This window comes from Miscanthus floridulus, chromosome 1, assembly GCF_019320115.1.
Source record: "Miscanthus floridulus cultivar M001 chromosome 1, ASM1932011v1, whole genome shotgun sequence".
Lineage (NCBI taxonomy): Eukaryota > Viridiplantae > Streptophyta > Magnoliopsida > Poales > Poaceae > Miscanthus > Miscanthus floridulus.
The window spans coordinates 38,631,060-38,774,071 of record NC_089580.1 but is presented as its reverse complement, the minus strand read 5'-3'; the positions used below and the strand labels follow the sequence as shown (position 1 = coordinate 38,774,071).

General features: G+C 46.4%; 8 protein-coding genes, 1 long non-coding RNA gene, 1 other non-coding gene and 2 pseudogenes across 12 annotated transcripts; 10 read left to right on the top strand and 2 right to left on the bottom strand.

Moving 5' to 3' along the window:
* The first annotated feature begins 2,782 nt into the window (after positions 1-2,782).
* Positions 2,783-5,127, top strand: LOC136487479 (E3 ubiquitin-protein ligase SIRP1-like). The gene is made up of 3 exons (XM_066484633.1): positions 2,783-2,938; positions 3,319-4,640; positions 4,751-5,127. Exon 2 carries the CDS (start codon positions 3,481-3,483, stop codon positions 4,636-4,638), a length of 1,158 nt encoding a protein of 385 aa, XP_066340730.1. The 5' UTR covers positions 2,783-2,938; positions 3,319-3,480; the 3' UTR covers positions 4,639-4,640; positions 4,751-5,127.
* Positions 5,128-7,947: 2,820 nt separating this feature from the next.
* On the top strand, positions 7,948-9,170 carry LOC136479788 (probable calcium-binding protein CML20). The gene has a single exon (XM_066477541.1). The coding sequence runs from the start codon at positions 8,364-8,366 to the stop codon at positions 9,072-9,074; it is 711 nt and encodes a 236-aa protein (XP_066333638.1). The 5' UTR covers positions 7,948-8,363; the 3' UTR covers positions 9,075-9,170.
* Positions 9,171-18,139: 8,969 nt separating this feature from the next.
* Positions 18,140-20,686, top strand: LOC136479781 (uncharacterized). The gene is made up of 3 exons (XR_010764604.1): positions 18,140-18,314; positions 18,405-18,611; positions 20,378-20,686. It is a non-coding gene; the product is annotated as an uncharacterized lncRNA (long non-coding RNA).
* Positions 20,687-32,079: 11,393 nt separating this feature from the next.
* LOC136487377 (vacuolar protein-sorting-associated protein 11 homolog) lies at positions 32,080-37,865 on the top strand (annotated as a pseudogene).
* Positions 37,866-38,739: 874 nt separating this feature from the next.
* On the top strand, positions 38,740-41,994 carry LOC136487296 (protein PHLOEM UNLOADING MODULATOR-like). Its single transcript, XM_066484477.1, has 4 exons — positions 38,740-39,244; positions 40,433-40,827; positions 40,924-41,117; positions 41,233-41,994. Exons 1-4 carry the CDS (start codon positions 38,901-38,903, stop codon positions 41,626-41,628), a joined length of 1,329 nt encoding a protein of 442 aa, XP_066340574.1. The 5' UTR covers positions 38,740-38,900; the 3' UTR covers positions 41,629-41,994.
* Positions 41,995-43,773: 1,779 nt separating this feature from the next.
* Positions 43,774-110,720, top strand: LOC136455022 (probable pectinesterase 53; annotated as a pseudogene).
* Positions 110,721-111,772: 1,052 nt separating this feature from the next.
* Positions 111,773-113,356, top strand: LOC136487232 (NAC domain-containing protein 2-like). Its single transcript, XM_066484377.1, has 2 exons — positions 111,773-112,508; positions 112,613-113,356. The coding sequence occupies exons 1-2, from the start codon at positions 112,038-112,040 to the stop codon at positions 113,084-113,086; spliced, it is 945 nt and encodes a 314-aa protein (XP_066340474.1). The 5' UTR covers positions 111,773-112,037; the 3' UTR covers positions 113,087-113,356.
* Positions 113,357-113,829: 473 nt separating this feature from the next.
* LOC136487094 (methylenetetrahydrofolate reductase (NADH) 1-like) lies at positions 113,830-119,308 on the bottom strand. Of its 2 annotated transcripts, none has more exons than XM_066484254.1 (12): positions 118,998-119,308; positions 117,669-117,851; positions 117,435-117,495; positions 117,257-117,339; positions 116,892-117,065; positions 116,308-116,481; positions 116,140-116,240; positions 115,935-116,046; positions 115,488-115,568; positions 115,203-115,380; positions 114,414-114,748; positions 113,830-114,107 (listed from the first exon to the last, which is right to left on the bottom strand). In XM_066484254.1, the coding sequence occupies exons 1-12, from the start codon at positions 119,214-119,216 to the stop codon at positions 114,027-114,029; spliced, it is 1,782 nt and encodes a 593-aa protein (XP_066340351.1). In that variant the 5' UTR covers positions 119,217-119,308; the 3' UTR covers positions 113,830-114,026. The 2 variants fall into 2 exon arrangements, with proteins under 2 accessions (XP_066340351.1, XP_066340407.1); XM_066484310.1 differs by lacking the exon at positions 118,998-119,308 and adding an exon at positions 118,660-118,828.
* A 1,626-nt stretch (positions 119,309-120,934) lies between these two features.
* LOC136479768 (large ribosomal subunit protein bL17c-like) lies at positions 120,935-122,830 on the top strand. 2 transcript variants are annotated; one of them, XM_066477530.1, is made up of 3 exons: positions 120,935-121,226; positions 121,779-122,188; positions 122,582-122,830. In XM_066477530.1, exons 1-2 carry the CDS (start codon positions 121,016-121,018, stop codon positions 122,186-122,188), a joined length of 621 nt encoding a protein of 206 aa, XP_066333627.1. In that variant the 5' UTR covers positions 120,935-121,015; the 3' UTR covers positions 122,582-122,830. The 2 variants fall into 2 exon arrangements, with proteins under 2 accessions (XP_066333627.1, XP_066333620.1); XM_066477523.1 differs by having other exon boundaries at positions 120,936-121,226; positions 121,773-122,188.
* A 238-nt stretch (positions 122,831-123,068) lies between these two features.
* On the top strand, positions 123,069-123,152 carry TRNAL-CAA (transfer RNA leucine (anticodon CAA)). The gene has a single exon. It is a non-coding gene; the product is annotated as a tRNA-Leu (tRNA).
* Positions 123,153-131,400: 8,248 nt separating this feature from the next.
* LOC136486945 (KH domain-containing protein SPIN1-like) lies at positions 131,401-135,686 on the top strand. The gene is made up of 7 exons (XM_066484063.1): positions 131,401-131,709; positions 131,867-131,955; positions 133,043-133,191; positions 133,479-133,595; positions 133,698-133,814; positions 134,232-134,375; positions 135,142-135,686. The coding sequence occupies exons 1-7, from the start codon at positions 131,630-131,632 to the stop codon at positions 135,283-135,285; spliced, it is 840 nt and encodes a 279-aa protein (XP_066340160.1). The 5' UTR covers positions 131,401-131,629; the 3' UTR covers positions 135,286-135,686.
* A 2,240-nt stretch (positions 135,687-137,926) lies between these two features.
* LOC136487019 (ethylene-responsive transcription factor CRF4-like) lies at positions 137,927-139,086 on the bottom strand. The gene has a single exon (XM_066484160.1). The coding sequence runs from the start codon at positions 138,882-138,884 to the stop codon at positions 138,159-138,161; it is 726 nt and encodes a 241-aa protein (XP_066340257.1). The 5' UTR covers positions 138,885-139,086; the 3' UTR covers positions 137,927-138,158.
* Positions 139,087-143,012: the final 3,926 nt, after the last annotated feature.

The window sequence follows — 143,012 nt, the reverse complement described above, 5'->3', positions numbered from 1 at the left end:
AGCACGAAGCCGAGAAATATTTATTTTTCATTGGAAAACATTGGGAGGCCTCTTGGTTGGCGAGGATATCATGTCAGAGCGAAGGTGGCTGAAGGACCTTGAGGACAGGTTTATATTTACCTTTACGCTGGGTAAGTTGGCGCTGCAAGTCTTCTTTGAGTTCGTCGCTGCAGGAGCCCTTAAGCCACACTTCCTTGAGGTACCGAACCCCTTGCAGCCCAGAAAGATGCAAAGAGGCACTAGAGCACTCAACCCTCGGTACATGAACACCTAGTATATTTTCAATAGTTGCCTATAAGTTTGTGGTGCAAATAATTTTAAGGACCTCAAGTCGTAACCCAGCGAACTTCCGCTCATCATTAATGCCTATACAGAGCGCGTCATCTTGAACTGGCTTGATACAGAGACGTTTCATGGGCCATTGGTACGATGTACTAAATGATCCAGGATGACTTGCATGTCATGCTGTTCGGGTAAGGTTACCTCAAGGTCCAAGTTTTGGACGTTGACAAACTTCTTGATCTAGCTGCATGATGGTAGTATGCGTATATGCCTGTGCAGCTTAAAGCAATAAATGAGGGTCTTTTGCGGTCGAGCAATTGTGTCATCTAGAGAAGGAAACAAACCATCCATGTTCTTATCGAGTCGCACCGACAAGGACTCTAGATGGTTCAGACACGAGATGGGCGAAGAGAACTCATGGATGTTGTTCAGGTTGAATATTGAGAAATGTGGCTAACACTAAAGTTTTTACAGTGACTTATTATTTGATCATTTAAAACAATCTAGAAATACTTAAGATAAAAAATTTGCCTGACCAAAAGAAACTACAGTATAGAAATACTTATTTCTAGTCTGTTTTAAGTGATCAAACAACAAGTCACTATAAAAAATCTAGAGTTAGCCATATTTCTCAATATCCAAGTCATTGTAAAAATTAAAATTTATCAATTTCCATAGCTCGGCGCCGTAATAATTGGCGTCGAGCTCGACGCCAAGATCCACGGCGTTGAGCTCATGCCACGTCCGCGCCACGCAAGCAGCCACGTCAACGACACGTAGAAAATGACTCTGGATCTCGGCGCCAAAGCAATTGACGCCAAGACGTGTAAGCTCGACGTCAATTGTCACGACGCCGAGGTCAGAATCTATTTTTTGAAAGGGACGTATTTATGAAAATCTTTTAAAAAAAGGCTGAAAAACAAAAAAAAAATCGAAACGGAAGAAGACTAGGTAACATTGGGAGGCCTCTTGGTTGGCGAGGATATCATGTCAGAGCGAAGGTGGCTGAAGGACCTTGAGGACAGGTTTATATTTACCTTTACGCTGGGCAAGTTGGCGCTGCAAGTCTTCTTTGAGTTCGTCGCTGCAGGAGCCCTTAAGCCACACTTCCTTGAGGTACCGAACCCCTTGCAGCCCAGAAAGATGCAAAGAGGCACTAGAGCACTCAACCCTCGGTACATGAACATCTAGTATATTTTCAATAGTTGCCTATAAGTTTGTGGTGCAAATAATTTCAAGGACCTCAAGTCATAACCCAACGAACTTCCGCTCATCATTAATGCCTATACGGAGCGCGTCATCTTGAACTGGCTTGATACAGAGACGTTTCATGGGCCATTGGTACGATGTACTAAATGATCCAGGATGACTTGCATGTCATGCTGTTCCTGTAAGGTTACCTCAAGGTTTAAGTTTTGGACGTTGACAAACTTCTTGATCTAGCTGCATGATGGTAGTATGCGTATATGCCTGTGCAGCTTAAAGCAATAACTGAGGGTCTTTTGTGGCCGAGCAATTGTGTCATCTAGAGAAGGAAACAAACCATCCATGTTCTTATCGAGTCGCACCGACAAGGACTCCAGATGGTTCAGACACGAGATGGGCGAAGAGAACTCATGGATGTTGTTCAGGTTGAATATTGAAAAATGTGGCTAACACTAAAGTTTTTACTGTGACTTATTATTTGATCACTTAAAACAATCTAGAAATACTTAAGATAAAAAATTTGCCTGACCAAATGAAACTACAGTATAGAAATACTTATTTCTAGTCTGTTTTAAGTGATCAAATAACAAGTCACTATAAAAAATCTAGAGTTAGCCACATTTCTCAATATCCAAGTCATTGTAAAAATTAAAATTTATCAATTTCTATAGCTCGGCGCCGTAATAATTGGCGCCGAGCTCGACGCCAAGATCCACGGCGTCGAGCTCATGCCACGTCCGCGCCACGCAAGCAGCCACGTCAACGACACGTAGAAAATGACTCTGGATCTCGGCGCCAAAGCAATTGGCGCCAAGACGTGTAAGCTCGACGTCAATTGTCATGATGCCGAGGTCAGAATCTATTTTTTGAAAGGGACGTATTTATGAAAATCTTTAAAAAAAAGCTGAAAAACAAAAAAATTTCGGAACGGAAGAAGACTAGGTGAATTTTATACTTCAGCCCATCACCGACCTTACCCACTAACGATGCATAAACAATTAGAAGTGGATCGATTCTAAAAAAAAGATCGGGCTCTTTCTTAAAACAATCTAGAAATAATCCGAATGCAGACTGATGGAACGAGCCCTTTCTGTGTCAAAAATCAGACACGGACCCAACCATAAGTCCTCTTGTTTTTTTTTTAATAAATGGCAACCATAAGTCCTGCAACCAAATAGTACCGATTGAATCCCTGACAAAGAGGGCCCAGTTCTGCTCCACCCTCCAGGCGGACGCGGAGTCACGGACCCACCCCGGTCTTGCCTGTAGGATGAGCAAGCCGGCCTCTCTCTCTCTCTCTCTCTTCCCCACCCAGTGTGCGCACTCCCTCCCTCTCTCTCTCTCGGTCTCTTCCTCTTGGCGACGACTGGGCGGCCGACAGGCCGTCGCCGCCGCCCTACGCCAGGTTCCGAGGTCTTCGTCGGGCCCTTCTCCGGCGACAGCACCACAGGTACGCCTACCCCTTGTCTTCCCTTGCCTGCTGTGCGAGAACTGAGCACCCAAACCCTAACTTAACTATTTCTATTCGGATCTGATCTAACTACAAGTGTGGGTATGCGTGTATTACGCCTATTAGCTCCGATTGTTTCGCAAAAACTTGTCGGGTGTAGATGTGTACAACCATGTCCTTTACCCGGTCCGCTCCTGCTACGAAGTTTCCTAGTCCTAGAAATATGTCCTGCCTTTCTTGCTTCCTCAGTGGGATTACAATAGCTACTGGTTTTCCTTTCTTTTGGTAGATCTGTTAGTAGTACCTTAATAATCTTTGCGTGTGTGCTTTTTTTCCTAGTAAAAGTTAAGTACTGATGCTCATGGGGAAATTTGTTTCAGGGTGACAAGGATAGCTTTCTCAGGTCAGTGAAGGAAGACATCGTCTTGACGCGGTAGAGCTCCTGACGGTTGCTGGGTTGTGCTATAAGTATCCAGGGGTGAATTTGGACTGGGAAATAGTATACTGAAGGGAAACTAAGTCTCAAGAGAGCTTGTTTCAAGATGGATGAAGGCCAGGGAGTTAGGTACTGGTGCCACAGGTGTGAGGAGGTGATAGATCCTATGCCTGAGATGAAGTGCCCAAGCTGTGAGGGCGGGTTTGTGGAAGAGATGAGCTCTGAAGGCTTCGAATCAGCTATGAACGCAAGATCTGATCGCTCCCTCTCTCTATTGGCTCCACTGCTGTTTGGTATGTTGGGGGGTTCGTCGCGCAGATCAAGACTCAGGAGGGAGGCCATGGCTGACGATGATGCTGATGAGGATGACGAAGAGGATGATTCAGACCATGAGCTTGAAGCTTCCAGTAGGAGGCGGAGGAGGAGGGGCTCGTCAGCGCTTTTGAGGATGCTCCAGACTATCCGTGACCGTGATGACGTAAGGGGCTCGGATGACACTGACAGTGATACAGAGAGAGACCTGGAGCTGGAGAGACCGAGAAGGGAGAGGATGGAGAGGCGGATGGCGAGGGAGCGAATTCAGGAGCGGATGGAGAGGCAGAGAGAGAGGGCAAGGCAAATTGAGAGAGTGAGTGCTCGTGGCAGAGAGAGGACAGAAAGCCTAATACTGATCAACTCCAACAATGAGGCTATTATTCTGCAAGGAACATTTGGATCTGATGACAATCAAGAGGACTCAAGCAACACAAGTTCTGGTGTATCACTTGGGGATTACTTTCTTGGTCCTGCCTTAGATACTCTCTTGCAGCGTTTGGCGGAGAGTGACCTCAATCGTTCTGGCACACCACCTGCCAAGAAGGAAGCAGTAGCTGCGCTGCCAACTGTGAACATTGAGGAAGTGTTGGGCTGTTCAGTCTGTCTTGAGGATTTTGAGATGGGAGCAGAAGCAAAGCAGATGCCCTGTCAGCATAAGTTCCACTCCCACTGCATACTTCCGTGGCTGGAGCTCCACAGTTCTTGCCCAATCTGTCGATTTCAGTTGCCTACTGAGGAGACGAAGAACCCATGTGAATCAGCCAGCACTGCAGGGGCCGTCAACAGAGATGGAGACAATGCTGCTGCAAGCAGTAGTGATACAGAAAGTAGTAACCGCAATGGAGACAACCATTCTGATAGTCCTATCTTCTCTGCTCTGAGCACACTCTTCTCTGATCCATTCTCATCTGATGATGATGAAAGTGTTCCGCACTCTTCTGAGAACTGAAGGTAATGATAAATACTATGAGTCTATGAGCGTAATAATGTGAACAATGAAAACACCAACCCTACTATTAATGTGCTTGATACCTCCCTCAGTAGTTGCGCTTGCATTGCAGACAGAGTTGGATGCAGGCTTGCAATATGGTGAAGGCGTTCTGAAATATGAGGCTGGCATCTTTATATTGTAGTTTCTGTACATATCTCTGAATGGTCGCCCCCCAGAAGACAAACTATTTTATCTTCGCTTTCCTGAAAGCTACGTGGCTTGTAATCTGCTAGTGCTTGTTATGTTTACTTGCCTCAAATAAATGTGTAGCCTGTAGCGTGCTTACCAAATTCGGAAGACTTAGACGTGCATGTGGACGCCAATTTGGTTGACAGTATGGCCAATGTAAGGCAACCCCTCCACTAGCTGTTATGGCGTATGTATGCAGTGACTTTGCGTCTTATATTTTAACTGTCTATGAGAACTCCTTAGAAGATGGCTGGATAATTTATGTGAAGGCAAATGCCGTCCAGTGGTCCTCATTCCACACTCCATTGCATTCTGGAGTGGATGGAATGTTGCAGGTGCTGCCTCGTATGGTCCTGAAGTCACCCTTGAGGATATCTGGTATCTTATTGCTGTGTTTTTTGTGTTCCTTTTATTGCTCTGTCCTTGTTCATGATTTTTTTTAAAAAAAACATGAAATTGGTCTATGTTGCAGACAGGTCCAAGTGCATTCGTGTTGGTATTTTGATCTGAGGAGATCGCCAAAACAGCATTTGCCATGGTAAGCTGGCCTGGACCAGTTGGGTGACACGGCTGGGGTAAGCAGAGCAGGTTGCTGCCATGCTTATCATCTCCTAGGAATTATTTCCTGAGCAAGAATCCGGCTTGCTGTTTGTTTTGATGGTGTGATCATGTGGTAGGTGCGGGTTTGATCGCTGGTCTCCACTCTGTTGGTCCTGCTTGGTTGGTGTGATCATGTGGTAGGCGCTGAGGCTGAAACGCCTTGGGAATATTGGGACGCCGCCTCTCAGTGCGGTGCTGCGGCGACCAAGACTGAAGTCAACCGACGCCGTCGCTGATGCTCTGGGATTCCCTTACGCGTACTCCCAAATGGCTAAATCCCAATAATTACATGCAGATGCAGCTGCATCGCCGCGAGGCCTGTAAAGTAATCAGGGAATAAGTAAAGAGCATGCAGCAGCAGCAGGAAGCGGAGGCATGACACCATAGCTAACAAGCTTGCATGCATCATGCATCTAGTCAGTAGTAACCGATAAAACAACTATGCATGCAACTATACCGGTAGACAGTGGGAAAATATACATGCACTTGCACATGACAACTATATATGGATGCAGCAGCAGCAGGAAGCAGATCTCTCGCATGCATCATGCGATGACGCATCAATTAATGCATCCTCCTCTCGTCTGTCTGGACGAGCTCATGCATGTTGAAATTTGGATTTGCCAGGCCCGGAGCGGAGGCAATGCATGCGCGTCACGAATTGCTCCGTGATTCCACCAATTCGCAAGTTCCAACCGCCGGTCGATATCGATTCGCTTCTTCTAGCTAGGATGTGTTATTTCCTTGTGTTCCTAAACTACTACTACTGCCTAGTACATCTGGAGCCCCTTGAGCCCTCCATTTTTTTAGATTGACTCGACACAGGAGGACTGGACGGTCAAGTCCGTATATCCATGCGTCTCAACCCTCAAGCGGCAGGAATCTAGTGTAGGAGATAGCGACTTGTCGTAGGTATGACTGGACACGGTAGTACGTAGTACAAGCCAGTGGCGGAGCTAGCGCTCAAAGCAAGCAGGGGCCAAATGGGCCTCAAGAACATACTGCTACAGGCAAGCATGACACCATAGCTAACAAGCTTGCATGTATCATGCATCTAGTCAGTAGTAACAGATAAAACAACTATGCATGCAACTGTACTAGTAGACAGTGGGAAAATATACATGCGCTTGCACATGACAACTATGGAACTTATGCACGGCAGGGGGCCGGGCCATGGCAGGCTACGGCCCTAAGGTAGCTCCGCGAGTGGGACAAGCTAGTAGTAAACGACGACTCGATATGATGCTTCCGACGGGATCAGAGAAAGTCATCTGATAATTTCCTCTGCCAGTGGATAACGAAAACGACACGTATCAGCAAGAACGGTATTTGCCAGCGCATGCATGGATTCCAAGTTTGGTGGAGGCTATGCCACCACAATCGCCTCTGGGTTGTGCCAGCCTTTACGCCTAGCACTACCACTTCTACCACCCTTAACAACTGCAGCTAAACTTTCGATCAAAAACTGCAAGCCCTCTAATTAAACTTGCATCTGCAGCAGCAGCTGCGTCGTCCCGGCGGGGCCGGGCCACAAGAGCAAGCAGCCTAGCAGTGGTCTTGAGACGGAGTTGACCAACGGGGAGACCCCGTGGTGGACTGCCCAAACGCATTTGCATCCTCCTCGTCTGGACGTGTTGATTTGAGATGTGAAAATTTGCCAAGTCCGGCCGGAGGCGAGGAGGCAAATGCGTATGCATGCGGCGGTTGGCGTCGCGTGTTACTACTCCGTGGTTTCGTTCGCGCGCGCGCCGATATGCGTGGTGTCAGTCAATTCAACCCCCGGTCGCCGCGATTTCGATCGGACGCTAGGATTAGGATGTGTTTTCTTTCTCTCTGTAAATAAACTACTCCCAACTCTAGAATTTCTCTGCAACTTTAGTTCGGTTTGGTTTTGATGGGGGCAGAGGGCAGGTCGCCGACAAACGCAACCACTCAACAACGTCGCGTCGATCGGGCAGTGGAAAATGACCTGAGAGGGCGTTAGACGGCCGTGCCGGTAATTCTTTAGTTAGTGAGATGGGAGATCGATATGACTAATCGTGCGACGACCCCAGCCTGTTCGGCTTGGGCTGAAACAATCGTATACGATCGTGGATTATTACTGTTGGCTAGTTTGATATGAGAAAAAAATACTGTTCTAACTGAAAATTTACGATCGTTTACGACCCAGCGTTTACGACCCAGCGAACAGGCCGCCGTAGGGCTAGCTAACGACACTACTGACTGGACCAGAGGAGGCCGGTAAGCTGGGCAGGCTGCCACGACTCGCAACCGAACTCGCGCGCGCCGTCAATGGAAAACGCGTCGGCGTCGGCTTATGCCATCCACCGTCTGTCTACTCTGTAAAAAGCAGCAGCAGAAAGTACGGCGCTGCCGGGAAATTTCTCACGCCGTGCGTGGCCGGTTGGATGTACGTAACCTAACCTCCCGTCCCGCACGCTGTGTTGGTACCAAAGGAAAGAGTGATAGATTGTTACACCTTACAAACAAGCAACCCAAGTCGTCTTGCGCGGATTAGATTAGAAACCGATCGATAGGGGAAAAGCACATATAAGAAGGAAGACGAGGAGGGAGTAAAATAGACAGGCAGGCGCAACGCAACAAAGCTCTACGAGTAAAGTTTGCATGTATTCCTCGTGGATTTGCCGGGAACTTGCTCTACGTTTGCCGCCCATATGCCCAACACCAGCTGCACCTGCATCGTTCAAGGTGAAGTCTCCCTGGCCTGCATATACATGTAGTCATGTAGATGCATGTCGTCAAAGCAGCCACAGCCCACAGGTCACCAATGCAAATGCAATCCAAGGAGTACGTCTAGCTAGACGATCTCTTCGTTCCACGGCAACAGTCAAGTCGTAAGGGGAGCTGTGCTGCAAGCTTGCAGATCGTCGAGCATGTTGGAGCCGGTGCTGCCCACGGTGCTGGACCTCCTCGTCCACGGCTGCCTCATCGTGTCGGTGTCATCTTTCCTGATGATCATGCTCGCGCTCCAGCCTCTGCTGCCCGGCGGCAACGTGGCCACGGCCGCGCGCAGGGGCGTATGCTCCGCGTCGCGAGCCGTCCTCGTGCGCCTCCTGTCCGGCCGGAGCGACGACGACAGCGGCGGCGGCGTGGCTGTGGCGCCTCCTCCTCCTCCTCCTCCTCCGCGGCGGAGTCGGAGCAGCCGGCATTGTTGCGAGCGGTGCGCGTCGTCGTCGTGGCCGGACGTCGTGGCGGCCGTGACGGCGAGCCTGCGCCTGGACGACGACGACGACGACATGGAGTGCTTCAACTCCTCCTCCGGCGACGAGAACGCGGAGGAGGACACTGCGGCGGCGTGCGGCGGGTGCGCGGCGACGGCGGCGGTGGAGGATCTCCTGGAGCGCAAGGAGGCGACGGAGCAGGAGCTGCGCGAGGCCTTCTACGTGTTCGACCGCGACGACGACGGCTTCGTGGGCGCCGGGGAGCTCTGGAACGTGCTGCGCCGCCTCGGGATGCTGCTGCCCGAGGGCGGCGCCGCGGCGCGGGAGGACTGCTGCGCCAGGATGATCGCGGCGCACGACGCCGACGGCGACGGCCGGATCAGCTTCCCCGAGTTCAGGGCCATGATGGAGCACGCGGCGTGAGCGCCGGTGCATCACCGCACAAGTGCCGTGCACTAGCTGTGTAGTCAGTAGTAGTACCTAGTAGTACTTTTTTTTTTAAATTTGGCTACTATTTTACGTTCACAGACGCACTGATGTTTGATGAATAATAAGATGTTCAGATGTGAACTTTGAAATGGGAGGCCCGAATTTCCGGTTCACATTCACACCGGTGTTGGTGCTTGCTCTTTTTTTGCTCCATGAAAAGCTTCTGTTCGGTTTCTGGGGAACCGTGGCCAGGAACAAATCCAGCCATGATTACGTGACTAATTTGTATAAGCTTCCTCCATGCAGCCCTAAGGGGAAGTCAGCAAGGACGAAGAACCCAGGTCTCCAGTGCGGGTGTCATCGCGTGTGTGACGTGGAGCGATGATGCGGCCGTGTCGCCCTGACCACACCGCACGACGCGGCACGCACAATCTCCACTGTACGTCTTGGAAAAAAAAAAGATCGATCGACGCACGCACAGCACAACACAATCCTGGGCGACTTTGCTGCTCCTTTCCTTTTACATTTGCCGGGACGAATTGAACGAACATTCTTTCCGGTTTATTTCCACGAACAAAACAAAAGCGCGCGCGCGCACAAACACTCTGTGATGAAATCGGCGGGCGATCGATACATACAGATGGCTGCAAATGAGCCTGCTGATCGGGTCGTCAGAGCACGGGCAATACAAAACAACACCCTGACAGCCCGGCAGGGCAGATCTTCACTTCTTATTTCTTAATAATCCCCGGTCAGTGGTAATGCAGCACGTAGGCGCAAAAGGACAGCCAGCCACGGCTCATGCGCTCGTGTCTGTGCTGATGCCTGATGGAATGCGGTCGTGCCGACACCTAAAGGTTTATTCGGAAATGCTTCCAGTATAACTGGAACAATGCTCGGCTGATTTAGAAAGAAATTTAACTATTCGTATAATTCTTAGCAAACTAATATTAGTGGATAGCGTGACTCATTGATGTGAACAACTAAATGGATGTTAGTGAATGATATGTCTCGTTGACGTGGATATTATAATTGTTTGTGCTAGTGGACTTTAATTGCAAGTGATATTGGACTGCTGAGGTGTACACCGTGCATGTAAGATAATATTCTAGTGGAGTTTAGAATTATAAGAGATATAGATTAAGTTTGATTATAAACCACACATCCTCCAGGCCATTAAATATGCATTTATAAGTCTTTTTTCGTCCGGTCGCATTATTTAGGGGGTGTTTGGTTCAACTAGGAGCTCCTAAATCTAGTCCTATTTAATCATTTTTTACCTAAACACTATGACTAAATGAGACTAAATAGGATTTAGTCCTCTCTAGCAACTCTGGAGTGACTAAATGAGACTAAACCATTTAAGAGGGACTAAACTTTAGCAGCCCAAACCAAACACCCCCTTAATCGGTGCCGATTGTTGTAGTTAAAAATTTCACGAGATCTACTGTATATGACTGTTTAGGGCCCCTTTGGAATGCAGTGATTTCACAAAAATTGTATAGGAATTTCATATGAATCCATTCATTTTTCATAGAAAAACGAAGGAATAGGAAAAAAAAAATCCCGTGTTCCAAATGGAACCGGTGTGGGTTTTGTTGGTTGGATGAGGTAGGATGGAGCTGTCCATCCTAATTTGGTTTGTAGACATATACAAGCGAATGCTAGACCAGTTGGTCTGGCTGTGCGCTTTGCACCATACCGGCTAGAGTTCGAACCTCCTCGGGGGCGGATTTGTTGGCCGGAGAAGGCGCAGTTTATTTGCACGTTGAAAAAATCGTCTCCCCTCTGTCCCACGCCAAAGCACAGGTCTAAGGCCAGTTCAGTCTTACGGGAGCTACGATGCCGCTATGTATGGGTAGGGCAGAGGTTCAGAGGTTTTCTCGATACGAGTGAGAATGTCTTCTTAAGCAAAATGCCCAGAGTTGTCTTACCCCGTGAGTCGAGTTTTTTTTTTGTAAACATATTCCTATAAAATTTGTTGAACTTAATAAGCATTTGACTTATAGAACCACATCTTCTTTCCAGTAACGTCTAGGGAACCAATCGTCTTACACTTGCACCAGACTGGCTAGGTCGGACCATATATATATACACAAGGTACAAAATCACATCTTTAGGACCTGTTCGTTTGAGCTTTCAGAGAGCTTTTGGACCTTAGCATTTGAATCTTTCAAAAGCCTAAAAAAAACCAGATGCTAAAAACCAAAAGACAGAAGCTCACTATAGTGAGCTTTTAGAATTTTGGCTTACGAGAGTTGTTAGGCTTTTAGAAAGTCAAAAGCTAATAGTCTAAAAGTGATAAAAAAAACTCAAATAAACAGGACCCTAGTTCAGTGTTGTGCTTGATGTTCGTTAAACTTTTTGGTATAGCCCTGTATAAATACTCCCACCATTTCAAATTTTAAGACATTATGTTTTTTCAACATTCATTGCTTTTACTTTATATCTAGACATAATGTATATTTAAGTATATGATAAAAGTTGTGTACCTACGTAAGTCAAAACGTTTTATAATTTGAAATGTAGGGAGTAGTTATTAGTATGTACTAATGTGTTTGGTAATTTATTTAGCGCTACACTTTTTTATTTATGTGCTAGCTATAGTTTTTTTAATAGGTGTTACCTTAGCTGCATTGTGTTTCCAGCTAAGGCCTCGTTTGGATGAACAACACAAGATGTTATCTCAAATTTGCTGAATAAATTGAGGTAACTAGCGGAGCTGCTGCCCCTGCTCTGCTGCTAATAACTTGTCTGCGGCCATGGCCGCCGCCGGCCCTGGCGCCATGTTCCTCTCCTCATCCCTCCATCGTTCTTGGCGCGGCGGTGGCCGGCGAGTGGGGTGGCGGCGAGACGCAGCTGGCGGCAGCGGCCAACGAGTGGGGTGGCAGCGAGCCACGGCGGGCGCCTAGCAGCGGGCAGCGGCATCCGCGTCGATGCGGAATTGGGGATTCGGGAAGCCGAGCGCGAGCGTCTGACGGTGTTGGTAGATTGAGGATTTGGGGAGCTAAATTGGGCCCTTGTTGGGCACTTGGGCTAATATAAAGTGACAAAAAAAGGGCCAAGTTCCCACTGCCTAGCAAAACGAACCGGCGCCATGTCGCTACTCGTTGCTCTTGGCTCGCTCTCACTCGGCGCCATGTCGCGGTGGCGTAGCCTCTGCTTGGCAGCTTGGTAGCCAGAGCGAAGGAAGAAGAGGGGGTCCAGGGGTCTGGCCCGCTGCCGCCGGTAGTTGGGGCGGCTGCCCCACCCCGTCCCAAGACGGCTCCGTCAGGGGATTGAGATGAATACATGCGTATCTAAATAAGACTTAAAAGTGCTACTACTTTTAAATAAAATGTACCAATAGTATTTAACTGAAATCTAGAGGCTCGAATCATGCACACAATGGTAGCTAGCGCGCGTGTCGTCTAAGGGCAGCGTGAATGGAAGCTACCAAGGTTGTCTGTCGGCTTCAGAAAAAAAAAGGCCGCTATCGCCCGTAGGTACAGACGACCTGAGAAGTTCCCAGCGCAGGCACAGCATGTGCCCCCCCTTTACTACGATTAGTAGAGCTTGGCTTATATATATATATATATATATATATATATATATATATATATATATATATATATATATATATATATATATATATATATATATATATATAGGGAGAGGCTATTCAGTAGCCGGCTAAAAAATAAGTTATTCTGTAGCCACCTCCATTTACTATAATTTTATATACTAATTTACCATAATATCAATACATATTTACGATAGTTGGGTTACTATAACATATGAGGATATTTATCATAACGTTATATTAAACCACTTAGTAAGGAGTTACTATAATCTCATAAATTAACATAGTAATTATCATAACTCAAAGTGGCTACAGAATAAGTTATTCTGTAGCCAGCTACAGGATAGTAGTTCTATATATATATATATATATATATATATATATATATATATATATATATATATATATAGAACAACTACTCTATAGCTGGCTACAAAATAACCTATTCTGTAGCCACCTTGAGTTACTATAATTACTATGTTAATTTATGAGATTATAGTACCTCCTTACTAAGTGGTTTACTATAACGTTATGGTAAATATCCCTATGTGTTATAGTAACCCAACTATAGTAAATATATATTGACATTATCGTAAATTAGTATATAAAATTATGGTAAATGGAGGTGGCTACAGAATAACTTATTCTGTAGCTGGCTACTGAATAGCCTCTCCCTATATATATATATATATATATATATATATATATATATATATATATATATATATATATATATATATAATTGGCTACGGGGGACCTATCTTTATTGATAGACATCTAAAATAGAGCATTTTGCTGAAAGGCACTCTACTTCTTGTCAAATTTGATAGCTGGTGGACATTAGACCTAATAAAATATTTATTCTGGGCATTAGAGGAGAGAGAAGAGCGGTAAAATGTCCGAAATGACCCTGCCTCTTTCTTCTTCCCTTCTCTATCCGAGTTAGCAGCAAGGCGCCCATGGCCCCCGCCTAGGCCGCGAGCCCGGCCCTCGAAGATGGCCGCGTCCACCATGGCCGGCTCCGGCGAGACCGCGGGGTCGCCCGAGCCCGCCCAGGCCGCGACCTCCATCCGCCCAACCCTTTTGCTTCGCGGCTGGTTGCCCCTGACGGCTCGCGCTCCCATGGGCGGCGAGCTCCTGCAACCACGCCTCCCGCGCCCATGCCCACGAGGCCACAATGGAGACCGCGTGTGCCCGCGAGACCGCCGCGGAGCCTGCGTGGCCACGACGGAGACCACGCGTGCCCACAAGGCAGCGGCGGAGCCCACGCCCGCCCGCGAGGCTGCAACGTAGCCCGCGTCGGAGGAGCGGAGCTCGCGCTCTGCCCTGCTGGCTGTGTCCGCTTGTCGCCGTCCCAGCCTGTGTCTTGCTCGACGCGCCGCCGTCGTTTCATGAGTCCCACCGGGTGCCGCGCTGGCTGGCGCCCTGCTCGCAACGTCCGCCAACGACGTTTCGCGACCCCAGTCCTTCGTTGCCTGCTTACCGCGTCCGCCATCATTCGCTACTCCCGCTGGGTGTCGTGCCCTACTCGCCGCGTTTCGTGACCCCGGTCCTTCGCGTCCCGGGTGCCGCGCGGGCCCGTATCCTGTTTCGCGACCCCGGCTTACTCAGTGCTCTCTGCTCCTCTCCCGGCGCGAGCATGTCTCGCTTCTCGCCGCGGGCGCCGACTGAGGCCGCAGCCACCTTCGCCCAGCTCGCCGGCCACCCGTGCCCGAAAAAAGAAAGCGAGTAAGGAAGAAGAAAGAGGCAGGGGCATAACGGACATTTTACCGCTCTTCTCTCTCTTAATGAATATTTTTATTGGATCCAATGTCTATTAGCAAATTTAACCAGAAGTATAGTGTCTTTCAGCAAACTACTTCATTTTAGATGTTAAACAGCAAAGGAGGTCAGTTTGTGCCAATTTTGCCTTTTTTTGTTAGGGCCTGTTTAGTTCCCAAATTTTTTTTTGCGCAGTACCCATCACATCAAATCTTGCGGCACATGTATGGAGTACTAAATGTAGACGAAAAAAAAACTAATTGCACAATTGGGCGAGAAATCGCGAGACGAAACTTTCGAATCTAATTAGTCCATAATTAAACACTAATTGCAAAATACAAACGAAAGTGCTACAGTAGCCAAACCCCAAAAAAAATTTTTGGATCTAAACGCGCCCTAACAAGCATAGGTTTCATGCACGTTCACACGGTATAGATTTTGGTATGCCGCTGTTGTCCTAGATAAACGCGTAACAGACAGGGGTCCTGCCTTTCGCCTCCAACCGCACGTCTCAGCGAGTTACTCGTTTTTCCCGACCTGTGTTGTGCAGTACAGGCGGTTCAGGCCGCGTTTAGTTTGCCTCCGGAATCGGCGGCGCCGGAATTCCCAGCACTGCAGTGTACTGTAATATTTCATTTGTATTTGATAAAAATTGTCTGATCATTGATTAATTAGGCTTTGTTTGGTTTCTATAAGTCAGGTGACTTATTAAGTCAGGTGACTGAAAAACAGTAACTTATAAGTCATGCCTGTTTGGTTGTAAATGACTTATAAGCTCATTAAAGGTGTGGGCCCTACGCGAAAAAGGGTGACTTATAAGTTTTAAGCATGGGTGACTTATAAGTTGGTGGTGTTTGGCAAAATAAGTCATTTTTTCACTTTTTAACTTATAAGTAGATGACTTATTTGGAACCAAACAGGGCCTTAGGCTCAAAACGTTCGTCTCGCAAAGTACAACCTAACTGTGCAATTAGTTTTTAATTTCGTCAACATTTAGTATTCCATGTATGTACCACAAGTTTGATACGATGAGGAATCTTCTTTTTATATAGTGTTAAATTCTGGAACTTGTGGCAACTAAACATGGCATTGGTACTGGCGAGAGGCCACTCGCCAGACGTGACATTGGTACTGGCATTGGTCTTGGGCGTATAGACGTGGAGTTTGTTACAGTACGTACGCCGTACTATGTAGTACTAGTGCGCTTGGGTTTTTTGGAAAGCCCTTAAGTGCGCGCCTTTGTACGATTTCGTGTCGTGAGTCGTGAGACTGTCTCCGTCGTCATGCCTGGAAAGCGAGTCATCAGCAGCAAGCCAGTCTGTCATGAGACCTCATGCCTTGAAAGAGCTTTGCTAGGACTAGTATTTTGCCGCGCAATACAGCAGTCCTAGGCAGCTACTGAGCTACATACACCACGGTACAACGTCTTGATTGCATTGGGTTCCTGGTTTCGTTGCAAAAGCTAAGCCCTGATCGATGCTGTCAAGGCGAGAGAGGTCCCCGAGCAAATGATATGTTCGCTCATTGGTTTCTGGGCTAGTAAGCTTGGCCGGTGATGGTTTGTCATGAGAGAAAAATATTATTGACTGATTGATAAGCCCTGACTGAAACCAATAAACGAATAGACTGCAAATGGTGAACAGATCCTGGTGTGGGCCAAGCGTGGATGACTACTTCAGCAGCGTTCAAGTTCAACAAGGCCCCCCGTCACGGCTCGCCACGCCGACGACGCGGAAGGGTGAAAAAGACCATGAGTCCATGAATGAATTTCACCGCTTATGTTTTCGAAGAAAGCTGACGGGCCGATACGCGAGAAATGGTATTTGGCCCAGCCCAAATTCGGGCCATGGTAAAATCTACTGTGTAGCCTCCCGATATTTTGTGGAGCTGTACAATGTCGGCAGTTCAATGCCTTTTCGTCCTCCGATCCCAAACCCTAAAGCACCGCCGCACGCCGCGTGAGGTAAATTTCCTATCCAATCCGAAATTATGGGGGGAGGGACGAGGGTGTGGCCACTTTTAGAGCCCGTTTGGCACGGCTTCGGCAGCTCCGGCTCCGCTTGACGATCGCTGCGTCGATCACGGTAGGAATAATGTAACTTGGAGCCGATTTTCTCTCTCATACTTTCTTCTCTCACGGTAGCTCGGATATTGTTCATGGAGCCGGTGGAGCCAAATTTTTTTGCTTCACCGGTGAAGCCGCTGGCTATGAGAGGGAGAGGGAAGGAGAGAGAAATCTGGCTTCCGCTACAGTGAATGAACAGTGGAATTACAGTTGGGAGCCGGAGCCGTAGGAGCCATGCCAAACGAGCCCTTAAGATGGAACCACTAGGGATGGATATTGTTTGTACGTGAATACTAGTCTAGGGAGAGATATAATGTCATCAAATTATTTTAATGTCAAACTCTATCCTTGCTACTTGAAAATTTCCATTGCACATTGTCAAAAGTTAATGAGTTTGCCATCTATACTTATTCAGGAATCGACTAGGTTGCCAAATGGCCACATTCTTCAAGTAGCGGGTTGTGACCACGTTCTCATAGTCTGCTATTCTGCTCAGTAAAGAGCCCTTCCAAAGGGGGCTTTTGGAGGCTATAGAGTCCGCCTCCATCATCCCGTTCGGTTGGCTGGTTCGTATCGTTGCTGGTTCGTGAAGAAGTACTGCTGGCTGGTTTGTGTGAGTGAAAAATATTGTTCCGGCTGAAAATTTACGATCGTTTACGACAAGCCACAGCCAAACGAACAGGCTGGAGCCTATTTTGGAACGGCAACCTTGAAGGCGAGAATGGGTGTTCCCATTTGGTGGCAACGAAGGAGGTGGATTTGAATCAAGCTCAACGACAGCTGCTTGAAACGAAGATTGAGCATCTAGTGAAGCTTTCTCTTTGCTTAGGTACCGTTTAGTTCCACTTCATTTTGCAAAAATTTTCAAGATTCTCCGTCACATCGAATCTTTGGACACATGCACGAAGCATTAAATATAAATAAAAAATAAAACTGATTACACAGTTTAGACGAAATTCACGAGACGAATCTTTTAAGCCTAATTAGACTATGATTGGATACTAATTATCAAATAACAACGAAAGTACTACAGTACCATTTTCCAAAAAATTTCGCCAACTAAACCAGGCCTTAGACCATATCTACGCCTACCGTGGAACCAAAGAGAATGGTACGTGGCCAGTTCTTTTACATTAGGGATTGGTACAAAAGTACCCTAGAGAAAAAGATGAAGGGTGGTCTAGGACGTCTCTCTCTAGAAGACATTATCAGGTATATGCTTCAATACCAACTCATAACACGCGCCTTTCATTTATATATATTTTTCTTGCTGTGTAGGATTAATTAAATTTGATATAATTTTATTACCCAATATAAAGTCGTATATTAATTATTTGTTTTATACAAACTCACAGATTTATTGCCGCTGGGAATACTATGTGGTATGCTAAGTTTATGAAATTCTTGTCGAATAGAAAGTGCTATATGTTGACAAGTATCAAGGACACATGAATTTTTTTTCTTATCCTACTACAAATTCTTATTGTCATTTTTCTTAACAAATGATGTTATAATATAAGGACCCAATATAACTTGTTGTATTTTGTAGGTATGGGAGTGATATCACACGTGGAATGTCTGAACTCTACGATGTTGATATTGTCTGTACAAACATAAGACCTACAAAGATCCTTTTGGATGCAGAAGAAAGAGCATTCGTTTCGGATTTTGGTCTGGGATGCATTTTCAAGAGCCCCATTGTGGATGGTATGCCTTTCTCTGACTATTTTGCAGCACCAGAGACGTGGGAGCACATTGAGGGAAATGAACCATGTCTTCCATCTCCAGAATCAGATGTATGGAGCCTTGGTTGTACAATTTTGGTGATGGCGTCTAATTATCACCTGTAAGTAAGTGATATATATTTTTTCATTAAAATTTTGGCAATGCTGTCACTATTAAATTTAAGCACTTATGAGAATTAAAACACATGCAGCTGGGATGGGTTGAATAAGGCCGAAATTTGTCAGTTTGTCAAGGAAAAGAAGCTGCCTATTATACTTGAGGATCTTGTTCAAGGTTCATTACTACAAATCGTTGATGGCTGCTTGAAGTATGAACGAGAAAAAAGACCATCAGTGCTGGAAATCAGAAGAACATTTCTGAATGAAACTTATTTCACTTTACATCCAAATCCTAGGATGTAAGTATCCTCTGTTATATACTACTTTCTGTCTGGTGTGAAGTCCTTTTAATGAAAAATTTAGTAATATAATTTTAATTTAAGTTTCAAAGTACAAAATCTTGACAAACCAAAGGAGTAAACATTTTTAGGTTCAGAGAAAGTATATATTCAAAAATAAAAAGATAAAGAGATGCTATTCTTCCCATTTTCTTCTGTTGCTCTTTTTTGTATAAATGATTCTAATGCAGTATTTGTTTGTTTAAGCAGTACGAAAATGAACAAGAAAATTGTATATTTAGGATTCTAAACAACGCGCTTCTCAAATATAGGACTCCAAACATCGTCTTCGTAAAAATAACCCTTGAAACGTTGTCTTCTTGATTTTCATGACATTATGTGTATGAAGTCTCTTTTCTCATCTAAATACATGTATTTGTTCCCCGAAGTGATCTTTTACCTTCAGTCATTTAAATGACATTACGCTGGTTTTCCTAGGCTGGCCGCCTGCCGCCGCCGGGTGGCTAGCTTGCCGCTGCCTTGGCTCTGTGATCTGGAGCAGTATCAAAAATTCAAAAACCACAAGTAGAGCACTACACACGCTACAGATTTCCTCTCTGCTAGGACTCTAGGAGCTAGCCCTCGCCCCAGCAAGCAAATAAGCAATGCACAGGACTCAAATAATTAATGGCACAAAATAATTAACATAAATAATTAACGGCACAAATAATTAACAACTATTACTATCAGTACGATTGCGATTATTCTGAACACAAACAAGAACATAAATAATTAAGAGCATCACCTGAACGACAACTCAACTACAGGAAGATTATATTCTACTGCCGGAGGAGGAGGAGTGGGCAGCAATGACCTCGCCAAGGCAATCGCAGTGGATGAAGATAATTTTATATGTAAATTGTAGACCTCAATGAGATCTACAACTTTGTAGTTTTGAGTTTTTTCATTTGAGGACGTTAAGATGCTCGAAAAAATAATATAAAATTTCAGCACCATATTTTGTCGCGTGATGAGACTCAAATTTCAAAAAATAGAAAACCCTTCAATACGATGTCGGATGAAGATAATTTTTATATGTAAATTATATACCTCGATGAGATCTACAACTTTGTAGTTTTGAGTTTTTTCATTTGAGGATGTTAAGATGCTCGAAAAAATAATATAAAATTTCGGCGTCTCCCAAAAATATCAAAGTTACTGTTTACCCGCGAAACAGTCCAGAAGGTTGAAAGTTGAACTTTTTCAAGAGTTGGAGGGCCAAAGTTATCCGGTTTTGAAGTTCGAGGTTGAAATCCGAACTTTGGTGAAAGTTAGAGGGTGTAAATTGGACTTTACCCTAATACATATATGCGTGATGGTACCTGCTGTACTTGGAGAGCAGGTTTTTCCCACTAGAGCTCCAAGTTGTATCAAGTGTGCCATCATTCATGTTCAAATAGGGAGGGTCTCACCGCCTAGGACGCCGCTAAGGCGTGTTGTATTAAACTTTTCTCTATCTTAATACAAAGACGCGCAAACCTTTTGCGTGATGGGGAAAAAATTCATGTCCAAATAGATTATGAATAGCCTCTGATGAAACTTATGACTACACAGGATGTTTGGTTGCTCTTCAGTTCTTTGAACTTGTTGTGTTCTTCTTGACCACTCTTATTGTTATGCAAATCTCCTTATCCTTTCCTAATAAATAAACTTTTTTCATTGTAGTCCTGCACTCCTACTCTTATATTATAGAAGCCTTCTCACATTTATGCTTTCCCCTCTGTTAGGACAAAGCATGGAGAGTGGAAAGCTGGGCAATCATACATTTTTCAGATATTGGTGCTAAGCAGTCGGTCAGATTTCCATGCGAAGTAAGAGATGCATGTGCAGAAATTCAGATGGTAAAGTCCCACACTCTTTCGTTCATACAGCTGACTTTGACTATCACATGTGACACATCTGACTTTTACTGTCAACATGATAGGATATTAAAGAGATGCCACTAACAAACATATACTTAGACTGTGCCCTTCCTGATGGAATAGAAGACTCTTTGCGGGATGAGTACAAATTCATCAATACAGGTGTTCCCAGGGGCAAACAGCTTGGACTTTTGATTATAGTTCTGCCAGACGTCAGAGGAATTTATGGTTTGGGCCATGTGCACCTCTTCCATTTTTCTAGGTCTTTCTAGTGAATCACATGTGATGTTTTGCAGAGAAAGTGGAAGCGGTGTGTAAGGACCTTGGAGTTGTATATCATTGTTGTTTCCCCCAGGATGTTATGAAGCTAAACAAGCAATATCTAAACAATATTGCATGTGAAATAAATGCCAATGTTTATCTGCTTTCCCCCTTTCATCTGTTTGATGTGTTTTTATATTTTTATCTAATTACAAAGCGCTAATGCTTAGTTTCTTATTAGGTTCTTAAGCTCAACAGCTGTTGTGATTATTGCAAGAACATTGGATTAGATGGTAGCTCCATAGAATTTTGTGCCTTGGATGAGGAGTTCGACGATTATTATGTCTCCAGTTCTGATGAGGACATGTCATTAGATACTGACTCAGATGAAGTACATGGTTCCGAAAATGTTTTTTTAATGGAAGGAGATGATGGCTCTGAACAGTCTGATGAGTTGGGTGAAATTGACACTTGCTACAAAGAGCCAAGAGAATTTGAAGCATCTGAACTGCTCAATGTTTCTCACGAGCACATGACAGAAGCTGATGGACCTAAACTTAACATCCAACCTCCTTGAAGACTTCCTCTGCCCTGGTAATATCTCCACATAGCGACAATCTAGACACCATAAAGACCTCGTTTCTGCCTTCTCACCGTGTTCATACATCCTGCAGTGACTCTCGACACACCTGATACCCTTTTAGTGGATGGGAATTCTGCAGAGTGTAACACTCTCGGAGAGAGTGGGGAGCCACTACCCGAAAGTTGCAGTGAGAGTGATGATTTGGACCTTCTTGAGGTACTGCTGGCTTTTAGTACTCAAGTCATATGTTTTGGCCATTGATGCAATACCAAGAAATATTGCAATAGATTTAAGGACCTAATAATGTTTTTCCTCAAGGTCTATACACCACTTTTCATGTCTTCAATGTAAATATTGAAGAGGACATTGACAACCATTTTTTTTACCGCATCCCTCCGCATCTGTTGTTGGATAGCTAATTTATTACTTGAATTAATGCCATAATGTTTGTGTTTAAAAATAAACATCTTCATCTGTTTTGGGAATTGCAGTATTTGTTTTATCTTTATGTTTGGCTCCAGCAAGTACAAACAATGCAGGATGAGTGATTCTTTCATGCCTTCTCAATATAATTATCCATTAGCAATTATAGTATCCAGATGAGATGTGCATGCGCATCTAGAACTATTGAACGATGTTAGTATTGCACCTATGATGTGATTTGCATGTCTTCACCACAGTGCAACAATATGGGCTAGGACATGGATTTGGTGAAACTAACATTACCTTATGTTCCCAGCTTATGAAAGCATCTCTATACTGTACTTACTGTATTACGTAACTCTCGTTAGCATTCATAATATAGAAGCATCCTCTTAGGTTCTACTACTGCTACATGGTAGCAACATGGAGACTAATTACCTTACAATATTAAAAGCTAAGTGTAGATGAGTAACTTTGGAGAACTGAAGAGACATGTTGCAAGCATCATCAAAGCATGGGAAGATCACACATGCTTGTATTTTGAAATAGGCTAGATTAATGTAACAGGAATAATTCAACCATTACTTTTGTATTCTTGCACTCTATAATTCTACTAATATTACATAATCAGTGAGGGGCAAAAACACACAGCAGCAGCCAGTCAGCTTTCCTCACCTGGAAGGCAGCTTAGTAAAAGTTCATCAGATATTCAGATATCTTTTTCAAACTGGGTGCCCATCAGCTTCTTATTCCGCGACTTTGTCCTATTGCAATTTAAAGAATTAGCAACAGACAGTTTTTCATGCTTTCAATTTACACTATCTAAAGCACCAACCAACATAAGTATGGTAACCTAGCCTGCATATGTTGGCTAAATATAAAATATCGTATGATTAAATGGCCTGTATATGTGGCGTCGGTAATTACCATAAGCATGGAGAAATAGATGAATGGCATAATGTCAGAGAAAATAGTAGGTATATTATACAATTAAAACGACACTGGAGCTCTGATCTTTATGAATCAATCTTCTTTAGAAATTGTAACTAACAAAATACTTCTACTTGATAAATCTGTGGAATGAGACATTTACCAGCTAGCTAGTTCCAACTTCTTTGCCAAGAAGGGAACCAACAGGACGAAGACATTGCAATATAGTTTGAAAATTTATCCTGTCAAAATCACAGTGGGCATGTGTGCTGTATAGAATCAAATAAAATATCATTTACTCTGGTAAATAGTTTTGTCACAGCAGTAAAGCACGTAGATTTTTTCATTAGAAGTGTAGGACAAGGGAACAGATCATTAATTCAGAAACATGAGTATAGGAATCTGGAAAGAGAGTTTTAAAATTCACTATTCCTCTACATTTTACATGGTGTTGTCGGTACCTACAGTAGAGGAAAAACTATTGCAAGAAAGAATAAACAGCCTGGTCTTGAACAAAAATAAACAGGTTATATTTATATCCCATAAATATGTAACACAAAGGAACAAGGGAAAAAATGGATGAACCTACTTTGGTACTGTGCCTTGCCAGGAGTTACTTGTATCATATATCAGCAGGTGCTGTGTGATGTTGGGTTATGGTTGCTCGCTTCTTTGTACATTTGGTGGATCAATTTAACTGACACCATACGAATAAGTGAAAAGCTAAAAAGATATTAAGAATCTAAAAATCAGTGTATATTGTAGTGAAAAGCCCAAACAAATTCACCTGACAAATCAAGATCCTAAAATCTCAAATAAAAGGCATTGCGCACACAGCCACACACACAATCATAGGAGCAAGCACAATAATTAAAATGATTGAGATGCAGGTATAGTTAAGGATTTAGCTGTGGAAAGGAACAAAAACAATTGTTGGAAGCATTTGAAGGAGTGGTTGTCTTCACTTTTCATGAGGATATGATAGATTAGCAAACTTAATTAGAGGTGCATGTATATCTACAAATAAAGAAGGAAGAATTACATTACCACCATACAGCACATAGGAAGCTATTTTGCTTTAAAAATTCTGAGTGGTGCATGAGGTCTAAAGCAATATCTTCTTTCTCGGAGCTTCAATACTCCTGTGCATGTTTCCTGAGGTCCCGCATGAAAGCATATATAGGTGGATTCAGTTTATATATTAAAATAAGGGAAAAAGGAAGAGTGGTCAGTTATGATTATAGAGTGCACAGATAAGAGAGCAGCCAACATTAGATGAGGAAACGAAATAGATAAATTGATGGGGGAAAAAATAAAGAGGGTAGTGCTATAATAAATCTCTAAGGAAGGCGTGTATATCAGCTATAAAAATTACAGTACTAACCAAATATGTAAGTTGCAGGATAAGTTGCACATTAGGTATAGAAATTACAGAAGAAACTACTGAAATGGCAAGAGTAGAGCATGTAACTCATTAATCTATTTGCATTGGGAATTTTAAAGACTGATAAAATAGATATAGCTTCAATTTTGAAGAGTAGACTATGTAGATATAGCACTGACTTTACGTGATCCTAGCTATGAATTTCATCATTTATTATAACAGGAAAGGTAACATGTAAGACATGAGTAATAATTCGTTACTGCTAATGAAATAGGCATTGGAGAACTAATTACACAGCAAAAATTAGACATAGCATGACCAGACACTCAAAGTGCTTCACATATAAGCAAAAATTGTCTAGGCTTTTGTGCTTGTCGATATAGAATGATTAATAGAACTAAATCGAGACATACATAGGTTATAACCTTGAACCAGCAGTGGATGATCAACCTGCCAAAAGAAGAGTTCCTTTCTCCTGTTTGTAGAGCGCTTGACGGTAACGTGTAAATATATTTTTGTATATGTAGATAGAAAATGCTCCAGCAATTAAGCCCACATATCGGATGGGTTATAAGAGTACGTAAGGGTTGTAAGGCTTACCAATATTGATGGATAGACCTTGGTGGGACTTTATCTAGAAATATTTGAGAGAGAATGTAAGTAGCATTTGTTGGCCGACTATAGAACCCAAAAACATGAAAACAAAGCAACTGGGATCAACATGCTGTAAGCAACGCCAGCAAGAATCCATCAAACCCAATCAGCTGACTTAAATTAGAAAACATGAAAGATGACCACTAGGAATCCCTCAAACCATGTCAGATGACGTAATCAGAGTCATAAAAGTAAAAAACATAAGTAACGAATGCCAAATTTTCATAGCAGGCTGAAGTAGGAAAAAAATAGCAAATGACAAATGGTCAGAACATGAGACCATTAATGAATGTGGAATGCACGAGATGAATTGGCAAATGGGTAGGACAGAAGATTATTAGCAAATAGGCTTAGACCATATAGAAAGTTGACAGAGATTCTTAAAGGCCCCAGTAATATCTCAATCATCATTTGTTCATGAACCTGGAGCTTCAGGGCATGCTGACAGCTGGGTCACTCTAAAAAAAACTCCATAATATAGGTAACAGGCCATGCCCAGTACCTCACAGGCAAACGAACATCAGATCGTATCCCTGAGCAATGGATACTGAATTTTTATCACAGGCATATAGTAGGCATGTGTTTCATGTAATAAACAGTGGCGTGTGTTAGGAGGAGAAATTTATAAAGAATATAACATTAGACCATAAGCAGATACAGGCGGGAGTGACGCAAGTAGCCCATCAATGTCTTGCCGCATGAGCAAGTCCCTGAAATCCAAAACAAGGTACGTAAGGCTGAAGCACTGATTTAAAAAATCGACAATGCAAACTCATAGTTCTCTAATCGAAACTCTAAAAGGTAATCTACCTATGCTGACAGTCTGACATCAGTTTTATTGACAGACCCATGCAAATACAGGAGGTGAAGATATATAACTGCAAGAATTTCTACCAGGATGATTTGGAAAAAAAACAGCTGAGGACAAAATATTTATCAGTACCAAATAAATAGCGGGGTTGTGGATGCCAGGCTAAAAAATCTATAGAAATTTTTATTAGTAACAAACAAAAAGCAGGGTCGTGGATGCTACAAAATCATGGCACTTGATGGAACACTTTTGGTGCATAAATCAAGAAGGGGAAGTTCAGCACTCAAAATTTCCTATGACCAACAAGCCAACTAAAAGGGACATGCAGTGACAAAGAGCATACATATAAAGGAAACCAGGTAATCCCATAAAAGAAATGTGTTTACTATTTGTTCATTATACTGTATCCTAATAAAGGATTCATCTTAGTGAATGAGAAGGGTGACAATGGAAATAACCAACTAAGGTGACATGGATGTCTCAAACTCATGAATAACCAATTAAGGTGACTTATAATATTATAACAGAAATAATTATTGGCAGCAAGAAAGACATGTAGTAATACGACATCGCCGTCTGTCCATATCAATCAACCCTAGGGAATTGAAGGAAAAAACTTATAGAGGAGTCTACTGCCACTGCAAACCATTGATGTCATAAGGTATACATATAAGTTTCTGTCAATAGTTAAATACGAAAGATCTCAATAAAAGAAAGGAAGCAACATAATGCAAGGTAAGCAGTGATAGCGGCATATGTTTTAATATTCCTGATCCATCAGACCATGACCCCATATTCCTTTTTGCAAAGATCAGGCTGAAATAGGTGAAACAAAGATGAGCACATGTATTTCCAATGGAAAATAGAAAACATTATGCTCTAAGTTCAGGTTCAAAGAGGTGAAACAAAGATGAGAACATGTATTTTCCCAATGGAAAATAGAAAATATCATGATCTAGATGGCAACAGCAAGGCTGTATATCCTCAGCTACTCTATATTTAAGACGCAACACAGGTACCTGATTAATTAAGACACAAGACAATCTATCTATGACGTAAAACATGAATAGAACATTTTCCGTGTGTCATTACAGAGCACAATCATATCCTCAGCTACTCAATATATGAGATGCAAGACCAGTAGCTGATTGATTAAGGCAGAAGACAATCATCTGGGAATAGTTTAGCAATTAATTTTATTTTGCTGTTGAACAGTATAACATGAGACATGGGATTAAGATCAAGTACAAAATGTAACAAAACATAAAGGGTGCTGGGTTTCGAGAAGGAGCACACTTATCTGTGAAGCTGGAACAGTTAACTGGCGCTGTAGATAAACGGAGAACAGGAACAACGCAGGAACCCTAACGAAGCTAGGGTTTCATGGAGGAGCGAAGCACGCGTGCGGAGGATGGGGAAGAGATAGGGGAGCCGCCGGGCCCCACCCGAGCAGGAGCGCCGCCCGCAGGGGGCGCACCCTCGCGTTGCGTCCGCCGCCACATCGGGAGGGAAGGGGAGAGAGAGAAAGGAAAGTGAGGGAGAAACAGAGTCAGAGGCAGGTGAGGGAGGGAGGGAGGAGGAGGGTGGACGCCGCCGCCGTAGCCCGCTGGCGCCCAGCGCCGTCGCCCCTGTCCGCGTCGGGAGGAAGACGGAGAGAGAGCGAAGAGAGGGAGAGAGGAGGGGAAAGAATCTGGAAGGAGAAGTGGGAGCCGTGGTATATATTTGGTTCTCGGGATTCTGAAGAGAAGCGGGAGAAGCGGATGAGAAACAGGAGAAGCTAAACAGAAGCAGGAGAAGCGGCTACAGGCGAGAATCCGCTTCAAGCGATTTGGACCGTTAAACGCGAGATCGAACGGCCGGGGGAATTTGGAGCGACGTGGGCGTGGCTTCTATGCGAGGAGTCAACGCAATTTTGTTTTTAAAAAAATTACTGCTTCAGGGAGCAGGTGCCCATTTGTTTTCTTGTTCTATAGGACTTCGAGTTCAATCAGATTATCTCCAACAACAACATCCAAAAATACAAGACTCATTCGTTCTTTGGGTAGCATTACAGGCAAAAGGTTCAATATCTATTCGGCATCTTCTTCAACAACAAGACCCAAAAGAAAATCCTTTCTACAAATGGGTTTCCAGGAGAGAGGATGCCTATATTTGAGTTTGCCTCTCAGGCAACCTAAAATAAGTCTCCTGTATAGGTACTCTATTGATGGTTACTTTTAGATCTCTTGCTACCTATTTTGGGTTTAGATACCCACCCATATGAGTTCCTTGCTGGAGACAGTCTTACCCTACTAAATTTGAGGTCCTGTGCGACCATGGTCCTTTTGAGGTAATGTACATTTTGGTTGACTGTACTGTTCTAGCTTGAGCAATTGTTGAGCTACAGGTTGGCATTCCTGGTCAGGGAACCAACATGGCGGTCCACTATCGTGTTGTTCATGATGAAAACAATCTTACAGCTCAGGAACTTGAGTCTATAATCATCAGGCTCTCCCTAGTGTATGTTTCAACTCTACTCATGAATTCCTGTGACTGACTATTAGTATGCACCTCTGACATGTCATGTATTGGCAAATGCATCCGTGATTGTCAGGTGTATCCAGAAATATCTATGAGTAAGTAATTTCATACAATACAATCCCTTAATGATTCATCTATCAATGTGTATTTTCCCCATAAAAGGGGTGGGACAATTTGAAAAGGGTAGGGGGCTTTCTTTTTTTTAAAATACTACATTTGTTTGAGGAGAGTGAGAGGGCTCATGTTCTTATCATGATTAATTTTGTTAGTTAATTGAACAATGAAGCAATGATTTCCTTAGTCTGTCTTTATGCACCTAGTGAGCCTCCTGCATCTCCATGTTGAATTGCTTTCGTTGCATTTTACTTACAGCTTATTCTGTTCATATAGTACCACCTGCTCATTTCGCTCGTCTTGCGGCACACTACTATCGAAGGCAACCTGAGGCATACGACTCTCGAAAGGGTGAAGGGAGCTGTGATGTTGCACTACCATCATTGGGTGGGCTTGTGATAAAACCCTATGGCGATGGGCAATGGAACTGTTCGGCTGGACTTCTTTTCAGCGCTGCTGCAGCCACATCACACTGTCTTAAGTAGACATATTTATCTAGCTTAAGGCTCTCTGTGTATTAAACTATGTATTTAATCCAGTAGACATGTGCAAGTGGTATGCTTATTAAATTGAACCCTGTTTAGCACACGTGTGAGGTTGGCGTCCATGAATCTTTATTTATCATGGGTGATTTGAGGTTTTGAGTAGAAAGTTATCAATGTGTATGGGCCTGTTTAACACGAGAGGAAGATAACTATTCTTCATGAGCTTTATAATCCTGAGAACTAATAAACATTTTCTAATAGTGCCTTGTTTAGATTGAAAAAAATTTCAACCCGATGAATAGTAGCACTTTCGTCTTATTTGGTAAATATTGTCCAATCGTGGATCAACTAAGCTCAAAAGATTCATCTCGTGATTTCCAACTAAACTGTGCAATTAGTTATTTTTTTTACCTACATTTAATGCTCCATGCAAACGGCTAAAAATTGATGTGATGGAGAAAGAGTGAAAAAACTTGGAATTTTGAGGGTATCTAAACAAGGCCTAGGAGATTTCAGTTTCATTAGATATGCTCATGAGAAATCTAGAGTAATTATGACACATGTACATGCTCAATGCTTTCATGGCGTCGATGGATATGTTCATGCCTTAAATGCTGACACAGGTATCATGGAGATGTGTGGAAGGGGTAGGTTTCAGGGAGATCTGTAGAAGGGGCAATAGATTTATATGGTCAAACAAACAGGTTAATCCAGAAGTAGCAATCCATTTATATGGTCAAAGAAGCAGATTAACCCAGAAGGGGCAATAGATTTATATGATCAAAGAAGCATGTTAACCCTGTGATGTATATCTTTGTGTTTATGAATTTCCAATGGGCCAGGTAGTATCAGCTACTGACAACTGTTTTTTTTCTTTAATTAAGAAATGGCTCACGTGTTGTTGCGGGGATAATGTAACTCTTACAAATGAGGTTTTAATTGGTCGTACATATACTGCTGCATTCGCTTAGGGTATATACAACATAGAGACAACTATTGTCTCTAAGTTTTTGAAATTCACAACACAGACAGCTCGTACAATCCATATACAGCTGTTATCTGTTTGGTTGCCTATGAATCATTTTAATGTTTGCATGGTAGCCATGATCAATCATGAATATCATGCTAATTGATACAAAACAAATCCTTCAAAGTAAATCATATATTATATATATAATGTAATGTAATATATTTCATAAATCAAATATACCCATATTTTAGAAATAACAAACATAAATGTATGTATATAATATGTATAATGATACACATACGTAGTTTGTTATAGGGTTAATTGGATCTATGCTATTATAACTTCTTCGTTTCTGAAGAACGCCATTACTATTCGTCTATTTTGAAGCATGTTATTATAATTCTTCGTTTCCCACAAATATGCCACGGAATACGTATGGACACGGCCTGGGCTCAGCTGCAGCGTATACGAAGACGTATACTTCATCATCCCTGTCACTGACACGCGGCCCCCATATGCCATCTTCTTCTTCCTCCTCTCCCTCTCCATCCCGACGCGGCCACGGCCATGGCGAGCAGCAGCAGCACGCCGGCAGCCTGCGAGCAGCAGCGCGCCGGACTAGGCTGGGGGCGGGGAAGGGGCCGTGCCTGGTGGAGCTCGCGGGGATGGGGATGGGACCGCGCCTGCTGGAGCCCGCGGGCATGGGGATGGGGTCGCGCCTGCTGGATCTCGCGGGGACAGGGTCGCTGCAGCGCGCAGGGATGGGGCCACGCCTGCCGGAGCCGGGGACCGGGAGCCCGCGGTCGACCTGCACCGGATCCAGTGGAGCCCGCGGTCGCGCCGGCCATGGAGGCACTTGTGAAGCTCGACCTGCGCCGGATTCATGGAGGAGGAGGTGTGCCGGGCGCCAGCCATGGAGGTACTCGTGAAGCCAACCGGCGCCGTATCCATGGAGGGGGAGGTCCGTCGGACGTCGACCATGGAGGAGGCGCCCGCCGCCGGGGAAGGCTAGCAGCACGCCGAGCAGCGGCTCGCGGGGTCACGACAGCGGCTCGTCGGCTCGCCCGCAAGCCCGCAGCCGCCCGCCATGGCCGCGTCGTGATGGAGAGAGACGATGAGAGGAAGAAGATGACATGTGGGGCCCGCGTGTCAGTGACAGGGGAGATGAAGTATACGTCTTCGTATACGCCTGTAGCTAGGCTCAGGCTGTGTCCATACGTATTCAGTGGTATTTTTGTGGAAAACAAAGAATTGTAATGGCATGCTTTAAAATAGACGAATAGTAATGGCGTTCTTCAGAAACGAAGAAGTTATAATGGCATACATCCAATTAACCCTTTGTTATATGGGCTGTAAGCCCAATAGAAGCCAGCAGTAGCAGCCCAGGAAGGCAGAGTAGAAACACCATCCCTCGGTTGTCTCTGTCTCTCGTCTCTCACTCGCATCGGCTGGGGATTTGCGGAAGGATGGAAGCGCTGGCGGCGTAGGCGCGCAGCAGCACGACAGCCTTCCCTCGGCCCTCCTCCGGCTCATCTCCCCCTCGGTCCTGCGCCCTTGCGCGGCTACACGACTAGCGCCCAGCGGCGGTCGGTAGCAGGCAGCAGCACTAGCCCGCGGTCCGACCCTCCCCCTCGGCCCCTCCGGTCCTCCCAATCCTTGCTCGAGCTCCGGCTTGAAGGTTGTTGTAGGCGCACGCCAATCAGGACAAAGGGACAGAGAAGACGACTTTTCACCTCTCACGCGCGCAGCTTGATCCGTGCAGGGCCGGCTGAAGAAGACGGGCTTCGTACAACGCGAAGCCAGCCGTCGAGTCCGTCTGGGAGCACGAGCGCTCGCTGTTGTCTCATGACGGGACGGCTTCATCCTCTATCCTCATTTACTGTAGCAACAATGGGGAATTTTGCAAAATCACCGCACGGAGACGACGGCCAGCACAACCATTGTACGTGCCCTTACTATCTCGATAGGAGAAATGAGGTTTTAAAAACGGGTCGTGCTCGTTGCACAAAATCAGCAAATGTTTTTCGGTTGGTCTGGTTTCGTATCGTTGCTGGTTTGTGAAGAAGTCTACCTGCTAGCTGGTTTGTGTGAGAGAAAATATTGTTCCAGCTAGAAATTTACGATCGTTTACGACAAGCCACAGCCAAACGAACAGGCTGATGCGCTTACCATGTCATCATGTCCCTTCGTTATGTACAAACACAATTATCTTTGGTTTATTTTTTGAACGCAATTATCTTGGTTTATGGCCCATTCGTTTCGGAAAAAAACAAACCAAAATACTATTTTAGTTAACGTATGGTTAGAGAAAAATATTATTTTGACTGAAAAAATAAATTAAAAAGTAAGAATGATAAAAGGGAACATGGCCTATGTGTAGGGGAGCTAGATGGTACAATGTGATTCCTGTGTCTGTGCATGACCTCCTTTTTGTGTTCTCGTCTGGTTCCGTGAGGGAGGATTGATTATCCCAACCAAGGAAATCTTCTGTCCGAGTCTGAGCGCTCCTCGAGTTCGGGAGATGGAAGAGAACAATTCGACCAAGGACAAATGCCCACCTTTGCCCTTCGATCTTTGAAACGGGCATACCCAACTTTGAAATCCTGATCCGCCCGCGGCCTCCTCTGTCCCTCCTGCAGCCCAGCCGGCCGCCGAGACCGATCCCGTCTAATCCGCTCGCCGCGCCGGCCCCGATCCGGCGCATAGCGTCAGCCCGACATGTACCAGTGGCGCAAGTTCGAGTTTTTCGAGGAGAAGTCAGCCGGCCGCGGCGGCGGAGGGGGGTCAGCCGCCGCCGTGCCGGCCGAGATCGCGGGCCGCGTCACCTGCTGCTCGGGCGGTCGGGGGCGTGTCCTGGTGGGGTGCGACGACGGCACCGTGGGCCTTCTCGACCGCGGGTTCCGCCTCTCCTATGGTTTGCAGGCCTACGCCTCCTCCGTCCTCTTCCTCCAGCAGCTCAAGGTACGCCCAGAACCCTTGTTGCGCATCTGAAGCAGCGGCATTCGCGGCCACCTCGCAAATTTATGCAACTTTACTGGTCAGAACAATAGTTAGTGGTTCCTACCACTGGATCATGTATAACTCATCACTAGCCTTGGGTGCATTATTAGAAACAAAAACTACTTGTTTCTTCTTACTACTTGAAAATAATCTCTGCTAGGCATGACAAGCCATGCGAGGTTTGCAAATCTTGGACGACCACCTAAGTCTTGTACTGTGGCTGAATAAGCAATGCCAAAAACCGTTCCTGAAATTGGACAAAAATCTTGTTGGATTAGTTGATTTTGTCAACTTTTAAGATCAGTGGTTTTGTTTATTCTGGCCTATCAAATTCCCTACTCTCTGGGGGGGGGGGGGGGGGGGGAAGAACTCGGTTCAATTGGGGGCACCACTACCATTTATCATTCGCTAATTGAGATCTACGTATTGCCCCATACTGCTGTGTCAAACATTTATTCACATTGTACAGTTTATTGTGATAACTACAGCTACATAATGAACCTAATTAACAACTTATATTGGTCTGTTTGATCAGCAAAGAAATGTTCTTGTCACGGTTGACACGGTTGGAGACGATGACCAGTCATCTTCTCAGTCACCAGCAATCTGTCTAAAGGTTTTTGACCTCGATAAAGTGCAAGAAGAAGGATCAAGTACAACAACTCCTTTCTGTGTTCAAGTTTTGCGGGTCTTCACTGATCAATTTCCTCAAGCAAAGGTAAGTTCGTTCCCTCCGCCCCCCCCCCCCCCCCCCCCCCCCCCCCCCCATTGTTATAATAATTCATATATATGAAGCGAATGGTAACATCTGATTCTAGTATAATTGCCATATTTTGCTGTGTTTTGTAGAAGAAGCACCACCCATACTATTGATTGCCATTGGACTGGACAATGGTTTCATTTATTGCATTAAAGGTGACATTGCACGTGAGCGTATTACACGTTTCAAGTTGCAAGTTGAGGCTGCTACAGATGGCAGCACTAGTTTGCCTATTACTGGTCTTGGTTTCCGAGTTGAGGGGCAAGCACACCAGCTCTTTTCTGTAACTCCTGGCTCTGTAACCTTGTTCAGCTTGCATGTTCACACCAAGGAGACAAACACTTGATCAGATTGGTTGTCAGACCAATGCTGTAGCAATGAGTGACCGTATGGTAAGGATGGATTTGAGCACACTCATATTTTTTCCTTTTATTTAATCCTATAGCAATATGAGTCATGATTTTGTTGGTAGCCTATGTGCTTTAGGATGCAGCTCACAACTTAAACTAAGTTTTGTTAACAGGGACCGTGTGGCTATTTTGGTAGCATAACTATCATCTCTAACTGCAACGTACAAAATGCTATAGCGGTTTAATTTCTTACCATACATTATGTCCTGTGATACCCTACTCTTGTGAGGTAATGCATGCCCATTGACCAAACAGTTTTGTAGTCTATTGTAGTTATTCAGCAAAGCTGCTAGCCTGTTACTGAAGGAATTCTCAGTCCACCAGATATCTACCCAATTGATTACAGATGATGGCCAAGTGGTTTTGTCCGCAAGATGATGTATACATAATTTTTTTGGAAAACCTTAGCTGGATTTAGTTTGAGCAACTGATTAAACTTTTTTTAGCATGTATTTGATTACTATGGTCATGCCTATGTTGCTCTCATACATTTGCATTTTGTATTCAGATTGATCTCGTTGAACTGCATACCTTACATATTTTGTGTTCACCAAACAGGACTTAATTATTGGTAGACCCGAAGCTGTGTATTTCTATGAAGTCAATGGTAGAGGCCCTTGCTGGGCATTTGATGGTGAGAAAAACTTTGTAGGTTGGTTTCGAGGCTATTTACTCTGCATTATTGAAGATCAGAGGACACAGAAGAGCACTCTTAATGTTTATGATCTTAAGAATCGGTTGATTGCACATAGCATGCCTGTGGGGGATGTTTCACACTTGGTATGTGAGTGGGGTTATACTATTCTCATAATGGCGGACAAAAAGATTCTGTGCATTGGAGAGAAAGACATGGAAAGTAAGCTTGATATGTTGTTCAAGAAAAATCTTTATACAGTTGCAATTAATCTTGTACAAAGTCAGCAGGCTGATCCTGCTTCCACTGCTGAGGTGCTGCGGAAGTATGGTGACCATCTGTATGGAAAACAGGAATATGATGAGGCTATGTCCCAGTATATCCACACTATTGGTCATCTCGAACCATCGTATGTTATACAGAAGTTCCTTGATGCAAAGCGCATCTACAACCTGACAAATTATTTAGAGAAGTTACATGATCGAGGGTTAGCATCCAAAGACCACACCACCCTTCTGTTGAACTGCTATACCAAATTGAAAGATGTGGAGAAACTTAACCATTTCATCAAAGATGAAGATGGGGTAGGTGAAATCAAGTTTGATGTGGAAACTGCCATAAGAGTATGCCGCACAGCTGGATATCATGAACATGCTATGTTTGTGGCAAAAAAGGCTGGGAGGCATGAGTTGTACTTGAAGATTTTACTTGAGGATCTTGGTAGATATGACGAGGCACTGCAATATATATCTGGCCTCGAGGCAAATCAAGCAGGTCTTACTGTAAAAGAATACGGGAAAATTCTTGTGGAACATAGACCTGCTGAAACAGTTGAAATACTGTTAAGGCTCTGTACAGATGTTGGAGATCTTACCACAAGAAGAGGTTCAAACAATATGCACTTGCTTATGATACCATCCCCAATGGACTTTGTGAATATATTTGTGCACAGCCCACAATATCTGATGGAATTTCTGGAAAATTATATCAAAGCAGTGACAGACTCACCTGCACAAACAGAAATTCATAACACCCTTCTGGAGCTCTATATTTCAAATGATTTGAGCTTCCCATCTCTCTCTCAAGAAAATGAATCTTAGAATCAGTATATCAAAGAAACAAAAGGTAAAGAAACTGCTAATGGCTATAGGTCAGGAATAAAGGAAAAGGTAGTCTTGGAAAAGAAGATCCTAAAATCGCAAAGAATATTGTTGATAGGAGAAGGAAAGGGCTTGCGTTACTCAAGTCTGCTTGGACATCTGAGATGGAAGATCCTTTGTATGATGTTGATCTTGCTCTCATTCTTTGTAATACTAATGCATTCAAAGATGGGTTGCTCTTTGTATCTGAGAAACTAAAACTTTACAAAGAGGTTATTAGTTGTTACAAGCAAGTACATGATCATCAAGGTTTAATTGCATGTTGCAAGAAGTTGGGGGACTCGTCTCAAGGAGGAGATCCTTCTCTGTGGGGTGACCTGTTGAAGTATTTTGGGGAGCTTGGGGAAGATTGCTCTAAAGAAGTTAAAGAGGTCTTGACCTACATTGAGAAGGAGGATGTTGTGCCTCCCATCGTTGTGCTACAGACACTATCAAAAAACCCATGCTTGACACTCTCAGTTCTCAAAGACTACATTGCTCACAAACTTGAGCAAGAATCAAAGCTAATTGAAGATGATAGAAAATCCATTGATAAGTATCAGGTTAGTAACTTGGAAGTCATTGCAGTATCTATTTCCCATTGCTATTCTTAGTCTTATTTTTTATAATATTTAGGAGTAGGCATTAGCATTGCTTGGTTCATTGACAAATAGAAGATGAAAAAAGTAATACTTTAAATATAGTACAAAGCAGGCTCAGTTTAAAATTAGTACTTGGGAAATTGGTGTTGAGCTGTTTGTTTTAACAAATTACACGATGCTTGTTATGAGATGATACTGCTTCAGACAGATATAGTTCCTTAAATCCCCCCCCCCCCCCCACCCCCCCCCCCCCCCCCCCCCCCCCCCCCCCCCCCCGCCCCACACACACACCCCTCCTTGTACCCCTAAATCGTGAATTACCAAACATTGCGGCTGGAGGTAGCACAGCATCCATCAGTTATTCTCAGTTTACTACCAGGTCCCTTTACATGTGATGAACCCATATATGGAGGCACCTGAATATATTTCTGCACTAACTGGGTTTTCCTTTGATAGGAAAAGGGTTTGTATTGGGACATGTCTCCCAGTTCACTGAATTTTGACAGTTGTCTTTTGCATAACATGCCCTATTGTGAATGTTATTTAAGATAGTTTTAGTTTTTTCACTTTTATTTAATCATGCATCATAATATGATTAGCTAACTGTTCATACTTTATTTAGGACTGTGCCATTTATTTAATATGCTAATTACTCTCATGTCAAGAGCGGTTAGGTTAATATGGACAAATATTGTAGAATAGCTTGTTTGGTGGAGCTTCCAGTTGATATGCTGCCCACTTAGGCTCGAACAAGGGTTCTAGGCTACTAGGAAATTGTGTCTACCTAGAGGGTCTTGTACTCCTCTTTCCCAAGATAGGCAGGGAGTTCTCTCACTGTGGAGGATGTCAGTATGACATTGAAATAAGAATATCTGATTACATTTTGTTTCCATGGTAGCAATGAAATTCTTGAAGTTAACAATTATCAATACTAGAGTTTCACTTGAATAGAATAATGCTCTATTGGTAATGCAAATTGATCATGTCTATAAATTGACATTCCTATAACAAGCACACTCACAAGAATATCCTTTTCTATTTCTTGTGTATAAAAGAGTGCACATCATAACCTTTCTTAGATGCATGATTTATGAGCGGATGTTTGAAATTTTAGTAAGAATGAGTCTACATCAATTGAGATAAGGAACATGCTGTGAAACAATACCATTTTTTTTCAGGGGGAGACAGAGCTGATGAAAAGGGAGATAGAAGATCTCAAGACAAACGCGAAGGTTTTCCAACTGAACAAGTGTAGTGCGTGCACTTTCACCCTTGATCTGCCTGCTGTCCATTTCATGTGCATGCACTCGTTCCACCTGCGCTGCCTAGGTGACAATGAAAAAGAATGCCCAGAATGTGCGCCTGAATATAGATCTGTTATGGAGGCAAAGCAGAAGCTAGAACAAAATGCTAGGGACCATGACCTATTTTTCAGGCAATTGAGGGGTTCGAAGGATGGCTTTTCTGTCATTGCAGACTATTTTAGCAAGGGCATAGTGAGCAAGACAACCGTACCTCCTGAGAATGGACGGTAGGGAAGGACCACTGGTACTCCGTTGCCGCCTTGTACAGCATTTATACGGTGTTATTTCCCTTTCTTCACAGTTGATGATATGTGAGTGTTTCTGCGTTCATCAATTATAGCAGGAAGTACAGATAGCAAGCTTCTTTCATGCATCGGGTTATGTTATCTGGCCTGTTTCATCCATGGCGTGAGGTGTTTTAAAAAAAATAGATTTGGCATTGTAAATACTCATTTCCGGCAGTCCCTTTGTCAAGCCCAAATGATTTTGCTTAGACATTGCTGCAGTTTCCAGCATTGAGTTTTGATGTTTGGCTCGTGCCATTCTCTGTTTGAAAGGAGCAGTATTATATGGATCGTGTTTTTGTATGTTTCAGCGTCTATCTGGTTTTGTTGCATGTAATCATGCTTAGTTGCGAACATTGATCCTACTGCTTGGTGCTTGCGACATGCATTTCGCAATCTCTGACAAATTTCTGAGACGCCACTGCTTAATCTTGGGATTAGAATCGTATTTCAGTCTTCCTGGCTTTATTCTTCCATGGCCTTACTGCCATATGTGAACTCTGAACATTCCTGAGTTACTATTTGCAGTTGCACAGCTTGATTGCCCCTGCTACAGAATACAGATTACAGAGTCCGGACCATCTCGGATCGGAGTCGGAGGCGAGGGCCGAGGGCCGAGGGCGGGCCATGCCATTCCCGATCGAGTCCCCGAACAAAATGTTCTGTACATCTGGGCATCTGGCAGATCGTGGTCTGGTCGGGTCGGTCGCAACGGCGAGCGAAACGCCGTCGGTTCATGCACGATTGCTGAAGGCCCCAGCAGCAGCCTGCAAGTGCATTCGGCGTCCGCTGCTGATGTCACACACACACACACTCAGCGTCACCGTCCCAAGAACTTGCCTTTCCGCGCCGATTGGGCCCGTCCACTGGAGTCCAGCCCAACCAGATCGGACGGCCTGGCCTGCTGGATCCTGGATCCTGGATCCCATCCCGGACCCGGAGGGCTGTGACCGCTCGGCGCCAGCAACAGTGACCTTCCCTCGCTGCCTGCAGGCTGCAGCAGCCCAGGAGTCCAGCGGTCTATGGCGACGACCAACTGACCAAGTGAAGTGGCCGACACCGATCTCTCGCGGTCTCGCAGAGGAGCCGCCGGCTGGGCGGGGCCGATCCGGTTCCGGCCATGGCGAAGCCGGCGCGGGCGCTGAGGCCGAAGCCGCCGCAGCAGCGGGCGTCCGCCCGGCGGCTCCTCGGCCTCGGCGGGCTGGGCGTCGCGGCGGCGGCGTACGTGGGCGTGGACTACCTGCGGCACCTCTCGCCGGCGTGGCACGGCTGGCTGCAGCCGGCGCTGTGGGCGGCGCTGGCGCTCGCGGCCGCCGCGCGCGCCCCGTTCTACCGCCACTGGTCCGCGGAGCTGCGCGCCGCGCTGCCCTTCCTGGGATCCATCGCCTTCATGCTCGCCGCCTTCCTCTGCGAGGCCATCTCTGTCCGCTTCGTCTCCGCCGTCATGGGCCTGCACTGGCACAGGTCGCTCCTCCTCCTCGTCTTGCCTCGGCTTCTTTCACCTAGTCATGGCTTGTTGCTTTGGGGTTGGGGGGTTTAGGAGGCGGCGCGCTGGATCTCTGAGAGGTCTCGACTTTTATGAGCTGCAGATTTATTAGTTTCCGTGCTGTAGGTCGTGCGGAAACGCACGAATTTGGATTTAGTTGTTCATGGAAGGATGGTGTGATCCTACGGTGTTCTCCTCCTTGTATGGGTGAGGTTTATTAGGGGTTTCTGTTGAGTGTGCGAAATTGTTGAAGCTTCTAGACTGAGATTTATGCTGCCAAGGAAGACAGCAGCAATTTGGGATGTCCTGTACAATTTCTTTGTCCTACTAGGAAGGAAGAATAAGGGAACCATGTGTTTACCATAACAAACGCTCAAAATATTGCATTTTATTTGCAGCAGGAAGTAGTTCGCGGAGATGAGCATATCTGCTATCAGTTAAAACAGAACTTTGTTGATTGGTTGTTGCTATTGACTAGATAGATTAACTTCTGCAACATTGTTAACTGCTTGATAATGTTAACCTTGTGATGCTATCAAGACAATACTTCTACATTTTAATCAATAGGTTAGTGGACAATTTACTTCACAGGTGTTCTATAGTTGCATCTTTGTTGTTCTGATTCAGTGGTGATTGGCTTTCTAGGGATTGAAGTTCAAGTAAAGCTCAAGGAGAATCTAGAAGTTTAGGGGGGGGGGGGGGGGGGGGGGGGTGTTAAGGAAAGCATAAGCATCACTTCAGCCTGGGGCATGTAGATTCCTTTAGGCATATGCATCTTCGTCACTCTCAAAATCTAATAAACACAAATGATCTAAACATACATGCACGCAAGAAATTTGGATTATATACGATTCTTAGATTTTAGTTTGTTTGGTCATGGTTTACCTCTGAATACAATCGCATTTGTGATATCTTTTTTGTCACAACCCAACTTCTGTATGAAAGGATTGTGCTGCATCCAGGCAGAGGTTGCCTTTCTATTAGTAAGGAGAGAGTAGCACTACTTCATTGCTAACTTCAACATCTCTCCTTGCTTTACTAAACCTTCCCTGAGAAATTTAGTTGTGGGCAATCACCTCCTAATCTGTGTGTAATGCACACATGATTTCGATAAAATCTACACAATCACTTATAAGCTGAAAGTTTTTTTCACTGTTTTTTAACAGAACTGCCGCGCCACTTCCTGACACCGGCCAATGGCTGCTTCTATCATTGAATGAGAAGCTCCCTCAGAGCGTGGTTGATCTACTGAGAGCTCATGTTATCACTCTTCACCACTATCTGATGTTGTTTATCATGCTGGGGTTCTCAGTTCTGTTTGACTGCATCAAAGCTCCTGGTCTTGGTATAGCCACAAGATATATGTTCACTATGGCAATTGGCCGTGTGCTTCGGACGATAACTTTCATTGCTACCATTCTTCCATCTGCAAGACCTTGGTGCGCTGCAGCCCGTTATCAAATACCTCAACATCCTCATCCTTGGGCACAGAAATATTATGTTCCATATGCTTCTGATTCAAATGCCATTCGTAGAGTGATAACGCATGATATGGCATATGGTTAGTTCATTTTTCCTAGCGCCTAATTGGTTCACCTAGCTGGTATATCATTTTGTACAATGGTGGAGCCTAAACTATTCACGTATACTTTTTCAGCTGCTGTTCAAGCTTACCCAGAGGAATATAGACCCGATTGGGGACGTATGAGCTTCCTTGTAGACATTTTGAGACCAACTCCTGGAGAAGGGCCTTCATGGTACCATCTTTTGAAGAAAGCTAGTGGCGGTTGCAATGACCTTATGTACAGTGGACATATGCTTGTTGCTGTCCTTACTGCAATGGCGTGGACGGTATATACTGTGGTTTTAATCCGTATATCACAATAGCATTTTTATATGCTCACATGTTGTGCAAAGGGTTCATCATAACTCGTACGACCTTACCTTCGTTTTATCTGTTTCACAGGAAGCATACGGGGGCTGGATCTCTGTTGCAATATGGCTCCTCGTCCTGCACAGCGCACAGAGGGAGGTACGTGAGCGGCACCACTACAGCGTGGACTGTGTTGCTGCAATCTACATTGGCATCCTCCTGTGGAGGATGACGGGGTTCATCTGGTCTGCCAGAGACCTGACCCGAGCTAGACGGCTAGCCAAACTTGAGGAGATCCAGAGCAGGCTGGTCCATGCTGCAAAGGACAGTGACATTGATGAGATCAGGGGCCTGCTTAAGGAGGTGGAGCTAGCCGGCCAGGAGAAGCAGGGCTTCTCGCAGAGAGCTATCCTGACCTTTGCCGCAGGAACAATCATCTTCACCTTGTCTTGTGTTCTCATTGCCTTCACAATGACTAGCGACGGTTGATTTGGGTTGTGTTGGATGCCCCTGGATCTGAATGTTAGCCACTTTTTCCTGGGCTATACTGTTTTCTTGTAGTGCCTTCAGTGTCGTTTGTTGAGGGGAACCATGTTTAAACAACTAGATCCTAGTGGTGCTAGAATTCATGGATGATTTGCAGCTGCAGGAAGCTGATGGTTGTCGGTAACATTTTGGTTGCTGTAATCCCCAGTCAAGTAAGTTTTACTTGAACAGAGCTTCAGGCTTTCATTGCTTGCAAGGCACTGTAGACTGTAGCACAGCTTATACTATTTTGTAATGAGGTAGGCTGTAGCACAGCTTATACTGTAATGAGGCAGTTCCAAATTTTCAGTGTAGCGGATCCTTACAGCTGCAGAATGGCTGAAATATTCACTAGCACTAGCACAGCTGAGTACCATGTGTGGGTTGTCGTTCCATGGTCGTGTAATTTGACAACAATGACCTTGTGATCGTTTGGGACTTCCTTTTTGGGTGAAACGGTATGAACTGGCATTAGGTTTCTTAACTCTAAGCTAATAAATATGGTGGAGAGAGAGACCGCCTTGAACATCGTGTTGTGAGAGTGAAATTCATCGTGAAGTGTGCGAGACTATCTCTCCAGTCTATTGCCTCTTGCACTATGAATGATTAAAAATTAATAAGCTTGCTCTAGACCATTAAAGACGTCCTTTGGTTTAATACCAAATGGGTCTCCGTATTGAAAGGGCTCGTCGAGGTCCACAGGGAAGAAGAAAAGGCCCCGCTGGCTGCTGGATATTTTTCTTGACATAACAAACCATTGCTGAGCTTTCAAAAAAAATGGAGACAAGGAAACATCTTACCTAGCATTTGGTTTATCTGCTATTAAAGCTAATGCTTGTATTGCCTGTCGCCACTGCTATTCACACGTTGTTCGCTGGTCGGTTTCAACCAGATCAAACCAGCCAATCAACAGTGTTTTTCTCTCACATAGATCAGCACCAGCCAGCTCAAACCAGCCCAGAAACCAACTAGCTAACGGGCCGATTGTTCAGAGGGTCTTTTTTAGGCATAAACATTGTGAAAACATCTTTGAGCAACCGTATGGGCGATCACTACATGAGTAATAGTCTCATTTGTTATGTGGAAAAAGCAAAAAAAATGTTGAAAGTTACCAATGCTATTTAGTGGATCACTTCAAGAAAATGTGAGATCACAAATCTAGAAGGTGATGCATTACTTTCACGTTTTATGGTTTTCTAGTACCTGAATCCATCTTTTTTCTGAAATATTTAGTCATCTAACTAGCACTTCCGTTATAGGTAATTGACTCATCAAGCACTCAGGCTTAATATGTATTTTGCCATGGGGACTACATAAATTTTTGGTATTTATCATATTAACTATCAATACCTCAGACTCATCATTTTGGTAAGCATTCATGCAATTCTACTGTTTATGTATTGTCAGTGTACAGAGATTATCATTATGCTTATGAAGTGTGCACTCGGTTCCTTGGTGCTCTAGCTTCGCCCGGGTTCCTAGGCATGCATATGGTATCATTAAAATTGAGTGCAACATTCCTATACACGTGAAAATGTACAAACTGAGTGAACATGTCGTGGTCAAAGTAAGACATGAAGGGTCTGCTTGGTTTGAGGAATGAGGAGGTCCATCTTTTTTTCACTCCTCACTTTTTGTATTTTTGTTCGTAGAATAGAATGAGTTGATCCATCACCACATCATTCCCTCACAAACTAATAATTAGTATATGCATGAGAAATGGGTTGATTCCATCAAAATTCATGTGATGAACTCGTGAGATACATCACCTCATGAAGCATGGGGTGACTCCACAAACCAAACACACCAGAAATTTCTAGTTAATGGCCTCCACCCAATGGCACCAAAAATGGTAGTCCCCTCACATGCATGCAGAAGTCAAAGTAATTGGTTGAAGCCGGAAATTCTTTCTAGCTAGTAATGACCTCCCACGAGCGACAAAAATGGCAGAAGGAATACACCCCCCCCCCCCCACACACATGCAGAAGTCAGATTAAGGCCTAAAATTAGAAGCTAATGACCTCCATCCATAGGTGCTGTATATATATAAGAAGACGACGTCAAGATGAACGTGAGGAGGAACATAAGAATATCACAACAGATATGGCCATGAGGAAGGAGACACTCCTTTGCCCCCCGCGGCTGTTGGTGCTGCTCGTGCTTGGTTCATTGCTTGCGCCATCACACCAGGAGGGTGACTTCGACAAGTGGGTGACACTGCAACAGACGACTAATGTTGGTAAATCTGCTGGTGGAGGTAAGGATCCTGAACTCACCTCTACTGAGTCTAGTAGAGTTAACAATGGGATCGAGCCCAACAACGACTTGGGCGGTGAAAATGGTTACTACAAGACCATCAGTGAGTCCATCGCCAACATCCCCGATAACAGCACCACCCGCTACGTTCTCACTCTCCAAGCTGGCACTGTATTTTGTGAGAAGGTGTTCCTAAACAAAAGCAAGCCATTTGTCACCTTCAAGTCTGATCCTAAGAACCCCGCCACCATTGTGTGGAACAACACCGCCACCACCTTGGGCAAGGATGGAAAGCCTCTCGGCATCGTCGGCAGTAGCACTGTAACCATAGAGTCTGATTATTTCATCGTGTATGGCGTTGTCGGTGTTTCGAGTTACCACCGACGAGTAAATTTCTAGTATTGCGCGTCTGGCTCGGATGGTGTACTTAGAGGACACGAGGTTTATACTAGTTCTAACAGAAAGTCCCTACGTCTATTTCGTCGCTGTTGCTCGTATTACTGGCATTGAAAGTTTATAGTAGGGGTTACAAACGGGCGAGAGAGGGAAAGGATCCCAGGTCTCTGGTGGGAGGAGTGAGTGGGTGCTGAGAGCTCAATCGCTACTCAGTCGTGTGTTCGTGTCGTGCTCTTATGCGGATCTCGATCAGATCAGATCTCGATGGGTCGATTGAACCGGTCCCCTTCATGGGACATCCTGCTTTCCCTTTTATAGGCTATGGGAAAGCATGGGCTACAGCAGAGGAAAAGAGAAGAACGAGAGAGAGGGAAGAAGGCTGCCAGGACCACCGGTTTTTTCTTCTCCTTCATGCGGGTCACGCCGATCCTGTAGACGTCAATAGGGACGGCTCCATGTCGTGGCCCTGTTCATCACTGACGCCATGCGTAGGCGTCGTATGCCGGTCATGGCGTCCCATTCCATCCTAGCGGGCGTTGTGGTGAACTAACGCGCTTGTCAGCGTTCGTACGAGGGTTAGGCAGAACAGCATCGGCACACTCGACGTTGTTCTTGATGTGAATCCTTAGGTATGGCCCGTCATGGCCACAGGTTACATCGGGGTGTGCCGGTCTCTTCCTTGGTGTTAGAGTTTTGACCCAGGCCCATACGCTTGGACCTAGAGTGGTTGGCGGCAGTATGGGTCCCTGTCAGGCGAGGCGGAGCCCGCACCCAAGGGGTCAGGCGAGACGGAGACCGCGACCTCAAGGTCAGGTGAGGCAGAGCCCATCCCCAGAGGTCGGGTGAGACGGAGACCATGGCCTCAAGGTCGGGCGAGGCGGAGCCCGCCCCTAGAGGTCGGGCGAGGCGGAGATCATGGCCTCATGGTCGGGCGAGGCAGAGCCCGCACCCAAGGGGTCGGGCGAGGCGGAGATCATGGCCTCGGGGTCAGGCAAGACGGAGACCGTGGCCTCAAGGTCGGGCGAGGCAGAGCCCACCCCTAGAGGTTGGGTGAGGCGGAGCCTGTGCACCTGGGGGTCGGTTGGAGCTATACTCGTGCTCTTGACTGCTCGGATGAATCAATGTTTATGACCATTAGCTCCTCCCCTTCGGGTACCCTAGTATTGGTCCCCGATAGTAGCCCCTGAGCCTACGGAGGAGTAGAATACTCCTTTAGAGGCTTTTTTGAACGGGGGAACTCTAAGGGCCTTGGCCTTCTTTTGTCACCCACGACATGTCCTGGGGATGGTGATTCCCTTTCGTCGTGATCGGACCCCTTGGGGGTATAGCCGTGAGATTTGGTGGGTCGAAAAGGTCTTTCCTGATTCCGACCCCTACGGGGGTCTATCGTTTTACGACCGCACGTTCGGTCTCTTTGCGAGTCCAACTTTCCTTGAGCCCTCACCTATAGCAGGGTTTCGGTCGAGGGTCGGCTCGCCTTTGTGATCGTCTTCCCTCAAGTATTTTTTTCCGATAAAAACAGAGGGGCTGAGTCGTGCCATGATTTTCCTCTATGGACAAATCATGGTGCTCGGTAAGCTGTTAACGGGCTAGTCCAAGTGGGGCCCCGGCATCTAGTTCATGGGGGCCGGCTTGGGCCAGCTGATGATCGACTCCAGATTCTCAGCGGTCAATCCATATAGTTCTCGGGTCCATTCGACCGGTCCTAAGGGCTCTCTGCCTTCTTCGAGGAAAAACCATGGATCGTATCCGGCCAAGACTCAAACATGGGCCAGATGCCCACGACGCTCGTGCGTCCATATACTGGCCGCTAGTGGGCCCATCCTTTTCCACCCCTCACTCTAAAGGTGCCCAAAGCGGTTGTCGAACCCGTCGGTGAGCCAACCTTCAAACTCCTGGGCCTAGATGGGCCGTAAGGGCATTTTTAGCTCCGTATCCCTCTTACCTATGATGGGTCATGGCCCGTTTGGGGAGGCGAAACATCTGGCGTGTTTTGTGAGGGGGCGGCCATAGGTTATGTGCGCATGCCCCGTGATGAGACGTGGTGATAGGTCATGGCAGGCGTGGAGATCTAGGCGGGCGGTTGGTTTCCTCGCACCCGTCACCCCTATAAAACCAGAGAGTTAGCCCTCCATGTTTCATACATACGCCTGCATCCTTACCTCCACAGCCACGCTGCCGCCGCCAATGCTTAGGTTTCCTGCCTTCTCATCTTCGCTATCATTGAGCTCGCGTCCATCCACCCCCACCTCTAATGGATCTGTGGTGCCGTTCCGACATCACCTTCTAGCGCATGGAGGGCCTCGTTTGTCATGGTCTTCTCCACGCATGGACCTCGACTGAGGAGTGCTTGCTACCAGGCGACGAGGATTTGCCATTGTCGCTCGATGGCTACGTGGTGTCGTTTGCCCACTTCCACGAGCATGGGCTCACGACCCCCGGCCACAAATTCCTCTAGGGGCTGATGCACTTCTACAAGTTTGAGCTGCAGCATCTCAATCCCAATGGGATCCAGCACATGGCGGCATTCATCGTGCTATGTGAGGGATTCCTAGGGATCAGCCCCCACTTCGACTTGTGGAGGTATTTCTTCGCCGTCAACCTCTAGAGAAAGAGGGAGAAGGGCGGCAGGCAGGACCTGCACATGCCAATGGAGTGCATCGGCATCCAACTTTGGAACAATCGGGTCAGTGAGTACCCGTCCATACGGCTCTCAACATCCAACAAGGGGTGGCACTCGCAGTGGTTCTACCTCAAGAATGATGCCATCGCCCCTCTGCTAGAGTTCACTGGGTGCTTGATTGAAGAGGCCCCAGAGCAGTGGAGGAAGTGGGGCATCCCGGAGAAGGACAAGAAGAAGATCCAAGACCACATTGCCGTCATCCATATCCTGAAGGAGAATGGCCTAAAAGGGTCGGGCATCATCGAGGCTTACCATGCGAGGAGGGTGGCACCATTGATGACGCGTGCGCTCCCGCTATACGTGATGGCGTCGGAGGCGTCGTTCAATAGAATGATGCTCACAAAGGGAACACTCCCCAACTCTGAGATCGTGCAACGCATCAAGGAGGCGATGGAGCCTTTGTAGGATGACGCGGGTGCCACCCTCGACTTCGTCTACCTGATGCCAAGGCATCCTCCGATGCAGCCAGAGCCAGGTTACGTTGTCTTTGTAAGTTTCTCTTTCTCTTGCCTTCTCTTCAATTGATTTCTTGACCCCGCGAGACTAACTTTGAGAGGGGTAGGACCAGCCGAGGGACCTCATCCTCACAGATCACCCAGTGCCACTGTCGAGGGATTCGGCTATGAGGGTGGTGAATCACATCGAGGGCGAGCGACTAAGGAAGGCGAAGGAGGATAAGAAGAGGAAGAAGCAGGAGAAGCTATGGGCGCGGGAACGAGGGGAGGACACTGGCAACGATGATGACGATGAGATGATGGAGGAAGAAGAAATAGTAGCTGTCAAATCAAGTGGGACAACCTAGAGAACGAGGATGCACTGATAGGCATCGGTTCATCCTTGTAGGCGTCGGGGCCCTTCCCGTTCCATGGAGGGGAGGGTACGTCTGGGGAGCCGGTGGGGGCAGAATGTACCATCGACCTACCCTAGGAACCAATGGAGGCGGGACATACCATCGCCCTGCCCTAGGAGCCAATAGAGGCGGGTAGCTCTGCCATCATGCGCCGAGGTGCCAACGGAGGTGGGTGGCTCCACCATCGTGCCCCAAGAGCCAAGGGGAGGGGGGCATTCCACCAATGTGCCCCAGGAGCTGTCCAAGGAAAGCCCCTCTGCCCAGGAGCAGGGGGCAAGCTCGAAACAACCTCATTCCAACAAGGTGGAGCAAGGGTCAGGGGGTTCGTCCCCCAAACGCATCTGCCGCTCGACGGCGCTGAGGTGGGTTATCAATTCCTCTATTTTTTTTCCTGTTTTAGTCAAATTTCATCGTGACTTATGTTTTTCATCCCTTGTAGCGTCAGTAGGCAGCGGAATCCTTTAGTGTTGGCGCCGAAGAAGAGCATCGCCCTCCAATCAGGGCGGCGGCCGTCGGCTGGTGTCACGCCCAGTTTAGCTAGGAGCGGCGCCAGTGTGACCGCGTCGCCGGTCGGTCAGTTACCGCCCATGGTGTGCCTATGCCCTTGGTGGGATGGGTGGACCTAGGTGTTCAATGGGCGCCTTCGGAGGCTATAGAGCAGCCTATGATGGTCGCGATACCGCTGCCGATGGTGGGGTAGACGGGGCTGCCGACTGCGCTCATGGCACCGACTATGGCGGGCGCGACGTAGTCGGTCGTGACCAAGCCGACGCAGGTGGAGGTGGCGGCGGCCATGATAGATGGGTCATAGCCGGGCACAAACGTAGCATCGTGTGAGGCATTGGCGTGACCCGTGCCATCGGCAACCCAAGCGACGACGCTTGGCGTGGGCCAAACAGAGGGGGACACGACAAAGGGGTCCCCAGGAGTCGTGGTGCTAGGAGAGAGGTTTGCATCCGCACCGCTGGCCCCTTCTATCGCCGAAGGAGGTGTCCCGGTGGGGATGTCATGGCAAGAGGGGTCAGCGACGCTTAGGGCCAGCGGGGAGTCATCCCTGACCTTGACATCGGTGGGCAATGGCTCACCCATGCGCGGTGAGCCCTTGCTCCAGTGGGTGGATCCATAGGATCTAGCATCAACGCTTTTTACTCTTGACAACGCCGCAGAGAGCATGGAGCAGGAGAGCCTCGACATAGGGATCACGTCCGTGCTTGAGGCCCTAGACCATGCCACGGGCACATTGCATGACGTTGTTGTTCCCTCCGGCTGAGTATTGTTTGGTCCTACTCCTTGCTCTTTTCTTCCTCTATATACTTTTTGTATCCTGACCATCGTCTCCCTATAGTCCCTTATAGCTCGCAGCTAGGGGAAATCTCAGTTCCTTCATCAATAGAAGGAAACCTTGGATCGCCTCATCGAGGAGGTGTGGCTACATGGGGAGGTGATAGCTCAGCTCATTGCCACCCAGTAGAGGCTAGTTAAGCTAACTCCCCTCAGCGAGGATGCGGCCAATCTTCAATCGTAGGTGGCCGAGGCCTGTAGGGATGCTGACGAGGCTGAGAAGGCATTCGAGGCCTTGTTGGCAAGGTCGCTAAAGGATGACGAAGAAGCCGCTAGGGTTAGGAAGGAGCGGGATGAGTTGTTCCAGAAGGACACCAAAACCCGCTAGCAGGTCCTTGACCTTCTAGGTGAGGTTGAGAAAGAAAGGGATCTGAGGCTTAGGGCCAAGGAGAAGCTCGTGGCCCTAGAGAAAAGGGCGAGCCTAGATGCCATGGTGGTCGCTCGGCTACGCAAGGAGTGGGATGAGCTGATCCAAACTGTGGAGAGGCTCCGCTCGGAACACAGCATGGCTCGCGAGGAGCGTGACTAGGCTTTCTAAGAGCATGACCAGGCCTACCAAGAGCACGATGATGTGCAGTAGAAAGTCGGCTCCCTCTAGGCTGAGCTCAAATGGGAGACGACCCAGAAGCTAGAGGCTGAGAGCATTTCTGCCGAGCTGGCTATGGATATCATTGAGGAAAGGAGAAATCTTCAGGCGGAGAGTGATGAGCTCGGTATCCTGAGCACCACCCTCGAAGTGGTCTACGATGACCTTGAGGTGGTGCGGTCGGAGGGGACTAGCTCGCTCACGGCTCATGTTGTCGAGATCATGGCTCAGGTGTGCCAGCTTGAGAGGAATGCCCTTCACGCTAGGGTCAATCAGTCCTTCATGATTGCTTGTTCTCATTATGGGGACAACATTGATCTGGAGGTGATGAGCCATGGCTACGCACCTGGTTGTGAAGTCCATGAGCTAGAGGAGATGGAAACAGCGGTGGCTCCCCTTTCGTAGGACCTGGCGGACAGGATAGAAGGCATAGTTCTCTCCTGGAGGGGCTAGTTAGTTAAATAGGTCGGGCGGTCATTTTTGTAATAAGCGGACAAGTTCCAACCCTTCTGTCTTGTTTAAACAAACTTGTCATTTTGTTTTGTTTGATCAAATGTGTTCTTTTATTTTGGTTGAACAAATTTGTTTTTCCCTTTTTATGTGTAAAAAGGGTTTAATGCGTTTTGACCCTTCATATTATTAAGACCATAGAGTTTGAGGTGCGGGTAGGAAACTTTGATCATGCTAGTAAGCAAGAGTGCCATAGCCGCTAGGGCATAGGTTTCTTGTAGTCTAACCAGCCTTACTCAGTCATTCGTTTCTACAAACCTTGCCTCTAGGTTTTTAACGTGAGGAAGGGGTCGGGCATGGTGACTATTTCAGAAAGGGTATATATATACCCTTATCAGCCCCCAAGTGAGACCTGAGCTCTTGCCATTGCCGGAGTCAGGTTTCACTAAAGATTGAGGAGACGATAACGGAACTTAGTAGGGGAAAGCGTCTCTTGTTTTAGAAACGTTATTCTTAGTTTTCGTACGTATCTCCTCCCTAGGATCCGAGCCATCATTTTATGACCACGCATTCGGTCTTCTTACGAGTCCAACTTTCCTTGAGCCCCCGCATGTAGCGGGGGTCTGATCGAGGGTCGGCTCATCTTTATGATCGTCACCCCGTGCGCGGTTTCCACAACCGGAGGGGTTGAGCTAACGTCACTTGCCTCGATGGCTCTAGTGATGCGCTCGGTGAGCTCGCTAACGGGCATGTCTAAGTGGAATTTAGGCCCATCGTTCATGATGGGGTTGGCATAGCCATCATGTGGCATTCTAGTGCTCCTTAACCTGACTCCCGGTAGATGCTCGAGTCATTCTGGAGACCGACTTAGGTGGCCCATTGGCCTCTCCTCGATGAAGATTCTATGGGCATGGCTTGAGGTTAGGATCAAACAAGAAGGTTGAGATGAACATGTCCACTTCTGAGCAGGTCGGGCGATGGCCGCTGGGGCTCATCTGTGTTTTCTCCCCTTGCTCCATTTGATGCAAGGTGGCCTTGAGCCCTTCGCGGCAAGCCTTTGAACCCTAGTTGGTTGCTGCTCATGTCAAATGAGACGACTACTGCTTCGTGACACGACGCGAAGCATTGTGATGCAACAATTGCATATGCGATGCTTGGATGTATGAGAATGGATGAATGAATGCTCATGCACTGGGAAAGCAAAGTAGGGGTTGGTAAAGTTACCTCGATGGCTCGAGTGACGTGTTCAGGGAGCTCTTACCGGATATGTTCGAGTGGAATTTGGGTCCATCATTCATGATGAAGTCGGCCTAACCCGCATGGGTCATCCTGCTGCTCCTTACCCGTCTCTCGGTAGTGGCCCAAGCCGTCCGATCGACTTGGGTGACCTGTTGGCCTCTCCTCGATGGAGATTCCACCGGTGGGACCCTCTAGACCCTTCCTAGGAAGGCAAAGGCTAAAGCTCGGGGTGTGGGCAACAAAAAACTCTGATCATGCTGGTGAGCAAAAATGTCGTAGCCTCTAGGGCGTAGGTTTCTTATGGTCTGACCAGTTTGATTCAGTTTGTTTCCATAAACCTTGCCTCTAGATTTTTAATGTGAGAAAGGGTCGAGCATAAAGAATGTCTACCAAATAGACATACTCTTACCAGCCCCCAAGTGAGGCTCGACCCCTTGCCGTTGCTGGGGTCAGGTGTCACTTAGAGATCATGGAGTCGATAGCGAAACTAATAAGAGAAAACATGCGTAAATTAAGGGTGACCCATCTCTCGATAGCGTCCTGAGCTGTCTGATCGACTTGGGTGACCCGCTGGCACATGACTTACCTTGATGGCTAGAGTGACTGGTTTAGGGAGCTCTTACCGAATATGTCCAAGTGGAATCTAGGTCCATCTTTCATGATGGAGTCAGCATAACCCACATGGGGCCTCCTACTGCTCCTTACCCATCTCTCGATAGTGGCCTAAGCCGTCCAATCGACTTGGGTGACCCACTAACATAGGACTTACCTACAGAGATAGGGGATGGGATCATCCCTCCCAAGAAATTAGTTAGGCGGCGAACTTGTAATAAGTGGGCAAGCTCTTAAATTTCATTATGGCCAAACAGATTTTTAACCCTTCTCCCCTTTTGTATAAAAAGGTTAATGTGTTCCAACCCTTTCTATTGTTAAGGCTACAAAGCTTGGGGTATGGGTGAACAAACTCTAATCACACTGGTGAGCAAAAATGCCATAGCTGCTAGGGTGTAGGTTTCTTGTAGTCCGACCAATTTTACTCAGCGTCTGTTTTCGCAACCCTTGCTTCTGGGTATTAACATGAGAGAGGGTCGAGCATAGAGAATGTTTGCCTAGGTGGATATACTCTTAGACAAGTACCGACTCTTTCTGTAGTTAAGGCTAAAAAGCTTGGGGTGCAGAAAAAACTCTGATCACGCTGGTGAGTAAAAATGTTGTAGCCACTAGGGCGTAGGTTTCTTGTAGTCCGACCAATTTTACTCAGCGTTAGTTTCTGCAACCCTCGCTTCTAGGTCTCAACATGAGAGAGGGCCAGGCATAGAGAATGTCTACCAGATAGATATGCTCTTATTAGCCCCCGAGTGAGGCCCAATCCCTTGTCATTGCTAGGGTCGGGTGTCACTAAAGATTGGAGAGTTGGTAGCGAAATTGATAAGAGAAAGTTTGCGTATATTAAGGGTAAAAGTGGCGTAGTTGTTCGATATTACAGGCATTGATGAAGACTTCGCCATCGATGGTCTTGAGCTTGTAGGTGCCTAGTCAGAGTACTTCTACGATGACATATGGTCCCTCCCATGGTGGAGAGAGCTTGTGGTGGTTCTTGTTGCTCTGGACGAGGCAGAGAACCAGGTCCCCAACGTTGAAGGCCCGACCCCGCACTCGGCGGCTGTGGTACCGACGCAACGCTTGCTGGTACTTGGCCGAGCGGAGGAGGGCGATGTTGTGCGCTTCATCTAGCTGGTCCATGGCATCCTCGAGGGATGCCTCGGCTCCCTATTCGTCGTACGCCCTGACCCTCGGTGCTCCATAATCAAGGTCGGTCGGGAGGATAGCCTCGGAACCATAGACCGTGAAGAATGGTGTGTAGCCGGTGGCCTAGCTGGGGTCGTCCTCATGATCTAGAGCACTATGGGAAGCTCCGTGGTCCATCATCCACCAAACTTGTTCAACCGGTTGAAGATCCTAGGGTTGAGGCCTTGTAGGACCATGTTGTTTGTGCGCTCGACCTACCCGTCATGTGGGAGTGTGCCATGGTGGCCCAATTGACGTAGATGTGGTATTCATCGTAGAATCAGAGGAACTTCTTTCTGGTGAACTGCGTGTCGTTGTCCGTGATGATAGAGTTCGAGACCCCAAAGCGATGGATGATGTTAAGGAAGAATAGTACGACTTACTTGGACTTGATCGCGGAGATTGGTCAAGCCTATATCCACTTTGTAAACTTGTCTACGGTGACAAGCAAGTGCGTATAGCCCCTAGGCACCCTCTTGAGAGGACTGACCAGAGCGAGCCCCTAGACCATGAATGGCCACGTGATGGGGGTCGTTTGGAGTGCTTAGGCAAGTAGGTGGGTCTACCGAGCGTAGTATTGACACCCTTCGTAGGTGTGCATGATATGTTTAGCGTTGGCTATTGTGGACGGCCAGTAGAAGCCTTGTTTGAACGCATTTCCTACCAGGGTTCTTGGCACGACATGGTGACCACAGACCCCACCGTTGATATCGCTCATCAATCGCTTCCCTTGTTCGCCTATAGAGCTCGCCCTCAATAAGGACAATGGACTTGGCACGATGTGTGTGACAAAACCACCCAATTTATACAAGATCAAGTATGGTTGTCCCCGCTAACATGTTGACACACCCATACTTTCACTCATATAAACCCGGTAGTCCACCGAGTGTCCTGAAAGACCTCGGTAAATCAACATCACAACCAAGATCGTGTGATTAAGCAAATACACATCACATACATCAGGTTGCAGTGAAAATAATATTACAAAGGGGTTAACAAATAATAGTACAAGTTTGGGGTTTCAAAACTGCTTAGTGGAAACAACATAGCTTTCAAATGATTACATTAATATAAGTTCCAAATATATTGCTAGCATAGTGACATCATCCGACAAAAGCATATAGATGAGAAGTAAGTATAGAATCACCGAGCCCACCGGTGTTTAGCCACCATCATCAACAGGTCGAGAACATCACCTGCAACAAGGTGGGATAAACCCTAAGTACTCGAATGTACTCAGCCAGACTTACCCGTCGGAAACCAAAACAAATGACACCAAGGATTATGCATGGCTTTCTTTAGTGGGCTAGCTGACTTGTTTGCGAAAAGCATAAGCAATCATGAAGAAACCATTTTAAGTACTTTGCATCATCTTTATTATGACCTATCCATCTAGGTAAGCACCTGTACTATAGCAATCACTTGATTAACCAATAACATCCAGTTACCAATTTAGATTTAGCATATCCCATACCATCCAGATAACCATCATTGTTCCATAATAATTACTACGATGCAGTAACTTGAGTCAAGTGCTCACTATCCAGGAGCGATGGCGATTCGAATCGATTCCTAACCAGCTGGTGATTTATTCCTTATACAAACCTCACTCACCCGCTAAAGTGAGATATTGATCACCGAGTCAACTTTCCAGGAATCTCGAGTTTGCCAGGAACCACATGTACCCGGGGGCCGACCAACTGCACTTTGGTCTTATCATCTCGCCCCCGTGTCCTACCATACCTGCTCTGGCACAGTGCGCTGTGGGCAATCTACTCGGCCCGAAAAATCTCCCAGCTTCGCGGTCGGAAGGTACTTTATCCGGCCAGCTAAATGTAAGGCATGCGTTCAACATGACTCGAGACCCAACAACGGTCGGTCCTTAATCGACATAGACGGAAACTAACAGCACCTTAGAACCCTGTCTGGTTGCCTCCAACTTTTTCCGTCCGGTCTCCAATTATCCACCACACATGGTTAATTCCAGGATATCATTCTTTCCAAAGCTAAATTCTTCTAGTAACCACCTATAATGTAGGTGACCGGATATCTCCGATCGCTACCGGTCTAAGCAAGGCTAAGCAGTTATTCGATCCTGACCTAACAGGGTAAAAAGGTAATAAGGTAGGCAAGGATAGTAATAAATGCATCAACGGTTTCAATCAACTCCTACAACTTAATGCAATAATATATAACTCGTATATAGAAAGAATTGCTTTTATAAAGTAGGACACTTAGAATGCTCCGGAGCTTGCCTGGGATCCGACACAAGTCAGTTTAGTTAGCTTGCACCATCCTGGTGACATCTCAGATCCTAGCACTCGCTTAGTCCTTCCATCTTCGGGACAGATCCATCAAACACTGTCTTTGGGTTTGGCTCCAACATCACGTCCTTCACGTGGTTCATCTAGCGTACCTAGATGAGATGCAATATGCAAGTGCATAAATATGAAGAATAGTACCATAAGACACATCACAAAATAGCAAGCAAGACAAGCATAGTTTACACTAACACACTTAAGTACTTTTGCGATGCTTAACTTAAACATCACACAATCTATCATGCTAAGATGGCAAAGAAGACAACAACACCAATCATGACACAAGTTTCCCCAGATCTCAAGTGCTCTAACTCAGTCATCATTCAAGGCATACGTCACACTTAACAATATACAAGCAAGCACTATAATTGGAATCTGCCAATTTCTGGACATGCAAATAGCATCTACAAGATTTAGCTATAACTGGAGTTACACAAATCCAAATGACTTGCAAGAAGACATTATGGAAAGCTTATGAAATTTTCTACAATTCATCTTTAATCATCTTAGCATGATTCTCAAGTTAACTAAGTCAAATATATCCATTTATAGAAACTGGTCCACAATTGACAGAAAACAGCCATTTCTGAAACCCAACTTTAAACAGCTGTAACTCTTAAACTACTTGGCCAAATGACACCAAATTTTAATAGATGCTAGATACATGAATTATCTACAACTTTTGTATAAACAAGTTTCACAACAAAGCAAATTATCATGAAGAACTTTGCTAAGTTCCCAGATCTGTCCATAAACCACATTGGCAAGAAAATAATTATTAACTTATGTTGCAAATACATAATTGGGCAAAACCAACTTTACCAACATTTCACACATGACTAAAAAACACCAAAAAAACCTAGTGTCCATGACCAAATAAATTCTTTTAATGCATTTCTTAATTTATTTTAGATAACAAGGTGACTTAATGAACATATACCAAAAGTGCACAATAACTTCTACAAAAATTACAGTGGCTCACATATACTCTCAATAGTCTACTGTACAAATTTCACTCCATTTGTATATGTATAGCAACCTCTATGAAAAAGACAAGTTGCTAAAGCAAGAATTCATGTGAGAGCAAGATAAACCAATAACTCACTCATACTTCATCCAATACTCATGAAATTTTTACCACATATCAACTATCACATGAGTAGCATGCCACAAAAAGTTCACTTCATTTGGAGCCCTAGATCTACAGTTATGAAAAATAACAAATTCAACTAGCATTACAACCTTACTGCACAAATCTATTTTTACCGCAAAATATTTAAACTAAAACATGTCATATTATAGATCCACTGCATAGACAATTTCACAAGGATTCCAAAAAGTCCTCATTTACTATTTTACGAAGTTTCTACGATTTACTATGAATTTCCAAAGTTCCTGCAAAATAATTACAAACCAGTCCTTACGGCACTATTCACATGAGTCTATGACATTGCAGCTAGGCCCTTGACTTTCGTCGAATTGTCGCGCGAGGTCCCTGACGCGAATTTGGAGCAGAGGATCGTCGGGGATCGCTGCTCCGGCCAGAGGAGGCCATGCCGTCGGTAGCTGAGGGGCGGGGGAGCACCGGTGGGTCCACGCGCACCCGTAGGTGGCCGCAGCTTGCTCCAAGGAGGCCCGAAGCAGCCTGGCCACGCACGCCGGCAGCCTGGACGACGACGGGAGGCGGCAGCTTACTGGCGGCGGTGCTTCGGTGGCCGATGGCTTGGGCGAGCGTGCGCACGAGGTGCAGCATAATGAGGCAAAGGCGGTGGTGCACGTGGCTGCGGCCGTGGGGGCTTAGAGCGGTGAGGACGCGGTGGTGAGCTCGGCCATGGCGGCCATGGCTGCAGCTCCTAGCGAGAGGGAGAGGCAGCGCGAGAGAGTGCCAGAGGGAGTGAGGGCGAGTGGGAGAGAAGCTCGGCGAGTGCTCTGGTGCTCCACTATGTCGAGCAAGGCACATGGGCGCGTGGCAGCAGGGCAGCAATGGTGGGGCGCGAACTGCTGCATGGCGACCACGTTGGCGTTCCGTCGAACAGGTGGCAGGCGCTGGAGTGGGCGAGGTGGACGCCGGATTGGGCCAGATCTGGGCCGATTTAGACCTCGGGCCCAAAACAAAGTTTGAAGCCCATGAGCTGCTCTACATTTTTCATTTAGAGACCAAGGTCATTAGAGCTCTTCAACAGCGGGTAATTAAGCCACAAACTGTCAGTGTCAGCGCCTTGATAACGGTCACGGAAATTCACTTTCGGAGGTCAAAACTCAGTCAAACTCAGTGCAACTTTTTGCATGCTCTTCTCCATAGTATAACCTTCAACTTTTATTTTTGGACCAACTCAAGTTGCTTAGCGAATTTTGGAGAACGCGGAATGCCAACGTTGTTGCTTAGCGAAACTCCAGACTTAGAATATTTCGAAGTGCTGAAAACAACGGCAAATTCGATCTTGTGACCTTGATTTGACTTACTTCCAAGATGATCTAGCTCTTAGTCCAAAAACAAAGTTTGTTCTACATGATATGGACTACAACTTTCATTTAAGGTCCAACCTCAAAACTGGTATAGAACCTACTGTTCTACTTTGACCAAAGTAGGATCACTATGAAGCTTAAATTATCCTTTTTGATCCATTGGAGCGTTTTCTTGGCATTTGCCCAACATGAACCTTTCATGACTTTTGTTGTAGAGTTCATCTAGAGTCATTTGGGCATGGTTGCAAGATTTGGTTGACGATCGAGAATTCCATTCACTTTATAAAATAATTCAAGCAAGGACATAACTCGTCATTTTATGTGACTTCTTGATTCCAAACTTCACGAAACTTTTCCATGGATCAATATAGATGGGTATTGATGTGAGACACATGAAGATATTCCAATAACGCCACCCAAGCATATATCTTGAAAAGGGGTCTATAGGCGAGCAAAGGTGCAATATCCAAGTTTAGGTTGGGGCTCGTTTCTATAGGTTTGACCTTGACATCTTTATCATCACTTAATATACCATGTTTTAGCTCAAACCCATTGTTTAACTGGTGGCAAACACCTGGGGTGTTACATCCCTCCCCCCTTAAAAGAATCGCGTCCCGAGATTCAGGATGAAAGACTTTTATGGAAGAGAGACATGCTATCATTTTCCAATATCAGCCAGAGCTTTAGGCTACATAGCTTCAAGCATAAGAGAGGCTAATTTGGTCAAGACACTTTCTGATACTTGTCCTTTGTAGTAAGTTTTGTCTGAAGAATTTCCTTCGTTGGCCTTCATGATGTATTGTTACTTTGGGAGGAATCCAAGATAGCAATGTCCTATGTACTTCATCCTTGATGTACGAAGAGCGATACAAACATAGACTAAATACTTGCAGCATCTACTTCCCAAGTGGATATAGCACAGACCATATGGACTTTGCACTAGACTACCATTGGCTCTATGTTCTCAATGATCATTCCTTAGGGAGCCTTTGGATCCAAGTTGCAACAGTGATTCTGGGTGGAATCTGATGCAACCTCTTGGGTAAAAACACATATAAGGTACCAAAGGCATGTCAGCATTGGAGAACCATTGACGTAGAAGAATGTTAGCGAGGCTTGGAGGACAACACAAGTTGCAAGTAATCACAAAACTAGGGACTAGTTCACTACCAAGCAGGTTGAGCACAATTTGCCTTCGTGGTGCAGTTGCACAGCAAGTTGGGTTGACTTGCCTCGTAGCAGAACCAGCTTTCTTACTACATTTGTCATCGAGACTTCCATTCTAAGGCCAATCAATATCTCAAAAACCATAATCCGAAAATCTACAGTTTGACACCCTTCCAATCTATTTTTGACTTGCAATGGCACAAGTTGACTTGTAGAACATCTTGACTGCTCAACTATTATCGATATGAGAGGACAAAGGTACGGCACAAACACGGGTGCAAGGAGTCTTCTCTAGGGCATGGAGGGTTGTCTAACAGCGATACACCTACAAGTTGTAATTTCTTGGCATGAATTACAAACACAACCGTTTAATGCAAATGAGGATCGCAATCACAGCGAAATTGCAGATTTTGTACCCTTTTGTTTTCTATTCATATCTCATAAACTACTGCTCCAATATGCACAAAATTTGGTGGGCTTGTAGATCCATGGGTCTTCTAACTACTCACCAAAAATCAACTCAACCAGACTCCGTTGACCATCCAAACAATTCATCTACCAAAACTGCTCTGTTCTAAAATGGCAGCAAACCAAGCCTGACAAGATATCTCTCAAATCCGACATTTTACTCAACCAATACTCAAACCAACTTAAGACATTGAAGGGCCCTAAGCAAGGAATGAGATCACCAAGTTTGGGGTCAATCTAGCTTTGTTTGAGTCACTAACCGCCGGCTTGAAGATAACCGGTTTAGTGCCACAAAATCTGGACAAATTTCGTGTCCTCTCTTTTCTTCGCTCCACACGTTGAGGTGTGTGTTTGGCACTCTCTAACCTTTCTCATAGCAGCAGCAGTCTTTCTCTAGTTGAGGATGGAGGCTAGAGTTTTCCTTACATGCTTCTCTGATAACACTTCAACCATCGTTCTAGACACCAACTTGACTATGCACAAGCATTGGACTTAGGGGCTGTTTTCGCATGGCACAAAACATTATTCCACATGTAGGGCATTTCTACATTGACAAGGGACCATTCCTATATATCCTTTGGCACTTCATCCAATAGAGTCCGAACACATGTGTTAGTGGCACCTTGGGGCACAAAGATGCTGACTAAAAACTAGGGACGTGCTTTCGCTAGCTCCTACCTTACCGATACCACGTCTTGTACTATCTACGTGATTGTCCAAGATGGAATTGACTTGATAGCACATTTGGAGAAGAAGTAGCACTTGCATCATGGGGCCAGGTTTGCTGTTTCCTTGATAAACATTGTCCTGTGAGATATGGCCTTCATAGTTACCAAATAGTTGTTACCTAACTGAAGACTAACTTTCCTACTGGTAACAAATCAGTTGTCCCTCAACACTAAAAATATTCCAAATCTTCACTCTTGATAATAAAAATTGTGGTCGAAGCCTACAGATGGTTGCCATTAAAGTCAGCAGAAAGGGGTCACACCAAAGAAGGTCGGTTGATCACCTTGCACATAAAGGTCAAGACTTGGACAGGAAGCTCATGAGCACTAGGTGACCTACTACAGCACATAATATCCTAGTCCATTTACCTTCCGACTGATAACTTGTTCAACCTTAAGTGTGGTGCACCTTTCTGATCCAATGAAAATGACATAAGTTGCTCACTAGATGATCGACGTCATTACAGGGACAGTCACATCGAGTAGAGTCACTTGTCTACCCTCTTGCAATCTGTTTATGTTCCTATTAGTGACCTGTTCTTCAAAGGTTAACCGTTGGACTACTCCAGAAGGAAGTCCTATTGCATCTAGTTCGACATATAGATCTCTTGACATGATAAGGAGAGATAACCAAGGAAGAGCTCAAGTGAGAATAACATATTGGTGTAGTTCTGTAATGGATCATGACTAGAAACCTCGATACCAGCACGTGTCGAGCAGCACAACCTTGTGTGTGCACCCATAGGAGGCTCTCGGTTTCATCGCAGCACCATAGATCGCTAATCGTGGCACCATTACTGAACATATAACCTACAAGAAATCTCACATGGCACAAATTGGGTTGCATAGGAGCAAGCACTATGTGAAGGAGGGATAGCAAACAAAAGTAGTCACAAAGTTAGGAGTCAACAAGCAGGGGATCCAAAGATTAAAACACAGTGCAAGAGAGCATAGCCTAATTGCCAAAGGCAACTAAGCAGGAGACTCTTGCTAAATTTCCATATACGCCTTGTGTCCACCAAGTGATTACCAGATAATGATTAACCTGAGATTTGGTCTTGTCGAGCAGCAACATGAGACCAAGACTGATAGACATCCCGAGACGTGGGAAGGTGGGAGACAAAATAAACAAGATTCAAGGGACAGAGGAAAGGCACTGACTAAGGATTCAGTTGATAAGGCAACGACATGATCTGTGAGAAAAAGGTTCCAAAGCGGGGTAGATAACGATTAGCGTTGCACCATATCATTAGTAGAAGAAGGAGCAATGAGGTCTAACAAGGATTTTTGAGCAAGGTCCTCCCACACAGGAGTGGGACAACCACAAAACACGCGAGCAAATAAGGGGGGCTAAGCTTGGGTCAAAAATCAAGCAAAGGCATGGATAAAAGTCTTCATAGCACAACGTTCAATGGCTAGCAACCACGTGTACAGGCTTAGGCTCCTAAGAGAGAACTTAATTGAAAATGACAACCATGAGATTACCAAAACTTGGACGTGGTTCTAGGATAGCGCTCCTCAACACTCGTATGCTTACCGAGGACAAAAGGGGTGATAACTATGGCACTAATTAGATAACAAGCATACATACCCATCACTTGGCTAAACTAGAGGACATTATAGGTTAAGCATGTAACCACAATTATTTCTAGCAAGACTAAGCACACACTTTTCTCAAGCACTTCCTATTCAAGAAACATAGAACAAGGCATTCTTGTTTAACTCCGCACAAGGAAGATAGTGCAATACATCGATCACAAGTTACTTAGTACTTTAAACAAAGGAAGGGAAGCATATTTATGCACAAGCACAATCATGATGCATGCTCGTCCTATTCGTCCTCACGAAATTGCCAGCCTAAGGTGGCAATCACGTTCTATGTCGGTGGCATAACACGTACTCTCTCGATATATAGCTAGTCGTCAGCTACATTCAATCTACGCATTCGTGGTTAGCGTACCTGTAGGCAAATTCATTGCAGCCCATCCCCACAAGAGATAAATAAGCGCACAATGAAAACAGTAAACTAAGATACTCTCCATATATACATCCCTAGATGTATATACTTTGATACCCATAGCTACCCGATAAATATACCCGCAATTAAGTACCTTCATATATACATGTGTGTAACATGTAAATATTCCAGTAGCCATAGCTAACTCTCCCTTAGACCGACAGTTGGACGGTCATGCTCTCACAACTCACACTTACCTGGACATAGAGACAATTGATCCATGCATTACCATTCAAGCGAATGGCATCCATACAATAGCACGCCGTATGGACGACAAAAGAAAAATTGCAATAAAGTACATCCCTTAAAGTTAGTACTTAGATAGCCACCTAATAGTCCTTAACTGGGCATAAAAGAAGATGTCGCTAGCATAGTTTTACAAATAAGTTTTGACAAATTTGCCTGTAGCTAAAGTTTTAGTTAAAATAGACTTTTTAAAACCAAAACTTGGCTTTTAAAACTATGTACCTGATAGTATTATGCTTAATCTCGCTCTGATACCAGCTGTGATAGAACCGCCCAATTTATACAAGATCAAGTACGGTTGTCCCCGCTAACACGTTGACACACCCATACTTTCACTCATATAAACCCGGTAGTCCGCCGAGTGTCCTGAAAGACCTCGGTAAATCAACATCACAACCAAGATCACGTGATTAAGCAAATACACATCACATACATCGGGTTGCAGCGGAAATAATATTACAAAGGGGTTAACAAATAATAGTACAAGTTTGGGGTTTCAAAACTGCTTAGTGGAAACAACATAGCTTTTAAATGATTACATTAATATAAGTTCCAAATATATTGCTAGCATAGTGACATCATCCGACAAAAGCATATAGATGAGAAGTAAGTATAGAATCACCGAGCCCACCGATGTTTAGCCACCATCATCAACAGGTCGAGAACATCACCTGCAATAAGGTGGGATAAACCCTGAGTACTCGAATGTACTCAGCCAGACTTACTCGTCGGAAACCAAAACAAATGACACCAAGGATTATGCATAGCTTTCTTTAGTGGGCTAGCTGACTTGTTTGCGAAAAGCATAAGCTATCATGAAGAAACCATTTTAAGTACTTTGCATCATCTTTATTATGACATATCCATCTAGGTAAGCACCTGTACTATAGCAATCACTTGATTAACCAATAACATCCAGTTACCAATTTAGATTTAGCATATCCCATACCATCCAGATAACCATCATTGTTCCATAATAATTACTACGATGCAGTAACTCGAGTCAAGTGCTCACTATCCAGGAGCGATGGTGATTCGAATCGATTCCTAACCAGCTGTGATTTATTCCTTACAAAAACCTCACTCACCCGCTAAAGTGAGATATTGATCATCGAGTCAACTTTCTAGGAATCTCGAGTTTGCCATGAACCACATGTACCCAGGGGCCGACCGACTACACTTTGGTCTTATCATCTCGCCCCCGTGTCCTACCACACCTGCTCCGGCACAGTGCGCTACGGGCAATCTACTCGGCCCGAAAAATCTCCCAGCTTCGCGGTCGGAAGGTACTTTATCCGGCCAGCTAAATGTAAGGCATGCGTTCAACATGACTCGAGACCCAACAACGGTCGGTCCTTAATCGACACAGACGGAAACTAACAGCACCTCAGAACCCTGTCTGGTTGCCTCCAACTTTTTCCGTCCGGTCTTCAATTATCCACCACACATGGTTAATTCCAGGATATCATTCTTTCCAAAGCTAAATTCTTCTAGTAACCACCTATAATGTAGGTGACCGGATATCTCCGATCGCTACCGGTCTAAGCAAGGCTAAGCAGTTATTCGATCCTGACCTAACAGGGTAAAAAGGTAATAAGGTAGGCAAGGATAGTAATAAATGCATCAACGGTTTCAATCAACTCCTACAACTTAATGCAACAATATATAACTCGTATATAGAAAGAATTGCTTTTATAAAGTAGGACACTTAGAATGCTCCGAAGCTTGCCTGGGATCCGACACAAGTCAGTTTAGTTAGCTTGCACCATCCTGGTGACATCTCAGATCCTAGCACTCGCTTAGTCCTTCCATCTTCGGGACAGATCCATCAAACACTGTCTTTGGGTTTGGCTCCAACATCACGTCCTTCACGTGGTTCATCTAGCGTACCTAGATGAGATGCAATATGCAAGTGCATAAATATGAAGAATAGTACCATAAGACACATCACAAAATAGCAAGCAAGACAAGCATAGTTTACACTAACACACTTAAGTACTTTTGCGATGCTTAACTTAAACATCACACAATCTATCATGCTAAGATGGCAAAGAAGACAACAACACCAATCATGACACAAGTTTCCCCAGATCTCAAGTGCTCTAACTCAATCATCATTCAAGGCATACGTCACACTTAACAATATACAAGCAAGCACTATAATTGGAATCTGCCAATTTCTGGACATGCAAATAGCAGCTACAAGATTTAGCTATAACTGGAGTTACACAAATCCAAATGACTTGCAAGAAGACATTATGGAAAGCTTATGAAATTTTCTACAATTCATCTTTAATCATCTTAGCATGATTCTCAAGTTAACTAAGTCAAATATATCCATTTATAGAAACTGGTCCACAATTGACAGAAAACAGCCATTTCTGAAACCCAACTTTAAACAGCTGTAACTCTTAAACTACTTGGCCAAATGACACCAAATTTTAATAGAAGCTAGATACATGAATTATCTACAACTTTTGTATAAACAAGTTTCACAACAAAGCAAATTATCATGAAGAACTTTGCTAAGTTCCCAGATCTGTCCATAAACCACATTGGCAAAAAAATAATTATTAACTTATGTTGCAAATACATAATTGGGCAAAACCAACTTTACCAACATTTCACACATGACTAAAGAACACCAAAAAAACCTAGTGTCCATGACCAAATAAATTCTTTTAATGCATTTCTTAATTTATTTTAGATAACAAGGTGACTTAATGAACATATACCAAAAGTGCACAATAACTTCTACAAAAATTACAGTGGCTCACATATCCTCTTAATAGTCTACTGTATAAATTTCACTCCATTTGGATATGTATAGCAACCTCTATGAAAAAGACAAGTTGCTAAAGCAAGAATTCATGTGAGAGCAAGATAAACCAATAACTCACTCATACTTCATCCAATACTCATGAAATTTTTACCACACATCAACTATCACATGAGTAGCATGCCACAAAAAGTTCACTTCATTTGGAGCCCAAGATCTACAGTTATGAAAAATAACAAATTCAACTAGCATTACAACCTTACTGCACAAATCTATTTTTACCGCAAAATATTTAAACTAAAACATGCCATATTATAGATCCACTGCATAGACAATTTCGCAAGGATTCCAAAAAGTCCTCATTTACTATTTTACGAATTTTCTATGATTTACTATGAATTTCCAAAGTTCTTGCAAAATAATTACAAACCAGTCCTTACGGCACTATTCACATGAGTCTATGACATTGCAGCTAGGCCCTTGACTTTCGTCGAATTGTCGCGCGAGGTCCCTGACGTGAATTTGGAGCAGAGGATCACCGGGGATCGCTGCTCCGACCAGAGGAGGCCATGCCGTCGGCGACTGAGGGGTGGGGGAGCACCGGTGGGTCCACACGCACCCGTAGGTGGCCGCAGCTTGCTCCGAGGAGGCCCGACGCGGCCTGGCCACGCACGCCGGCGGCCTGGACGATGGCGGGAGGCGGCAGCTTACCGGCGGCGGTGCTTCGGTGGCCGATGGCTTGGGTGAGCATGCGCGTGAGGTGCAGCACGACGAGGCAAAGGCAATGGTGCACGTGGCTGCGGCCGTGGGGGCTTAGAGCGGTGAGGATGCGGCGGCGGCAAGCTTGGCCATGGTAGCCATGGCTGTAGCTCTGAGCGAGAGGGAGAGGCAGCGCGAGAGAGTGCCAGAGGGAGTGAGGGCGAGTGGGAGAGAAGCTCGGCGAGTGCTCTGGTGCTCCACTACGTCGAGCAAGGCACAGGGGCACGTGGCAGCAGGGCAGCAATGGTGGGGCATGAACTGCTGCATGGCGACCACGTTGGCGTTCCGTCGAACAGGTGGCAGGCACTGGAGTGGGCGAGGTGGATGCCAGATAGGGCCAGATCTGGGCCGATTTAGGCCTTGGACCCAAAACAAAGTTTGAAGCTCGCGAGTTGCTCTACATTTTTCATTTAGAGACCAAGGTCATTAGAGCTCTTCAACAGCGGGTAATTAAGCCACAAACTGTCAGTGTCAGCGCCTTGATAACGGTCACGGAAATTCACTTTCGGAGGTCAAAACTCAGTCAAACTCAGTGCAACTTTTTGCATGCTCTTCTCCATAGTATAACCTTCAACTTTTATTTTTGGACCAACTCAAGTTGCTTAGCGAATTTCAGAGAACGCGGAATGCCAACGTCGTTGCTTAGCGAAACTCCAGACTTAGAATATTTCTAAGTGCTGAAAACAACGGCAAATTCGATCTTGGGACCTTGATTTGACTTACTTCCAAGCTGATCTAGCTCTTAGTCCAAAAACAAAGTTTGTTCTACATGATATGGACTACAACTTTCATTTAAGGTCAAACCTCAAAACTAGTATAGAACCTACTGTTCTACTTTGACCAAAGTAGGATCACTATGAAGCTTAAATTATCCTTTTTGATCCATTGGAGCGTTTTCTTGGCATTTGCCCAACATGAACCTTTCATGACTTTTGTTGTAGAGTTCATCTAGAGTCATTTGGGCATGGTTGCAAGATTTGGTTGACGATCGAGAATTCCATTCACTTTATAAAATAATTCAAGCAAGGACATAACTCGTCATTTCATGTGACTTCTTGATTCCAAACTTCATGAAACTTTTCCATGGATCAATATAGATGGGTATTGATGTGAGACATATGAAGATATTCTAATAACACCACCCAAGCATATATCTTGAAAAGGGGTCTATAGGTGAGCAAAGGTGCAATATCCAAGTTTAGGTTGGGGCTCGTTTCTATAGGTTTGACCTTGACATCTTCATCATCACTTAATATACCATGTTTTAGCTCAAACCCATTACTTAACTGGTGGCAAACACCTGGGGTGTTACAATGTGCAAGTCACTGAGCCTCTATTTTGTCCATTGGCAGTGTCTCATGGAGGAGGTAGTCGAGGTAAGGCGTCCTCCAGTCGACCAGAGGGTCAAGCTCTGTCGCTGGATCCTCGTTAAGCTCCATAACTTAGGGGTCAGATGGAGCCGACGACTTGTTAGCCCCCGAGACTAGGGTAGGTGGCCCGTCATTAGCTTATTCCTGCTCCTCGTAGTGGACTAAGGGCTTGTACTGATCGCTGGCAAAGACGCCTGTTGGCACCGGCTCTTGGCTGGATGCTGTTTTTGCCAGTGCATCGGCTGCCTCATTGAAACACCTCAGAATGTGATTGAGCTCGAGACCGTCAAACTTGTCCTCTAGCTGGCGGACTTCTTAGCAATACACAACCATCTTGGAGTTGTGGTAGGTTGATTCCTTCATGACTTGGTTGATGTCTAGCTAGGAGTCACCTCGGACGTCAACCCATTAGATACCCAACTCGATGGCGATGTGTAGGCCGTTGATGAGTGCCTCATACTCAGACACATTATTGGAGGAGGGGAAATGGATGCGAACCATGTACCCAATACATACCCCAAGGGGTGAAACAAAGACCAGCCCCGCGCTGACGCCCTTCTTCATCAGTGATCCATCGAAGTATCTCATCCAGTACTCTTGGTCGATGACTGCTGGTGGCATTTGGACCTCGATCCACTCTACGACAAAATCAGCCAGCACTTGGGACTTGAGGGCCATCCGAGGGGCATATGAAATGCCTTGGCCCATCAGCTCGAGTGCCCACTTCATGATTCTTCCTATGGCATCCTAGTTTTGGATGACCTCGCCGAGAGGGAAGGACGTCACTCCCATCACTGAATGCAACTCAAAGTAGTGACACAACTTCCTCTTGGTGATAAGGATGGCATACAGGAGTTTCTAGATTTGGGGGTAGCGAGTCTTAGAATCAGACTAGACTTTGCTAATGAAGTACACGGGACGCTGTACTTTGAGGGCATGTCCCTCTTCTTCTCATTCTACCACCTGGGTGCGCTGACCACTTACGTGGTGGCCGCGATGTAGAGCAGAAGCGGTTCCCTGTCGGTTGGAGGGACTAGGATTGGGGCCTTTGTTAGAAGCTGCTTGATCGTGTTAAGTGCCTCCTAGGCCTCGGACGTCCATTCAAAATGGTCGGCCTTCTTTAGGAGCCAATAGAGGGGGAGACCTCGTTCGCTGAGGCGTGAGATAAAGCAGCTAAGCGTGGTGAGGCACCCTGTAACTTGTTGTACCCCTTTTATGTTCTGAATTGGGCCCATCCTCATGATGGCTGAGATCTTCTCTGGGTTGGCTTCGATGCCACGCTCGGAGAGGATAAATCCCAGCGCATACCCCTTGGGACCCCGAAAACGCACTTCTCAGGGTTGAGCTTAATGCCATTTGCTCAAAGTTTCATGAAGGTCTGCTCTAGGTCAGCTATGACCTAGTCAGCCCATTTGGTCTTGACCCCGATGTTATCCATGTAGGCCTCAGTGGTTCACCCGATGAGGTCCCCAAAACACTTGAGCATACAATGCTGGTACATAGCCCCCGTGTTTTTTAGACCGAATGGCATTGTGACGTAGCAGAATGATCTAAATGTGGTGATGAAAGATGTCATGAGCTGGTCGGACTCTTTCATCATGATTTGATGGTACCCAGAGTACGCATCAAGGAAGCAAAGGGTTTCACACCCTAAGGTTGAGTCGACTAGTTGGTCTATGCGTTGCAAAGAAAACGGATCCTTTAGACATGCTTTGTTGAGACCCGTGTAGTCAACACACATTCTCCATTTCCCACTCTTCTTTCATACAAGAACGGGATTGGCTAACCCCTCGGGGTGGTATACTTCCTTGATGATCCTAGTCGCCAAAAGCTTCGCAATCTCCTCCGTCGATGGCCCTACATTTCTCCTCATCGAAGCGACGTTGGCACTGCTTCACCAGCTTGGAGCCTAGCCTAATCTTCAAGGCATGCTCGATGACTTCTCTCAGAATGCCTGGCATGTCCGAGGGTCTCCATGCAAAGATATCTCTGTTGGCGTGGAGGAAGTCAACGAGCGTACTTTCCTATTCGGAGGAAAGTGTGGTGCCAAAGCACACCACTTTGCCCTTGGAGCCGCTAGGGTCTATGAAGACCTCTATGGTGCCCTCCACAGTCTTGAAAGGCTCAACCGACCACTTGGGGTCAGGTGCTTCTTCGACGACCTCCTTCTTGATGGCCGCAAGCTCTTTGGAGGCGATGATTGTCGCAGCGTGTTCATAGCACTCGACCTCGCACTCATAGGCACGATGGAAGGTGGCACCGATGGTGATGACTCTGCATGGACTTAGCATCTTCAACTTTAGATAGGTGTAGTTGGGGGCAGCCATAAACTTCATGTAGCATGGATGTCCCAGGATGGCGTGGTAGGTTCCATGGAACCCGACCACCTCGAAGGTAAGGGTCTTCATCCTATAATTAGTCGGATCCCCAAAGGTGATGGACAGATCGATCTACCCAAGTGGCATGACCTATTTTCCTAGCACGATGCCATGGAAAGGTGCCCTAGTCGATTGGATGCGCGCTCGGTCGATGCCCATGGCGTCGAGCATTTTAGTGTACATGATGTTGAGGCCGCTGCCTCCGTCCATCAGCACCTTGGTGAGCCGCTTCATGCCGATGAGTAGGTCGACCATGAGTGGATATCTTCCCTGCTATGGGATGCTTTTTAGATGGTCAGTCTGATCAAAGGTTATGGTGGACTCCAACTATCGAAGGAAGGTAGGCACGGCTGGCTCAGCCATGTAGACCTCACGGCGCGCAAGCTTCTGGCGGCGCTTGGAGTCATAGGCCATGACCCTCTAAAGATCATGAGGCAGCTATCTAGTGTTGGAAAGCCACCGTCCTTCCCCTCAAACTCGTCTACATCTGGCTTTGGGTCCCCCCTATGCTCCCCCTTCTTGGAGCCTCTGGACAAGAACCGCTTCATGAGGACATAGTTCTTGTATAGGTGCTTGATGGGGAAAGCATGGTTTGGACATGGTCCTTTGAGCAGCTTCTCGAAGTGGTCCAGGGTGCCCACAGTGGGCTTCCGACCCCCCTTGTAGTCGGTGGTGGCCACGAGCAAGCCCTTGCGCCGCTGCTTGTTTTTCTTCTTGTTGGGATGGTTGGAGGCGCCTTCATCGATGTCCTCGTCCCGCTTTGCCTTGCCTTTGAGGCGGTTGAAAATTGCCCCAACCACCTCCTTGCCCGAGGTGTGGCTGGTGGCAATGTTGAGGAGCTCCTTGGTGGTTCATGGGCCCTTGTGTCCTAGCTTGTGAACTAGGGACTCGCAAGTGGTCCTAGACAGGAGAGCTCCTATAACGTCAGCGGCGGTGATGTTGGGTAGCTAGTTGCACTGCCGAGAGAAGCATTGGATGTACCCACAAAGAGTTTCCCCGGCCTTTTGTTGGTAGTTTTTGAGATCACATGGGTTCCTAGGGTGTACGTATGTGCCCTAAAAGTTTCCCATGAAGACCCCTTTCAAGTTCGCCCAACTTTGGATTCTATTGGGTGGAAGGAGTTCCAACCACGTTCATGCCGAATCGGTCCAGGAACAATGGAAGGCTACGGATAATAAAATTGTCATTATCCACTCCACTGGCTTGGCAAGCAAGACAATAATCCTCGAGCCATAGTCTGAGATTCGTTTCCCTAGAGTATTTTGGGATGTTGGTTGGTAGTCGGTACTATGGTGGGAAGACGGCGTTGAGGATGTGTCGGCCGAAGGCCTAAGGTCCCAGCAAGTCGGGGCTTGGGCTTTGGTCCATGCCACTATCATAGCATCTACCATGATGTGGGTGGTAGCCATGGCTAGCCCCTTCCCTTGCATCGCCATGGGTATTCCTATGGGCGTCGAGGGGGTCATGTGCGTCACGGTGGCGGCCGAGACACTCATGCACCGGGACCACGGTGCATGGCCTGCCACCTTGCCACGCCTGGTGGACTAACACGTCCTTGTCGGGTCACTCTGAGGGCATCTATTGGCTGGTGTCAAGCTTGCATCATCAGGACAGCGAGCTCTTGGCCTGCTGTGCCGCCGCACGTTCGAGTAGCATGTGAATCTCATGATGGGCCCGATGATCCTCGGGCGTCGTGGGCCGCGGAAGCCCCCGGAGCAAGGCTGCTAGAGCAGTGATGTTCTGGCTTACTCGAGTGAAGTGTGGGAGGGCTTCATCGTCCTTGATGATCCTTCGGTTCACATCGCGGGCCACGGCGCATGCACGCCCGCTGTCTCCATGGTGCTCGATCTCTCGCTCGAGCTCTACGCATTCCTGCTCGAGCTGGAGTCATGCTTGCTTGAGCTCTTGGTGCTGGGCCTTCAGCTGCTCCACCTGTAGGCGAGGTGGGCCCCTACATCCCTCTTGACCTCGTCATCGAGGTTGTTTGTTGGGGTAGATTCTCCCTCATGGATGCTTTCTATGGGTCCCTCAGGGCTACCTGCCATGAAACATTCATGCGAGGGGTGATGGCTCCCCCTGCTGGAGTTAGAGTTTGAGGGTGACTCCATTTCTCCTATGAGGAGGTCGTGGAAAGACTCCATGACATATTCGGTCATCCCCATGAACTCGTCGTTCACAGGGGATGGAGGCATGTGTTGCGCCATAAGGTGGCCAATGGTCTCTACGGCGTTGACGGGAGCACTATCGGGGCACTCCGGATGAGGTATTCTAGGGAGAGCGGATCGGTGTTGATGTTGGCAAATGAGAAGGTGAGGTGGCGCTTGTCCTCCCGAGATGGTCAGGTATCCCAGGAAGGTGCTGAGCTGGCGCTCTAACCTCCCATAGTCAAAGCTGAGGAGCTGGTTGCTCCCGGGGTCGTGGGCCTTCGGTGCATGCAACTACAGCTCCTCAAGCACATTGGCGATCTTGTTGGGGCTAGTGGAGTGGAGAGGTTGGACGATGATGGGAGCCCACACCAACTCTCCCTCTGTCATGACGATGAAGTCTAGGTTTCCAAAGCACACGTGCGTGTTCAAGACCCAGTTGACGTTGTGACTAGCCAATCGAGACTTGATGTGCATGTCAAGACACTCAAATGGCCCCTACCTGGTGTGCCAACTGTCAGTGTTTTGAGTTACCACTGATGAGTAAATTTCTAATATTGTGTATCTAGCTCGGATGGTGTGCTTAGAGGACACGTGGTTTTTACTGGTTTGGGTAGAAAGTTCCTATATCCAGTTCATCGCTGTTGCTTGTGTTACTAGCCCTGAAAGTTTGTAGTAGGGGTTACAAACAGGTGAGAGAGGGAAAGAATCCTAAGTCTCTAGTGGGAGGAGCGAGAGAGGGAAAGAATCCTAAGTCTTTGCTTATGCTGAGAGCTCGATCGCTACTCAGCCGTGTGTCCGTGTCGTGCTCTTGTGCGGATGTCGATCGGATCAGATCTCGATGGGTCGATTGATCTGGTCCCCTTCATGAGATACCCTTGTCATGGACCAATACTAGGGTACCTAAAGAGGAGAAGCTAATGACCATCAACATTGATTCTACCGTGCGATCAAGAGCATGACTATGCCTCTTGTCGAGCTCCGCCTTGTCCAGCCACCGAGGCCATGGGCCCTACCTTGTCTGACCCTCGAGGGTTGGCTCCACCTCGGTGGGCGCTGTGGCTGCGAGCTCTGCCTCACTCGACCCCTAAGGGTTGGCTCTACCTTGACTAACACCCGACGGCTGTCTTCACCTCACCCGATGTTTGAGGGTTGGCTCCGTCTCGCCTAATGTCTGAGGGCTGGCTCTGCCTCACTCGATGTCTGAGGGCTCGCTCCGCCTCACTCGACTTCTGAAGGTAGACTCCGCCTTCCCAGTTGTCTGAGGGCTCACTCCACCTCACCCGATGTCTGAGGGCTAGCTCCGCCTCGCCTGATGTCTAAGGGCTCGCTCTGCCTCGCTCAACGTCTGAGGGCTTGCTCCGCCTCACCAGATCTCTAAGGGCTCGCTCTGCCTCGCCTGATGTCTGAGGGCTGGCTCTACCTCACCCGATGTATGAGGGCTGGCTCTGCCTCACCCAATGTCTGAGGGCTAGCTCCACCTCGCCCGATGTCTAAGGGCTAGCTCCGCCTCGCCCGATCCCTCAAGCACGGATCCTTATGGAAGGTCACGGCAACCACTACGGTCTAGAAGGTGTGACCCAAGGTCAAACTTCTAGAATTGTGCAGGGAGCGGTCACATCTCAGCATGACCTGTCCCCGCGACATGTCATTCTAGGGAACTCACGTCGCCCATAGTGATGGACACATGGTCACTATGCTGCCTACTCCCTATATGGCCGCTGATCAGCACGCTGGTTCACCACGCTGCCCGTCGAGGTGGAGTGGGACGTGATAGCCCGTTGACAATGCCAGGACATGGCATTGTCAGTGGATAGGAGCCCGGCATGGCCTTGTCATGGTTAGTGGATAGGCGCTCGAAGTGGGGCTGTCCTTGTCACTTCGTGCCATGTCAGCAGGGCCTGCGCGGAGGAAAAGGAAGACCCGGCGACCTTGAAGGGCTTCCCTTGCTTCTCATGTCCCTCGCTCTCCCATCTATAACCCATGCTCTCCCTTGGCCTATAAAAGAGAAAGCAGGGCACCCCCACTAAGGGCATCAATTCACAACATCGCACATCACACCGCATCATAGCAGAACCACTAGCATCAAACCTCGAACACATAGCTAAGCAGTGATCGAGCTCTCGGCACCCATTCGATCTTTCCATCAGAGACTTGGGACATGTCCCTCTCTCGCTCATTTATAACCCCCACTATAAACTTTTTAGTGCTAATAATATGAGCAGTAGCCATGAACTGGATGTAGGGACATTTTGCCCGAACCTGTATAAACCTTATGTCTTTTTAGCACACCATCCGGGCTAGACGCACAATAATACAAATTTACTCGTTGGTGTTTACTCGAAGCACCGATAGTTGGCGCGCCAGATAGGGGACTTTGCACATCCCGACATTAACATCAGGCCATGGATGGCTAATCGCAACGACAGCTAGGTTCTGGGTGCGCACATGTGCTTCGAGGACCTAAACTTCATCGCCATGGCGGAAGGAGACTTGGCGCGGGCTCCCGCCATAGCCCAGCCTCTCTGCTCCACCGGTCTCAACACAATCGTCGAGGCGCTAGAGGAACTGCAACTGCACACACCAGAGGTTTGCACCGCCAAAAGCGACTAGCTCCTCAACTTCGACTATAGGAAGCTAGAGCGTCAGCTCAGCACCTTCCTAGGACCCTAACCGTCCCGGGAGGACCTATGCCACCTCACTTTTTCACTCGCCAACATCATTACGTGGCTTGCTAGAGGAGGGCCACTCTCTCCGAAATACCTCATCCGGAGCACCCCGATTGTGCTCTCGTGCGGGTCACGCAGCGTGGTTCTGGTGCATGAGTGTCTTAGCCCTTGCCATGATGAATGCAACACCCTCAATGGCCACGAGTGTGACATGCCCGTAGAACAACCCGATAAGGATGTGTCGATCCACTAGGCATATCAAGGTGGCAGACCACCCACCGTGGTTCCGTTGCATGAACATCTCACCCTCCACTGCGACGCACGTGACATCCTCAACGCTCGTAGGTGTACCTACGGTGAGGCAAGGGAGGGGGCCAGCCTTAGCTACCACCCACATCATGGCGGACGCTACAACAGTGGCGAGGACCGAAGCCTAAGCCCTGGCTTCTTGAGACCTTAGGCCTTTGGCCAATGCATCCTTAAAGGCAAGGCAAAGCAGGATGAGGACGTTGGCGAGGGTGCCTCCAACCATCCCAACAAGAAGAAGAACAAACAGTGGTGCGAGGGCTCGCTTATGGCCAACACCGACTGCAAGGGGGCTAAAAGCCCATGGAGGGTACCCTAGGCCACTTCGAGAGGCTACTTGAAGGGTCATGCCTGAACCATGCTTTCCCCATCAAGCACCTGTACAAAGACTATATCCTTGTGAAGCGGTTCTTGTCCAGAAGCTCCAACTAGGGGGAGCATATGACGGAGCCTAGCTAGATGAAGCGTGTGATTTCTCCCTCCTTTGCTCGGCCAAGTACGCAAGGACCGCCACAAGCTTCTCCCCGCCAAAGGGGGGACCGTACGTCATTACGAAGATGCTCCAACCAGGAGCCTATAAGCTCAAGACCATCAACGGTGAGGTCTTTGTCAACGTCTGGAATATCAAGTAGCTACGTTGCTTTTACCCTTAATAAATGCACACTTTCTCTTATCAGTTTTATTATCAAACTCCCCGATCTTTCAAGACATCTGACCCCAGCAATGGTAAAGGGTCAGGCCTCACTCGGGGCTGATATGAGCATATCCATCCAGCAAACATTCTCTGTGCCTGCCCCCGTTTTGATGTTAAGACCTAGGAGCTAGGTTTACAGAAACAAGCTCTGAGTATAACTGGTCGGACTATGGAAAACCTATGCCCCAGCGGCTACGGTGTCTTTGCTCACCAGCATGATCAGAATTGGCTCACCCGCAGTCTGAGCTTTTACGACCTTAATGATGAAAAGGGTTAGAGTGTGCTAACCTTTTTATACAAAAAGGGGGGAACGGCTAAAAGGTTGTTTGCTGTAACAAAGTTTAAAAGCTTGTCCATTTGTTACAAGTTTCTCCGCCTAGCTTTTCTGCCTAACTAACTTCTTGCGTGGGATGTTCTCATCCTTTATCTCCATAGGAAAGTCTTGTCTTAGCAGGTAACACAAGTCGACCGAATGGCTTGGCCATCGCTGAGAAATGGGTAGGGAATAGCAGGACGCCCTACATGGGTTATGTCGACCCCGTCATGAACAACAGACCCGGATCCTGCTCATATCTGGTACAAGGCTTCCCGAACCCATCACTCTTACCATCAAGGTAAAACTGGTGCCCAGGTTGATCGAACAGCTCAAGGTCGCTGCCAAGAGACAAGCACCCTTATTTTATGCATTAATTTCGCTACCGAGCCTTTGACCCCAGCAACGGTAGGGGATCAAACTTCACTCGGGGGCTGGCAAGAGTGTCTATTCGGTAGACATTTTCTATGCCCGACCCCTCCTTACATTAAAAAACTAGTGGCATAGTGTGCGGGCACAAACTTTGAGTGAACCTGGTCAGACCGCAAGGACCCTATGCCCCAGCGGCTATGGCATCTTTGCTCACCAGTATGATCAGAGTCTTTGTCCCCGCACCCCAAACTTTAGCATCCACCTTCTCGAGAAGGGTTTGGAGGGGCCCACCTACGGAATCTCCATTAAGGAGAGGCCGGCAGGTCGCCCAAGTCAATCGAATGGCTTGGGCCACTGCTGAGAGACGGATAGGGAGTAGTGGGATACCCTATGCAGGTTATGTCGGCTCTGTCACGAATGTCGGATCCGGATCCCACACAGACATATCCGATAAGCGCTCTCTGAACCCATCACTCGAGCCGTCAAGGTAACTTTACCGACCCCACTTTTCTTTTCCATTGCATGATCATTCTTCCATTCTCATGCATGCATTCATACATTCATTCATACATTCATCCCATACACCCAAGCATTGCATATGCAATGGCTACATCACAATGCTTCGCATCATGTCATAAAGCGGTAGTCATCTCATTCGATATGAACGGTGACTGATCGAGGCTCGAAGGCTAGCCCGCGAAGAGCCTGAGGCTGCCTCATGTCAAACAGAGCCTAGGGAGAAAAAACCGAGATGAGCCCCAGCGGCCTTGCCCGACCCTGCTTAGAAGTAGACATGGACATCTCGACCTTTCATGTTCAATTCTAACCTCGAGTCAAGCCCATAGAATCTCCATTGAGGAGAGGCCAACGGGCCACCTGAGCCTATCCAATGGCTCAGGCATCTGCCGAGAGGCTGGTTAAGAAGTAGTGGAATGCCACATGAGGGCTCTACCGACCCCATCAGTGGATGACAGACCCAGATTCCACTCGAACATGCCCATTAGCGAGCTCACCGAGCACGACACTCGAGCCATCGAGGCAAGTGTCATTAGCTCAACCCCTCTGGTTGTAGAAACCGAGGATGCGGTGACGCATGAAACACGACCGACCCCTATTGAGACCCACTGGGCTTAGGGGCTCGAGCCACCTGACCCTAAATCAGGAGACTGAGGTTCAAAGGCTGGCCTGTGTCGAACAAGAGCCAGGGGAGACAACACAGATGAGCCCCTACGGCCTCATCTCGACCTTCTCGTTTGATCCTAGCCTCTAGCCAAGCCCATAGAATCCCCATTGAGGGGACATCTATTGGAAGGCGGGTTAAGGAGCAGCAGAATGCCACACGAGGGCTTTGCCAACCCTGTCACGAACAACAGAACCAGATTCCACTCGAACATGCCCGTTAGCGAGCTCACCGAGCGCGTCACTCGAGCGATCGAGGCGAGTGATGATTAACTCAACCCCTTCGATTGCAGAAACCATGGACAGGGCGACAATCACAAAGACAAGTTGACCCTCGACCAAACCCTTGCTACACGCGGGGGCTCGAGGAAAGTTGGACTCATAAGGAGATCGAATGCGCGGTCATAGAACAATAGCTCAGATCCTAGGGAGGGAGCATGCGCAAATACAAGAGATGCCTTCTCCTACTAGTGTCGCTATCCTCTCCTCGATCTTCAGTGACATCCATCCCTAGCAACAGCAAGGGGTCAAATCTCACTTGGGGGCTGGTAAGGGTATAAATACACCCTTTTTTGAAATAGTCGCCACGCCCGGCCTCTTCCTCACATTAAATCTAGTGGCAAGGATTGCATAAATGAACAACTAAACAGGCCTGGTCAGACTATAAGAAACCTACGCCTCGGCGGCTATGGTATCTTTGCTTACCTGCATAAACAGAGTTTCCCTCCTACACCTCAGGCCCTACGGTCTTAACAAACAGAAGGGTCGGAATACGTGAGCCCCTTTTTCGCATACAAAAAGGGAGGAAAACAAGTTCAATCAAACGAAACAAATGACAAGTTTGTTTTTTGTGATACATAAGGGTCGGCACTTGTCCACTAATTACAATAATTATCATCCAGCCTATTTGACTAACTGGCCCCTCCGGGGGAGAACTATGTCTTTGATTTTTTTGCTAGGTCCTACGTATGAGGAGCCACCGCCGTCTCTATCTCATCTAGATCATGGGCTTCATAGCCAGGAGCGAAGCCGGGCTCATCGTCTCCAAGTCGATGTTGTCTGCGTAATGAGAACGAGCAATTGCAAAGGCTTGGTTGACCCTAGCATGAAGGGCATTCCTTTCAAGCTGGCGCACCCGCATCATGATCTCAACAGCACGAGCCACGAGCGAACTAGTCCCTTCTGACTGTACCACCTCTAGGTCATCGTAGTCCACTCCGAGGGTGGTGCTTAAGATATCGAGCTCATCGCTCTCTGGCTAAAGGTTCCTCCTTGCCTCGGCGAGCTCCGTGGCCAGCCCAGCAGAGACGCCCTCGGCCTCCAGCCTCTAGGTTGTCATGGTTCCAAGCTTGGCCTAGAGGGAGCCGATCTTTTGCTACGCATCAGCATGCTCTCGGACGGCCTGGTCGCGCTCCTCGTGGGCCGCACCATGCTCCAAATAGAGCCTCTCCACAGTTTGGAGTAGCTCATCCTGCTCCTTGCGCAGCCGAGTGATCGCCTCAGCATCCTGACTCACCCTTTGCTCTAGGGTCGTGAGCTTCTCCTCGGCTCCCAGCCTCAGCTCCTGCTCCCTCTTAGCCTTGACCAGAAGGTCAAGGATCCACCAGCGGGTCTCGGCGTCCTTCTAAAGTAGCTTGTCCTGCTCCCTTCTGACTTTGGCGACCTCCTCCTCATCCTGCCGTGACCTCACCAACAGGGCCTTGAACGCCCTCTTGGCCTCGTCCACATGCCGATGGGCCTTGGCCTCCCGCAGTCGAAGATTGTCTACCTCCTCGGCAAGGGGAGTCAACTCGACCACCCTCTGTTGGCTAGCAACAAGCTTGGCGGTCACATCCCTGCGTAGTCGCACCTCTTCGATGAGGCGGTCCCAGTTCTCCTTTTGCTTGTGAAGGAACCAGGATTTCTCCTAGCTGTGAGCAATAAGGGACTGAAAAAAGGTGATGGCTAGAACACAAAAATACATGAAGAAAGAAGAGGGCGAGAGGCAAGATCTAGTGAATACCCAGCCAGTGGGAATGATGACTTCATGCAGGGTGCCCCTGGCATGGTTCAAGGCTTCTAGCATGGCCATAATCCCCTCGTCGAGACTCTCCTGCTCCATGCTCTCAATAGCATCATCGAGGGTGAAGAGTGTCGACGTCGGGTCCTATGGATTCATCCACCAGAGCAGGGGCTCGTCCCACGTGGGTGAGTGGCTACCCCCTAATGTAAGGGCCAAGGACAATTCCCCACCAATCCTCTCTGCCACCACCACGATGCCTAGGGACCCCTGTCCATGTCCCCCTCTGTTCGACTCATGTCGAGCGCCATCACTTGGGCCACTGGTGGCGCGGGTCATGTCGCTGCCTCAGGCACTGCCACAGCTACATCCGGCTATGTCCCACCTATCACAGCCACTTCCACCTCTACCTGTGTCAGTGGGGCCTTGACCGGTGGCGTCGCACCCGCCATGGTCGGCGCCACAAGCGTGGCCAGCAGCTCCATCCACCCCATCATCGGCAGCGGTATCACCTTCATCGCTAGCTGCTCAGCAACCTCCAAGGGTGTCCCTTGAGCCCTAGCGCCCGCTTGTCCCTTCAAGGGCATGGGTGCCATCGTGGGTGGCGCATGACTAGTGAGGTAGTCACACCGGCGTCGATCCCGCCTGAAATTAGCGCAACGTGAACAAACAGTTGGCGCCTCGATCGGAGGGCGACGCTCTTCTTTGGCACCAGCGCCAAAAGATTACGCCGCCACAAGACGCTGTGAGAAAGAAAAGAATGAGTCATCATGAAAATAGAGAAAAATAGAGGAGTTGGTCACTTACATTGGCGTTGTTGGGCGATGGATACGTTTGGGGGGCGAACCCCTAGATCCCTGCTCCACCTCATCGGGACAGGGCTATTTTGAGCCCACTCCCTGCTCCCAGGCAGAGGGGCTTGCCCCTCCTTGCATCTTGGGGTGCAACGATGGAGCCACCCTCCTCCACTGGCATCTTAGGCATGGCGGCAAGCCCGCTCGCCCCTGTTGCCTCCTAGGGTAGGACGACGGACTGGCCCATCTCCGCTGGCCTCTCGGACATACCGTCCCCTCTGTGGAATGGGAAGGGCCTCGACCCCTGCAAGGATGAGCGGATAACTATCAGCACATCCTTGCTCTCTAGGTCATCATGCTCGGTGTCATTGAATACCTCATCGTTGACTACCTCATCATCATCGTTGTCGCTGTTAGTGTCCTCACCTCGCTCCTACACCCACAATTTCTGATGCCTCTTCTTTCTCTCATCCTCCTTCGCCTTCCTCTACTGCTCAGCCTCGGCGTGATTCGCTACCCTCATGGATGGATCCCTCGGCAGTAGAGCTAGGTGATCTGTAAGGACGAGGTCCCTCAGCTGGTCCCTCCATCTCAATGTTAGTGTCAAGGGGTCAAGAGATCAATTGAAGAAGAGGCATGAGGAAAGGAAACTTACAAAGATGATGTAGCCCGGTTCTAGCCACATCAGAGGGTGCCCCAACAGCGGGTACATGAAATCAAGGGGAGCACCCACATTGTCCCACGAAGGCTCCATCGCCTTCTTGATGCGCTGCGTCACTTTGGAGGGGGAAAGCACTCCCTTGGCAAGCGTCGTCCCATCGAATGATACCTCAGGCGCCATCGCGTACAATGGGAGTGCGCGCCTCATCAGTGGTGCCATCCTCCTTATGTGGTAGGCCCCAATGATGCCCGACCCCTTTAGGCCTCTCTCCTTTAGGAAGTGGAGGGCGGTGAGGTGGTCTTGGATCTTCTTCTTGTCCTTCTCTGGGACACCCCACTTCCTCCACAAATCTAGGGCCTCGTCGATTAGGCACCCGTGAACTCTGACAGGGGGGTGGCTATGTTGTTCTTGAGGTAAAATCAATGCGAATGCCACCCCTTATTGGGGGTCAGCAGATGCATCGAGGGGTACTTGCCGACCCGGTTGTTTTGGAGGTGGACGCCAGCACATCCCATCGACGTGTTTAGCTCCTACTTCTTCTCCCTCCTCTTCTGGAGGCTGACGACAAAGAAGTACCGCCATAGATCAAAGTGGGGACTGATCCCTAGGAATCCCTCACATAGGGCGACGAAAGCTACCATGTGCTAGATTTTGTTAGGATTGAGGTGTTGCAACTCGATCTGGCAGTAGTGCAACAGTCCCTAAAGAAATCTATGAGCAGGGGTAGCAAACCCCCGCTCATGGAAATGCATGAATGAGACGACATAGTCATCGGGTGGCGACGGCACGTCCTCCTCACCGGGCAGCAGCCACTCCTCGGCCATGGTCCACGCACAGAGAAGACTACGGCACACGAGGCCCTCCAAGCGCTATAAGGTGATGTCAGAGCGGCACCACAGATCCATTGGAAGATGGGGTGGGAGGATGCGAGCTCGACGGTGGCTGAGACACGGATGCGGGAAGCCTAGGTGATTGGTGGTGGAGGTTGCAGAAGTGAAGGCAAGGAGGCAAAGTATGAAACCCTAGGGGCAAACTCTTTGGTTTTATAGGTGCGACGGATGCGAGGAAACCAACCGTCCGCCTAGATCTCCACGCCTACCACGATCTACCATAATGTCATGCCACGAGATATGCGCACGCAATCCCTATCCTTTCCTTCAGAAGACTCGCTGGATGTTTTGCCTCCCCGGGCGGACCAGGACTTGTTATGAGTAAGAGGAATACTGATAAAAAACATCTCTACGGCCTGTCTAGGCCTAGGAGTTCAACAGTTGGCCCATCAATGGGTCCAAAAGCCGCTCCAAGCACCCCTACAATAAGGGATGGGCCCCACAAGTGGTCGGTACCTAGGCGCATGAATGCCACAAGCATCTCGGCCTACGATCGAGTCTCAGCTAGGCTAACCATGGTCGGATCCCCATGAACGGAATGTCGGGACCCCAATCAAACTATCCGGCTAACGAACCACCAAATCCCATGACCATACCCACAAAGGGTCTGACCTCGGCAGGAAGGAATCACCGTCTTCAGGACACGCTGTGGGCAATAATAGAAAGCCAGGGCCCTCAGAGTCCTCTCTTTCGAAAAATCTCTGAAGGAGTATTCTACTCCTCTGTAGGCTCGGGGGCAACACCCACCGGGTGTGCTCACACATACCCGCTAGCAAGTCAAACCTCTAGGTAATTCTACTCGAATCGCCTAGGGCACCAATACTAGGGTACCCGAAGAGGAGCTAATGACCATCAATGTTGATTTGTCCATGCGATCAAGAGCGCGACTACGTCTCTCGCCAGGCTCCACCTCGTCTGGTCACTGAGACCATGGGCCCTACCTCATCTGACCCCCAAGGGTTGGCTCTGCCTCAGTGGGCACTGTGGCCATGGGCTCTGCCTCGCTCGACCCCCGAGGGTTGGCTCAGCCTCGGTTGACTCCCGAGGGCTGTGTAACACCTCTGATGTTACGAGCTTGCTTAGCACCGAGATTAAGACCTAAGAGGATTTACCGAAACGATTTTCTCAGATTTAAAATTTAACTTATGTTTACAAGTGTCAATTTTAGTGAATTATATTGAACAATGGGTTAATTAGTTCCTAGATGTTTTCTTTCTATGAGTTAGTATGACGTAGGGACTAGTGCTTAAAAATGCCTGATGGCAAATAAATAGCGAATGGCTGGTTTATTTGATTAAGCATGAAAAATAATTTTTATAAACAAAAAAATATAACTTGTAATTGATACTTAAATAAAATTTAAAGTGCAAGTTTAGTAGATAAGAATGCAACTGTTGATTTGGTGAATAGAGGTTGTTCCATAGTATTTATGATGGCTCAAAAATCAAATTGGAATTTAAACTCTGATTAAAATTCTTAAATGCCCGTGTCATGTTTTTATTTAGTGATTTTTACCACGGTGAGTACTCGAGAATGGTGTAGGTCAGGGTGGGAATGGGTGTCATGGCGCCCTCACAAAAATTGATCGAACTTTGCTAGAACGCGTTGTAGTTATGTCGTTGGCACTCTGTTCGTGAACCGTCATTCAGCGTGATGAACCCAAGTACCTCTCTACCTAGTTACTCCTTGGTCATGATGGTTGTTTGGTTTGTTAGACGATAGTGTGGACTCCAGATTTGAGGAGTTGCTTGGGCCTCAATAGCGATCCATCGCAGCACTTGCTTAGCTTTGAAATTCGTGTGCATCACTACTCATCGTCGAACGGCTCGGCCTACGGTCATCACGTGCACTGCCTGCCAGCCGTCTGGCAGATGTGGTGCTTCACCCACTATATGACCCACCTTACCATGGAGGAACTAGCTGCTTTTGCTGTCCCATCATGCTGCGGCTGTTTGCTTGCGCCACTGTCCTTCACTTTTTTCCTCCCTCGCTAGCGTCTTGTCCGAATTTTAATGAGAGCACTAGCCGAGCATGTGCTTTACAGCACCAGTAGCCCAGCAGCGGTGCAGCACATCTTTACAACACCATCAAGCCATCTGAGCTACAGCAGACCCCTTTCTACCTCACCCCGCTCGCTCTCAGCCGCTCATCCCACCTACCCAGCTACTGCTGTCGCGTACTGCCTTCTTCCTCCCTCTGCTTTCCCTCTGCTTGCCTCTGCTTGCTGGCCTCCACTCTACCTCTAGTAGCCAGACAGCCAGCGCATTCATTGTCACCCCACTCACTCCCTAGCTCGCCTCCCTCGGCTAGCCTTAGGCAAGTCGGCGCACGCCATGCTCGCTGCCCCGCAGCACCCGCTGAGGCCAAACTGCTGCTTTCCTCGCCCACGGACATGGGAGCCACGCCACCAACTTTGGCCTTGGCCTTGCCTTGCCTTCTTTCCCCGTCTCACTACACCAAACTTAGGGGACCGTGTCCTAAAGCAACGCCCTCCTCAGCCCTGCCACGTCGTCCGCGCTAGGCCACGGCTCACCACCGTTGAGCGCCTGGTCGGGCCGCGACCACCTGCGCCTATGGCCAAGATGGCCATAGCACCACGCCACCTCCAATCATGCCTACTGCACCATCGCCTGGCTCCTCGCATGCGTGTGAGTGCCCCTCAGCACCGCTGCTGACCATGCCGCTCCTCTCGCTGTCGTCCACGTCAGGAACCACCACGTGCCGCTGCCGCGTGTGGCCATCGAGCCATGCTCCGCCCTAGTCCACATCGTGGCTAGGCCAAATCTGGTCATGGTCTGCACACCTCTTCACACCACAGCATCCCCCCATGGTCGCGCCATGCGTCACCGAGCGGCTACCTATGTGGGTGCATGGCCAGGGTGCCTCGGGCCATCCATGGCCATGCTGCCAGCACCCACGAGAGTGGCAGGTGCCCTCATTGCCCCTGCACACCACCTCCATCATTACCGGGCACCCCCGTGCCGAATCGGCCACCGACCGGCTTCTCCTGCTCATGCTCTGCTTGTGAAGAAGGAGAGAAGGGTGAGAATTGAAATAGAACATTTCTAGGGTGCTTGATACAAATTGCGTGACTCATATAAATAGTGCTCTAGATCTCGGGTTGGTTTCGCAATACTATAGGGTCTTTTATGTGAAAGTGTGTCCCCACCTGAGCTCTCTCGAGCTGGGCCGGCCTTGTGTCGCCCCTGGGCTTGGTGCTACATGCCCCGCTGGGTCGGCCTTCGCCGCCGCGCCTAGGCCGCTCGTGCCCGCGCGCTGGGCTGACCTATCGCCATCGCGTGGGCCGGCTTGCTGGGCCACTCGCGCTGTGCACCTCGACCATATATCCATGTGGGACGATTGGGTGGCCGCTGGTCCTTTTAGTTTTCTAAAGCGATTGTTACTTTAGTTTTGGAAATAAACTTGTAAAATCAATATAAATTTGTGTAGTTGTTTAAAAATTATGAAACTAATTTTGTTAGGCTCCTAAAATCATGATCTATCTATTAGTGTATTTCGTTCATCTAGCTTTAAAATGTTTCTAGGGTTGCTCTAATTATTTTAAAATGTTTAATATTATTAAAATGTGAACTTGTAGGAATTTCCGTGATAAATCGGTGATAGTGTTGACTCTGAAAATTTTACAGTAAATTACTAATATTATTAGCTGCTCACTATAATTTTTGTAGCTCCTAAATAATTAGATGCTAGATAGATAATGATGCCCTATTTTGAATAAAGATTAAATTGATAGAATGGAATAAAGAGACAACTTGGGTTTGTATAACTAAAACACATGTTGGGATATGATACCTTTCTCGATGATATTGATGCGTAGATTAGTACGTTAGTCATTGGAGCTAGCTTGTTAGTTTGTAGTATATACTCCATTTTAAGAGTTGTTGTTGTCTTGTTAATTATTTGTTGCATCAATGCATATCATATAGGTACGATGATGGATCAACGGATCAATTGAAGGATGATTGGGAATCTAAAAATGGTGTAATGGTATTCTCTGCAGGAGATGATGCAATGGGCTTTCTATTCACATGATGGTGGATAATCTAAAGATGCAGATACTAACTTTTTAATATATATCTTATCCAGAAAAGCCCCGGTGCATAACCCCTACTTTTTTTGCACTTTAAATTATATTTGTGCATTAAGTTTGAAGGAGTTGAATGAAACCCACTTGCATATATAAATCTGTATCCTATGAGTCTTACTAGTATGATAGGATCGTGTAGATTGCTATGCTACAGGACTCCGATAAAAGTCGAGTGATTGCCTGTCACTCGCGAGAGATAGGAAATATATTATTATTGTTACTATATTATTATTACTCATGATAAAATGGTGAAAAGGAAAAATGGAGACCGGGCAGGGATATGGAATGGTATTGGTGGGTGTAAGAGGTTATGTCCTACGGCCAACAGGGCATAGCTTGGTTACACTTTTTCCCTATATGTGTCGCTTAAGGACCGGCCGTTCCATTGGGTTCTAGGCAGGTTATAGACTTATTATCCCGAGCACATACTTGGGTATGGGCGTAGAGAAGACTTGTTAGTCTCTTGTCATGGGTTTTGGCTCTTTTCGGACCGACTTTCAGGGTGATTTTTGGGTGGAGGTCCTTGCACCACACTGAATTCAGGACTCAGGGGCGGGGGCTTGGAGTCCAAGTTTGGACGGGGACCTAGAACCCATGATAGGAGGGTACTGGGTTGGTCCTATTTGTGCCTGGGGTACAAGTGGGGTGTGTGTTTTGGGGTATCCAGCTGAGCACATTGATTCGTGAATCACCGGGTGATCTGATACGGCTTGTCTATCGTCTCGCAATGTAGTAAGAACTGGAAGATGAAAGATGGTAAAATGATTCTGATTGCTTACCACCTACTTGAAAGTAGCATAGGTGCTTACATAGAATGGTTAGTTAATGAACCAATGTTGACTGCTAATAAAATTGAATATAAGGACGCACTTTTAGCAATGCTTCTGCAGATGCAATAACCCACAAGCCAGATAGCCTTGCATATCCTTGGAGTCTTTTCTTTCCTCCTGTCGAGTAAGTCTTGCTGAGTACAATTGAGTACTCAGAGTTTTATTTCCCCTATTGCAGGTGACAGGTGGATGCTAGAGGCGACCCTTGTGTATGGATTCCTCCTGGTGAGATCAGAGAGGATTCCTTTACGCTGTGATCATAGTTTTTATTTATAACTCTCACTAAATGTTTTTTATAAATGGAAGTTTTATAATCTGTTGTTATAGTTTATATATCCATGCTTCATCATGTCAGGAATAGATATTTATTTCTGCTATAACTCTGTTCACATGTGTATATTCCGTTGTTAAATTAAATTGTTCATAACTCTGATAACATGTTCATATTCCGCTGCTATAAATAATAAATATTATACTCTGATGCTGCATGTAAAGTGATGTAAGAAATGATTTAAGAATGTTGTATGCTTTATTCTCTCATTTGTGATCTTGATGGAAAAATGTAGATTTTTCAGTTCTCCCTTGGGGTGTGCTCGATGGAACCATGTAATTTGGTGTCCTCCCTTAGGTACTTAGGGTCTAATGGAAGATGAGTACTCCTGGGAGGCATTAGATTAGGTGGTTCTACCATAGGCTTGCTTCTCCTTGCCCGACGTCTGAGGGCTGGCTCCACAGCCATAAACTGGACGTAGGAATATTCTGCTCAAACTAGTATAAACCTTATGTCTTTTTAGCACACCATCCGGTCTAGACGCACAATAATACAAATTTACTTGTTGGTTTTTACTCGAAACACCGACAGCCCTGCTTTCCCTTTTATAGGCCAAGGGAAAGCACGGGCTATAGTAGAGGAAAAGAGAAGAATGAGAGAGGGAAGAAGGCTGCCTGGACCATCAGGTCCTTCTTCTCCTTCATGCGGGTCTCACCGACACTATAGACATCAACAGGGATGGCTCCACATTGTGGCCCTGTTCATCACTGACACCATGTGTAGGTGTCGTCTGCTGGTCATGGCATCCCTTTCCATCCTAGGGGGCGTCGTGCTGAACTAACGCGCCGATCAACGTTCGTACGAGAGATAGGTAGAACAACATCGGCATGCCCGACGCTATTCTTGATGTGAATCCTCAGGTATGGCCCATCATGGCCATGGGTTACATCAGGCTGTGCCGGTCTCTTTCTTGTTATCAGAGTTTTGACCCAAGCCCATACGCTTGGCCACAGGTTACATCGGGGCATCACCATCAACAACAAGCCTTCTATCTTCGACACTTTATTGACATGCCTCATGGCAAAGCCTACTAAAGTAAAATATGATGTGAGTGATGATGATGAATGTGAAAGTGATGCTTATAGGAGTGATGAGGAGGAGGAGGAGGAGTACACCAAGGAGGAGCTCCTAGACATGTGCGAGCAAGTGCACACTTGCTTTGAGATGAAGAGAAAGGAGTGCAAATAATTGTGCAAAAAAGTTAAATTTCTTGAGTAATCCTTTGATGAGCTCAAAGCCACTCATGAGAGGCAAATAGAAGCTCATGAGAAGCTTGGCAAAGCTCACTCTAAGCTTGAAAAGGCTCACTCCTCTCTCATGGAGCAAGCCAAGAAGGAGCAAGTGATTATGTCTTGTGATATGGGACTAACATGTGATATTATTGATGAATATTTTAATAAGCCCATTATTGTTGCTCCCACTAACCGTTCTTGTAGCACTTCTACTTCAACTTCACATTTGAGTGATGGTTTCACTTGTGATGCCTCACTAATGGTGGAAAATGAGACCCTCAAGAAGGAGGTGAATGAGCTCACTCGTGCCTTAGGCAATACCTATGGTGGAGATGCCCGCTTGCTAAAGTGCTTGGGCAGCCAAAGGTTTTCTCTCAACAAAGAAGGATTAGGCTATACCCCCAAGAAAGACAAGGCGGCCTTTGTAACTCCCAAAGCTATCTTTATGAAGAGCAATGGTCGGTTTTACAATAGATGCAAGCAAGTTGGGCATATAGAGCAATATTGCAAGACTAACAAGAACAAGCAACCTAATGTATCCTCAATTAGATTGGACAAGCTATTGAATGGAAGAAAGCCCAACATAGCATACTTTCAGGTTTTTGGTTGCAAATGCTATATCTTGAAGAAAGGCACTAGATTGGGCAAGTTTGACAAGAAATGTGATGAAGGATTCCTACTTGGATACTCAACTACTAGCAAAGCATATATTGTTTGGAATTTGGATAGTGGTACTCTTGAGGAAGTTCATGATGTTGAATTTAATGAAACTAAGGGTTCCTATGGGGGTATTAACCTCTATACCCTTACAGCTAGGCTTGGGCTGGCCTAGCTCAAAGGGTCCGGTCCACCAAAAGACGACGCACGGCCTGGCTAACCTGTTCAGAGTCCCGCACAAGGAGTCAAGATAGATTTGACGATCAAGCAAGATCCTAGTTGGTTAGAATAGGAATCCTTATCCGGCCACCTATGGCAATTGTAACTGGCTAGGATTAGTTTCTAGATCTATAACCCTGCCCCCGGACTATATAAGGTGGGCAGGGGACCCCTCTAAAAACATCTCTCATTGACATACAGTAATACAATCAGACATAGAACGTAGGTATTACGCCTTCTTAGCGGCCGAACCTGGATAAAATCTCGTGTCTGTCTTGCGTCACCGTCTTGTTTGTGGCTTACGCATCTATCTACCAACAATCTACTACCTTGGGCATACCCCTAGGTAGACTGCCGACCATATTTCGTCGATAGTGGCATGCTAGGTAGGGGGGGGTGTACTGCTCTCCAAGCAAACAAGATGGTCATCATCCTGGCTCCATGGCTACATCGAACGGCCTCACGTTCACCGTCGGTCAGATCACCTAGACCACCGGCTCCTACAACTTCATCGCCATGACCACGGAGGAGGCGCGGATTCAATCTGCATCGACTACTGCTTCACCTACATCGGCTACGGCTCTGACCATGATGGGTATGGCTCTGACCACGATGGATGTGGCTCCGACCACGGTGGATACGGCTCCGACCACAATGGATACAGCTCTGATCACGGTGGATACGGCTTCGACCATGGTGGATCTGGCTCCAACCATGCCCGCATCATCTTTAGCCACGCCGATAACCCGTCGTCCGCTTCCCTGCTACAAAGGGAAGCAGATCGACAACACCGACCTGCTCGACTCCATCGATCGGGTCGGCACCAAACTCGTTGAAACCCTAGCTCTAGTAAGTGCAATTCAAAGTCAACCTAATGAGCAGGTAACTACTCCCCACAACAGATCTACCCAACCAGCTCAGGCCAGTCGTCTTGCACAACTTGGTATAGATCTCGTGGTCATATCTACTCCTGAAGGGCGCTTCGCTCATCGCCGGCCAGCCTCCACGACAGGTCTCCGGCTCTCCAAGTACAAAGCCTCGATGGAAAACTACCAGGCCTAGCCCTACGGCCTGTGAAATGCTACCTCCAACTATGTGTATAATATACAACGCTGCTTGGATCTGTGTCGACCTCGGCCAAAGCCACGCAACTTCGTCAACATGATTCAGATTGAGGATTATCAAGAAGGATCCATCCACACAGTCCAAGAGAGCGACTCTGGCTCCTCGTTTGGCATCGCATCTAATGCCTCTGTCCAAACTAAGCTTCAGCATCACGAAGATGAAGGTGTCAAATACGATCTGGATATCCCAGACCACGCCCTAGGGTTCCCACAATTTCCATCTTTCCCACCAAGGCGAGGGGATTTGATCAATGTTGTCAGTAATGATGAACCTCTAGCAGCTGGCAAAATAGAACAAGAAAGGATTGCACGTGAAGCACACAATATTCACTGATTTAATCGCTGGCAAATCAAAGCCAAAGCAAAAGAGAAGGCACGACGCATAAGGGTCCAGCCATGCGACCTCAACAATGCTTTCGACAGGGTGGGGGACAAACAGGTCTTTAGGACTCCAAGCACCAACGTAGCCGTCGCTATGGCGACAATGCAATGGCTACCCAACACCCCAGAAACCCAGGCAGTTCGCGATGATATACAAGCTTATCTAACGGCTACTATGGCTTAGACCATAGAGATTGTAAATCAAGCCTGGGCTCCATCCATCTCAGTCGAATCAAGCCACAGCCGCCGGTACTCGAGTCACTCATAGCCACCCAACCAACGTGGCTCGTGCAACAACGACCCATCAGACAACCGTCAAGGCAGAAACGGTGGCCATGATGGTGGTCGGGACGACAACCACCATCGAGAGGACAACCGCCGCGACGTTCGGGACGACAACCGCCGAGATAACCACGATAATCACCACAGTAACCACGGTCGCAGGGTTAATCAGGATGGCAATCGAGATCGCCATGATGGCAATAACGATCTCCGCCATTACCTTGGAGGACGTGATCTACGCGATCGCATCAACCAAAGAGCCAACGATCGAGCATCCCACGAGAGCTATCACCGCATGGAATATGATACTATCCATGGCCCACCGGGTTTGAAGCAGTTTACCCCGCACCTTTGCCAAGTTATATGGCCCAAGAACTTCAAGCTCGAAAAACTTCAGAAGTACGACGGCAAGGAGAACCCCAAATTATGGGTCATGCTCTACGAAACCATGTGCAGATCAGCCATGGCTGACGAGCACATCATGTCTAACAACTTCTCAGTCGTTGTTGGTCATGTAAGTCACCAATGGCTAGTCAGCTTGCTGGCAAACTACTTCGATTCCTGGTAGGAGCTCAAGCAAGCTTTCATCGACAACTTCATTGCCACTTGCGAGCAACCCGGCAACAAATATGATCTGTAGCAGATTCGAGACCAGAAAGATGAGCCACTATGCAAGTACGTCTGACGTTTCTCGGAGATGCGCATCAAGGTCCTGTCAATCTCTGACAATGAGGCAATCGAGGCTTTCATCACTGGTCTTCGCTTCCACAACGCCCTATGGGACAAGCTCCTCCGCAAGAGACTCGAATCAGTCATAGCGCTCCTGGCCACCGCCAAGAAATATGCGGATGCCGACGATGCTAAAAAGATAATCGTCGAAGAAGCAGCAAGGGTTCCACGCTCCGACCACCCTCTACACCACGATGACTACCGTGACAACCGTGGTCGGAACGACAATTTTGATCGCCGCAACCAGCGCAACGACCCCCGCGACCACCACGACTAGCGTAATCAGCGGCGCAACCGCCATGATGATTACAGGGGCAAGCGTGCTCGGAAAGACGACGGTGAGGTCAACACCGTTAAGAAAGGTGGCGGATGTCGCAACTACAAAGAAGACTACGCTAAAGCATTGAAAGGACCCTACCAGCTCCACCCCAAGTCAAACCATACCATGGAGAATTGTCGTGTTCTCAAGTCCATCTACACACATCAACAGGCTTTGGATACGTTCGACAAGCCTAACGACATAGGGGAGTAGCGCAACGAGGACAACGATGATGAAGACGTAGATCCCCATCACAAGTACGTCAAGCCAACCAATCATGTCCACACCATCATTAGAGGCAAAGTGTCCATTGAGACCAAACAGGAACGCAAGCTCCTCGCCCGCGCCTGCTTGAACGTGGCCAACACTGACAACCTCATCGCCAATCCGTGGCTCCCTCCTTGGTCTCACCGTGAGATTTCCTTTAGCAGAAAGGACCAATGGGCCACAATACCTGAGCCAGGACGTTTTCCCCTGGTCCTCAATCCTTGTATCAATAAGGTTCAGTTCGACAGGGTGCTAATCGACGATGGCAGCTCCATCTATATACTATTCAAAAATAGTCTGCCTGCCCTGAAGATAACCCAGGCAGATCTCAAGCCATATGAGGCATAGTTCTAGGGTGTTCTCCCTGGACAGAGCTCTACACCTCTCGAGCAGATCACGCTACCTATGCAATTTGGGACCCCGGACCACTTTCACACCGACTACGTCAACTTCGTGGTTGCTGACTTCGACGGCACCTACCATGCTATCTTGGGTCGACCATCGCTCACTAAGTTCATGGCCATACCTCATTACAGGTATCTGGTGCTGAAGATGCCTACCGAGAAAGGAGTTCTAACCCTAAGGGGCAACATATACATAGCTTATACCTACGAGGACGATAGCTTCAAAATAGCAGAGGCTCATGACCTCTCTATTCGCATGGTCGAGACCATGCTCGACGCCAAGAAGACCTTGGCCGACCACCGGTGATCCTAGCAAAATGGCCCTTATCGGGGCCAACCTGGATCCCAAATAGGAAGACGTGCTCGTCAGGTTCTTGAGGAGCAACGTGGATGTGTTCGCATGGAAACCTGCTGACATGCCCGGTGTACCTCGGAATTTGATCGAGCACTCCTTGAATGTCAATGGCAAGGCCAAACCTATCAAGCAGAAGCTATGATGGTTCGCTCGCGACAAGAAGGAGGCAATTAGGGTAGAAGTTACATGGCTTTTGGTAGCCGGATTTATCAAAGAAGTGTATCATCCGGAGTGGTTAGCCAACCCGGTTCTTGTACGCAAAAAGAATAATGAATGGAGAATGTGCGTTGATTATACTGATCTCAATAAACACTGCCCTAAGGACCCCTTTGGCTTACCTCGCATAGACGAGGTCATAGATTCACCCGCAAGTTGCGAGCTGCTTTCCTTTCTCGATTGCTACTCTAGTTATCACTAGATCGCTCTCAAAAAGGACGATCAGATCAAGACATCTTTTATCATGCCTTTTGACGCCTACTGCTACACAACCATGTCGTTCAGGCTCAAGAACGTCGGGGCTACCTACCAATGCGCTATATAGGCCTGCCTCAAAGATGAGATAAAAGACGAGCTCATCGAGGCTTATGTTGATGATGTAGTTGTCAAAACCAAGGAAGCACATACCCTTGTTGACAACCTAGAATGCACCTTTGCAGCCCTTAACATATTCCAATGGAAATTAAACCCAAAGAAGTGTATCTTTGGTGTTCCTTCTAGCATACTACTTGGCAACATCGTCAGTCACGATGGCATATGCCCTAACCCATAGAAAGTCAAAGTTGTCTTGGACATGAAGCCACCCAAAAACATGAAGGATGTTTAGAAGCTTACCGGGTGCATGGTCGCTCTCAGTCGTTTCATATCAAGATTAGGCGAAAAGGGATTACTATTCTTTAAACTGCTCAAAGCATTCAAGAAGTTTGAGTGGTCGGAGGACGCAGATGTTGCCTTCACACAGCTGAAACAATACCTTACGTCACCTCCAGTCCTTACTGTTCCCAGAGAAGACGAAACACTCCTACTTTACATTGCGGCGACTAATCGAGTGGTCTCCACTGCCATGGTGGTCGAGCGCAACGAGTCCGGCCACGTCTACAAGGTACAGCGACCAATCTATTTCAATAGTGAGGTGCTCAATGAATCCAAGACCATGTACCCACAGATCCAGAAATTGATCTATGCCTTACTAATAACATCCCAAAAGTTGAAACATTACTTCGACAGATATCGTGTGGTGGTCATGATTGAGTACCCTTTGCGAGACATCATTAGCAACAAGGATGCGAATGGGCACATCATCAAGTGGGCAATGGAGCTATGCCCCTTCTCCTTGGAATTCGCAAGCCATACTACAATCAAGTCTCAGGCACTCGTCGATTTCATCGTCGAGTGGATAGACTTAAGCACGCCTGCCTCTCAGGGGCCTGACAAGTATTGGAAGATGTACTTCGACAGTTCTCTCAACATCGACAGCGCAGGAGTAGGAGTCCTTTTCGTGTCACCATCCAAGAAGCAGCTCCAGTACATCCTTAGGATTTATTTCCCAGCATCTAATAATGCCGCCGAATATGAAGCATGCCTACATGGTTTGTGCATTGTGGTCGAGCTTGGTGTTAAACGTCTCTATGTCTATAGAGACTTGGCTCTGGTCATCAACCAACTCAACAAGGACTGGGACACGACCAGTGAAAGGATGGATGCATACTGCAAGTCGATTAGGAAGCTAGAAGGCAGGTTTTATGGCATCGAGTACACACACGTGGTTCGGGACAAAAATCAAGCAGCAGATGCGCTGTCAAAGTTAGGATCATCCCGAGCCAAAGTCCCACATAACGTATTCGTCCAAGACCTGCTCATGCCTTCCATCGAGGAGGAAGATCCCACGGTCGACAAGCCTCTAGACAAGCAATTGGTGGCTACGGTTCTAGCATCGAGCACCATAGAGCCACCTCCAACCACGCATGAGCCTAACTGGAGAGAACCTTTCATCAAGTACCTGACAGATGGCAGCGGTTACACTGATCAGACAGAAAACGAGCGCCTGATGCGTTGTAGTAAGCAGTATCTACTCGTCGATGGCAAGTTATGGTGCAAGAGCGCAAAGAAGGAAATCTTGATGAAGTGTATAACCCGGGAGGATGGTGAACATCTCCTAGACCAAATCCACTCCGGCTCCTGTGGCAACCACGCAGCCTCGAGAATGCTGGTCAATAAGGCTTTTCGAGTGGGGTTCTATTGGCCGTCAGCGGTAGCTGATGCAGAGAAGCTAGTCCAGCACTGTGAGGGTTGTCAGTTCTTCACCAAGAGAATCCACGTACCAGCACATAAGATCTAGACAATACTAGCCTCTTGGCCCTTCGCATGCTGGGGGCTGGATATGATCGGGCCCTTCAAACCGGCTCCTAGGAAATTTACATGTGTCTTTGTGCTGATCGACAAATTTTCTAAGTGGATAGAGTACATGCCTCTGGTACAGGCATCCTTAGAAAAGGCTGTTACGTTCCTCGACCAAGTCATCCACCGCTTTGGCATACCCAACAGCATCATCACTGATCTGGGTACTCAGTTCACCAGGAACACTTTTTTGGGACTTCTGCGATGAAAGGTCGAGCGGGCACCCTAGAGCTAATGGATAGGTCGAGCGGGCAAACGGTATGATTTTGGACCCTAGTAGTAAAATACGTCTTGGTGGTGCACCATAGAGCAAATGGACAGGTCGAGCAGGCAAACGGTATGATTTTAGACACAATGAAGAAGAGGATGTATAGAGAAAATGACAAAGCTCCCAGAAGATGGCTCAAAGAGTTACCAGCCATGGTCTGGGGCCTCAGAACTCAGCCCAGGAGTAACACCAGCGTCTCACCATACTTTATGGTTTACGGCGCTGAGGCAGTCCTTCCAGCAGATATAGCTTTCAGATCAGCACGGGTAGAGAACTTTGATGAAAGCAAGGTCAATGAAGTACGTGAGCTAGAGGTGAATAGTGTAGAAGAGAAGCGGCTCGATTCTTGCGTACGTACAGCCAAATACCTTGCTGTTTTGCACAGGTACTATAACAAGAATGTTAAAGAGCGGTTCTTCATGGTCGGGGACCTGGTCCTGAGGTGGAAGACGAATCAGGCTAGTGTCCATAAACTCGCAAGTCCATGGGAGGGGCCCTTCATGATCAAGAAAGTCACACGACCAATGTCTTACAGGTTAGCTCACCTGGACGGTACGGACGTACCAAATTCATGGCACATCGATAAGCTTAGGCGTTTCTATGCTTAACTATTAAGATATGTACTCATCTTGTACTTTCGATTTAATTCAATAAAGCTATTATGATTTCACTGACCACTATGATTGTGTCACTTCGAATTTTATGATTATTCTAACTTAGCTAGTCAAAGCTGACCACCATTCCTTCATGGGTTTTCAGAGCAGACCCTAACTCCGGTTCCTCTCAATGCATGCATGGGATCCGCTCTCTACGCTATGGGTGATCGGCAGGTCCCCCTTGGTTTGACTTGTTCGCGTCTACATGTGCATAGGTCATGCACCTCACACTCCGACCACATGCCAAATTAGGGCCATACAAACTTTTTAGGATGATGTGTTGAGTAAACTGGTACAACTAAACAGAACGCTAACATGTTCTCACTTAGTTACACCAACACGAGTTCAAGCTTAAATACGTTTTAAACAAAACAAACAAGCTTACAATGATATACAGTTATGTTATTACAAGCTTGCCTGAAGAGGTACAAGTTTACAATAACACAACTACATCCTTCATTGACATATAGCAATACAATCAGACGTAGGATGTAGGTATTACGCCTTCTTGGTGGCCGAACCTAGATAAAACCTCGTGTCTGTCTTACGTCACTGTCTTATTTGTGGCTTACGTATCTATCTGTCGACAATCTACTACCTTGGGCATACTCCTAGGTAGACAGCCGACCATATTTTGTCGATGGTCCCCAAGATGAGAATGAGAACTTGGAAAATGTTAGAGGCATTCAAGTTTCAAAAGCCATGAAGAACATGGATGTTGGTGAATTGAGGCCTAGGCAAATGAATGATGATGAACATGATCAAGTGCAAGTGCTCTCTAACACAAATTTACAAAATGATACAAATCAAGCTAGTATAAATGGCTCTCACGACAATGAACAAAATCAAGTGGCTAGCACATCATCTCAATCTAATGATCAAGCAAGTGCAAGCAATCAAGTGCAAGTGCTCCAACCAACCAATATTGCAAGGGATCATCCATTGGACACTATCATTGATGATATTTCAAGAGGTGTACAAACTAGATCAAGATTGGCTTCATTTTGTGAGCATTTCTCATTTGTGTCATCCATTGAACCAAAAAAGATAGATGAAGCATTGAAGGATATTGATTGGGTGAATGCTATGCATGAAGAATTGAATAACTTCATAAGAAATCAAGTATGGAATTAGTAGAGAGACCAAAGGGACACAATATGATTGGAACCAAATGGGTCTTTAGAAACAAGCAAGATCAAGATGGGATAGTAGTAAGGAACAAAGCAAGATTGATAGCATAAGGATATACACAAGTTGAAGGTCTTGACTTTGGAGAAACATATGCACCGATTGCTAGATTGGAAATAATTAGAATCTTATTAGCCTATGCTTGTGCCCACAACATCAAGCTCTACCAAATGGATGTCAAGAGTGCATTTCTCAAAGGTTACATCAATGAAGAAGTATATGTTGAGCAACCTCTTGGTTTTGAAGATGACAAAAAGTCCAATCATGTGTACAAATTAAAGAAGGCATTGTATGGATTAAAACAAGCACCTAGAGCATGGTATGAGAGATTGAGGGATTTCCTACTCTCTAAGGGGTTCATGATGAGCAAGGTTGACACCACTCTTTTCACCAAGAAAATTAGCAAAGACTTATTTGTGATGCAAATCTATATTGATGACATCATATTTGGATCAACCAATCAAGACTTTTCTAAAGAGTTTGGAAAGATGATGGCTAATGAGTTTGAAATGTCCATGATTGGAGAGTTAAGTTACTTCCTTGGTCTTCAAATCGAGCAATTAAAGAATGGTATCTTTGTGGGTCAAGGCAAGTACATCAAAGACATGCTCAAGAAGTTTGGCATGAGTGATAGCAAAGCCATTAGTACACCAATGGGAACAAATGGCAACTTAGATAGTGATGCAAGTGGCAATATGGTGGATCAAAAATTGTATCGGTCTATGATTGAAAGCCTACTCTATATAACTGCATCAAGGCCGGGTGTCATATTTAGTGTATGCATGTGTGCAAGATTTCAAGCCTCACCAAGAGAAAGTCATTTGAAGGCTACAAAGAGAATATTAAGGTACTTGAAGCATACACAAAACGTTAGTTTGTGATATCCCAAAGGAGCAAAGTTTGAATTAGTTGGTTACTCTGACTCGAATTATGTGGGATGCAAGGTTGAAAGGAAGAGCACCTCGGGCACGTGTCAATTATTGGGAAGATCACTTGTTTCATGGTCATGAAAGAAGCAAAATAGTGTTGCATTATCAACTGCCGAAGCCAAATACATATCTGCTGATAGTTGTTGTGCACAAATACTTTGGATGAAGGCCACCTTGAGTGACTTTGGAATCAAGTTCAAGAAAGTGCCATTGCTATATGACAATGAGAGTGCAATCAAGTTAACCAACAATCCGGTTCAACATGCAAGAACAAAGCACATTGATGTCCGCCACCATTTCATAAGAGATCACCAACAAAAAGGGGACATTTACATTGAAAGTGTAGGCACTGAAGATCAACTTACCGATATATTCACCAAGCAATTGGATGAGAAAAGGTTTTGCAAGCTAAGGAATGAGTTGAACATATTGGGTTTCTCAAATATGTGTTAATGCACCCCCTACTTATATGGCATGTCTCTCCTTCGAGCAATCCAAGGTAAAAGTTGATTGTCATGGCATATATCCTTGCTAGGGATAGATTTAGTGCATCTAGTCCTCCTTCATATTTAATAGGCTCATTTATGAAAATCAAATGATTTTAATGTTTGTATGGTACCACTATTGCTTCTATACTTAATTTGGTCTAGTGGTAGCATATGACATGTTTATGGGCTTGTAAACCTAGTGTTTGATCTAGAAAATGAGCTATAAGTGTTTAACTCAACATAGTACAAGATAACCCTTATTTGAAGGTGTGAAGAAGCTTGTCCTTGGATCAAACCAAGTTAAATATCTTTGGCAAGTGATCTAGATTGGGCCAAATTTGGGAAAATGATCCTCACCCCATTGATTGACATAAAATTAAACATTTGTGGTCACTGATGATAAAAGAGGAGAAATAGTGCACAAAGATAGTGAAAAGATAATAGAGGGGTAGTGCACAAAGATAGTGAAAAGATAACAAAGGGGGAGAAATTGAGAAATTGACATAGGGGGAGAGATATGAGAAAATAAGGGATCAATTAAAATTTTAAGCACACAAGTAGGGGGAGCAAGCTCATAAACTTGATGGATGCATGTGAATGTGCATTTTATATGTTTGCTTGCATGGCACAAGTTTTAGATTTCAATATTTATGCTTGCGTGGTATATGCTAGTTATAGGATTGAATGATGAAATGAAAAACTAGCATGCATAGGTTAAGAAACTAGACTTATATTCATTTTATGGAAACTAAATCCTTGCTTCTAATGTTGATCCCATGGGGTATTCTAGTTTTTGTGTATATCTAGTTACTAATGGTGCTAAGGATGGTATATTGGTGCACTCCGATTGGTATCACGCTTCAAAGGTCCATCTTTTATACCTTACCATCATTTAGTAGACATTATTTCCTATATTTCCTATCTAAGCATATGTGCAAGCTACAATCCAAACTCTTAGCACATATGTAGGGGGAGCAATTGCTACCATATAGGATTCATGAAACTTGTCCATATCCTTTTACACATGGTAAATATGCTTGGTCAAGCAACATGAATTCAAATGAATTTCAATTCATATCTTTGTGTAAGGGTTGTCATCAATTACTAAAAAGGGGGAGATTGAAAGCTCTAGTTTGGTTTTGGTGAATTAATAAAACTCTAAGTGCTAACCTAGTTCATCTAAGTGATCATGAGATAGGCAACATTATTCTAAGTGGTGAAGCAATGGTGAACATCATGATGATGGTATCATGATGATGGTGATGGCATGGTGATGATCAAATGCTTGGACTTGGAAAAGAAGAAAGAGAAAAACAAAAAGCTCAAGGCAAAGGTGAAATTTGATAGGAGCTTTTTTGTTTTAGTGATCGAGACACTTAACGAGTGTGATCACATTTAGGATCAATAGCCATACTATTAAGAGGGGTGAAACTCGTATCGAAATGCGGTTATCAAAGTGCCACTAGATGCTCTAACTCATTGCATATGCATTTAGGATCTAGTGGAAAGCTAACACCCTTGAAAATATTTGTGAAAATATGTTAACACACGTGCACAAAGTGATACACTTGGTGGTTGGCACATTTGAGCAAGGGTGGAGAAGTTGGTGAATTAAAGGAGGTGTGTTTTCACTATCAAACAGTGACCGAACGTTGAGTTCGAAGTGACCGGACTCAGGGTTCCAGCATCCGGTCAATTATAAAAGAAGGTGGTGCTCTCGGGCTCGATTTGCCCTGTGGCCAAACTCAGAGGAGAAAAGTGACCGGACTCTGGCTGAACACTGTTTAGCGTCTAGTCCTGCTAACATGGTGGCACGCAGAGAAGAGGAGGAGCGGATGCACCGACGCGTTCGGTCAAGAAAAATCGGCTCTGGTGCCTTACTGTAAACGATCGAACTCCTATGATGGAGCGTCCGGTCACTTTGAGGAGTGCGTCTAGTTGCAACTTAACACGTGGCGCAAAGCAGACTAGCCGTTGAGATCAAGCGTTCAGCATTTGAAGCTAATGACATGTGGCGATCACCAGGCGACCGGACATAGGGGTCCAGCGTCCGGTCAATCTAACCAGCACGTTCGGTCAGCCCAAATTTTAGAGGACTAAGGAGCCAATGGATCCATTTCGTTGGGGGCTCTATTTAAGGCGTGTGGCTGGCTCTAGCTAAAAACTCTTGGCCATTTGCATTGATATAGCAACCTTGTGAGCTTAGCCTAAGCCCTCCCACTCATCTCCATCATTGATTCTTCATCTTTGTGAGATTGGAAGAGAAACCAAGTGCATTGCTTGAGTGATTGCATCTAGAGGCACTTGGTGTTCGTGTTTCGCTGCAGGATTCGCTTGTTACTCTTGGTGGTTGCCGCCACCTAGACGGCTTGGAGTAGCGATGATCATCGAGCGGAGGTTGGTGAATGTCTCCGGCTCTGATCGTGGTGATTGTGAGGGGTCTTGTGCCTTCCCCGGTAGAGAGCCAAAAGGTAACTCTAGTGGATTGCTTGTGTCCAATTATGTGGATGAGGTTCATGCAACACCTCTTAGCCGTCATACCACCAAGTGTTGGTCGACATATCGGGGACTAGCGTGTCGGCAAGCACGTAAACCTCAGGAGAAAATTGATTGTCTCTTACCCTTTGGTGTTCTCCCGATGATTGAATTAGTATTCATCTTGTGATTGGTTCACTCCTTTATGTGGCGGTATAATCACCCTACTCACTCATTTACAATCTTGCAAACTAGTTATAGCAAGCTCTTTAGTGTACCTAGAATGGAGAGCTTGTTTTGTAGTTTAAGTTCATCTAGTGGAGCTCTTTAGTGTAGCAAGTGTGAGAGCTCTTAGTGAGTAGTGACTTAGCAAATTGTGTGTCTAGTGATTATAGCAACTAGAATTGTTGGATAGGTGGCTTGTAACCCTTGTAGAGTTAGAGCAAGTTTGAATTTCGCTATTTGTCAAACTAATCAAATTGCTCTAGTTGGTTTGTAGAAAATTAAATAGGCTATTCACCCCCTCTAGCCATATTAGGACCTTTCAAAGGGGTCGGGCGAGACGGAGACCATGGCCTCGGGGTAGGGCGAAGCGGAGCCTGCCCCCAGAGGTCGGGCGAGACAGAGACCGCGGCCTTGAGGTTGGGCAAGGCGAAGCCTGCCCCTAGAGGTTGGGCAAGGCAGAGATCATAGCCTCGGGGTCGGGCAAGGTGGAGCCTGCCCCTAGAGGTCGAGCGAGGCAGAGATTGCAGCCTCAGGTCGGGCGAGGCAGAGCCCACCCCTAGAGGTCAGGCGAGACGAAGATCGCGGCCTTAAGGTTAGGAGAGATGGAGATCGTGGCCTCAGGGTTGGGCGAGGCGAAGATCGTGGCCTCAGGGTTGGGCGAGGTGAAGCCCACACCTAGAGGTCGAGCCAGACAGAGATCGCTGTGTCAAGGTCGGGTGAGGTAGAGCCCACCCCCAGAGGTCGGGCGAGACAAAGATTGCGGCCTTAGGGTCGGGCGAGGCAGAGCCCGCACCCAAGGGGTCGGGTGAGACGGAGCCTGAGCACCTAGGGTTGGTTGGAGCTATAATCACGCTCTTGACTGCTCAGATGAATCAATATTGATGACCATTAGCTCCTCCTCTTTGGGTACCCTAGTATTGGTCCTCGACAGGCATCATCTTCAAGAACAATGCACCGCTACCAAAGCCAGGGGCTAAGAAAGGCTAGGTGCCGGTAGTACAAGTGTCGGGAACAAAGGCAACCTTCTTCAATTGCACCATTGACAGTGGGCAGGTTGTGTTGTATGACCAGAAGGGATCGCACTAGTACAAGACATGCAACATCAAAGGCTCAGTCGACTTCATCTTTGGCTTTGCTAGATCGCTCTACGAGAAATGCAACATCATCTCCATGAACAAAGAGATTGTAGCCACGCCCAAAGAGCTACAGAGTGGCAAGACAAGTGTGGATGACCCCAATGAGAGTGGTTTCTCCTTCAAGAATTGCACTATCAAGGGGGAAGCAGAAAAGGTGTACCTAGGTAGGGTATTGGAGGGCTCGCGTGCTGTCTATGTGGTAGAACCGCCCGAAATAATATGCTTTCAGAGGCACTCGTCTTCCACTAGAGACTAAACACCTTGAAAATTTGCTACATCGGATAGTTCTGTCGAGCACACCCCATGGGAGAACTCAAATCAATCCATGTTTTACCTCTAGAATCCAATAATGAGTACGAGCTACAATACTTAGTCCATTTTGTACAACAAGAGTCCTTGTAAATTAATTATTACAATACTAGGGTTCAGAGTGCAATAATTAAACAGCGGAATGAAAATAAACATCTAGCAAAAATGATACAAGGATCCATCTGTACCCACCAGAAAAATCCTCCACACAAGAGCTACTCCTCAAGCTGCACCTGCAATAGGGTAAAAAAACCTAAGTACACAACGTACTCGCAACTTACCCGACTAGTGGGAATAGTTTCCTGACTCCAAAGAGGTATGATAGGCAATATGGGTTTGCTGCTTTCTTTTTGTTTGCGAAAAGCATTACTAGAAGTGCGTCCTTAAGATCAAGTTTAATTAGCAGTCATGATTACTCCATTAGCTAACCATTCTAGGTAAGCACCTATTCTACTTTTAAGCAAGGGTTGAGCAATCAGAACCAATTTACCATATTCCATATTCCAGTTCTTACTACGGTGCTAGACCATAGCCAAGTCGTACCGTCTCACGCAAATAGTGATTCGCGAATCAATGTAACCTAGCTGGGTACCCCAAAACACGCCCTGCTTGTACCCCAGGCACAAACAAGACCAACTCACTCCACTCCTATCAAGGGGTCCAGGTCCCTGTCCAAACTTGGACTTCAAGCTCCCACACTTGAGACCCAGTCTCTATATGGTGCTTAGACCTCCACCTTTCCCTGCCTCAAATCAGTCGGTCCAGAAAGAGTTGAAACCCACGACAAGAAAGTAACGAGCCTTCCCGCTCCCATAAGAAAGTATGTGCTCAGGATAATAACTCTGTAACTTGACTACCATCCATAGCAACGGACGGTGCTCAATCGACACGGACAGGGGAAATAGTGTAACCAAGCTAAGCCCCATGGCCACGGGACACAACTCGTCACACCCACCATAACCCATACCATATCCCTGCCCGGTCCCCATTTTCCTTTCATCATTTTATCATGAGAGTAAATATAATCACCACCTATTGTGAGTAACGGCAGGTTACTCACGCTACCGAAAACCTAAGCATAGCAGCTACTCGAACCTGTACTAGTAGGACTCATAGGTAGATATATCTATATATGTGGTTTTCATAAAATTCCTATAACATAAATGCACATAACATATCTATACAGTTATTATAAAAAATAAGGGTTATGCACCGGGGCTTGCCTTGGGCAGGCGTGGTGTCAGCTGAGTCAGTTAGTGGTGGCTCCGGGACCTCCTCCTGCATGAGAATCTCCTCCTCATACTCCTCGATGATCTCCTCAAACTCGTGCTTGTCGATGGTCACAATCTCCGACGACTCATTCTCTATATGCATGTGATTAAAGTAATGCAGCTATTTAGTATTTAGGCAACGACAACTCTTAAAATAAGAATACACCTATCAAGCTACTAAGCTATCTCTAATGACTAAGATACTAAGCTAACTATCATCTTCACCAAGCAAAATGTTGGGTTCACTAACAAACACTTAGCTTTGCAAATTAAGGGTATATATTTATTTCTACTAAAGATTTAATGTATTTTGAAACAAAGAACATTTAACTACCCTAATGCTTAGTCGATTCTAAGGCCATAAAAATTATAGTGAGCACATAATAATACAATGAAGCTATCATAAACATTTAAGGACTAAAGTTATCACCATTTTACCATAAAAATTTCTACAATGATTAACTTAATAATATGAAGCACTTTCAAATGATTTAATAGCTTCTAGTGTCAACACATATAAATATGAACTAAATACACCAACAGATATATCACAATTTTAGGAACCTAACAAATTTTGTTTCATAATTTTTGGACACCTACATGATTTTATATTAATTACCAAAGATTAGTTCAAAAATTAAATTAGAAAACCATTCACTAATTCCAAGAAAAAGAAAAACCAATCTCCCGCGTGGCCCACACACGCGGCCCATGTGATGCAGCGCGCGCGCAGCGGCCCGCTGGCACGGCCCACGCGAGGCCGGCCCGCTCGCATGGCGGCCCGCAACGGGGGAGTCCCGCACGCTTTGGCGCTTTTGCAAAAGAGGCCTCGCACTTCTCCCAAATCACAACTAAGTGCTACCACTATTTTCTCCTCTCTCAGACCTTCTCACTTAACCCCCCGTCCTTTCCCTAATTCACCCGCGCGCACCTCCGGCGGCTCAGTGCACAGCGACGCAGTGGATGGCGACACAGCACGGTCGCACTGGCCACCTAGGACATGCGCTAGCCCACCTATCGGGTCGGTCACCATCCCTGACCCGAGCGACTACACTAAACGGCAACATGGGGCGACGTGACTCGCTGGAGCCAGCTACGGCGGCGTGCGGCCGTCCACGACGGTGGCACGGCTGCCCCAGCGATCCACAACACCTAAGAACCTAACTGGCTAGCAAGGGAGCATTAGTAGACTGTCGTGGACCTAGCCGAGATGACGGTTGGGGTGGAGGATGGGGGAGGAGGTGTGGCCACGTGCGGCCGAGCCTTTCGGCGGCGCACCGTGGTGGCGCGGTCGCGTCAGCGGCGACGGGGAGGTGGTAGCGGTTCCACTGGCGTGCGCAAGGTGGAGAGGGAGGCAAGGCGAAGCTAGTGGTGCAGGTGAATTGGTTTGGGAGGGACGGTAGGTGGGTTACCCTCGTCCACAGCCAGACGCGGCCTTATCGGCACGGCGACGGGAAAAACGCCAAATTGGAGCTTGGCAGTGCCTTCTTCATGGCTAGGTGGGGTCGGGCAGCGAGAGAACTTGATGGTGAAGCCGCAGACATGCTGAGTTAAATGGAAGTGATCACTCGGTGGCCAATTTGATTTCGCGCTCGACGGCGGCAGTAGAGGGAGAGAGAGAGAGACGAGGCGGCAAGTGGGCTCGTCTCGGTCTCTCCTTGGCGGGACGTGGCCGGTGTGATCTAGGTGTTACGCGGATGCAATCGGACAGGCGCGTGCGTCCATCGACCGGCATGGCCCGCGTGGGCGCAGTGCCATTAATGGCAAGGCGACGACGAGCTTGGCCACGTGCGCGCGGCATCTAACCGGGCCAGCAGCGGGGTATAGGCACAGGGGACAGGCGTGGACGTGACGGTGAAGCGACGACACCGGTAGCGGTTGCGTCACGGCACGAGGCGGGTCGGCGGTGTGGCAGCGCGGCGAGGCAGGTTGCAGCGCCGCCCGGTTGTGCGAGCAGCAACAACGGCTCCACGCGGCAGAGCCAGTGGCGGTTAGGCCAGGGCAGTCGCAGCCAGACACACGCGACAGCGCGCGTGCGCGCATAGAGCGAGCTGGCGTGGCGACATCGCGCCCCCGAGGCGTGGTGACCGTGCTCACCCGGTGAACTAGCCCGAAATCATGTCCTGCATGAATTTTAAAGCGCCTATAAAAACTAAACAGTTGCTCTGGAACTAAACCATCTTCACCATGCTTCAGTGGGGATATGAGACTACCAACTCGAGCTAAAACACGACACCACTTCTTAACTCGATTTCACAAAATAAATTGCCAAACATAGCATTGTCTAGCTGTCAACATACTTGAAAATATTCTAAGTTTTTGTGCTGAACTTGATTCCAAGTTGCATTTCTAAGCTATTAGAAATACTAGCTAGCAGTGTTATTTTTCTACAGCAAGAGTTGCATTGTCATCTACAAAGTTTGTACTTCAAACCTTATTTAAGTGTCACACACATGTTCTATAATACTTTTGCTTAATAAAAATTGATTTTCAACCCTACTTGACATAACATGAGTTATTGAATAAATTTTCATTTAACATTTTTATTAGTCATTTTAGGTTACAAGAAATTGATCTACCCACTTTATCGCGTGCTTTATCACATAAATGTGATGCTCATGACATGATTTAGTGGTTTGTTTAGCGTGTAACACCGAGGGTGTTATAGTTCTACCCCCTTAAACAAAATCTTGTCCCGAGATTTCATGTGTGCGTCTAGTGTGGGAAAGAGATAAGAAATAACTTTGAGTTTAAACCATTACCTCGACGCATTAGGAAGAAGATGAGGATAATGTTCCATAATATAATTTCATGTGATGAATACCCTTTCATGTGATGATGTTTGGATTGCATTATGTTTCTTTTGGCACAGTGGAACTTACTACGGAAATTTCAAGTGCTCCGGACCTGGGTCGGATGCGGCTAAGAAGGACGGATTGGCCTTGGAACTCACTGAGGCTCAGATCAAGCCCTTTGTAGGGATAGACTTCGTTTCAGGCAACTCATGGATTCTAGCCCTGCCTCCCCCTGATCAATAGTTATTTTAGACCACCCTGAGGCGTAACTGTAAGGAGGCAAGGAGCACCTCCACGCCCAGTCACTCCAAATGTGAGCGGCTTAAAGCATTTTGAGGTTTATGGTATATGTGTATTTTTGTTGCATTCCTTTCTCTTTTCTTTGCATGTATCAAATTTGAGGTGCGTGGATCACCAACATAATTAAGATGTACTCTTGGGTTTCCCCTAATAAAGTTCAATTATGTATTGTGTATGAATTGTCGTTGGATCTCCCTACTACCCCATCCCTAACATATAGCGTCTAAATTTAAATTTCATTCCATACCATCTAGTCATATTGCGACACACTCCGGTCTCCATCCTCCACTGCATGTACGTCCCATTGAATTTTCGTTATTTTTTAGAGGTGTTCTATGTAGCAACGACAGTAACATGAATTATGAGTTGTGAAAACTGAGTGACATGACTTATGCAAAAGAAAGAAAGAAAAAAGATTGCATGAGACATGAGTGCCATATAGATAGGTAATATAAGAGGATAGTTGGTTAAAGATATTTGAATCCTAATTATAGGACGCACTACACCGAGGCGTTGAACGATGGAACCAGGCATGCCACCCTGCTGAACATGTACCACGCCCCGTATTCCAGAATACGAACCGTGAGGCGCGCACTGATATTTCCTGCCGTATGTACTTCCTGCCGTGCCGGTCAAGCATGTCTCATCTGGCGCTCCAAGCGGCGCGTAACACATGTCGTAGCCGCGCAGAGCGCACGTCGCAGCCAGCGTCCGGCCGTCCACCGCCGCCGGTGAAGGGCGACGCGGCGCTTGGGTTGACCGGTTTCTATCGTTATTGGTTTGTGAAGAAGTACTGTCGGTTGATTTATGTGAGAGAAAAAAACTATTATAGCTAGAAATTTATGATCGTGTACGACGAGCTACAGCAAACGAACATGCTGGCGATCTCGCTGGATTGCCCCGCCCCCTCCCCCCGGCACTTTTTCGCCTCCCGCGCGGCGGTCGCCAGATATTTCACCGGCCGGCAGTGCTCCGAAGAACGTGGCCCGTGGCCCGTGTCGTCCCCCGCACGCCCGCGCGGCATGGCAGCCGTACGCTTTTTTACCCACTTGGCCCGCCGCGGACACGGACAGGGACAGGCGGACATCTGGTACTGGTGAACAAGAGACCTCGCGCGCCCGCTACCACGGCCACGCGCCGCGCGCCGGGCAATTCCGAGCGCGATGCTCTCTCTGACAGTGCCGTGACGCTCAACTAACCTCCGGCGGCCGCTAATTGACCAGTGAACGCCGGCCTGTAGTTTAGCGACCTGCTTGCAGCCGCAAACTAAAGATGTCACTACTGCAACTACTAGCAGGTTCAGTGCACGGAATCACCATGTCAGCTGAGCTTTTCTTTTGCACCTCATCTGACGGCTGACGCTTTTGACTTTCCGGGCACGGTACCGGGGTGTCTGGTGCGTTGGCTGATCCTGTGGATCACTACCTCGGTCTAGCCGACGAAGAGCCGAGTACTCCTACTCTGCCGTGGTAATACCGTAATAGCTGCATGAGCGAATAGCATAATACCGGGAATGTACCAGTGAGGTAGATATACCGCGGGGCAACGACGGAGTAATCCTCCCGTCTTTGCCAAGTTGGCAGGCAGCAGGTTCAGTGCACCGGGCGGCCGTAGCACGTGTTGCTTTCGATCTCGGGGTCGGGGCTACTCCTAGTAGCTAGCTTAGCACGACGTCCACGTCCCCAGGTCCAGTGACCGGCCTGCATCTGGATGGATAAGAACGAACGAGATAATTAGGGAGAGTTCGGTTCTAGAGACTGAAGTTCAGTTCATGTCAGGTTCAGATGCTAATTAAAAGAATTAAATATAAGTTAATTATAAAACTAATTACACAAACAGAAACTAATTTACGAGATAAATCTATTAAGCCTAATTAATCTAGCATTAGCACATATTTACTATAACACCACATTGTCAAATCATAAACTAATTAGGCTTAATAGATTCGTCTCGTAAATTAGTCTCAATCTATATAGTTAGTTTTATAATTAATCTATATTCAATACTCTAAATTAGTGTCAAACATCTGATGTGACGCGAACTGAAATTTAGTCCGTGCAGCAAACACCCCCTAACACGTCCATACGGTCTTCCTCAAACACGATTTCTCACGCAAGCACAGGTCCAAAAGTCCTCCGTTCCCTGGCATACATGTAGTCGTGCACTCGTGCATTGTGTCACTGTGTGGTATAGGTTCCCAATGCAACCCAGACGCACACAAGGTAGGGGGTGTAGGTGCGCGAGCGCCGCCCGTCAAACCGCCCGAGACGAGCACCACCGGCTCCGTACCCCTACGTCTCCGGCCGTCTCACTCCGCTGCGCGCCGCGGATAGGAAGACCGACATGATGCAGCGGCGGCGGTGGTCAAGTAGCGGCACGTCAGTCCCAGTCCGCGAGCACGCACACGGGCACGCGGCACCCGGCACCCGGGAACGCACGCCAGCACGGACACCCGACAGCGACGGCACCTCATTCTCACCCAGCCACGTCGCGTGCCTGCGACTCAGTCCACCACGTGCCTCCCGCTGGCCTCGGCACGCGTCCCCCCTGCGCGCGGCGCCTCGAGGCGCCTGCCTTTCTTCCGTGCGGGTGCGGGCACGAGGCACGGCGGGCAGCGCCGCCGCCGCCGGGGTCACAGTGGCGGGACTCGTGTCGACGCGCACCACGTGCCCGTATACTAAGGCTGTGTTTAGTTCTAAAAAATACTACAGTAGCCATCACATCGAATCTTACGATACGTATATGGAGCATTAAATATAGACGAAAAAAAATTAATTGTACAGTTTGGTTGAAAATTGCGAGACGAACATTTTGAGCCTAATTAGTCCATGATTGAACACTAATTGTCAAATAAAAATAAAAGTACTATGGTAGTTAAATTCCTAAATTTCACGAACTAAACACACCCTGATATAATAATTGGCCCTATCATTGCAGCGCCTGTCGTCGGCGTCGTCCTCAGACCTCAGCCGGCCTGTGTCTGGCGCGGCGCGGCGCGGTGGCTTGGTCTCCACGTACGCGGGGCGTGGCGCTGGCAGGGGATCCGGGGGATGGTGCCGCTACGCCTACGCATAGGCTAACCGCCGGAGCAACAGTACGATATCTTTTTAAATTTAATATATAATTTTTGCGTGGCGAATTCCGGGGACGAGAGGATAGATAGGGGTGCTGATGCAGCGGGGGAATCTTCTGGATGCATGCCCAGCGCGCGTGCATGTGGCCGCACCCCGATAGGTGGTCGCGATTCCGACGAAATGCATGATGGGGAGTACTAGTAGTGGGTTATCCGCGCCTGCCTGCCTTTTTTTGTGTGCTCGTCTGCCGTCTGCGTGCTGCAACTACACTCCTGTAGCAGTATCTACAGTCGATGGTAGGCACTATCGCTTACCGGCAGGGTACACGAATCCTCTCGGTGAAAGGAACACGCCACGCTTGTATGCACTCCTAACACGACGAATGCTCTCGGTGAACGGACCACTTGTCGGCCGGTTCACACAGGCTGTGGCTCGTGAAGAATGAATAAAATAAAATGAAATGAATTCGAACCGATAAGTATCACTCCCGTTCATTGACAACGCACGCATGTACTCCGTATCTATCACCTCACACCCTCTTTTCTGTCTCCCGACACGTACTAGAGACATGTGTAATTCATTTTCTCATCACAAACTAGTACGCCATGCACCGGGCCCCCGAAAGGACGAAATTCTCTTATAGCCTGCCCATGGCAACATATCTGCATCCCGCGCCGGTGCGGCGGTCCGGTGCCTGCCCGCAGCCACGAATGAAACGGTGCCTCCTGCACTGCACCTGCGCCGCTGCACGGCCACACAAGAACCACGCCGCCCGAGAGCAACCGCGGCGTGCAAAAGGCATCGGTCCCAAATCAGCTGAGGTCGGCCGTGACGCCACCCGCGCGGTCCCGTCCAATCCCGGGGGCCGCTGAGGTGGCCGTCCACGAGCCTCCCCCACCTTCCGCGAACCCACCACCACCTCACCACGCTCCTCCCGCCACACGTGCCCTTTCCCTCCCGAACCCACCTCCGCTTTCCCGCAGCCGCCGACTCGCATTGACCCCTATCCCCCTCCCCCGGCCGAAGCATCCAGACCGCCCGCGCTCGCGCTCGCGCTCGCGCCCGCGCCCGCCGCTATATATCCATCCCCTGCCCGCGGTTCTCAGCTTCAACAACACCGCGGAACCCATCCACAGGACACACAGAGCCGAGCCACCCACCATCGACAGCACCCAGCCGCCGCCGGAGCGAGCTTTTTAATACAGCGGGCCGGAGAAAACAGGCAGCCAAAGCCACCGCTTTTACCGACCGATCGATCGGTGTTGCCGCCGCCTGTCGGGTTCATTTATCGCCAGCAAGCAGCCAGACCAAGACATCCATGGGACTGCCGGTGAGGAGGGAGAGGGACGCGGAGGCGGAGCTGAACCTGCCGCCGGGGTTCCGGTTCCACCCCACCGACGACGAGCTGGTGGAGCACTACTTGTGCCGGAAGGCGGCGGGGCAGCGCCTCCCGGTGCCCATCATCGCGGAGGTGGACCTCTACAAGTTCGACCCCTGGGACCTGCCGGAGCGCGCGCTCTTCGGGGTCAGGGAGTGGTACTTCTTCACGCCCAGGGACCGCAAGTACCCCAACGGATCCCGCCCCAACCGCGCCGCCGGGAACGGCTACTGGAAGGCAACCGGCGCCGACAAGCCCGTCGCGCCGCGGGGCCGCACGCTCGGGATCAAGAAGGCGCTCGTCTTCTACGCCGGGAAGGCGCCGCGCGGGGTCAAGACGGACTGGATCATGCACGAGTACAGGCTCGCGGACACCAGCCGCGCCGCCGCCGCCAAGAAGGGGTCGCTAAGGGTAAGCCGATTTTTCTCGGAATTGATGATGATCCCTTTGATTTGATTTGTGCTGAACGAATTTAGCTTGTACTAATTCTATCTTCGATTGATTTGCTTGTGCAGCTGGATGACTGGGTGCTGTGCCGCCTGTACAACAAGAAGAACAAGTGGGAGAAGATGCAGCTGGGGAAGGAGTCCGCCGCCGGCGTCGGCACAACCAAGGAGGAGGCGATGGACATGACCACCTCGCACTCGCAGTCGCACTCGCACTCGTGGGGCGAGACGCGCACGCCGGAGTCGGAGATCGCGGACAACGACCCGTTCCCGGAGCTGGACTCGTTCCCGGCGTTCCAGGACCCGGCGGCGGCGATGATGATGGTGCCCAAGAAGGAGCAGGTGGACGACGGCAGCGCCGCCGCCAACGCCACCAAGAGCAGCGACCTGTTCGTGGACCTCAGCTACGACGACATCCAGGGCATGTACAGCGGCCTCGACATGCTGCCGCCGCCCGGGGAGGACTTCTACTCCTCGCTCTTCGCGTCGCCCAGGGTCAAGGGGAACCAGCCCGCCGGAGCCGCCGGGTTGGGACCCTTCTGAGCTGAGGCGAGGATGGAGCCATGGATCAGGAGAAGACGGCGTTGCAAGGTTGCGAACTCTGTAAATACGGCATAGGAGTCGAACCTGAACCTGAACCTGAACCTGGTCGGGGTTACAGGGTTAAGGGTGTCGGTGTAGCGTACATGGAGCCGACCGGCCCAGTGTTGGCGCGGCTCATTCTTTAGTTTCACTTTCAACGCAGACGGTAGATATATGTGTAGCTGTTCACTTCCACTTCCCTCTTCAACAGAGCCGACGAAATTTAATTTTGCTCTTCTTGTTTATACATGTATACTGCCATGTACTGTATGTGTGTCTCACCTGTCCTGCGTTGTGTTGGCATGCCGCACGCTTGCAGCGACTGCGGTGAGTTGCAGCGGCTGCTTAATAAGCATTACAGAACAAAGAACCATTTAGAATTTTGCCACAACATTTTTATTATCAGCAAACGGGTGATGGGGTCTGCCGTGCATGCAATGCAACGTGGTGGTAGTCTCTCAATGCAACAGGCACACGTGGTACCTATGGGTATTGAGCTCTGCAGCGAACAGCGAACAGCTAGATTCAAATTGGGGGAAACCTTTGAACATCAGGTTTGGATCAATCTTATTTCCACCAAACAGAGGCACAAATACAGTGTTGTGAGCATCGCATCCTTCTAAGTAACATACAATACCAACCTGTGTATTGGAGGACGAATTTTACATCTTCAAACTAGCCATTGCGCCATATGCACATGGAGAAAATGGAAAGCGAACACAGCTCATTTCTTATTGATATCGTATAGTTCCAGTAAGCCAAAAGAAATCAGGAAAAATGAGACTAGCGGACTCCCCCGAACTCAAATGAACAGAAGCTTTCACGTCGATCAGACCTTTAGTCGGGGAAGCAAGAATATTGTGATTCAGCCATACAACAACATAGACCGTAAAGAGCATCATCAGATCTTGAAGGCAGCAAACAGATCCCCCTGGACGTAGTCGTTGTCGACGAGGCTGACCAGATAGTAGCTCTTCTGAACCTGAAAGTCAGCAGCCAAGAAATGTGTTTGAAAATACAGTTCTGAAAGAAGAACAATATGTGTAGATTGGTTTCACTAGCATATTTTGCGAACGCAGGCTCGTCTTACAAAAATCAATGCTGTAAACACAGGTGCAATTCAAGATCAAGTGCAGCAAGATGTTCTAAATTCTTAGCAGAAAGTCCAGTAGTGAACGGCAAACATGACACTTTAGGAACAAATCTCCTAAAACTATGTTACAGATGGAGCTCATTTGACTGAACAAAATATTATGTTCAAGCCTAAAGATTTGAAGTGAACAAGTACCTTCTCTAGTAGCTCCCTAGATGAGTCACCCTCAGGGAACAGGCAAGCCCACACCCGTGTCCAGATTTCAAATGCTTCATCCTTCCAAACCATAAAACTTGTTGGATCAACAACTGTAGGCTGGATAATCTCCTTGCCAGGGAAAACACCCCATGTGACAGCATTCACTGCGTTCGTTGCAATATTGGAGAATGATTCTCCATCCTTGTTCACAGCAATGTAAGTGAGAGAAGGGAATGCTTTGATCTTCTCAATTAGTTGGTCTAACTTCTCTTTTGCGCAGAAGAATTCGAGGTAGGCCTTCTGATAAACGTAGCCTCCAGGACCACCCCAACCTGCAGAACAGGGCATAAATAAACAGGTCAGAAAGGCTCACATGCTAGTTCGAGCAAGTATTTGACATGAACGACCTAGACATTTCCAGATGATCCGGAAAGCCAAGAATTGCTATATGCAGCCGAGATTCTCTGACAATGTGGCACTATGCTGATAATTACAATGGACATGAACCCATGAATGTTGACTCAACACTACAATTCCTACTTAAGATTTCAAGACACTAAAACATGAAGTACTGGCATTCAAGGATAGGATCCCTGTAATAAATTGGAAGATGCTTAAAATACTGTTCGCGTGCCCTTAAACCCGGCTTGATCCGCTTCTTTTTTTATCCGGAACAGTGTTTTCCTCTCACAAATTCCTCCAGTATTCCTCCAAACCATCCAGAATTCCTCCAAGCGAACAGGCCATAAGGGCCACCTATTATAAAACAAAATACAATTAACTTACCAACAGTAGTCGAGTCAGATTTCTCTCCATTTACAGCAGGTTGGCTGTTAATGGTAAGGAAACCCTTCTGGTTAATCTTCACCAACTGGTCATCGATAATCTTTGTCTCTGGTTGAAGACCGTCCAATTCTGACCATGGGCTGCTTGTGAGTTTCCCTTGACAGAAGTGTGTAAAGCGCTGGGATATAGAGAATATCAGAAATAAGAAGGGTTAGCAAAGACTTTAAAAGATGACAACTTCTATGCCATGCAGACCAATCATGTATCACATAGTCCAACAGTTACCTCACTAATGTCCTCCACGGATTTAAGTGGAACAGCCCATTCCTCTTGGAGCTTTTTACCACGTCCACGTGGTCTTGTGAACTGTTTAAAATGATAGATGATTACATACAACTAGGATTTTATGACAAATAGTCATCACAGAAGCCAAGTTGAGTAATTTTGAATAGATATTTGTTGATCAAGTCTACATAAAGGTGTAGCAGTGGCAGTGTGAAAAATTCCTATAGTGAAACACCCTTTTGGGGTTCATGATAATATTTTCATTACTGAATAAATATCTCTGAATCATATTAAATGTTCATTCTAACTTGACCCTTTTTTCCTGGAAGATGTATAATTTGTATCACCCTGAGAATATACAAAAATATTGCATACTGCATAGGTGACGTTAAAACATTGTAGTAAACACAAAAAAAGTAGACCGGAACACAGAGATACTTAAATTACCTGGTGATCAGTAAGTGCTCCATATGATGGGTTTCGAGAATCACCCCACCGTCCATGGGGATACTGATCCCAACCTAATGTCCTTTTAAGATAGCTCTTTGGTCTGTTGGCCCTGCACAATCATTAACATTCACTAGACTGGGTTAGCATGTCACAAAGACCTCAAGCATCTTAATCTTAACATAAAAGAACTCCAATACACTACCAGAATATAGGTCGAACATCCTCTTTAACACGGAAAACATTAGTTGCCGGCCTCCAAGGTAATGGCCTTGAAACCTTGTACTCCTCGATTAATCCAAGATTCTGGGGGGGAAAAATAGTTGTTAGTAAGAGGTCAGAACAAAAAATGAAATTCAGACATGGAAATTACCATCAAAATTCCTAGAGCAGACTTGTCCATGTTTAGAGTGTAAAGGTGCAAAGTCTTGATGCCACTAGCCAGAATTTTCTTGCACATCTCAGTTCCGAGGTGGATTCCATATTGTTTAACAGCCTCCTCGTTGTCTTTAATAGGATCCAGTGCAGCAGTGATCTCAGAAGGTATCTGTTTGACATTCAAAGTGATTATTACAGTGAGAACTCAAAACATTTGGAAAAAAAATGCAAAAGTATTTGTCCATTAACATAATGGCATGAAAGTTTGAATTGTGAGGAGATGGTGTCTGTAGAACATTTACCTAAACATGCAATGAAATATTTGTGAATTAACAGTATGGAGGTGTGAATTTGAAAGATTTCATTAATCTTGAGGAATATTGTACGGTGTTAGCACTACATTTACCTACACGCGCAAGTGGGAAAGCTATTCTCCATTCAAATTCAGGTATTGAGATAAAAAAAAATCAGCCAAGTGAAAAGCTAATATATGCATAACAGCATAAGTCCATGCCAAATTGATAATTGAATGGTCCGCAAACAATTACTAATGATGGAACTACCAGCAACAGATCTTACCTTAGTTTTGCAGAACCCAGCCATGCGCAGGAAACCTTTGTAGTTATTTATTGGCATTATGCCAGGAACAATGGGACAGGTAATACCAATTTGGCGGCAGTCATTCACAAATTTGAGAAAGATGTCGGTATCATAGAAAAGTTGTGTGACAATAAGGTCAGCACCAGCATCAACCTACAGAGAGAACGTATAACAGAGTGAGAAGGGAACAAAAATATTATGCTTGACAAAACAACAAAGTGCCATGATTTACAACATCATACATTCGTTTTCAACATAATGTTTGGTTCATGAACCAACAAAAATGTATTCTGCTATCATTTTGAATTGAGAAAAGTAAACAAAATCAAGAAAGTAAAGAGAACCTTTCTCTTCAAATACGCAAGATCATTGCTATATGCTTCCAATGTAGCACCTTCCTCGCTTTGTATCGCATCAGGGTGTGCCTCTGACATTTGGAAAAGGTATTTCAGATAAAGCATCCAATTTACAGGGTAGGGACTTGAAACCATCCCCTCTAAAGATATGCAATGGCTAGCTGACCTGGATAACCAGCTACAGTTATGCCAAAATAATCACCGTACTTGGCTCTAATATGCTGCACCTGCAAGTAAAAGACATAAGAAAGTTTGAATGTGAGGTGGTTTCTTTGAGGATTCAGACGGGTTGAGCTAGTTTCCAAAATATAACAGCTGTTGCAGCAGCAATAAACTAGTCATCACGCCCATGTCATGCCAATGTACTCAACGATTTATGTTGCCATTAATGCAATCTTACCAAATCAAGAGCACAAGCAAATCCGCCTTCAACTTGCACAAATTTGTCTTGCCCATGTGGAGGATCCCCTCGAAGGGCCAAAACATTTTGAATCCCATTGGATTTGATGGTTTCCAAGGCATGGTCAATCTTCTCTACTGGCATGTTTGTACATGTCAGGTGCATCATAGTTTCCACACACACCTACAAAACAGAACCAATATGAAATATCATAAGCATTCAATGCATGCAGCGCAAGGGATACATCAAAGATGCAGAGGAATTATAAGAAATAAATTAGTTTGATAATACTGAAGCAGTTCAGAACAGGATAGCATTAAATCTGGATGATCAAATCCAACCAAGATTATACATCTCAGTCTAATATTCAGGCCAGATATGCAGCAGCCGAAATTGGTTTTGTGATGATTCAGCACTATGCATGTAGCTGGCACAACTGTAACTGAGGAAACACTGACTCTAAAAACCCAACATTCGAACCAATGTCCACCATCAGTAGCAACACATACATGCAATCTAATCCAATCAGTGACATCGGAACTCATCCTCTGATAACCCATTGCAAAAACTAAGTCAATGAGCTTCAACTTCAATCAACCAAGACCTTGCTCTCTGATGTATCACCCACCTCCCACACTACCACTATTGGAAATCACAAATTGGAGTTGGAGCACATGGATTCTACACACCACATGCCAGAAGTACCAAAATGGCTTGTTTCCAGAAAACTGCTCTGTGCATTAGGCATAAACTTCCTCTTAACAATGATCAGCACTGACAGAATCACAGAACTAACTGAATAAATAACACGAAATGCATTAATCCAAAGTGCTCAAAAGCCATCATTTCACACTCACGCTGCCATCCTAACATAACCGTATCATGCAACCCATCACTTTTAAACTGAATAACTAAGAACGATCTCAATTATGTAAAAAAACGAGTAGAATGGACAGCAATAACAATTGATAAATAAAGTTAATCTAATCACCACCAGGTGTCCAGTGTGGAGCACGAATTTTGAATTTAGCCCAAACCCACACTAACTTGAACTCAATCAGAGGCAACCACCACCCCAAACATTGGCATTGATCAAACGCATTCCCCTCTCGCGCGGCGGAACCAATCCAGGAAATCTAATTACCCAAAACCGTTACCGACACAACAAAACGAATGCATATCGCCACGTCCACCGACGTATTACCCCGCACCCAAGCAGATCGAACCCAAGCCAACACTCAGGCCATCACTTCCCGGTGTCGAAACAGATCAGATCAGATCGCGCGCGCGGTCGAGGGAGCGCGAGCGAGGTAGCCGCACCACACGTACCATGTTCTGCATGCGGTTGGCGATTTCGAGGGTGAGGTCGGCGGTGGATCCCCCGGCGCCCCAGGTGATGTCGCAGAAGGAGGGGCCGTGCGCCACCATGCGGTCCATCCGCTCGAACAGGTTCTCGACACCCTCCTCCGTCTTGGGAGGGAAGTACTCGAACGAGAACGCCGTCCGGCCATTCCCCGCGGCCTCCTGAATCTTCTCGATCACCTTCATCTCGAAAACCTCACCACGAGCTTGGCGCGCGCGCTGTAATGGCGAGCCGAGGCGAGGAGAGCGGAGGGAGGGGGCTGTGCGCAGGTAGGAGAAGTGGGTGCGGGTGGGTTTATACGGAGAGCTGACCTCACCAACCACGCGTTGTTGGATGGGCCCCGGTTCGCGGTGGTCTCCTCCCAATGACAGGTGGGGTCCGGAAGCAGATACCTGTGGTGGGTGTTCGAGAGGCGGGTCCAGGAGGATGCGGTAGGACGGGTTGCAGGTATCGTTGTCCTGCACCAACCCAAAAGAGTGGGTAGCGGAACGGCCACTCGTGGAGTTGGAAAATCAGGACGTGCGAGCTGCGTGGTTGCCTCGCAGACGGGTGGGACCGGACAAATGATTTAGCATTTTTGGTTCTCCTTTGCAATCTTTTTCTGTGCGATATCTACTTATCTAGTGTTTGGAGTGGAAGATGGCCAGTTGGTACCCATAAAAACTACTCTTGATTCCTGTGAGATTCCACGAGTGGACTTCTTCTGCTTATCTCATGACTGTGATTTCGAACTAGTTACAGCTACGACTCTTTCGTACCAACCGCTGCTAGTTGAATTTCCTACGCAGAACTGTGGATTCATATACAATCCAATAAACTCATTTACCAATCTGGTAAAAGATCACAAAATTTACAGCATAAGTATGAAATTTAAAGATTAAGTTAGAAGCTCCCACATATTACAATATAAATAGATTAACACCAAGCTTATAATTTAAAATGAGGTATGAAAGAGAATAAAAAACTTACAATGCTATTGTCTAACTTTTTAAGCCGACGCTTTCTAAGAGATATCAAATATAATTATCTCGATTATATATATAAAAAAACAATGTCTTCGATTCTCTTCATAAGTGAACAATTCTAAAAAAAACAATGCAAATCATATGCGATCGGGGTGATAGAATCATAGTTCATAGAATCACATGATGTAGTATGCTACGATTATAAAACATATATACATGATATGGATATCTGATACTAATGTTCGGTGATATACACAAATAATGATAGGTAATCTCACTGGTCTTCATGATATACACAAACTAATGACAGGTAATTAACTAAGCAAATTTTTTAGAAAAGCAATTTTTTTTAGAATCACATGATGGAGGCCGGTGAGACATCAAGATATTTCCACAAATAGATCGACGTATCATGATGGACTGGACTGCAGGGTGTGCTAGGTGCACCCTGTAGATCCGCCCTTGAAAGTACACTGGATTAGGTAAGACGTCGGCATGTCAGCATGTCTGCATGTACTCCCTCAGTCTCTCAAAAAAAAAAGTCAAACTTTTAAACTTTAACTAGATTTATAGAAAATACGAGCAACATTCATATCTCCGGATAAGTGTATTATGAAAATATATTCAGTGATTTAAATAATGGTACTTTTTATGTACCATAAATATTAATATTATGTTAAATATATTTGATCAAAGTTAAAAAAATGTCCCTTTTTTTTTTTAGGGACAGCGGAAGTATGCAAGAAGAAGCGAAGAACAGCCATGCCAGCGCAGCCCGGGCGATTGCAACGTTGACATTGACAACCACTTGGTCCGTGGAAACGCTGTCAGCCTACAAAACGAAGCCCATTTTGGCCCGGTCAACAAGCCCATTACAACCGGCCCAACATGGAGCAACCCAATCCGCAGCGCGAGCGTGCCAAACGTTATCCGGTTCAAAGCCGAGCGGCCTCACCCCTCGCCAGCCTCTCCAACCAATCCCACTCGCACAGCTCGCCGGCTCTCCTCCTCCCTCCGCCATGGCGGCCTTCCCCTCCGCCTCCCCGTCGCCGGCGATCTCCGCCTCGACCTGGCGCATGGCGTCCCCCCGCGCTGCCCTCCCCGCGCTCCGCCCCTCCCCCGGAGGCAGGCTCCGGTCGTCGTTCGCGCCCGCGGCGGCGGCCTCGGTCGGCTGCCTCGGCTCCTTCTCCGGCCTCGCGCCCGTCTCGAATCTCCTCTCCCTCGGTGCTGGTAAAGGAATCGTAGCAAATGCCTGACTTATTCGACCTACTGAGATTGTAGTGTGCTGCCTGTTCGTAGCCGATGGATGCGGTCCCAGGAATGGGACAGAGTTTGTAGCGTGTTAGGGAACAGTTACAAATTTCTATAGGAGTGTCAATTTTAGTGCATAAATGCATATACACCACAAAGTGCGGCCTGCTTTGTGATGATATGAAATCTAATATTTTCACAAAGCTCCAAGAGAAACAAAGTTAGCAGCTTTGTATAGAAATTATGTTATTTTAGCTGATGACTTTCTTTATCTGCGGTTAGCGCACAGCTGCAGCTTAATTGACCGTTCATCATGACAATATGTACATATTTTAACTACTATTTTTGCACACCTGTTGTGGTCGTATCGTCTTGGTCTGGCTTGTTACGATATCAGAATATGTCAGTAGATCAGCCTTCTCGCTCAAATTTCATGAGCAAGTTGCAGCCCTGACAAAACTAGGATTTTGTTTGAACATTCTTTTGAAATTTCCTATAAACTCACCCACTGCTTTGTCAAACCAGTTGTAGAGAACTCAAGCTTTGAGCATCGGTTGTTTGGTATTGATGCTCGTGGAAGGATAGTTGCGATGCGACATGGGAGGCGCGTTCCTAAACTTAACAGACCTCCGGATCAGAGGAAAGCACTGCTGCGTGGGCTTACCACACAGCTGCTGAAGCATGGGAGAATAAAGACTACAAAACCAAGGGCAAAGGCAATGAGGAAGTATGTTGAGAAGATGATCACGTTGGCAAAGGATGGATCTCTTCACAAGAGGAGACAGGCTCTGGCATTTATTTATGAGAAGCATATCGTCCATGCCTTGTTTGCTGAGGTTGCAGACAGGTACGGGGACAGAGAAGGTGGTTACACAAGGATCATCCCGACATTTCCAAGGCGGGGAGATAATGCACCTATGGCATACATTGAGCTTGTCTAGGTAATTGAATATCTTGCTATGTGATGCCTGAAATCTGAACTTCCAAGGTCACTAAAATGCATTTATTATTCCATATGTTGACCTAGACTGTTTGAATAAAAAGACAAACTAGTATTCTTATCATTAAGAGCTGCAATAAGTTTATGGATGATCATTGTCTAGGATCTTGATGTGTGATGACTTCTATAAATAATGTCTCTACAACTAGTTAGGTAAGACACAGATGTTGCAGTGGGAGTGTGGGATAGTAGCACTAGTACTATTAGAAAAGAAAAAAAAATGTAAATTAATTCAGCTGCATGACAGTCTGTTATGTACTCAGGAATTCTATTCTGCTTCCTGTTCCTTGGTGGTCGATAAGTTTCTTACAGCTTATGTTATTTTTATCTGTAGGATCTTCCATCAGTTGCTGTGGTTTCATGGGCGCCGTGCAGGCTGAGTGGTCATGTCTGCGAATTGCCCTTTGGATGTCTGTTTTTTTCTTATTAAGTTCTTCTGTAACAAAGTGTAGATCACGCGTGAAATTTTGAACTGGTCAAACTTCATCATCCTGTAATTGACAAAGCGCTATGCTATAATCTGGAAAAAGGTTTCTGGCATCGTATATAAAAAAGTTCAGAATATCGAATGCCCTCTGTCCAATTTAGTGTTCCTGCAGTTATACCTAGTGCAGTATGGTGAACTGGTCAAACTTCGTCCGGTGATTGACAAAGCGCTATGCTATAATCTGGAAAAAAAAATTCTGGCATCGCATATAAAAAAGCTCAGAATATCGAATGCTCTTTGTCCAATTTAGTTGTTCCTGCTGTTATACTGAATGAAATACTGTACACATGAAAAAAAAGAACAAGTTAAATACAACTCAGATGAGGACATCAAAGTCAGGATGGCCGAGTGGTCTAAGGCGCCAGACTCAAGTTCTGGTCCTCTAACGAGGGCGTGGGTTCAAATCCCACTTCTGACATAATTTTATTTCTCTTTTCTTCTTTTTATTTCCTTGTTCCATATTTTCCTACTAAGCTTTAGCAAAAAAATGTATTCCCTTTTTATTTGCATATTTTATTTTTTCCTACTAAACAGGAGCTTTACAAAATACTTTGTACTAAGCTTTAGCAAAAAATATATTCTTTTTTTTGCATATTCCATTTTTTCCTACTACCTAGCTTTAGCAAATACCTTGTCATGGAGTTTTTTTTAAAAAAAAAAACTTTCTTGCTCCATTTTTCCCTACTAAACCTAGCTTTAGCAAAAACTTTACATTCTTCTTTTTGTGAAGAAGAGATAGAGCTTTATTGATTACTCAGGGTTTAGAATGCAATCTCGGGTAACTATTCGCTCAACATAGGTCGTCACACTAGAACGCCAAACCGCCGAGCGCCGAGTGTCCGGATCGTTTCGCCAATTGTGCAAGCTCACGGGCCGCACCATACACTCTCTCTGCGTATGGACCACAATCCACGACGGAAGTCTACTCCCAGCCTCAGTTGCCTCTTCTAAAATGAAACATAAGCGTGATCTATGTCCATGGTAGTTTGAGAAGTGGCTAACCAAGGGGTTTTTTTTACAAGAACTGGAGGGGTTTACACCCCTACAGTGATTTATTAAAAGGAAAAACATAATCGTTTACAAAAGATAGAGGCACACAAAAACAAGAAGATGGGAAGCTGGTGGGAGGGACCTAGGATACATAAAAGGTGGAAAAGAAAATGAGACCCAACACTGAGATAAACCAAACTAAGATAGATTGTTGCTCCATTGGTTTAACTCTGTCAGATTTCTTCTTTTTATTCTCAGAGAAAGCCACTGAAGTTCTTCCCTGAAGTTGGTTTTTGACACCTGAAGATTTGGGATGGCCTGACGGAAAATCCAGTCATTTATTGCCTTCTAAATTGTCCAACACATGAGAATGATGATCTCCTTGAAAAAAAGGCACCTAAAGCTGATCCTTGAAGCTCTGAAGAATCTGGAATGGGTCTAGCTGTTGATCAATCTGGAGATTTATCCAGGCCCAACACTGACCCCGTTCGCTTGGAGGAATTCTGGAGGAATTTGTGAGAAGAAATACTGTTCCGGATGAAAAAAGAAGCAGATCAAGTCGGGTTTAAGGGCACGCGAACGGGGCTGAGTGGCCAACCAAGGTGCTACAACCAGAGATAAAAAAAAATAGGTGCTACAACCAGACTATAGGATATTCTTTTTTATTTGCATATTCGATTTTCCCTACTTAATCTAGCTTTAGCAAAATACTTTGTCAAGCATGGAGTCTTCTTTTAAGCCAATCGAAGTTGAATAACCCCTTGGTTTATCTGTGGTTTCTCGCCGTCCTTATTAGCTGCTGCACTGACGTGCTGGACACGTGTACCGACCTTGCGCTAACAAATTGGCCACAGGTAACGCGCTGGGGGCGAGGACTGTGCCGCGCTCGGCGCTTCTGCTCGAGCACCGTGCGGCATTGCTGTTCGAGTGTTCGGTGGGGCAGCAACGGCCGGCGTGCCGGGCACACATGCCGTCGATGGGATCGATGGTGAGGGAGGCAACGGGACATGTCCGACGGTGCACGACGGACGCGTTGTTCGGTCATGCTGGCCCGTGCGCGCGCGGAGACGGACCGGCCAGGCAGAGGCAGACGCGCCGGCCGCACCGTGCACACTCGGTTGCATAGAAGAAAAAAATAGCGGGCTATAGCGGCGGCCAGAGAGACTCAACGCTAAGCTATTTCTATTTGTGGCGCTATGCCAATTTTAACCGCTATTGTGTACTATAGCCCCGCTAATTGCATAGCTTTAGCGTTCAAATAGTGGCACTATTTCAGATTTTTTGCCATCACTCATAGATTTTGACGATTTAATTTGTTATTTCCTACTTATTATTTGCTACTAATTTGACATTTTAGATAATTAAACACTGGACTTTCATGAACCATGTTGTAGTGTTATATTAGTAATGTTACCTAGACTTGTGGAACCTTAGAAACATATTTGTGTTCATCGAATTTTATATTTACCATGTTTTTTTCATCAATTATTGGTGTTTTTTCATGTTTTCTTTATAAAATCGCTATTTGTCATAGCATCACTATAGCCTCGTAGCTGTTGAAAAAAAGTTGCCGCTATTTTCGATAGCCAGCTATTTAAAACTGCTCGGTTGTCGTTTAGGTTTTTCTGTTTGTTTAGCTTGTCGGGCTCTGGCAGCACCGCCATGCACGCATATGCTACGGCCACGAGTGACGCCGATCCACCGCGCGTGTTTGTCCGGACGTGACGGCCGCGTCGACGGATCGGGCCGCAGCAGCCTGCGCGCTGCCGGTGGGGTGTCGGGGAGGCAGAGAGGCCAGAATTGGATGCTCTGCCGGCTGCCGCCGCATCTGCGGGTAGAGGCCGGCCGGGGGTAGGATAGGATACAGAGCCCGTCCGCCCGCCCGCAGCGAAGGCGCCGTACCGCGGTAGGTATCTTTGTCATCTCGTATCTGGCGCCTAGCTCGCTGCGACTGCGACTGCGACCGACCGATGGATCGGGTACGTACGTACGTACTCCGTACTCATTGGATGCACCCGGGGCAATGACGCCCGCGGCAGGCGGGCAGGTGCGGTAGGTGGTGCTCTCTCTGCTCTGCATGCCCTCGCACGCACGAGCGCACGAGCGCGTGGGCGAGGGATCCAGCACCGGCACCCGCAGGCCGCAGCAGCGAGCGAGAGCGCGCGAGCCAGCCACAGCCACTGGGCGCGGCAACGTGCGCTGCCTCCCCGTCCCCAACCGGCCATCTGTTCGGCACGACTGAAAAATGAGTCATAATACTGTTCTGGCTACTATTCTATCTGAAAACACTGTTCATATAAAACAGTGGTTTCGTGAGTGGGCTGGCCAGCCGGACACCCTCCCGTGTCGGAATCCTACGCGGGAACGGGATACTACCGGGTACGCGACGCGTCGCGAATCTCCGGTCGCTGCTGGGACTGGGACTGGGACTGGAGCCCCTGCATCTGCATGGCTGCATGCGCCGACCGACCACCCATCAGGCTATTTGTTTGGCTACGGCTTGTCGTAAATGATCGTAAATTTTCAATCAAAACAGTATTTTTCTCTCACACAAATCAGTCAGCAGTACTTCTTCACAAACCAGCAACCAAACGAACCAACCAACTGAACAGGTTGCATGTATGTACGCAGTACGCGCGGCCGTTCCTCGTGCGTTGCATTGTCGACGGGATCGGTCATCATAAGCACCCCACTGATGGTCCACCGGATCATCGTGTCCCGAAAAGGGCGATTACCAGGACAAACGCCGCAGCAAGTAACGTGGTTAGTGGTACGGCCGGACGTGACGTACAGTTGTGTGTTATTAGCATTTGTTTATTGATCGTTGCCCGTCGCCTGTCGCCATGCTTGCTGCTCGCAAGTAACGGTTAGCAAGTGTGTACCGTTGTCCGTGTCTATGTTATTTGTGACGGAATTTATAGCTTGTATTGAGTACTGTGGTCACCTGGGTGATTTGTGCCTCACACACTTATATAACGATCATGTCATCTGATCTAAAACATCTTGAAACCGAACTATGACTCGTGGCTGCACACGCGCTGTTCGAAACATGGTCTCGTATTGAACTTTTATTATGTTGAATTTGGATTGAAAACGTGGTTTCGTGTTGATTTTTGATTGAAAACGTGAGGATGACAAGTGTGGGATGCGGCCGAGAAAGAGAGGGTGTGGTGGGAAAGTGGGATGAGCCGAGAGATAAAAAAAAAAGAAATAATTTTTTGTGTTATTTGATATAATATAGGTAATGATTTAAACACAGCCGGCCACACGTTTTTGACGCATCGCACTCACACAGTCAACATGTCTCTCCCCACGCGCGACGCCTTCTTTCTCCCCACGCGGCTCCTCCCTCTCTCCCCACCAACGGCGGTGGCGGCGCCAGCGAGGTAGGCAACTTCCTCCTCATTCTCCTGGATCTGCGAGTTAGGGTTCCGACGAGCTCTCCCTCTTATGTCCCCCAACTTCGGCGGGCTTAGAAGGGAAGGTTTGGGGGGAGGATGGACGGCCACGCGGTGGGGATGACTAGAGGGCGGTTAGGGGCCTTGGTGGCGGTGGAGGTGACCGGACCAGGTCGGGGCGGGGGAGCTTCGGCAAAGCCCTAGCGTGCCCGCGACAGTGGGAGGGGGCAACGGCGGGATCGAGGGTCGCCGGAGAGGAGGAGGGGTGCCGATGGAGCAAGGAAGAAGATGTCCGTCGACGGAGAGGAGGAGGGGCGCTAATGTGGGAGCCGTGGTGCGAGGTAGGAGTAATCCCTCGTCCTAAAAAAAGATATTCTATAGATCATGGTGTAGAACAAATGATACTGTAACCCTTTCTAATTGTTTGTATTTATCATATGTTATAAGTCGGGCGGTAGATATTAATAGTAGATACATGTGTAAGTGTAATCGATGTTTTACATGAGTTAATTCACTAAAAATACCTTATAGTTTAAAATAAATTTTGAATGTTTCGCTATCATCATAAGCTTGTTCGGGAGGCCGTATCGTATCGTGGATTATTTACTGCTGGCTGGTTTGGTGAGAGAGAAAAACACTATTCCTGACTAGAAATTTACGATCGTTTACGAACAAGCGAACAGGCTCAACGCTGCTGCCTAGCATTACTAGGTGGGAGAGTACGAAGATTCTGAAGATCTGCGCTGTGTATCCTTCCCGTCCCTGAATCCCTGCGCTGCTGCCTAGCATTACTAGGCTTGCTTCCTCCTGCGTAGAGTCAACGGCTCAACGCCGTGCATGTTTCAAAACGGAGCCTTTGGTAACATTTCTGTGCGTATGTTATCAATTGTAGCTCGCAGTCGCAGCGCCTTACTGCTGGTATTTTACTGCCCAAGGTATAAACGCCACTGCAGGTCGGTTTGTTGGTACATTCTCTCTCTCCCCCTCTCCCTCTCTAGCCCTGTTGGGCTGGTACATAGATCGGCTGGTTTTAACTGATTCAATAGTATTCTACGAGGATGAATAAACTGAAATAAGCTAAGCCCGCTCAAAAGTCATGGCGTAAAACCGGAGCATGCATGCAGCTGCAGGCCGCATGTGAAGGCCGATGAGTAAAAGCAGCAGCTGAAAAGGGCCAACACAAAAGTTGATGCCCGGATCAGAGCATCCAGCTTACCTGGTTCTTGTCAGTCAGGCCTTGGGGTTTGGGAAGGAGAAAAAAGAGAGCCAAATCTCAAGGCTATGCTTTGGCTGATACATAAGCCGGCTGATAAATTGGCTGGAGCTGTTTTGTTATGAGAGAAAAATACTATAGATTTTAGCTGATAAGTCGGCCGATAAGCTTAAGCGAACAGGGCCCAAATCAGGGTGCTTACATCATTGACTTTTACTCCCGTCCGAAAAAGAATGCAATTCTAGCACAGTGATATGGTTTAGTATCTTAAGTTCGATCAATTATAAATACAAAGATATCAATATGTATGGTATGAAATAAATATCATTAGATTACTTACGAAATATATTTTCATAATAAATTATTTTGGAGCCATAGATGTGAATAGTATTCACTAAAAGTGTGGTCAAACGTGAACTACTTTTGGTGGCACGCAATACGTAGTTGCATTCTTTTCCTTCACCTGTTTGTTCACCCAATTCAGCGCATATACTCCCTCCATTTAAAAAAACATGTAATTCTAGCATTCAAATCTTGTCTCAAAAATTATGTAATTGTGGAGTTAGATATCACCTTTTCAATGAGACCCACCAATTAAAAATATCCCTCTATGACTAAAAACTACCATCCATAAGAACAACATTCCTGAAGACAACCACTTCTAGAATGATAGAGGAGGGGCAAATGTCTAATTTTACATCTACTCTAATCTTACCTTGAAAAGAAAGATTTATATTCTTTCTAGGACCGAGGAAGTACGGAAAAAGATCACTTGTCATGACTCATGACACAAAAGGCAACAGTGGCACCACCAGTCACCAGAGTACATTCACTTCAGCTCAGAGACACACACAGAGAGTTTGATAACCAGATCACAGCAACTTATCACAGAATTCGGTTGCCGATGCAACTATTTTCATTACACATATAAGTATACTCACCAGTTTTTCTTTGCTATTTTTATATGCTATTATTCCTGTGGGCAGAACACTTGCATTGCCTCTGTCAGTTGGCTAGTGTAGTGTGGTCCACCGTTTTGTACCAAATGGCTAGCTAGGGTCGACGAATGAACATTTTCCCCCGTTTGGAAGAAACAAAGAAAGGAAGCATTCATGGCCACTTTTCTGCATTCCTAGCTAATTCGAGTAATCCGTAGTTACTAATGGCTTAGAGAGGGATGTGCTGGGTACATTTATTTATCCACCCTGATCGAGAAGAGATTTTCCATATTGTGATTCTTTTGCATTGGAAGGCTGCGTTCTCAGGTAGATTATTGATTTTGTCAGTGACTTCATATAGTAAGGAATACATTATTGTGATTCTTTTGGAAAAGATTGGTTTGTCTATAGATAAATTAGTTAAGATGATTTAGTTTATTTGATGACTTTATTTTTTTTTTCTTAAAAATCTCAAGTAAGTGGTCAACTAGATTCTCTATGCTGTCTAATATATGGGAATACAATTTATTTACTTATTTTCTGAGCAGCAAGCAATAGATGGGTGCATTTTTTGTTCGCTATCAATGGCCTGGAAAGCTCTGCATCGTATCCACCACACAATGGCTCACTCTAGCTCTACAAGCTACTCCTCGCCAGTGCCGCCGATAGGATCCCTTGCTGCTGTGTACCGAAAGCGACAACCATGCTCACCAGCAACCGACACAATTTGCCGAGGAAAATGGTGATACCCCCATCTCTGTGTGGGTCTCTACGTACGTGGTTAAAATAGTAACATGAAAGTTTCCTCGTGGCTTTGCTTGCTTGCTTGCTGGACGGAGCAAATACTAGGGCTGGCGATTTTTTTTAAAAAAATAGTACTGTGGCACTTTTATTGTTATTTGGCAATTAGTGTTCAATCATAATCTAATTAGACTTAAAAGATTCGTCTCGTGAATTTCGTCTAAACTGTGTAATTAGTTTTATTTTTTATTTATATTTAATACTTCATGCATGCGTCCAAAGATTCGATGTGATGGGGAATCTTGCAAAGTTTTGCAAAATTTTGGGAACTAAACATGCACTAACTACCGGTCAAGAATCCGGGTACAGTCTAACTCATGAGGGCCCATGCCACTAATTAAATGCTTGACAGCCAAAATTGAGTTATTATCAGAAAATTCCCACGCATGTACTGGGTGCAAACTGAAAGCCGGGGAAAGGGGGTTTTGGAGCTTTGCTCTAATGACAAAATGGACAGCTTTAGGAACAGTGCCGTTAGAGCTTGTTGGCTTGTCCAAGATTTCCAGCTGTTGTATCACACTTAGACACACAAGCATGCATGTTTCGAGAAAACAAAACAGGGAATTTCAGTGTAACTGGGGGCATTACAAAATGCTACAAAAGATTTCATTAAAAAAAAATGCTACAAGAGATACACAATTATCTTGCAATGGTAAATCTTTGGGAATTCTTGCCCTCAAAAAATCTGAAATACTCGCGTTGTATACACAAACAAATATGGTTATGAGTTACGAATTTAAGATAGCCATGTTTATATGCGTAACAAACAATTTCCGTGACGCTACAAACATAGAAAGATGCTATTTTTCTTACACGACAAAAGTCTATACGCCATGATGACTAATTCACATATAGATATAACTACATATCACACAAACTTAAATAGCGACATGTTTTATTCGTCGCATATGGTGTCACTGCGTTAGAAGACAAGGTTTCTACCTGTGTGACAAAAAAAAAATCCTATACATACCAGTGGTACATGTAAAGTCTACGCTAGAGTTATGTCATATTTCACATGAGAGGTTAACTACATGTTTTACCTTAAAACGCCGGTTATTTTCAGAATCAATTCAGCGAGCCAGAAATATATTACGCGGAGGTGATGGTACCACGCATACCTTCAAGAAAAAGAAAAAAAATATTTTTGACAAACAGGAAAACCAGGGTGCAGCAAACTTGTAGACATAGACTTGTTGACGTGACTCAAGAAAACAGGAAGAGGCGTTTTTCTCATGTTTTCCCATTTATTGTTGTATTTTGTTTTGATCCAAATTTCCATCGGTGTCGTGTTGCAACCTTGAAGACACAGAAAGGGTTTCCAGAGCGGCAGCGGCTGCCTGCCAACCCCTCTCCCTCTCTCTCTCCTCCCCCTACGCTGGCTGCTCTGCAGGCTGCACCCTAAAGCAGCGAGCCTTTTTACCTCTCTTCCTACCACCCCACACCGCGCACACCATCTCCTCGCCTCGCCTCCACTTCCTGGGCTACGTATCCATCCATCTCAATCACCTCGCCTCATCCTCGATTGCAACCCTCACTCGCCAGAGCCGCCGCCATGTCGGGGCTCTATAGCCAGGGGTTCTCCCCTGCGCGAAACCTCTCCCCTCAGATTAGAAGCAATCCGGATGTTGATAGGTAGAGCGGCGCATGGATTTCTTCCCTGTTTTGTTCAGCGATTGCTGATGCCAAGATTGCTTATTTGCCCCCCTTTTCTTGTTTGGTTCAATCGATTGATGATACTGTGATAGCTTTGACACTGATGATTCATCGGTTTGTTTGGTTTCTTGTGCAGTCAGTACTTGGCCGAGCTGCTCGCTGAACACCAGAAGCTGGGGCCTTTCATGCAGGTGCTGCCCATATGCAACAAGCTGCTGAGCCAAGGTGAGATCCTTTTGATCTCTGCCTTGTTGTTTCCTGCAGCCCGATGAGAGTTTTCTTTGGTTACGAGTGAGCTCTTCATCTGCAATCATGAATTAGGGACTGATGCCCCCAATGCTTGGATGAGTACTCAGTTTGGATGGCATTGGATTCTACTTCTATGCTTATGATCTTTTGTCCTCGCGATTCCTTATGTTTCGTTGGTTAAGATTTGTATTCCGAAGCTTAATCCATTGGTTAGAATAGATGATCGGGCTTCTGGGAGATAATGCCACCTTTCCGATCGATCTGACTGTTATAATCTATAATGTTGATGGTCGAGGTCAACTTCTTGGTCGAAACAACTGTGGCTTATGGTCCATTGATATTCCGTATGCTTCAAAGGATTAGAGATTGTGGTTGATCTTAACAGAAGCTCACAAAGGCAATGACAAAGCTCCTGTATTGTGCAAGTGTTAGATGTTTTGGTGGTGATCATCATACACTTTCCAGTGTACATACCAGCGGGAGGGTGAATACATATCACACAGCATACACATAACTACTTTACTTATTGGAAACAAAAATTTTGACGTACTATGAACAGTTTTGTGTGAACGAAATTGTGCTTAATACAGTCTTTTCCTGTTGCTGATACTGGAAATGGTGGAGCCTTTGTTTTTGCATTGAAATGCCTTTTTTTCTTGATTGGGCAATTGTGCTCTGTCAACTGACTCTACTCTTTGTGTTCAATGCATATTACCAGACCAGTCTTTTAGGGGGTTCCCTTTATTTTAATGTTGTAGATTGAATAATGCATTGACTGATCAAGTGTCCATTGATTGACTTCGGTGTTATTTGGTTGGCCATCCTGTAAAAATAATTTTCGTATAGCTAAGTGGCCATCTGTATATTGCAGGCATAATAAGGTGATTTATATCAATGCGCATGTCCCGGTATTTGCTGATATTTTTTTTCTTGTTGATTCTCATGGTGTAGTGGGAGTGTCATCTTCTGGCCTCTGTTAGCCTAGCTCTAATCAACAACTTATCTATTTCTTATTATATAAATGAAATGATCTTCTGAGTTCTGACCTTTGTTGTGCACCCAGAGATTATGCGGGTATCAAGCATTGTCCACAACCATGGATTTGGCGATTTCGACAGGCATCGGTTTAAGAGTCCTAGTCCGATGTCTTCTCCAAACCCTAGAGCTAATCTCCCTGGCAATGGGTTCAGTCCTTGGAGTGGACTACAAGAGGTAACACTTCATAATATATTTGCAATCAAGTGGGTGACTCTTCTGTACTTTATACACAAATCGTGTGCTTTTTCCTCTGGGAATCCTGGCTCTTATCATTGATAAAGATGAACCACATATCTTCTTGTAACTGGCAATGATATTTCAGAGTCATAGTGAATTAATATGAAACGTACATGCAAGATGTACTGGCATTCATGTTCACATGCGTTAAGATGTGTGTGTGTGTGTGTTTGTCACAAATAATGATAAATTATACGCTTTTGCCTTTATGATCAATTCAAAAGAGATTAGGTTTTCCTCAAGGAACTAGCATGGACTGGCAAGGAGCACCACCAAGTCCTAGCTCCCATGTTGTAAAGAAGATTCTTCGTCTGGAGGTTCCAGTTGATTCTTATCCGAATGTATGCCCTCCAACTTGTGCAGTTTCTCTTGAAGTTCACACACAAAGGAACCATTGAGCTGTTTTAAGCTTTTTGTTGATATATTCTTCTCTTCTGTCCCAGTTCAATTTTGTGGGGCGCATTTTAGGACCTAGAGGTAATTCTCTAAAGCGCGTAGAAGCATCCACTGGGTGTCGTGTTTTCATTAGAGGAAAGGGTTCCATCAAAGATCCAGGGAAGGTAAGAGAAGTTTCTGTTCTTTTTTTCTAAACTAAAAGTTTCTGTTCTTTTTTACATCCAGCAAATTAAAGTCATGTTGGTTATTTAACTCTCAGGCAAATATGTTGTTCGGGAGCCTTTGAATCCCAATTTGTTTTCTTGAACTTGTAATGCTGTGTCGAAGTTTCTTTCATGTGTCTAAACAGTATCTTTCCTATCAAATGTTCAGGGTTTCTCTGCAATATAACAATATTGTGCAATGTACTTCTATCCTGGCTTACCTATCATTCCCTTGCCACTAGCATAAATTTTTGTTCTTCTATCTCTATTTGATCCTGCTGATCAGACAGATGTTTATTGCTCTGTTTTTGTCTATTCCTTTCCTGTTTCTGATTCATTGCAACAAGCTTTACCTACATGGCTTCATGATTTTTCAAGGAGGACAAACTACGAGGAAAACCAGGCTATGAGCACCTGAGTGACCCACTGCATATCTTGATAGAGGCCGAGTTCCCTGCCAGTATCATCGATGCAAGGTTGAGACATGCACAGGAGATTATAGAAGAATTGCTTAAACCAGTGGTGAGTGATTTCTGATTTGTATGTATCCTGTTACTCTGTGTGCGCATCATATATCTATGTCTGCTAGATTGTCGTATGACACCCCTTCCTGCTGCCCATTGGAACATGTTTGTACCTCAACTTGGGAGATTGTTTTTGTAAGGCTAGGCCTTATTCTAAGAAAATATCAATTTAAATGTGGGACAGAGAGTTTAACATAATTTAGTTTTTTATACAACAACAACAACAACAACAAAGCCTTTAAGTCCCAAACAAGTTGGGGTAGGCTAGAGTTGAAACCCATCAGAAGCAATCAAGGTTCAGGCACGTGAATAGCTGTCTTCCAAGCACTCCTATCTAAGGCTAAGTCTTTGGGTATATTCCATCCTTTCAAGTCTCCTTTTATTGCCTCTACCCAAGTCAGCTTCGGTCTTCCTCTGCCTCTCTTCACGTTACTATCCTGGCTTAGGATTCCACTACGCACATCATTTCACGTTACTAATTTAGTTTTTTATAGAAAAAAATAAAAAATGTGAAGATCCTTTTGACTTGCCACATCATTGTGCCTAGATGAGAAAAAAACGCCTTTGACTTACCTACTAATTCACACAACTTTTTTCTTGAACTCTGCGTACTGTTTATTGATCTGATTCTTTTACTTGTTCTATTCCGAATCTGAACCTTGTGTATATATTTTTACATGTGTATAATTGCTTCTCAATTATTGGAAAATTCTATAATTTGTGTGCACATACGACTTACGCGATCATATTGGTATCTTCTGCAGGATGAGTCCCAAGATTTCTACAAAAGGCAACAGCTCAGGGAGCTGGCAATGCTAAACTCAACCCTGAGAGAGGACAGCCCTCATCCTGGGAGTGTCTCTCCATTCAGTAATGGTGGTATGAAACGTGCGAAAACAGGCCAGTAGAGGAACAACTATGCTCTCCTACCTGGCCCCGTCCAGGTGTGTTATGCCGTCGTCATGGGAAACGCCATGCCTTCGGGCAATGTTTGCCATGGGCATGCGTGAAGGAAGCAATGTGCCTTCACTAGCGGAGTCCGGTATCAGCTAGTTTCCACCTCCAGACAGGGGAAACTGCTGGGAATATGAGGTAGTCGCGGATCGTTGGTTGGATCCAGCGTTGGTTGTTGTATGGTCTAGAACATTCGTTCTATTTGTTATTGACGGTTAACCCTAGTATGTGGTGGTGTGCTGTTGAACTGCAAACTGCATGATAAACTAGAGAGGCCTGATTATGTGAGCTTTAGGTGCTTTATTGACCTTGTATTATAACCTTTAACATTATGGAGTTGCAAAATAAAAAAAATAAAAAAAGGATCATCAGCTTTGTATACCTTATGGTATCTTGTTTGCTCACAGGGACCGTGAACCTAAATTCCTGAAATGCCACAATCCGCGATTTACTATGCCTAGTACTCCCTCCATTCTAATTTATATGACGTTTTGATTTTTCTAGATACATAGTATTTGCTATGCAGTTAGATATACCTCATGTTTAGATACATAGTAAAATGTTTAGATACATAGTAAAAGCAATGTATCTAGTAAATCAAAACATCTTATAATTTGGAACGGACGTAGTAGTTTTCAGGATATCATCCTTTGTTCTTCACTGTAAGATCCACATTATTGTAAGATCCACATTATTGGATCAATTTCAGCCTTTCAGCACGTTTTGAGCCGATTCATTCAGGGATGTTTAGCTCCAGTCGATTATATTTGTGTAACATGGACTGCGAGATGTTGTTGGCTTCCTGGGGCACAGGAAGGCAGTGGCGCTCTGACGGCGATAACGATGGCTGGTATGCAACGGCATTGGTGTTGCACAGCACAGGGCATGGTCCGAACAACTGTAGGCTCTGAAGACCTTGGGTCATGGACTCAGGCCTGGCAGCCCATTATGCAAACTGTATTGTGTCCAGCTGGCCAGAAACTTGTCTGCTGAGGTTTCTGTTCTGTTCGGTGCTTGAATCAGGTGAAAACGAAACTTAGCGAATCACACTCCATGGACAGGGCCCAGCAAAGGCATGTGTGTGGTAACTCAGGAGAAGAGCTATAGCATGCAAAGTTGTGCAGAATCAATGACAGTTAAGTAAAATAAAATCTATCTCGAACAAGAGCTGTATGATACAAAGATGCATATACAGAAGAATGTAAGCTATAGGCGCTCTCAAGATCAATCAACCATCATTTTCAAGTGTCAAACTACTGAACTGTAAATAATATCAGAGTATATAATATCATAAGAATGTAAGCTATAGGTGCTCTCAAGATCAATTGACAATCATTTCCTGAAGCGCAAATATGAGCAAGATAAAAAAACTTAAGAGATGTTTATAGAAATCAGATATTTAATAGACCTCGTGCAGGTATTTAATAGACCTCGTGCAGGTCAAAGTAACAAGCACTGAACAACCGTCCCTGTATATATATAGAAAACAGATGATACAGACGTGCACGTGCGTATGTTAAAGAAAGCTCCACAAAACATGCTTATCTCAGCAACCACACACCAAAACCTTTAGTTCAACCCCGCAGGCCACAGCCAACAGAAAACAACAGTATTATGTATCCCAAACGCGCCAAACAAAGAAAACGTTTCCTTCACCATGGCACCAAGAAGCAGAGCAGTTCTAGACGGGCACATGCTAATTATGCTGAATGACCAGACCTTATGCTGTAATTTAAATAATCATAACATAAGATGCAATTTGCTTAGAACTCTTCATATAGCGCAGAAACTAGAAAGTGAATATGTACCAAACAGAGGGTTTCAGCAGATTATTCATCCAACAATCAGAAGTGATCTGTAACACAGACACCTGCCAAATCTGTAACAGACATCTACCAAACAGAAGAGACTGGGAGTTTACAGACACCTGGTGTGGTAAACAAAAAGAGACTAGTAGTAGCAGAACATTATTTGACACCTGCTAAATCTGTAACAGACATCTACCAAATAAAAAGAGACTAGGAGTTTACAGACACCCGCCAAACAAAAAGAGACTAGGAGTAGCAGAACATTATTAATATAAAGATGCAGATACTAGGAAGTAGTGATTGAACAGATACTAGGAAGTAGTGATTGAACACGAGGGATGATCCGGATATGACACCAAGAAACAAATTCTATGAAGCCATTGAATGTAAGAGGAACTATGTCAAACAAAAACAGACTAGGAGTTTACAGACACCTGCCAAACAAAGAGACTAGGAGTAGCAGAACAAGTAATGATTGAACACGAGGGATAATCCGGACATGACACCAAGAAACAAAAATTCTAGGAAGCCATTGAATGTAAGAGGAATAAGGAAGCCATTGAATGTAAGAGGAATAATCATGTCATGGTTACCTGAATATGCACAGATACTGAACACGCACAGATACGACAAGACATTTAATTACACTATAACGGTAACAATCAAAAAAAGCCCGCGAACCTGACATGCACGCACCAGACAAATAATTCAACTGATATAACCATTGAATACATCTAGGTATTACTGTTCATGTCAAGGGATCTAGATTGTACTACTATACGACAGGTTTGATTCCACATTCAAGCACGGCACATTGCATCAAATAGATCAGGAACATATTACCAAATGTCACCATATATACATTATTAGATCACCACCAATCATAACACAACCAGAGTCATAGGTTTTCACATCAACAGTTTAACACTAACCAAAATAATACAATACCAAGTTCTAATGATGCCACAGGAGATAGACAATAAAACCTCTAGCAATAGTAATTGCGGATACTTGGGCTATCAGGCCCCGCCAACCTCCTCCACATAGATGGAGGCAGCATGGATGGCACGCAGGCCAGAACCATCAGCACAGCCCGGATACTTCTGGCGCTTACTGGGGATCATCTCCCACACCGGCTTCGGTGCAAACCCCTTGACATCCGAGCTAGTTCCCTTGACCTGGCCGTCACAGCTCCCACCCTCTTCCTTCACCTGCAGAGGGAAGGTCGGCTTCACAGGTACCGGTGGCAAGGTGATCACCTTTCCAGGTTCAGGAGTCAGCGAGATGATAGGCTTGGCTGGCTCTGGAGGCGGCGAGTAGCGGGCCGCAGGGAAGTTGGTAGGGGCGCTGGCACCGCGGAAGCGGATGTTCGCTGCGTCGTAGGCGTTGGCAGCCTCCTCGGCGGTGTTGAAGGTGCCGAGCCACAGTCGGCGGCGGCTGTGCGGGTCGCGGATCTCCGCAGCCCAGCGCCCCCACGGCCTTCGACGGACGCCACGGAACCGAACGGCCGAGCTTGCCCCGGCCGGTTCCATAACATGGCGCCTCACGCCGACGCTGCTGCTGCCACCCCTCGCCCTCCGCCGAGGAGGAGGAGGCGGCGGCGCCTCGTCCTCGCTGGAAGACGAATCGGTGGCGTCAGCATCGTGCACTAGGATCCGCACCACGCGCGCCCGCGGCCTTGGTTCAGAATCCGCCGCCGCCACCACCACAGCGGCCAGCTCTTGCAGGCGAGGGTTTGTACCCATGCCTTGGGAATCCGCTCAATCCATGGGGATATTGTTTAGGGGTAGGCTACGCTTAGCCTCCGCGCCCCTCCATGGGAGCGTGGGGTTGGAGGCGAGTGTAAGTGTTTTAGGGTTAGGGTTACACGAGCTTGTGCGGCGGCGAGAGAGACCTGTGGTGGGGCTTGCGGTGGAAGCGGGAAGACGAAGGGGAATTGCGTGCATCGGGTGGGGACTAAAAGGAGAACGGGCTGAGGGGTAGTTTCGGGATTTTGCCGTTGGAGTGTCGCCGTATCACTTCATCAGGTAGGCATCTGCGGTTCAGGAGTTCAGGGTGAGGATATTCTCGGATTTTGGATCTGGTTAACGGATAGACTGCAATCTCACCATATATAACCTTTTGTCCGAAGAAATGTGGAGATATGTGTATGGTGTATTAGGTGTACATATCATGTGCACAACTTTTTAATCATCTGTTTTACTCTAGAGTTGTATGGCATAACTTTTTAGTGGCTTTAGAAAATGTCTAACTCGATGAAACTAGAGTTGTGATAGCTTAAAAAAAAAGAGAAGTGCAAACCAGTATACACATGACTCTTTGTGTTAGAGCAAAAGCACAACATGAAGGGATAGCACTACATTCATTGGGTCAAGTTAGTCATGTAAAGCAGGTAAAAATAAATACAAGCACACACAAAAGGCTTCAAACCCGCCAAAAGTTATGCATGTAACCAACGTCCGAGTCTAACTGTTACTATGCCTCGTTCATTGCTTCCCATGCATTGCAAGGTGTAACGGGTATTGCTTGCTATGCATTGAAAGTATCAACCGTTGTTGTTTCACACATGTTAAAAGGTGCAACATGATGAAATGGAGTCGTGGTAGCTAAAATAGTGTAGACAAAATTGTCAAATAGCTATTCCAAATATGTCCATACATAAGTGAATACATGCTTTTCTAATTGCAGTGGCTTGGTGAAAGCTCTAGTTTGGTTTTGGTAAATTGATGAAACCCTAAGTGCTAACCTAGTTTATCAAGTGATCATGAGATAGGTAGCACATCCCAAGTGGTGAAGCAAATGAAGATCATAACATGATGATGATGATGCCATGATGATGATCAAGTGCTTGGACTTAAAAAGAAGAAAGAGAAAAACAAAAGGCTCAAGACAAAAGTATAAATGGTATGAGCTATTTTATTTTGGTGATCAAGACACTTAGTGAGTGTGATCACATTTAGGATTGATAGCTGTACTATTAAGAGGGGTGAAACTTGTATCGAAATATGGTTTTATCAAAGTGCCACTAGATGCTCTAACTTATTGCATATGCATTTAGGATCTAGTGGAGTGCTAACACAAGTGCACAAGGTGATACACTTGGTGGTTGGCATATTTGAGCAAGGGTTAGAAACTTCACCGGCGGAGTGTCCGCCCATAAAGTGCGAACAGTCCGACGATGCCACCGGCGCTCTATACAGAAAAGACAAAGGTCGTTGTAAGTGACCGGACGCTGGTCTCGGAAGGACCAGCGCGTCCGGTCAGTAGAAGCAGCGAAGACGCTAGCGTCGGTCTCTGACCGGACGCTGGGTCACTTAGTGACCGGACGCTGGAGGGTTGCGTCCGGTCCCGCTGACGTGGCAGTGCACAGAGGAGATGCCAAGTGACCGGACGCTGGGTGAGTCCAGTCAAGCATGACCGGACGCGTCCGGTCGTGATTTTTCGTTTCTGGATGCTTACTAGAAACGACCGGACGCTGAGGTGCAGCATCTGGTCACTTCAGCAGCGCGTCCGGTCATCACTTGACCGTTGGGATCGAGCACTCAGTATTTGAAGAGAGGGGACATGTGGCGTGCATCGTATGACCGGACGCTGGGGTCTAGCGTCTGGTCAATCTGTCCGGAGCATCCGGTCGCCCCGTGTTCAGTGCAGTGAGGAGCCCAACGACTCTATTCGTGAGGGCTCTCTATTTAAGCCCTATGGCCGGCTCAAGCTCACTCTCTTGGACATTTGCATTGACATAGCAACCTTGTGAGCTTAGCCAAAACCCTCCCACTCATCTCCTTCATTGATTCATCATGTTTGTGAGATTGAGAGAGAATCCAAGTGCAATGCTTGAGTGTTTGCATCTAGAGGCACTTGGTGTTCGTGTTTCGCTGCGGGATTCGCTTGTTACTCTTGGTGGTTGCCGCTACCTAGACGGCTTGGAGCAGCAAGGATCGTTGAGCGAAGGGTGGTGATTGTCTCTGGCTCCGATCGTGGTGATTGTGAGGGGCTCTTGACATTTCTCCGGCGGAGAGCCAAAAAGTACTCTAGTGGATTGCTCGTGGCTTGTGTGATCCTCATCTTGTGTTGGTTGTGCGGCACCCTATTGAGGGTTTGGCGTGTGATGCCAATTAGCGCGTGAACCTCCAAGTGAGTGAATCGCCACAACGAGGACTAACTTGCCGACAAGCAAGTAAACATCGATAAAAAATCATTGTGTCATCATTTGATTCCGAGGTGATTGGTCTTCATTGTTATTCATTCTTGTGATTGATTGGCTCCTTCCTTGATACGGCGGTATAACATTTTTGCTCACTCTCTTTACTTTACCGCAAACTAGTTGTCAAGCTCTTTAGTGTAGCTAGTTGTAAGAGCTTGTTAGTTTGGTTAGTGTGACTCTTTAGTTAGCTTTTGAGAGCACACTAACTTAGTGTAGTGTCATAGCTATTATGTGGATAGAAACTATATAAACTAGAATTATGGTAGGTGGCTTGCTTTTTAGTAGGCTAGCGCAACACTTACTTCGCTTTATAATTGTCTAACCGGTTTATTAAGTGTTGTTGTAGAAATTTTTAATAGGCTATTTACCCCCCTCTAGCCATTATGACCTTTCACTTGGAATATTTGGCTGGCAAGAAATAGGGAAATCTTTGATGATTTTACAACTTCATGTTTAGCAATCAAAGATAACTTCATACAAATATTGAAGCTTTGGAAACATAGAAAGCCAAGAAAGAATCAAAGAGAGGGACTATCAAAGCATGGACACAAAAATGGGAATATGGAACTAGAATCTCAGTACCAACGGATTTGAGGGGATCAAGATTGATATAGATTCTTTTTAGGTTACATCTCCTAGTTTTTGTTTTATCTTCTCTTTTTTTGATATATGTTTCCTTTCTCTTGTGCTCATTTTCTTACTTCTTTCCTTCGTAATTTTGTCTTTACATCTGCACAGCTTGCATTTCATTTTAATAAAAGTTAGGTCGAGGCCTTTCCTTCCGACTTCATCAAGAAAAATATCCATGCTTCGTCGGTCGTACATTTTCATTTCTTCATACCAGTAGCATGCTTGCGCTAACGCTATGATAAAAACAAAAAGACAGTATGTTTTTTGAAAATGAAGTAAATAGTGTGATATATTAGTATTCATGCTAAAATAGATTGATGATGAGTTATCGTATTGTTGAGTCCATGCAAATATGCCTAAAGAGTAACATCGCAAATAACATCATAGCTATTATATCTTTTCTTTTGTGAATTACACGGTACAGACACAAACGCTCACAACTGTGGCAGAACCGACCAATTATACGAAATTAAGTAAGAAAATCATCCGCCAGAGCAGACGCTTTAGCAAACTTAAGCCCGTATAACCCGGTAGTCCGTGAAATCACGAAGGATTTCAAACCAACTCATGTCCCAGCCATGATCGTACTAAGTTTAGCGGTCACCAATCACATATTACATAAAAGTTTGCATAACCGATACATCAGAGTTTAAACATAGTTATTACAAAACAAGTTCGAATAAAAAGTAGCGGAAGTCATTTGTTAAAACCACACACTCACACGGAGTTCAAATATAGTGCCAGCGAATGATCATCTCCAACAAAAGCATCAGATGAGACGTAAGGAATGACCATGCCCATGGTCCTAAGCATCACCCATCGCAGGATACAGGCAGTTGATACAGTAGCCATAGTACATCTGCCCATCTGCAACAAGTGGGAATAAAACCCTGAGTACGAGAATGTACTCAGCCAGACTTACCCGACATAACCAAAAATAAATGACACCAAGGATTATGAAGGGCTTTATAGTAGGGTAGCTGACTCATTTGCAAAAAGAAGCATTTTTAGCAATTCAAGAACCTGTCTAAAAGCATTA

Excerpts from the sequence above, each read along its gene's own strand:
- LOC136487479 (XM_066484633.1), top strand. The coding sequence starts at position 3,481 with ATGGATGAAGGCCAGGGAGTTAGGTACTGGTGCCACAGGTGTGAGGAG.
- LOC136479788 (XM_066477541.1), top strand. The coding sequence starts at position 8,364 with ATGTTGGAGCCGGTGCTGCCCACGGTGCTGGACCTCCTCGTCCACGGC.
- LOC136487296 (XM_066484477.1), top strand. The coding sequence starts at position 38,901 with ATGGCGAAGCCGGCGCGGGCGCTGAGGCCGAAGCCGCCGCAGCAGCGG. Across the intron at positions 40,828-40,923 it reads AACGCATGATATGGCATATG|CTGCTGTTCAAGCTTACCCA; the intron begins GTTAGTTCATTT and ends ATACTTTTTCAG. Across the intron at positions 41,118-41,232 it reads TTACTGCAATGGCGTGGACG|GAAGCATACGGGGGCTGGAT; the intron begins GTATATACTGTG and ends TCTGTTTCACAG.
- LOC136487232 (XM_066484377.1), top strand. The coding sequence starts at position 112,038 with ATGGGACTGCCGGTGAGGAGGGAGAGGGACGCGGAGGCGGAGCTGAAC. Across the intron at positions 112,509-112,612 it reads CCAAGAAGGGGTCGCTAAGG|CTGGATGACTGGGTGCTGTG; the intron begins GTAAGCCGATTT and ends TTGCTTGTGCAG.
- LOC136487094 (XM_066484254.1), bottom strand. The coding sequence starts at position 119,216 with ATGAAGGTGATCGAGAAGATTCAGGAGGCCGCGGGGAATGGCCGGACG. Across the intron at positions 117,340-117,434 it reads AACTGTAGCTGGTTATCCAG|AGGCACACCCTGATGCGATA; the intron begins GTCAGCTAGCCA and ends TCCAAATGTCAG. Across the intron at positions 115,381-115,487 it reads CCGTGGAGGACATTAGTGAG|CGCTTTACACACTTCTGTCA; the intron begins GTAACTGTTGGA and ends TCTATATCCCAG.
- LOC136479768 (XM_066477523.1), top strand. The coding sequence starts at position 121,016 with ATGGCGGCCTTCCCCTCCGCCTCCCCGTCGCCGGCGATCTCCGCCTCG. Across the intron at positions 121,227-121,772 it reads TCTCCTCTCCCTCGGTGCTG|TTGTAGAGAACTCAAGCTTT; the intron begins GTAAAGGAATCG and ends TTGTCAAACCAG.
- LOC136486945 (XM_066484063.1), top strand. The coding sequence starts at position 131,630 with ATGTCGGGGCTCTATAGCCAGGGGTTCTCCCCTGCGCGAAACCTCTCC. Across the intron at positions 131,956-133,042 it reads CAACAAGCTGCTGAGCCAAG|AGATTATGCGGGTATCAAGC; the intron begins GTGAGATCCTTT and ends TTGTGCACCCAG. Across the intron at positions 133,192-133,478 it reads CTTGGAGTGGACTACAAGAG|AGATTAGGTTTTCCTCAAGG; the intron begins GTAACACTTCAT and ends TCAATTCAAAAG.
- LOC136487019 (XM_066484160.1), bottom strand. The coding sequence starts at position 138,884 with ATGGGTACAAACCCTCGCCTGCAAGAGCTGGCCGCTGTGGTGGTGGCG.